General features: G+C 43.8%; 2 protein-coding genes and 2 pseudogenes across 3 annotated transcripts; 2 read left to right on the top strand and 2 right to left on the bottom strand.

Moving 5' to 3' along the window:
• Positions 1 to 7594: 7594 nt before the first annotated feature.
• On the bottom strand, positions 7595 to 8964 carry C4H11orf96 (chromosome 4 C11orf96 homolog). The gene has a single exon (XM_036184971.1). It carries the CDS (start codon positions 8917 to 8919, stop codon positions 8191 to 8193), a length of 729 nt encoding a protein of 242 aa, XP_036040864.1. The 5' UTR covers positions 8920 to 8964; the 3' UTR covers positions 7595 to 8190.
• Positions 8965 to 27470: 18506 nt separating this feature from the next.
• Positions 27471 to 61679, bottom strand: Alkbh3 (alkB homolog 3, alpha-ketoglutarate dependent dioxygenase). Of its 2 annotated transcripts, none has more exons than XM_036184854.1 (10): positions 61573 to 61679; positions 59360 to 59509; positions 58956 to 59059; positions 57451 to 57485; positions 55231 to 55278; positions 53419 to 53522; positions 51724 to 51812; positions 45595 to 45804; positions 28457 to 28555; positions 27471 to 27833 (listed from the first exon to the last, which is right to left on the bottom strand). In XM_036184854.1, exons 2-10 carry the CDS (start codon positions 59436 to 59438, stop codon positions 27741 to 27743), a joined length of 861 nt encoding a protein of 286 aa, XP_036040747.1. In that variant the 5' UTR covers positions 59439 to 59509; positions 61573 to 61679; the 3' UTR covers positions 27471 to 27740. The 2 variants fall into 2 exon arrangements, 1 of the variants encoding a protein (XP_036040747.1); XR_004944740.1 differs by lacking the exon at positions 27471 to 27833 and adding an exon at positions 30011 to 30147 and having other exon boundaries at positions 28499 to 28555.
• Positions 61680 to 61880: 201 nt separating this feature from the next.
• On the top strand, positions 61881 to 83758 carry LOC118582774 (annotated as a pseudogene).
• Positions 83759 to 127840: 44082 nt separating this feature from the next.
• On the top strand, positions 127841 to 128610 carry LOC118581145 (annotated as a pseudogene).
• Positions 128611 to 144179: the final 15569 nt, after the last annotated feature.

The raw sequence follows: 144179 nt of genomic DNA, 5'->3' as shown, positions 1-144179 counted from the left end.
CACACACACACACACACAGAGAGAGAGAGAGAGAGAGAGAGAGAGAGAGAGAGAGAGAGAGAGAGATCAGTCTATAAGTTCTGTGACTCCATAGAGAACCCTGACTAATATAGCCTACATGTCAGTTATTGTGAGCCTGGATCAAATGTGGCAATTACTATTTGCACATATGTTCTATTGCAGAAAATTTGTGATGGGCCAGGGTGAACTGGGTGCAGCTTAACTTCATGACTCAGAAAAAGAATGGAAACGAGTTTAGGAGCCCACTGCCAGTGTCACCACAGCCTCTGCCTTGGCCACTGCTTACCTGGGCAAATTTATTCTCCCACAAATAGGGCACACATCACCCTTCCCTATGGAGGACAAACCAAAATTCACCCAAAGAGTTAAGTGCAGAGCTCTCCATAGGTTCAGCCATGGTTCTTCATAAGAATGATGACTTTTTTTTTTTATTGTGGTTTGATTGTTTGTACTAGCCTGTTTTCCTAACAGAAAAAGAAAGAAGATATGGAGTCGGATGGGTGGGGAAGTGGAGAGGATCTGGGAAGAGACAAGAGGGGGAAAACATGACCAGAATCTACTGTATGAAAAAACATTTCTTTTCAATTCAAAAACAATAACAAAAAGAATGATGACTGTCTTAATTAAGGTTTCTATTGCTATGAAGAGACACCATGACCACAGCAACTCTTATAAAGGAAAACATTTGATTGGGATGGCTCACTTACAGTTCAGAGGTTCAGTCCATTATCATTGTGGCAGGGAGCATGGCAGCATGCAGGCATACATGGTGCTGGAGAAGTAGTTGAGAGTCCTGTGTCTTGCAGCAACAGGAAGTCAACTGACACACTGGGTGGTATCCTGAGCATAGGAAACTGAAAGCCCACCCTCACAGTGACACACTTCCTTCAATAAGGCCATAACCACTCCAACAAAGCCACACCTTCTGATAGTGCCACTTCCTATGAGATTATGACGATCAATTACATTGAAAATACCACAATGACCTATGAACTGAAAGATAATCTGCGTGCCCCACTCACTTGCCAAGTAGACAATGGTGGACAGGGAAAGGAAAATCATGATAAATACTTCCATTCTGAAGGGGAGGAATACATGGATGACACCCAGGATACGGCAGGAATGGTGGGGGGCCCTGCTGTCTTGGTTTTGCCCTCTGGAAGATTCTACCTTGTCTGTCCTGCTCATCTGAAGTAGATATCAGGAAATATGTCTTCCTTATAAGCTGTTTGGGGACCTAAACAATTAAGAGACTTTGTAATATAGTTGGGAAAAACAATTGCCTGGACACTGTTCTAGGATTCACTCATATTGTCTTTCAATCATTCATTGAGCCAGTAATCACATGCATGCGTCTTTCTCACATAACTTTTATGCTGACTTCATTCTTGCACATCCTTACTTGGCCACACCCTTTCTCCTCTTCTGACAGCTATTTTGAAAGTGCTGGAATAATAGGCTCACATATGAATGAACACTCCTAAACCATCCTTTGCTTTGAGGCTGCATCCATGTCACAGATACAGAGGATACTAATAATGCCATTTATTAGACAAATTTAGTGTACAAAAATAATAAATATACCATATTTCTTGTGACTATAGACCTCTCACCAGGTCACAGAAAATAATCTCAACAACTTTAGATAATTGTTATAGAAAACATTGTCAGATCTCAATGGAACTGAAGAAAAAGTAACTAATAACAGTCCTATTCTGGTTCTTATTACTATTTTTTGGACAATTTGACACAGTCCAGGGTCATCTGGGAAGAAAGAACTTCAACTGAGAAGCTGTTCTCATCAGATTGGTGATAGGCAAGTCTGTGAGGCATTTTACTGATTAATGGTTGACGTGGAGGGCCCAGCCCACTGTGGTGGCATCAGTCCTAGGTTTGAAGCACTAAATGGTGTAAGAAAGCGGGTTGAGCAAGCCACAAGGAGTAAGTCAGCAGCAGAGTTCCTTCATGGCTTCTGCTTCAGTTCTGATTGGGGGTGCACGCTGGGAAGATGAGCTGAAGAGGTACAGACAAGGGGACTGAAAGCTTGAGGCAAGCCTGGAAGCAGGAACAGAGAAGTCACAAGTGATCCCTCACAGTTCATTAGAGTTGAAGTGCAAGAGATGCCAATAGCCACCCTCTCCCCAACCCTATCCCCTACTCCCACCCCAGTTACAGCGGTGGACAGGAATAATAAAGCCACAGGAAAAATTCCCATTTGGAAAAGGGAATAACAGGAAACCAGAGGAGTCACTGGTACAGCCACAGACCAACCTGGCTGCTTCCTGCTCTGAGAAAGAAACTGTTGCCCATTTGACCAACTCTATTCTGAGACTCTCTCCTTTCTCCATCATCTTCTGGGGCCACAGCATCAGCAAAGAGAATGTTAGAGGACCTGGCCTCTTTGGGAGTCAGTGAGGGTAGGCAACCATACTCACTACTTCTTATTCCTTTATTCCTTCTTGGACAATAAAAGTTAACCAATCAAAACTGGTTGGGAGGGTTGGGGATTTAGCTCAGTGGTAGAGAGCTTGCCTAGCAAGCACAAGGCCCTGGGTTTGATCCTCAGCTAAAAAGAAGAAGAAGAAGAAGAAGAAGAAGAAGAAGAAGAAGAAGAAGAAGAAGAAGAAGAAGAAGAAGAAAGAAAAACTGGTTGGGGCCAATGGAATGGCTCAGTAGGAAAAGTATTTCCCACACTGCAAGTGTGATAACCTGAGTCCAATCCCTGAGGCTCATATTTGTGTGTGTGGCGGGGGTGGGTGGTGGGGTGGTAGATAGAGGCAGTGGCAAGCATCTGCAATCCCAGTTCTCCTAAGGGGAGATGGGGGAGGGGCAGGGTAGGGATATTGTCCAGAAGCTCGTGGGCCAGCTAGCCTAGGGCAGGCAGCATAGCTGAACAGGACCATGCCTGCCTCAACACAGTGGAAGGAGAGAGCTGATTCCCCAGAGTTGTCCTCGGATCTCCATGCATGTAGCTGTATATGCATGTGTGCCCCCTGTGTATGTATGTGCATGCACATACGTGTGCACACAAGTTTTAAAAGTTTGGATCTTAAAAGAACATTCCTCTGATGTTTGCAAGGTTTTTAAGGAACACACCCAACATTACCTTTTGGTGGAGTCCTGAGGTCTGTTATCTTACTTGGCTTCCTGCCCTCACCCAGGCTTCTTGTAATTTGGGCTACCTTAGGGTGGTACCAAACCAGTATATTTGAAGGGAACAGCCTTAATCTAAACCTTGTCTCGGGCCTGAGCCTTTGTTGGATGTCTTGGGTGGCCTCTGAGAAAGGTACTAAACAACTAAGTCTGAATTCTTAGTGTGTGGGTTAAAAAGCACCCATGTTTCCAGACACTGCGTGGGTAGTTTGAGTGTAATTGGTCCCCATAAGTTCATAGGCAGTGGCACTACTGGGAGGTGTGGCCTTTTAAAAGTGGGTGTGGCCTTGTTGGAGGAAGTGGGGACAGGCTTTGAGGTCTCTTTTGCTTAAGTTTTGCTCAGTGTCACAGTCCACTTCCTGTTGCCTTATGATCAAGATGTAGCCAGCACCATGTCTGCCTGCCCACTACCATGCTCCCTATCATGATGACATGGACTGAACCTCTGAACTGTAAGCTGCCATGCCAATTAAATGTTTTCCTTCATAAGAGTTGCTGTGGTCAGCAATAGGAGCCCTAACAAAGACACTCTGCCTGTCTTTCTTGAAAGGATCTGCTAGAGGGCAGGAGGAACGCACACTACCTGTCGAGCTTCCCCAACATTTCTCGAGCCACTGGCTTTGTTAGCACCTGATCAGCCTCCCAGATGTCATAGACGTGATCTTCTCCAGTGCCTTGCCAACAAGTCATCAACTTCCCAGTTGGCAAATGTATACCATTCCTGAACGCAGCAAAAAACGCCCCGGCTGGTAGCACCTGCTGCCAGCACACATTTCCATCCAGGGAAGGCTGATAATGCAAGTATGAAGACTCAATGGCTCAGAGAAGACAGTAGCATGTATTGTCATATGTAAAGCTCCGTGGTGATCACTCCCGATGTAAGGACACTTGTTTAGCTCCACGGGTGATTAGGAGACCTGGGGTTCTTCCCCCTTTGTTTTCCAATCATTTCCGAGGCCACTGTCCTTGTTGGCTCCATTGCCACAGGGTTGCTGCTATTATGTGTCTCCATTTGTGGAAAAGGAAAAGAAGGGGATTGCAATGTGAGAGGAGGTTCGCTCACTATCTTAGGGCCACACATGAAAGTAGGTCATGGGGACTGGCTATGTGGGCCGGGGAAGGGTGAATGGGCAAGAAGTCATTAGGAATTCCTGTAGTTTTGGGTATAGATAGGTCAGACACCCGATGCATGGAGTCCCTACCCTTACCCCTCCTCCCCTTCATATATGCAGGCCACACACTCCCATTCCTACCTGGAAGCCCAAACAAGCCTAATGGATTATCACGATATATCTTAGTATGTTGAACATTGCCATTTCCCCAAGTTCACCCTAAAATGGTGTCCACCACCACTCCTGTGCCAAGTGGGAACCAAATGGAAGATTTGGAAATACTAGGAACACAATGGATACTGTGAATGAAAGGGTCTGCTAGCCCAGGCTATCCAAGAAGCAGGTATCAACAAGAGATTATGTCAAGAGAAGGCTGGTGTGGTGGCCTAGGCATAAAGGCACTTCTCACCAAGCCAGACAACCTGAGTTTAATCCCCAGGAAGCACACAGCAGAAGGAGAAAACCAGCTCCTGCAAGTTGTCTCTGACTTACACATGCACTCCTTGATACACATACCTACACACACACACACACACACACACACACACACACACACACACATTTTTAAGTGTCAAGATGTGCCTGTGTGGAATGAAACAGGGAGGGACCTAGGAAAGACTGGAGTAGCTTCCAGCTGTGATGTGTGACAGATCCTGAGAGACAAGATGGAGAAGGTTGCCCACAGAGGCACTGCAGCTATGGAAACTACAGCAGAGCATTAGCACATGCTGGGGCCCAAGACTCCCAGCTATAAACTCTTCACACCTCCTGGGCTCACTAGCCATGTACACACTAGTGTCAGCACCATCGAAGGAAGTGAAGGGATTCCAAGGCAGAGCATCCTCTGGTCAATTACATGCCCCATAGGAAGAACTTTGAAAGGCCCAAATCCTCATGGCTGTCATAGAGGCTTAGAGCAGAAAACTAGGGATCTGTATTCTAGAAAAAGCACAGGTTGGAACTGAAAACACATAATACCAGGTCATAACGCACTAACTATATTTGGTGTGTGTGTGTGTGTGTGTGTGTGTGTGTGTGTGTGTGTGTGCATCTAACAGCAAAGTCTCATGTAGCCCAGGCTAGCCTCAAACTTGCTATATAGCTGAGGATGACCTCGAACTCTTTCCAGGCACCTTGGAAGGAGCCCTGCCCCCAAGACTACCACCTTCTTCCACTGTCCCAGGCACCCCCTGCCTGGCTTGCTCTCTCAGGCATGGCCACACTGAAACCTCTGTTTCTCTTCATCCTCTCTCTGGGCCGCTGACTCTACTGCACATATTTTCCCATCATCCCTCAAGAACTGCTACTTCGAGGCCAAACTAAGAACCTGGGACAAAACTGCATATCAGTTCTGTGCCTGTAGGTAGGAGCCTTAGCTTCAATAAATAGGTTAGATACCCAGTAGGATTTATTAAACTCTGATGTAGAGCCATATGACCTGACACTAACTGCAGATCCATTCGAGTCAAAATGCAGGATGAAAATAATGTATAGAGCACAAACCCAAATATGTATACACAGACACAGCTTCCAAAATGCCTGCCTGTTCACCCCTGGGCGATGGGAGTAAGAGGGGTGTGCTTTGCACTACAGTGAACAAGTATTTCCTGAATGATAAATATAGAATAATCCAAGTTGGAAGTGGTAACTATAGCACTTGGGAAGCAGAGGCAGGAAGAACAGGAGTTCAAGGCTGTCTTCAGCTGCATTGAGATCTGGAGGAAAGGATATGGTTCCTACAACAATCCTCCATGTGGGCCAGGAGACTCTCTGGGAAGGCCTTCAGTGAGGTAGAGAGATCGTTCAGAAACCTGGGGCACCTGGCTCTTGGGGAGAAAAGGGAGCCAAAGTTGAAGAGCTGAGACAAGAATAAGGGACAGGAAAGTCCTTAGTGAAGCTGTAGCCTTCTGCCCCCAACCTTGGAGCTCAGGCTAGCCCAGCCTGACAGCTGCAGTGACTGGTATCAACCATAGTTGCCTCACAAGAATGAGGTCCTGGCAGCTAAGGGCATGCTGTTAGGCTTCCTGCCACAGTGGAGCCATTTTGAGTGTCATGGTGTTCTCAGGGGCTGGCATGGGGCTAAAGACCCCAATCACTAGCACCCTGTGTCTGTCCTCCCATCTCTGAGCCAGTAGGGGAGGCATCCTTTCATACGTTGTGTGTATATTTTATGTTTGTTTCCTCTGCTCTCTGTCTTGCACATAGTAGGGCTTCACGAGACAGAGTGTGAAGAGAAAAGGAGCAATTCAGATCCTAAGTGGGTCATGTGCAGGAAGCCAGCCAGCCAGACACACACACACATTCTAACCATACCACGAGGGGGCGCCCGAGCACAGAGAGGTAGTTACCCCTGAACAGTTTGTATTTGTTCTCTGGTTTAGCAGTCTGGCCCGGGTGAGCCGTGGACTGATTCTGCAGGCTTGGTTAGGAACTGAGTATAAGCACCGGCTCTCCTTAGTCAAATGCTATTTGTTACCCTGGTCGCCACCTGCCGCCATGCAACACTGCTACATTCCTAGCCCCGGAGATTTGGGTTGTAAGGCTGCTTGAAGAGCCCTGGGTAGGGAAAGTAGACCCAGAGTCAGAAGAACCAGCAGCCCTCGGCTCTCCCTGTGGTTTCTTCCTGGCTGCTGGGCTTGTTTTCTACTCCGTAAACAAAGACCCATGCTGAGAAAGGGTGGGGATGCGGTGGGACTTGGTCGCCCTGCTGGCTCTGATCCTCCCTCCGGTAGCCTGAGGGAGCCTAGAAGGGAGGGAGGAAGAGACCTGATTCACCCGAAGCACAGGTGCACTGGGCCCTGAGCTGAGTCAGCGCAGAGTGAGGGGGCGGGGAAGGGAGGAAGAGTCGCTCACCTGCGGGGACAGCGAATGCGCGCCCACACACTCACTCAACCTCGGCTTAAACGTCCCAGCCCGACTTTCCCATTGTTAGTTCGGGACTTGGTCTCCTGCGGTCTCCCAGCACTCCCCACAAAGAAGCCATTGCCAGGAAAGGGCAGAGTGGTATCTTGCGTGCTAGGTAACCCGGGTCAACAGCACAGAAGAGATAGCTCTCCATCCTTAGAGCACTACCCTCGCCTCCCAGGCCATGTGGAGAGCAGACCAGAGCGGCAGGGACACCCTGGGCCGGGTGGGGACCCACTTGGGTAGGCAGGTGCACCGGAGGTGTCGCCTCAATCTGGAGACAGAAGTTTTCTGGGTTATCCCCCACTTGGCCCTCCCTGCCCCTTCCTCATCCACATTTCCTCCTCCTCTGTCTTCCAAACCGGACCCCCTAAGGTTCAAGAAGTCCAAAGCCCGGAGAAGTGCACTGTGTAAATATATTGGCTTTATTTGTGTCCATTCGGACGCCTCACAGACAACATCCAGGTAAAAAGACCGTTAAATAAAACGCCTTCAGCTATTGCAATGCAAAAATAAATATCAATCCTCCGGCTGCAGCAGCAGGCGCGCTGCGCCCCAAGTCCCCTCGGCCAGCCCAACAATTATAAAAGTGTTCAGCGAGAGTGTCGGCGTGAGTGTGAACGGGTGTGCGCTGGGGGTGGGGCACAGTGGAGCGGTGTGCAAAATCGGAGTTGCAAACCAAAGGCCTTGCAGCGGCGACCCCCGGCCGCGGCGAGCCGACTCAGCGCGGGCCGCCTCCCGCGCACACTCACAGCAGAGTTCGTACTGGGTAAGAGTTAAAAAATAAACATTTACAAGGGCAAAGAAAGCGGCTCCCCTCCCTAGCGTCCCCGAACTGGCTCCAGGGAGCCGGCGTGTCCGCCGCCCGGCAAGAGTCAGAGCGAGCGAGGGGTGCCGATCCCCGATGGTCGGGGCCGCCTGGGGGCACGGGTCCCCTCCGGGTGCGCCTGCGGCATCCCGGCGCGTGGCAGCGGAGCGAGTCCCCAAGCTGGCTGTTGCCTCACAGGGCCGAGTCGGAGTCACTGGAGTCCAGGCTGTTCCTCAGTTTGCAGCTGCCGAGCGACTCCCTCTGCAGCGACAGGCTCTGCGTGCTGCGGCGCAGGCACTCCAAGCTCTGCAGGAACGACTTCTTGGCCTTCTCCTCCTCCATCGGGGACACCCCCTCCTCTTCCACCTCCTGGATCTCGTCGAAGGTCACCGGCTGCGTCTTGAAGCGGGACTGGCGCGGCCGCCGCAGCCGGCCCTTGCCCTTGGGCAGCTTGGCCGGCCGCACCGGCTGCGGGAACTCGTCGGCCAAGCACACGAAGTGCGGCATCACCGCCTGGTAACTAGAGCAGATGCCCATGAGCTCGCCGGGCTTGGCGGCCGCCATGGCGCCGTCGGTGGCTGCGGGGCCGGGGGGCGGCGGTGCGCCCGGGTTCTCCGGGGGCGGCCGCGGCTCCGGGGTCCCCCGGGAGGCGGCAGCCTGAGGCTCTCCGGGCGGGGGATCCAAATCTGCTGCGGGGTGGCGGCGGGCCTCGTTGGCCCGAGCCGGCGCTGCTGGGGAGGGATAGCGGGCGGGCGAGCCCGTCGAGGGGCGCTGGGCTGTGCTGCGCTGCTCCGCGGCGCTCTGAGAGGCTCCTTGTCGCCGCTGTCGCTGTCGCCGTGTGCCCCGCGGCAGCCCGCCTCGCTGCTTATATAGCCCGCCTCTGCCCACACGACTGCAAGCTCGGATGACAGCGAATGCCATTTAAAGCGTGCGCGCCCCGCGCCCTTCCGCCTGACGTCGCCCTCCCCGCCACTCTGGGAAAGTAACGGCCCCTTCCCCGGCCCCGCCCGCCAGGCCCCGCCAGCCACGATCCGGAAGGCGCGCCCCGCCTGCCGCGGTCCCTCCAGCGAAAGTACCCTCTGCTCCGGGACCCTCCTACCGGGACCCACAGGACCGGGCCATCACTGTCGGTCCTGGGACACCCTCAGCCCCAAGTCTGCACCGATCCGAGTGGCCGCGGAGTTTCAGGTCGCTTCCCCCGCCCCCAGCTCCAGTCATTCCAGGGCGGCGCAGGCTCTTCTGCCAGGTACCGCGCCAGGCACACTGATCACAGGGTAGCTGCTGGCTCTTCTGTGGGTCTCCACAGCCAGGGCGCCCAGCTCCCCGGACCCTGAGCTCAGAAAAAGGGCAGGTTTCTGAAGCCATCCCTCCCCAGGCGGCTTACGGTACACACACACACACACACACACACACACACACACACCACATGCACGAATACAAACACACTCCATTATTCCATTCCAGTTCTTCCCTTCCCTACATGCTTATCTCCTCACTCTCCCCACCCCTAGTCCCTCTGGCACCCCCATTCATGAACCGCAGAGTGGCACTTGGATAGGGCACTAACAACAATAATAATAGCTCCCATCTGGAGCACTCTATCAGAGCCAGCCAGAGAGCTCCCTGTACATACATTATCTTGTTCATCCTCCTAACAGCCGGGTGGGATAATTAGTATTCCTTCAATTTCACATGAGAAAACGGAGGCGCGGAAGAAATAATTAACTAGTCCATTAGAAACTGATGGAAAAGAGTGGGGAGACTCCAGAACCCAACACTAAGGGGAGCATTCTCAAGACAAATCCCACCAGTGAGTGACCCAAGACCTTGGAAAGAAAGTTCGCAGCCCTTGCTCATGCCCCAGGGCCCCAGGAGGCAACTCTGTGAGTCCTGCCTTACCCAGGATGCTCATGGCCTCTAGCAATGGAGGGTTATCAGTGGGGTTTGGCCTCCATATATACCCACTCACCAGAGGCCGAAGAAGAATTTGTGTGGGAGCTCAAGGATTAAATGGGAGCCACGGTGAAAGAGTCCTTGAGTACAGGGTATTGGCAAACACCTGTAATCTCAGCCCTTGGGAGATGGAGGACAGAGGATCAGGAGTTCAAAGCCAGCCTGGGCTACATGAGAACTTGTCAAGAGAGGGAGAGAGAAAAAGGAGCCCATAGCTGCCATCATAAAAGTTCATTCTAGTTGCGGGGTGGGGCATAAAAGCATCGACAAGAACAGGTGGCTTGATGGAAATGCAGAGGGAGAGGTGGGCAGAGCTGTTACCAGGAGAGGCTTCTCCAGGGGGGTGGCACTTAGCCGGCACCAGATACACAATGCTAAGCTCCAAATGCACTGCGGTAAGTCCGGTTATGCATCAACTCGTGCAAATTACACCATGCTATGCTCTCGGCAACCCTGGGGAGCCAGAACCATATCACCGCGGGGCATACACAAGGAAAACAAAGGCTGAGCGACTTGTCCTGTAGCTGGTCAGGGCAGAGGTGAGATCCAGGTGCCGTGGCTCCCACGCCCTTACTGTTACCCACCACACTGCGGGGCGGGCGGGGGGGGGGGTGCCACGGCGGGAAGAGAGTGTTTGGGCATCAGGACCTTTGGCACAAGGCACTAGGGCAGCAGTAGGATCAGTGAGCACAGTGACCACGGGCAGCCTGTGTGAGTAGGAGAGGAGGATGAGAAGTGGGGACAGTTTCTTCAGGCCTTGAGGCTGTGCCATAGAATGGAATTTCATCATGAGGGCATCAGTAAGGTACTGACGGGATTTCCTCTGATTGATGTTTTTCAAAACTCACTGTGGCTACTACTGTGAGGAGAGAAGTGTGGGCAGCAGAGAAGTCACCGAGATGATTGCCACATGACCTCACTCAGGCCACTAAAGCCTGTGTGAGGGCCTAGGCCATAGAGATGTAGGAAAATGTTGTGATGTGTGATTGTCTGGAGATGGGGTATGGGGCAGGCCACAGGGATGCAGGCTAACTCCTAAGCATTTGGCTCCAGCAAGCGTCCATGGGTACTGTTGATTATCAGGGGAAGGGGAGTGCCATGGTAGATTCTGACAGCTGTCCGTCAAAATTCATTTTCTGCCGAGGTGAGACTTGAAATTATATTATATTAGATAAGAATTATATCAGGCGAAAGAAGAAAATCAGTTTGCATAATCTTAAAACTCCAGGCCGCTGTGCTTTGCACTGCTTTTAACAGCGGTTTAGCCATGTTTGAATATCAGTATGGGTACCAGGAAGGGAAAGCTGTCCCAGATGGATCCGCTCAAATCATACTACCAGCTTAAACAGCTACTGGGGAGTAGAAAGCTGGGGACCTTTGTTATGGTGGAGTGAAGTGCTCATCACTGACATCACGTGTGGTAATTTGGAAGTCAGGCCAAATGCCTACTGCGACTATGTAATTCTAGAAAGATGGCTGGGAAAAGCACACACACAAAAAGCCATTTGCTATGTTGGCTGCTTGGTGCTGCTTTTAGCAAGATATTACAAGAAAGAGATTGGCTGGCTTGCAAGAAGAGACTGGCAGAAATAGAGTCCAGAAAACTGATGGCCTTGGGGTTGGAAAAGCTACTTAGATATCCAAAGTGGGTGGTGATCAGGCCATGGCTCAGAACCTCTTATAGCCTGCCTGTTATGTCAAAGATTAAGGTTTCGAAACTGCCTCTAGGGCCAAGTATTATATTAAAGGTGTCATCCAAGTCTGTCATTTCAGATGTTCAGGGGGTGACTTTTATTGTAAATAGTGAAAAGTGGTGGGTTGGGTCAGAAAGTCAGTAACTGTCAGTAACTGGGTGAGGCTAATGGTCACACAGAACTTTCTAGAACCAGATAACCCTGAAGGTTCTGGAGGAGTTGGTATCACCAACAAAGTTGCAAGGCTTGTCTATGGGAGCCCAGGATGGATGGTTCTGTATGGAGAGTGCACAGGCAATCCACTGCCAGTTTGGCAATGGTCAGCGATCCAGAGGTCAATGAGGTCATCCACACAGAGCTTCCTCCAGTGGTTTCAGAGAGTAGGCTTGGGCAGAGCCCTCTAGCTATCCACACAGCTAGGTCACATTCCTTCATGTCCCCGATAGCAGGGGGTCACTTAGCTGAGCTGCCATCTGCAGAATGTGGGCAGTAGCAGTATGTCACTTGTACCTCATCTGCCCAAGAGGAAATGCCTTCTGTGACTCTCTCTCTCTCTCTCTCTCTCTCTCTCTCTCTCTCTCTCTCTCTCTCTCAACAGCAATGAAGAGAGACCATGGGAACTTCATGTTAAAGACAACAGTACCACCATTAATCTGGGTCCCACGTAGGTCACATGGAGCTGAGCTAGCTACTAGCTTGAACTCTTCTCAGAGATATAAGGAAATAACTGCACATTTTAAAGCTATTCTAATTTGGAGTCTTTACATTGACGTGACATTGTCCTAAGGGAGTCGTGAAATGTCCAAGTGGAGATGTCAAGCAGGGACGGAGCTTAGGGGAGGCCTGTGGGGTTGGGGTGAAGGTTTTGGAATTCACCAAGGCCATCAACACTGGAGGTGTGGGAAAAGACGTACTTTTCAGCCAAGGGGCCGGGACAGGTCTACTAGGAAAAAGGTTGGGGTGATGAGTCGGTCGGGCAAGCATGAAGCTCTGAGTTGGATCCACAGAACTCATGTAAAAAGGCTGGATGTGGTAGCATATGCTTGTAATCTCGGGACTAGGGAGGCAGAGACAGGCAGATGCCTGGGGCTCACTGGCCAGTCAGCCCTAGGGGAGTGTCAGGTCAATGAGAGACCCTGTTTAAAAAATAACCTAAAACAAAACAAGTAGATGGCTCCTGAGTAATCAGGCTAGGCTACCGAGGAGCTCCAGGCCAATGAGAGAGACCAAGAGAAAAGGTCAGAATCTAAGAGAAGGAATCTCACAGGATGAGAGTCCAGAGGCCCATCCTAGCCTGGCCCTACCAGAACCCACTGTGTGGCCTTAGACAATCTACCTGGTGGTCTACTCAGAGCTACAGTGCCACCTCCATAGTGTGAAGCAAGCCTTCCCTGCTCACCTTCCTCAAGGCAGCCCTTCAGTCACCCTGCCCCCTTTCACTTTACAATGGACCCATCTCCATCTTGGAACTCCTCCTGTGTGTTGACTGCGATGCTTCTCTTTCTCATTGGGCTTTCAGCGCTGGTCACTGCCTTTCTCCAGCACCCGGACAGAGCTGGCACACACAAGGGCACATAGGTCTTTTTTTTTTTTTTTGCAATGGACAACACCATGCTCACCATTTCCTGTGGCTGCCAGCAGGCCACACTGTCTCTGCCAAGCTTTCCTTTCTAACAGGAAGCTCTCCTGGCTCCAAGTTCCCAGGCAGGGGCAGCTGCCCTGGACTGCCCCTCTCTACTCTCGGATGGGGATTTCCTGAGCTTGGCGCAGGACAGTGAAAATAGGGAGAGAGATTTGTGCTTCACTGTAAGCAGCCCAAATTAGCCACGAGGTCATCCTCCTTGCCTGGGGACTGCTCAAATAAGCCTCTAGGAATAACAGAGAGGGTGGAGAGATGGAATTTTCCCTCAAAAAAACGAGGGCTGGAGCATGGCTCAGTAGCAGGTTTTGCCCAGCATGCTTGAGTTACTGAGCTCCAGGGTACCTCTAACCAAACAGTAACAACAAGGTAAGTAGCCATCTGAGCTCCCACACTGCCTGGTCATCTGTCCTGTACTATCCCAACTCATCCACAACTACCTCCACCTCAGGATGGTATGAGAACCAGCCTCACTATAGGTGGCCTTTCCGCACCTCTGCCCACCCACAAGATCCAGCCAAGGGCTACTGTCAGACTTGAAGGTCATGAAGCTTTATTCCACATCCTGCTATGTCACAGACTTGTTCTGTGACCTGAAGCTGGTCACCCTGATTCTTGGCTTCTCATCTGGAAAGCCTGAGTAAAGTTTGGGGGCCAATAGTCTAAGTGTGGTCAGCTTCTCAAAGAGCCCAGCACGGGTTAGCATGAAGCTAAAGCCCCCTTTGCCCTTATGACCTCATGCTTGAGTCTTCCCAGCCCCCCAACTTGGTGGAAGATATGTCAGGGATGTGGGAACTCCCAACTCCACAGGACATCTGAGACTCAGTGCTGAGTGTCTGTATCTCCCTGCCTGACTCAAAGCTTACAAGTCATAAGCCACGGTGAGTTGAAGTCAGGTTTCTAGGTGGAATCCTGGTGTTGGACTGTACATTGAGTGCTACTGCCCATGCCCAAAGGAGGGCCCAAGGGGCTCTGGGGACATTAACCCTTTATTTAATATATCCCAAGCTATACAGTGTTCTGTCTGCATGTATGCCTGCAGGCCAGAAGAGGAAGCCAGATCTCATTACAGATGGTTGTGAGCCACCATGTGGTTGCTGGGAATTGAACTCAGGACTTCTGGGAAAGCAGCCATCTTAACTGCCAAGCCATCTCTCCAGCCTTCCACTTAGTTCTGAGACAAGGTCTCTTACTGGACCTGGTGTTTTCTCAGGCTGATTACTCAGAAAGCCCCAGGGATCTTTCTCCACCTGCCCTGCCTTGGAATTACACCAGGTACCTCCATGCCCAGGATTTTTTTTACATGGATGCTAGGGATCAACCTCAGGTTCTCATATTATGTGGCCAGCATTTCACTGGCTGAGCTCTCTCTCTAGACCATGCAGCCTAGACTGGCTCAGAGCCTGCTGTAGCCAAGGATGACCTTGAACTCCTGATCCTCCAGCCTCTGATTCTCAAGTGCTAGGATCACAGGGATGTGCCACCAAATCCAGCAAAACCTTCTGTTTTGTCATGAACATGGTGGGGTGGGCAGACCTGGGGGTGGGGGCTGCATACTGGAGCTGCTCAAGCACTGGATTCCTGCTGCCCACTGGGCTGAGTTTGTGGGCACTGGGAACTTTAGTAGGGGACATTGTTCAATTTTACACATGGCCTTGCTTGGATATTCTGGGATGGGGGTGGGGGAGTAGACATTAATGAGGATGCAGGATAGTCATCTTGTCAGGGCTACAGCCCTGGTCATACAGAGGGTCATAGCAATGTGCTCAGCTGGGCATTCACCATGTGCAGACTCTGGGCCGACTGTGTTCAGAGCATCACCTCACCTAAATCACCCTCTGGACTCCTCTGAGGGGTCCTAGCACCATACCTGCTTTACAAACGGGACCGGGGCAGCTTGGGGGTGTTGCCAGGGCCACCTGAGTCTTGAAGCAGGAACCCAAAGCCAGATAGGTCAGCCAGACTCAGGACCATGTTCAGTTTGACCCAGTCCCTCCTATCTTGCTGTCCTCTGCTGACAGAAACACCACCACACCAGAAGTCAGACGTCTGGGCTGTGACGTTGAACCTGTTGTACCTCTTAGTACCTGTCTCCAACTGCAGTGTCCCATCTGTGAGGTGAGGCAGCCACTCCTGGGTTCACTGGACGCCTCTACGTTTGGAATCTTTGAGGGAGGGCACAGCGGTAAGGAGAACCATTCGCAAGAAGTACGTGCTTTCTCTCAGGCCAGAGTGGCTAACAGGCCAGGCTGTGGCTGAGGGAGAAGGCTGCATCCATCCACAGAGAGCAGATGGAGGCAGAAGTTGGCAGTACACAGGAGGAGGCTCCTGCCGCCATCTCCTCCACTGTCCCCACCCTCACTTGGCTTTTGGGCAGAGCCAGGCTTTTAAAAGCTGGCATCAATGCTCCATATATGCTCATCTCTCTGCTTCCAATGAGGCTCTAGCATGCTCCCCCAGGGTGGTAGAGAGCAGGAGGTGAGGGGATCTCAGGGACCCAAAGCTTTCCAGGTCCCAAAGGACAGACACATCGTAGCAGCTAAAAGAGGGTCAGGGTGGCAGCTCCTGGTCCCTCCTCTGGTTTCTACAGGTTTGGGTAAGAGTGTCAGGTCCCTCCTGGTGGCTCTTGAACTACCCTGGCACAGACCTACTCTTCCCAGAATGGGTCTCAGGGACCTAGGTACACAATGAGAAGGTGGTATTTCAGATGGGCTGTATGGGTCAGTGTACTTTGGGATTTTTCTAACCCAGCCACTGTGTGTGTGTGTGTGTGTGTGTGTGTGTGTGTGTGTGTGTGTGTGTGTGTGTGCCTATGTGTATATGTGCTTGTGTGTGTGTGTGTGCCTATGTGTATATGTGCTTGTGTGTGTGTGTATGTGTGTGTGTATGTGTGTGTGTATGCCTATGTGTATATGTGCTTGTGTGTCTCTATGTATATATGTGCTTGTGTGTGCATTGTGTGTCTCCGTATATATGTGCTTTGTATGTGTGTATGTGTGTGTGTGTGCCTACCTATGTGTATATGTGCTTGTGTGTGCATTGTTTGTGTGTCTCTGTATATATGTGCTTGTGTGTGTGTGAGTGTGTGTGTGTGTGTGTGTGTGTGTGTGTGTGTGTGCATATGCATGTGTTTGTGTTTATAATGTGAATGGGGCGTAAGAGGAGGGAAAGGGAGCAGACAAGCAACAGACAGGCTGTTTTGGATGGCTGTGCCTCCCCTGGTCACACCCTCCTCTCCACTGCTGCTCACTACACCCTGCAGCAGGCCCTTGGCACAAAGCCCACGACTTCAGCATCCTACCGACTGCTTCTCCTCACTCAGAATTAGCACTTGTCTGGAACAATTGGGACCATAAAAAGTGCTTCGATAATTTGGCTAGAGGGTTGCCATGACGATACTCAGCAAGCTCCAAGAGGGGGTGTCAGTGTGCACTGAGCGGGGAACAGGCAAAAGGGAGAGGGCAGAGAGGCACAGAGGTTCAGAGCAGTGGGGAGGAGCTGGGGGGCCCCCAGGGAAGGCCTCAAGTCAGACCCTCAGCCTCCAGGGGTCCTCTGCAAGCAGCGATGAGCTCACTCTCTAATCTGGGCTGCATTGTCCCGTGAGCAATGGGACGCCAGCTGCTAGCCTGGCAGGGCTGCTCCCATCAGGAGGAGTCCCCAGGAACACCAGACTGGAGTTGAGAGTTGGACATTCTTGGGACTCCTGGGAGTGAGCCCGGGAGACCCTCCTGAAGATCCTGTCCAGCCTGCGGTCCAGCAAGGCTTGTGGGAGAAATGAGAGTCATGTCCCTGCTAAGGGTCTCTTCTCACGGACATTCCCCAGTTCAAGTCCAGGCCTCCATCCTTCCCACAGGCCCGAGAATCGGGGTCAGGGATGAAGGGCTGCACATTCCTGAACTTTGCAACATGGTTTCTCCTCTGCCACCTCAGCAAGGCAAGGGAATCTTTCCTATCTTCTGAAATGAAGCGGAGAAGCCCAGAGAGGAGAGGGGAGTAGACCAAGGCCAAATAGCACACAGCGGGCAGGGCAGAGTGAGGATAGAGCCTCGCCCTGGATTCTACCCCAAACCTCACTGCTTCCTGGGAGCACAGGCTCTCTAGATTAGGTTCATCCAGCTCCACCCCATCTATACAGATGGGGAAACTCAGGCCCTAAGACATGCCCCAGCCTCCTAAGGCATTTCTCTGCCACTGTTAGACTGTGAGCCCAAAATATGTATTCAATAAAGCAAGCCCTGGTGACATTTTTATGTCCTCAGATGAAAGGACATACAAGTGTCCACTAAGGAGGCTGTGGCAGAGGCAGAAGAATCACTCCCATCCATAAGGTTGGGACAACCTGGGAAACATGGCCAGCCCCAACTGAAAGGAGAGAGGAGGGACAGAGGAGAGAAAAAAGCAGGCCTTGCTTTGGAAGTCCCTTGGCTGTCAGCACACTAAACAGAAGTCAGCTGGAGCCAGGACCACAAAGGCGGACTGTCAGAGGCTCTCCCAGGCAGAATGAAGTCGCTGTTGTCCATGACAGCCTAGGAAAGGGTCTCCACTGTCCACATAGCGGGGTTTGGCAAGTCACCTGGGCTCACAGGGCTCCAGCCCCAAGCCCTGCAGCTGTCAGAAGTATGTCCTACGAAGATGGCTATTAATCCAGGAGCCCAGGACCACCTTCCAAGGTCTGGAGAGGGCAGGCCTGGCCCAGGGGTCTCTTGATGACAGAGGTGTCCTCGGCCCACAGCTGTCTCTAGCATGGAGGAGGCACAGAGGGCCTTGTAGACACCAGTGAGCAGGACTTTCATGTGGCCTTGGTACTGGGTCCCAGCACAGGGACAAGCGGCAGCAGCTCAAGACCACCTCCCTGCAGGTCCTGACTCTATGCTTGCTAGAAGGTTCTTCTCACTACCCTGAGATTGTGAAGCCTCATATCTGTCCATCCTTGCTAAGGGGGACATTTATGGGGATCAAATTAGGTAATTTATAAGAACACACTATAGTGAAACCTGGGCCCTTATCAAGGGTGTACATCTTTTTTTTTTTTAACAGATATTTGTGTTTTAATTTTACATATCAACCATGGGTTCCCCTGTCCTCCCCCCTCCTGCCCCCACTTCCCCCCCAGCCCCTTCCCACATTCCCATCTCCTCCAGGGCCAAGACTCCCCTAGGGATTCAGCTCAACCTGGTGGATTCAGTACAGGCAGGTCCAGTCCCCTCCTCCCAGGCTGAGCAAAGTGTCCCTGTGTAAGCCCCAGGTTCCAAACAGCCAGCTCATGCACTAAGGACAGGTCCCGGTCCCACTGCCTGGGTGCCTCCCAAACAGTTCAAGCTATTCAGTTGTCTCACTTATCCAGAAGGCCTGATCCAGTTGGGGACTCCACAGCTTTTGGTTCATAATTCATGTGTTTCCATTAAGGGTGCACATCTTAATGGAGTCCACAAATTCAGCTACATGATGTGCTAGACTGACCCTGAGAGGAGGCCCTTGGTCAGCCCTGGACTCAGCTGCTGGCACATCTTGGGGCCCAGAGCACCCTCCCCCCACACCCTCCCCCAGCCCATATGTGTTCTGCTCAGACTGTGGGTACCAGAAGAGTCTGATGTGGCCAGGTCTCTGAACTTTCAGGCTGTAGCGTGTTTGGGGATGGGGCCACTCTTAGAACACCCAGCTTGGAGATGGCCACTGCTGAAGCAGATGGTATTTTCATTCTTCTCCAATTCCCAAGCAGGAGCAGCTGCCAATGCTCTAGCCAGTCTTTTGGGAGGAAGCAGAAATGGTTTTCCTGAGTATGGATCTCAGGTCTGATGCCAGTGCAGAGCAGTGTGTGCCTGTCATGTCCCCAGAAATCTATCCTCCCAGGTGAGGAATATTACCCCCGGGTTCTTTGTTAAAACAGAATCAGAGATGGAGCAAACTTCCCAGACGCCACATAGCCAGGCAGAGGTGGGGCTGGGGTTTGAACATGGGCCTGTAGATCCCAAAGGTCCTATCCACATGGTGACATCTGGGCCTGCCTAGGGTGGGTGTCCGTGAAAGGTGAGGAGGAAAAGGAGGGGGCTGGGTCTAGGGGAGGGTCTAGACTCTCAACTGTCAATCAACTGACACTAATTTTCTCATAGCAAGAACGAGCGTTCACAGGTGCAGTCTATAGACTCTTAAGAGGAGAGGAGAGGGGGTACACAGACAACATCCATGCCCACTCCTGATTTCCCACGGTAATAGGAAAGGCACCCGGTTCACTCACACACAACAGTGGCAAGCAGCCACCTGGTAGATAGCCCTGGGGACATCAGACAATAAATTCAGGTAGGAGAATAGGCTCTTGGGGGTAGTGTACCTGCAACTACTCTATCTGGGGAAGCTCAGGCCCAAGATAAGAAAAAGCTATGCTTAGAGCCCGAGATGGGAGATCACATAGCCAGTTTCTGCAGCTGGGTCACAGGCCTGATTTCTGTAGACACTGTCAGCTCTGTTAACTATGGCACTGTGCTGTTCCCAGCCTACATGGGGACGGACGTAGTCTTGGGCTGGATTAAGGACAAGGTGGGAGAGAGCTCTGGCTACTGTGACAGAATGTTCTTGAGCATCTTCCCTATCAGGACTGTTCCTTCCCAATCTCTGCCACTGTTTTTCCTCCTCCTCATGGGAACACTTGGGTTTAATCCTCTCTTTACTCTCCCTCTACTGATGTCCATGATGTACCCTCCTCCCTCCTGTGGCCACCCCAATCTCTTTTCAACGGACTGGGTCCTTGCTCACCCAGGCCGCTCCTAGACTTGCCTATACATAAGGCAACTCTCTAGGAAGATGAGCTCTTCCCAGAGCCCCACAAGCTCTGCCTACCCTGCCCCAGGTATGGGGGCGGGGCATCCTTTCCTCCACGTTGCTCACTGGTCCACAGAAGCTAGCTAGAGTTGCTGGCACTAGACAGACAGTCGTTGTTTGTTTCTCTCTGCCCACCTCTATACCGAGGAGAGTATGAACCACTCAGCTCCCAGAAGTCCTTGAGGGAGAGTTGCCTGGAAAGAGCTGTTGTCTACCTTCTAGAAGTAGGCCTTAAGGCACCTCCCACCCAAAGACTTGGTGGGGTGGCTGGAGATCCTCCTGTGGCTGGTAGAGCCTGCTTGATTGCAGAGTGGCCTCAGTGAGGGAGGATGAAGCTCGCCTGGCCGTGGGTGGACTCTGAGGTCCCCACCCAAATGCTTTCAGGGCTACCACTGATGTTCTTCTCTCACAGTGGGAGTCCCATGTCTGCTTTTTCTCTTGCTCCATAGAAAGGATGCCTGGCACCTTTCCATCCATCCCCCCCCCCCCGGGGGGGGCACACAGATGCCAAGTTCTGCATGTCATAGTCTCCACAGGTCTTCTTACATGTTGCCCTATTCCCTGCCTCACTGGATCTTTACATTAGTGACCTTTGCCATCCTGCCATTGAAATACCTGACAACCCAGGAGAAGAAAGATTTATTTGGGTCCTGGTTTCAGAGGGATGGCAGTCTATCACAGTGAGGAAGGCAGGGTGGAGTTCTTGGTGGCTGGAGGGTGTGGTAGAGACAGCTGACGTCTTGGCAGACCAGGAAGAACAAAGCAGGGAAGCAGGGGCGGGTATAGCCTTAGCAGGTTGACCCCAGTAACTTCCTCCTGCTTGACCCACCTCCTAGGTGTTCCACAGCCTCCCAAAACAGTGCCGGACCGCTAGGAAACAAGCATTCAAAACATAGCCTGTGGGAGGCTCTTAGAGCCAAATCACATCAATCCTGATAAGAATGCATTCCTAAAATGCCCCCACCCCAAGTCCCCAGAGGCTTCCCATCAGTAAGCACCTACCCAAGTCAGCCCTCTGCCCTCTCCAGGCCCACCAAGCTCTCTCTCATCATCTCACTGAGCGTGACACTCACCAAACATGGGTCTTCTGGACACAAGCTACCCAGAGCTCTTCCCTGCTCAGGAGCTTTGAGCTACTGTACTTGGCCGATGCTACTTCCCCATTCTCCAAGTGCTGCCTCCACCAGAAAGTTCCCCCTGACCACCACCCCACACAGTGCTGCCTGTTCTGCCACATGCTACCATCCCTCAAACTGTGTGACCACTCCAATGCTGAAAAGGAGAACTAACATCTCACAACCAGGGGGCAAGGCTAAATTCACTGTGAAGTACACAGACGTGCAGGAAAAAAAGAAACAAAAACCCTGTGAAATGCGGGCTTGCCTTCTCCAGCTTATGAAGTTACAAAGTGATTTTCTTTTATCTTTTTAATTTCTTACAAAGAACACACATTCCCTTTGAGGTAAGGAGGTGGAAAAAAAACAACAACAAACTTTGCAGAAGAAAACACAAGCCACCTTGGTTTGCTTCCATTTGGAGTGGAAGAGATTGTGTCTCCCTTTTGTCTGTCCACCAGTGCGTCTGACGCAAAGTCTCTGGACATAAAAGCCCAATCGTGGATGGGGGGAGCTCTAGCCAGGCGGTCTTGTTGCATCTGCCAGGCCAAAGCATTCAGTATAGGGCATAGAAAAGGCTAGCCAGCAAGGAAAACAACGGGGGTGGGGTGGGGAACATTTGTTCACAACTTAGTCTGTGGGTAACCGGATGGCCAGGAGAAGGCAGTGGGATCCTGGGCTCCAGGCACATGTTTGCAGTAGGTCAATTACCTGGGGAGCATGTGTTTGGGCAGCCAAGGGCCAGCTGAGCATCAGCGCTAGGCCACTTTGGCACCTGAGAGCTTTCTTCAGCTTGACTGTCTGAGGGGGTTCAAGTGCAGTCAGATCGTAATATGATTAGTCCCACAATTTTCATTCTTGCCATTCTCTGGAAAACCTCCCCACCCCCAACCTTGATGACTCCAACAGCAGCACATGCAGAGTCAGGGGACACCAGGGAATGTACCAGGTCACAGGGCCATGTATCAGTCAGAAAAGGACCACCCACCCAATGCAAGGGTCAAGGCTAAGGTTAGGAGGGCACGTGAAATGTACTTAAGAGAATTGTATTACTAAACATGCTGCTATTAGGCATGGAACATGTCTGATGTCAAGGCCCTTTCAAGACCCCTAAGAGGAGGCTGCTCGTGTGTCCATCTCATAGCTGAGGAGACTGAGGCATGAAGGTCCATTAGCTAGTTGCTCCTAGGAAACTCTGGAAGGGCTGAGCTGGAACACAAGCTCAGGCTGGTGTGAGTCAGGCTCTCTCTGCCTCACTCCACACAAGAGCTCTGCAGCGGTTCTATCAAGAGGATATTGGAGGGGAGCTGGGGTATCATCTACCAAGAAGTGGATGTTGGAGTGGGGTTGGGGTATCATCTATCAGGAGGTGGATGTTGGAGTGGGGCTGGGGTGTCTATCAGGAGGTGGATGTTGGAGTGGGGTTGGGGTATCATTTATCAGGAGGTGGATGTTGGAGTGGGGCTGGGGTGTCTATCAGGAGGTGGATGTTGGAGTGGGGCTGGGGTGTCTATCAGGAGGTGGATGTTGGAGTGGGGCTGGGGTGTCTATCAGGAGGTGGATGTTGGAGTGGGGCTGGGGTGTCTATCAGGAGGTGGATGTTGGAGTGGGGCTGGGGTGTCTATCAGGAGGTGGATGTTGGAGTGGGGCTGGGGTGTCTATCAGGAGGTGGATGTTGGAGTGGGGCTGGGTATCAAGTTGCTCCCTAATTCTGTCCTTGCAGGCAGCACCCTGGCTGAGAGACATGTTACCCTACAAGGTGAAATGGAGCCACCTGGTTGGTGCAGTGTGCGGACCATCAGCACCAATCCTTGCTGGGCTGCCTCACAGGCACAGAGCCCCATGGGGACTGTGGGGTTCATTCACTAGGTTACTGGGAGTGGCAGATGAAACCTGCCACATCCTATGCTGCCTCACTCCCTGGTTGGCTTTGGAGATGGTGTGCTTTATGAATCAGTCTTCTAGTCTACTCAGTGGGGACAGTAGTCTCTAACCTATATTGGCAAGATGGGCACCATCAGAATGCATACACAAGAGCTCATAGCTCTGGCTCACTTCCCAGCAGCCTCTGTGGCTTGGAGTTTCCCCTTCCCTCTCCCTGACAGTGAGGGGAGGCTGAAGGCTAAGGTTCTGGGGGATGGAGGAAACTGTAGGCCAAGAGGCAGCACCCCAAGAAGCTCCTAAGGGACCCCTAGCCTCTGTGAGGCTCTGCTCCTCTCCTGTCTTGCCTGGGTGGTCCTGTGGTAATATCCCTGGGTCGAGTTTGCGGAGCCCGAGGATACTCTCTACAAACCGGCCCACGGTCACTCCTCAGGCAGGGAGAAAACAACCTTCTTCTCAGAATGGCTCCGGCAGGGGCTTTTCGTCTGCAACGAGTGTGGAGCCGGTGGTGAGGCTGGCGCCGGATGAAACCAGGAAAGGTGGAGCACCACCCCCTGCAGTCTCTGAGAAGGGCGAGGTATTGCGTGCTCAGGTTGGGGACCCTGGCGGGCGGCGAGCTAGTCACCGCACGCCCACGGCCTTCCTGCGGTGGGAGGCTAATTGCATCCCCGGTCACGCGGCCCTCCAGCACTCGCGTGGCCCACCGCTTCCTCCTGACTGCGCCCAGAGTCTTCACAGCATGCCGATGACAAGGACCAGTGACTCCAGGAGCTCGGCTGTCACCTCCCTCTGCCATTGCACAGGCGTGCTGCCTCCTCTGTGCCTCACTTTCCCAGGGCATTTACAACGACTGAACAACTCATGGGAATTGCTTTTCCTCAAGTATGATGGAATATGCCAGCAGCACACTCACTCTCAGGGCTCCCTTCCTCCTTCAGACTACAGGATTTGTCTACAGATCCAAACCAATGGGTCGGACTGAAGACCAAAGCCCTGCTTGAACAGTGACAAATCCATACTCCTAGAGCACACATGAGAACCATCCCTAGGCTGAGTGACATCATCACTCCCCGTCAGGGGAGTGACAGCACAAAAGTCATCCTTGTAATGATGCCACACACAGGCACATGCACATCTGCAAGCTTGAAGTGGGCTGCCTGGAGAAGTCTGGTTTCTGCTGTGTGCTGTGCTGGCTACAAGTGCTGTCTGCCTTACCTGCTTCCTAGTGGGGTTCTCTCAAACTGCCCAACCCCCAAATTATACAAGAACAGCCTAGCCCAACCCCAGATTCTGATCACAGGCAGGGAAATGCTTTTGTAACAACCCAGGCGTGGGACTAATCCAGCTGGGGCAGCACAGTTAGCGTTCTGCCCTGATAAACATCAGAGTCATTTGCCTACCAGATCCAGGGCATTATCTAATAATGGATTCTAGTAGCTCAAATCTGACTCGTGTGTGTGTGTGTGTGTGTGTGTGTGTGTGTGTGTGTGTGAGAGAGAGAGAGAGAGAGAGAGAGAGAGAGAGAGAGAGAGAGAGAGAGAAAATGGGAACCTAGGGGAAAGGGCAGTTGTGAACTAGTCCTTTGGTGGAAGCTTGTGGGTGGAATCATGTATAAGGATTTAAACAAACAGAATGCATCACTATGGAAACAACCGGTTTTTTTCAAAGGAACCGTTAAAAAATAAAGTAATCAAGACTTCAGATTCAACACTCCAAGTGTTTATGACCAGAAAAGGCAAAGTGGGTCTTGGATACTCTGCAGCCAAGAAAAAGCTGCCAGAACTCAAGGAAGAAATATTCCCAGCAGAGCAGGAACCCATCATCTGTCAGGCTTTCCCCTGAAACCCTCACAGCTGAGCATTCTGCTCACTGCAGGCATACTTAACTCTTTCAGGGTTGCTTATGACATGGCTCAGCAGCCTGGGCGCTTTACTGATGGGATCCAGACAGACCTGCTGTGCACTAGAGCAGAGTCAGGGCAGCCGAGATAGCTGGGCTAGTGGACTAGAGCAGATGCTCATTTCCGCACTGAGTGTCACTGTTCTTGCGTGTGCCTGGAGGCTAGTTCCATTTCTGGGGTGAAGCCCGGTGCACCAGTCTGCTGACTGGAGCAGTGATGCTGTTAGGATGCCTCACACTTAGTTTGGACATCACCAGGGTTCCCGTATGTCCTCAGAGATGACAGGACAAACAGTAGGGGAAAATTCACCCATTTGTGAAAGTTCTGGGGCATATCTGCTTACATATGGTTAGGAACCACTTGCTAGGGAGGTTGCCCAAACTGTTTCTAAATTCACCGCACCCAAGCCCCCGCCAAAATGAGTTTCCCCAGTTTAATGGCACTGTGAGTTTAGTGAGCCACAGCTTCTGACAAGATACTCGTGTTGACTAAGGAGAAATGTGATGCAGGCATCTGCCCTGATGCACAAAGAAATCAGGGGACACAAGGGACACAAAATCTTGGAGGACCCCACCTCAGTTCAGCATGGATGAGAAAGGGGAAACCGGCTTTGGAATTAGCCTTTGAAATTTGTCTCTGCCAGCACAAGTGCTACTAAAATACTTCTTAGGGACTCAGAGTCTTGTCTCTGCAGCAAAATCAGTATGGGGAAGATGAGATGGCCACTAGAAAATCAAATGACAGGGCCTGCAGGCAACCAAGGCTCATAGAGGGCAGCTAAAACAAAACCTGCTTCTCATGCTCAGCTGCATACTGGCTCTCTGGTGTGCTTTGCGCCAGCAAACAGCTTTGTCTCAGTTCCTGGGTAGGGCAGGAGCTGCCAAAGGCTGGTGTGGTGACTGCACATCACCATTCCTATCCACACCAAAACTCTCTAGTTCTGGTCTATGGCAAGAACTTGCTTTACACTTCAGAAGGCAGGGGTCCTAATGGTGGAAATAGCTGGTACTGGTCACACATGGGAGTCTCCAGGAAGGGCAAGAAACAACAGCAGCTGTGACTTGTGCTCTTGGCCTAGGAAGCCCAGATGGAGCCCGGCCTGTGTGGTCAGGCAGGGCTGTGTTGAGTGCAGAGAGCGAAGGCTGCCCTACAGCAGGAAAAGATAAGCCCAGCAGTGAAGATGGGCTGCTGGAAGACCTGGAGCCACCAGCCAGTCGTTTTATTTATAAGGAAGTGTGTGTGTGTGTGTGTGTGTGTGTGTATTTCCAGCATCAGTCATCAAACTCCTAATCCAAGCTGACCATACCAGGTTTTCTTGGTCAACAGCTGGGAATTAAACAGAGGGCTTATGCTCCTGGTAACTCATACCTTCTTCCTAGGAAGGCTTAGTACAATGCTCAAATTCTAATACAGAATTTAGAATTTCTTACAAATGGATCTATATACATTCTTAAAAAAAAAAAAAAAAAAAAAACCAGATTCTGATACAAGGAACCAGGGAGCTTGTTGGAGCAGAGTCTGGCAGGCTAATTCCATCTGAGCCCCGAGGAAGCTTGCCCAGCCTCTGGCACCTTTCCGTCATGGGGATCATCCATGGAATGGATACAGGATAACAACCAAGACAGGAAAATTCCCTCCCAGGATGAGGAGAAACTCTAGCCCGTGTCCTCCTTTCATCCATTAACATGCACTCTTCCTCTGGGTTTGAGCCAAGGTCAGGGAGTCATGTGTTTTTATGATGCAACAAGGGGCAGCTGCCCCATTCTGTTTTGGAAACCTTGGTGACATCACAGCTAACCCCTGATCTTGGACACCCAGTAAAAGGGAACACTGAGTCAGAAGCGCCTTAGTCACAGGCTTCTGAAATCTAAGGTAGAAGAGCCATGAGGTCATCCAGACTATTCCCTGCAGGGCTGATCTGATTCTATCTGGCTTGGGTTTAAATGACTCAAGGAATTCTCTAGAGGACGCTAATCTGTTACCAACAGGGCATTTGCTGTTCTTCAACCAAAATTTCAGCCTGTTTTCCTGACATCCAGTTATTTCCTGCTTCTAGGAGACAGCATTGTCTTTCCAGGTAGGACTGCCTGGGGTGCAAACAGGAGCATGCTGCCTTCTCTTTATTCAGAGGCCTGTAGCCCCAGTGTGCCCCAGAAGACTGACAGCTGGGAGATTCAGCTGAATAAACAGTGTCCCTGAACATGCAGCTTTCCATTACAATAACACATAAGCCAAGATATTAAGGAGTCAAGGAAGACTTCAACAAAGCCCAGAGAAGCCACCTCTGTTTGGGTTTCAGCAGCTGTCTGCCTGTGGAAGGCTCCAGAGTCACTGACATGTATTTATATCTCCATTTTGCTAACGTCATAAGGAACAAACATGTACAGATCTTCCCCAGAGGCACAAGGCCATTTGTATTTCTTCAAATTAAAGGGGGGAGGCCAGGAGGAAAAGAGCTGATGGACCAAATCATCTGTGAGCACAGTCATAGCAGTGTTTAATTTGCCTAATGATAACCCTTGATTTAGAGATCTGTCTTGAAGTAACTGTTCCCTTAGTAGACATGCTGGCAACAGGAAGCGCGGATGGTTCTCATTCAGGACAAGGACCTGGGAGGCAAACACCACAGTCTCCAAACAGCCACAGGACGTTGAGGGTACAGAGCTGCTTCTGAAAGTGCTCCCAGGAGTGGGGAAGGGGGTGCACAGCCCCCACCTCAGTGGCAACTTTGCAGACATTCCCCATCACCAGGGTGCTCTTCTGGGCTCTGGATAAATGGTCCGAAAGGTTAGGTTTACTCTCCGTTCTCTGGAGTGGTATTCCTTGGGCACTCGGTGCTAAATGGAAATATTAATAGTTGTCCGGCATAAATATACATGCATTTTTTAGTTCACCATGATTTACAACTTATTTCTGAAGATATGGAAACAGTCCCATTTTTATCCCTGTCTAAATGAGCAGCACTAGGTGTTCTACAGTCTTGGAGAAAAAGGTCTCCTCCTCTGAAACAAAATTCCCTGATCCTAGCAGGCTGTGGCAGTGCCCTGGCAGCGAGGTACCTTACCTTTTCTAACTGTTGCTTCTACTCCATATGTCTGTATCTAACGTGACCGCACCCACAGTGACCTAGAAGAGCTGTGGTGTTGTGAGGTCCAAGATGGCAGCCACTGAGATTTTCACAAGTAAATTAGTGTGAGTCATGGCTGAAGTGGTCAGCGGGTACAGTGGCTAGTGGCTGCCACGGCCGCATAGTCGTGGACACCTCCATCACTACAGAAACTTCAACCAGAAACCTCTGCTGAGAGGTCTGTTTTGACTGACTTGGGGTATGACATCACTTTATTGCTGCTCACTCAGTATAAGCATTTGCTCCCCTTCTGTGCACTTTGAAAGGACTACTCCTCAGCCTGGGCAGAAGCTGTCCCCAGACAGTGAACTGCTGGTACTTTCAAGTGCTCACCTGCCAGTCGGCTTGTGTGGCTCCTTCCATGATTAGCAAGGTCCCGTGATCAAGTGGTATCTTCACTCTTTCCACATATGTATAGTCTCCATTCTCTTCCTAGAAGACAACAGCCATCCCCCTGAAGCTTTTGTTGGTCAAGAAACAAGAGAGCCCACAGGCAGTGACTCCTCAGCCGGGCTGGGGGCACTTGCACAATGCTCTCTCCCTGGGCAGCTCCTTGGCCTAAAGCTATTTCCCATTTTCCCCTCTCTATTCCTTAATATACTTATTTGTAACATGGGGATAAAGTAGTATCTGCTACAAAGGGTCAATCTGTGCCTCAAATGATGTGTGTAAATGACTTGGGGACCAGCAACAGGAAGAACTGTTAAGAGTTAGTTGTGGTCACTGTTATTTAGAGAAGTCCACCCTGACCTAAGAGGGAGGTTAAGATTCATCTACCTCTGATATCTAGCGCTATGATCCCACATAATGGGAGGAAAATGGCCTTTGACTAAGGCATGGTAGTTGCTTTAGAACAATGTTTCTCAACCTTCTTCATGCTGTGACCCTTTAATACAGTTCCTCATGTTGTGGTGACTCCCAACCATAAAATTATTTTTGTTGCTATTTCTTAACTGTAATTTTGCTACTGTTGTGACTAACAAAATAAATATCTGTGTTTTCTGATGGTCTTAGGCGACCCCTATGAAAGGGTCATTTGACTCCCAAAGGGTCACGACTCACAGGTGAAGGGCTGCTGCTTTAGAACCCCAGCTCTCCCCTGGCTGCTCTAGGTGTTTGGGAGATGTAAACAATTAGGAATTCTCTTAGTAGCAGGAATTTCTCGAAGAAGGGAGCTCTGGCTTGACTAGATCAGTGCTGTCAAGGAAGCCTGGCTGTTTGATGTTGGTACTTTTGAGAATGGATCAAAAATCCCGAACATCGAGAGCATGCTGGATAGCTCTCAGCTTCAGTGCCTCACACTGTCACCACAACACACTACAAAGAAGTCAACAGGTGGTTTCTTCCTCCTCAAAGCTGCTGCTACAGGGAACAGCCTCTTGGCTTCCTGGCCCAGCCACAAAGAGCTCCCTGGGTGAGAATGGGACAGACCTGAGCTTCCTGATTTCTTCTCTTCCACTGTGGGCAGAGACAATGGGCCCATCCGTTCATCTGCCCCTTCCCATGCAATGGTTACATTTGGGTTACGGCAGGATTTACTGTAGTGCAAGTCTGTTTATGTTTATTACTGCAGGGGTCTTTCTGAGAACCTAACTGTTTACAATGATTTCCCCAGGAAAATCTAAAATCAAAACAATACTGAACTTGCATAAACAGTCTACGTTCCAGGGCCCAGCCCTTGGCAGTGACTTTGTCAAGGACAGCCAGAATTTTTACAGACAGAAGACATAAGCAATGTTTGAAACAACTTTTGATTGGTTGGCTCGTTTTGTTTTGTGTCTGCCACCTTTCCACTTCCAGGAATAAGTAAGCAGCAAACACTGACCAGAGAGCACACTGGGAAGTGACCCTCGGGGGTCATGGGGATCTGTGCTCACCCCCACCTACCTGCACTTCAGAAGGCAAAAATTGGTGCTTGTAAAAGGTATGCCAGACCTCTGATGAATGCCTTGCTAGAAGAAAGACAGCAAAAGAGAGGGTCCATCCTCCAATGCCATCAGAGGGTTATCAAAGCTTGACACAGACTGAAAGGCAGGTTGGCTCAAGTTAAAACCTGGCTGGAGGCAGAAGGATCTCTCCTACTCTCTCCAGAATCATGGAGGATAGATAACATGAGTCTGTAGATTATACAGACACTCTGATGAGAGTGAAATGATGCTCAGAGGAAGGTCTTCACTGTGGTGGGTATTGTGTTCCCTGAAACATTGTGTGTTCCCCGAAATAAACATATCTGGGGTCAGAGAACAGACAGCCACTAGAACAAAGCCAAAAATGGTGGCTAGAAAATGGGAAGAGTAAGCCTTAACAGAAATTGGGTGGTAGAGGTGCACGCCTTTAATTCCAGCACTTGGGAGGCAGGGCTAGTGGATCTCTGAGTTCAAGGACACTTTAGAAACAGCTAAGCATGGTGACCCACACCTTTAATCCCAGAAACCCAGCCTTTAATCTTAGGGAGTGACAGGCAGAAAGGGAAAGATATATAAGGCATGAAAACCAGGCACCAGGGTGAGTTAAGCATGTAGTTAGTAAAGCGTTTGGTTGGTTAAGCATTCAGGCTTTGGAGGAACACAGTTCAACTGAGATTCATGTGGATGAGGACTCAGAAGCTCCCAGCCTGAGGAAACAGGATCACCTGAGGAACTGGCAAGGTGAGGAACCTGTGGCTTGTTCTGCTTCTCTGATCTTCCAGCATTCACCCCATTAACTGGCCACAGGTTTGTTTTTATTAATAAGAACCTTTAAGATTCATGCTACACTTCACTACCACACAAAGGCTATTCTGAGATCTTCTAGAACATCCACAACACTGTGGGAAGGTAGAGGTGCTGAAGGCAGTGGGGTGGGGGGGGGGTGGTGGTGGTGAGCACTATAACTCCACCTGGAACCATGAAACAGGAATGCATCTGAGGGGCCAAAGAGAATTCCACATGCAAGACATTGACAGCATTGACAGAAATGAGGCTTAACAGATGCACTCTCCACTTGATACTCTTAGGTTCTCAATTTTTCAAGTGAAAGAAAATTTCAGGAATAGTTTGAACACATACTATTCAGCATAGCCACTAGCCACACCAATAGGCAGATCCTCGAGGTTCATGTAGTCCCTAGGGAGAGAGTATGAGTATTGCTCACTTCAGCATGTGGTATGAGAGGTGATTATTGTTTCTTCCCTGCTTGCAATTTATTTCTCCTAACACCAGTGACTTAGAAAACACATTCCTAATTGCAGGAGATGGACAGTAATGAAGGCAAATGCTGTGGTTGGAAAGAAAATGGCCCCTAAAGGGAGTGGCACTATTAGAAGGTATGGCCTTGTCAGAGGAAGTGTGTCACTGTAGGGGTGGCTTTTGAGGTCTCATCTGCTCAAGCTTCTCTCAATGTGACTGTCAGTTAACTTCCTGTTGCCTGCAAGATGTGGCACTCTCAGCTCCAGCACCATGTCTGCCTGCATGCTGCCAAGCTTCCCATCATGATGATAATGGACTGAAGAGCCACCCCAATTAAATGTTTTTTTTTTTTTTTTTTTTAGTAAGAGTTGCCAGGGTCATGGTGTCTGTTCACAGCAACAGAGAATCCTAAATAAGACAGCAAGGGAGCCCCTCAACTGGCAGAGCTCATCAGTGCCTCTCAAGGCAGAACATCTCAGGGGAAGTAGATGAAAGGGGAAACTCATGTTATGTGGGGAGCAGGGGCCACGATGTCAGAGAAGCTCATTCATGGCTACCAATGGGTACACTACCTCTGCGACCATCTGCTATACCCAGGCACGGCAACACACACACACACACACACACAACTTACGATAAAAATGTCATCCCTGCTATCAGCTACAATAAGCTTCTAGGCTAACTCCTCTGAGAAGTAAGTGATGATTGTAGATGTTCTAGAATTTTCCACATATTGAAATCATATATATATATATATATATATATATATATATATATATATATAAAGGCCACAAATGGCTTATTTTTCTATCTGTGCTGAAGAGAACCTTCACTCTTTGAGTACAGCGGTCCATCTGGATGCTTAGGTACTCTTTCCTAAGGAATGCTGGGGCTTTGCATACTCTTGCCCCAAGCCCACCAAGGTATTGCTTTATTTAGTTTCCATAGAAAGATGGTACTTGGGGGAAATCCTGGGTATATTTATGTCATTATTGACTACCACAGACAGGAAACTAGGCAATTTCCTTCTCATTAAAAAGGTAATGCATATTATAAAATTTGAATTTTTCAGTTCTTTCTTGTCCTAAAAGGGTGTTAGAAATTTCAGCCAGCATTACTTCAAAACATTCCTATTTTCTTTCTAGAACACATCATAACTCGTGTTAGGGATACAGTTATAACTCTTCGGTGTCAGCTTTGCCACTCACAATAGGGGGAGGGCTGTATGTTGCTGCTCGTTAGAAACACTCGTGACTAGGACACATCAGTAGACAGATGCTAAGTGCCTGAGGAAATTTCCAGTAATACATAGAAGCCCCCTCTTTCTCCCTTCCAGAATTCACACACAGTATTCCATCTACATGATCATTTTTAATGTATGAGATGTCTTTAAGTATATAGTAGTTCAAAAATATTGTAATATTGCTTTGCAGGGCTGGAGAGATGGCTCAGTGGTTAAGAGCATTAGCTGCTCTTCCAGAGGTCCTTAGTTCAATTCCCAGCATTCACATGGTGGCTCACAACCATCCATAATGAGATCTGGTGCCCTCTTCTGGCCTGCAGGCATACATACAGGCAGAACACTATATATAATAAATAAAGAAATCTTTAAAAAAATATTGCTTTGCACAAGCATATTCTTTTCTCTTTACACATAAGTTTGACTACCTGTGTGTCAGGCATTGTATCAATGCTGGGGTACAGCAGTAAAGAGTAAGTACATTGTGAGACTGACTGAGATTTTAATTTACCAGTGTCATTGATTTGCTGGTGGTGTTGTTTTTAAAGGAATAAGAAAAGGTTACTGCAAGTAGACTTGAGGCGAAGCATTACTAAATATATATATCTTGGATGGAGTATAAAGATGGAACTCCTGGGCAAGGGTATATGACCTTTAAGGTGCTTGATTGTAGTGCCAAACTGCTTCCTCATAAAGCTTCCAGCAATCAGTACTTCCGTGAAGAAAACATGGCAGTACCGATCTGGCCGAACACTTGCCATTGCTGGTGGTGGGAAATGAGAGAACCCGCCCAGTTCCGCATTTCCCCACGTGCACATCTGCTACTGTGTTTCCTCTGCTGGAATCTTGGTGTCCACTGTGCTGTGGAGTTAACACTTTGCTAACTCATCGGTGAGTGCAGACATGGACTGGCAAGGCATTCACCTCCGCCTAAGTCTCGCGGGTCCTGTTCTTGTTTCTATCTGCCCTTTAACTGTTGCTTGATGTTGGATAACTCAAGAATTTCTGGACCTGATTCCAGTGACCTTTCTTTGACCTCTTTCATGGGTTTTATGCTTAGAAAGGCTTTTCCCATCCTGAAGAAAGTTAAATATACAACTGCATTTCCTTTAGTGAGAACAAAAAAAAAGGCTCACATTTTTTAGATTTAACTCCTTAGTATACACTTCATTTTTGTTTTGTTTTAGGAGTTTTTGTTTGTTTTCTATGCCATTAGGGGTGGGGGAAGGGGGACAAGGTTTCATGCATGGTAGGTAAGCAATCTACCACTGAGTTACCCACTAGATCCAATGTTTCTCTCATAACAATATCCAAGTACTGAATGGAAGGTTTCCTGCTAGACTTGTAGACAGGCTTAACCATGCTGGTACCATGGTGGAGGTGGGCGTGTTGGGCACTCCATACATCACACACAGCTATCACTAACCCGCAGGGAAATGCTATCCATTCTCACAAGCTTGGGAACTAGGATGAAAAGCTGGCAGGAGGCAGGGCAGCAGGTGAGCACAGACCTGCCAGTGTTCAGGCCCACCATCATTTCCCCACACAGCTTCCACGGCAAGGTGAACTCCAATTCTCAAGTCCGGTCACACTGCCTCCTCGTGACAATGGTGCATTCACCTTACTGAAGGAACCAGCCACCTCTGAGGAGAGAAATACAGCAGGAACGACATGCCAGCAATGGGGATCCTGAGGAGCCAAGTGTCTGCATATGGGGGTGAATGCTGCCGAGGAGCAGCCTCTCACTGATGCCCACTGTCGTCTTATCCTCTGGCTTTTCTGGGGAAGAAGCTAAGTGGGGCTTTTATATGAAATCTCCAGTTATAAGTGTGGGCAGCTAATTTAGTCTCTTTAAAAACACCGGAGGCCACACCTAGCTCAAGGGCTTCTCAGGAGTGTGCTGCAGGACCCCAACATAACTGTCCTGCTCCCACAGCAGCCTCCCCAGCTAGCCTGCAACCTCCCCGGCCAGCTGTAATTGCTGCTCTTCCTTGACCCCGTCCACTGCACCAGATGCCACTCTAGCTTCAGATATCGTATTTTTGTCTCCCTGCAGCAGAAAAGGCTGTGCAAACAAACTACGCTTCCCGGTATGTGCTGGGTTACAGCAGAGCGTTTGGTCTTCTACGTCTCTGAGAGCCTCCGAAGATGGATTTAAGAAAACTCCCATCTTGTTACTAGGATCCTAATAAAAACAACACAAATAAGCAGAAAGGGAAAGGAAACAAAGTGAGCGCCTGCTACCTCCTCATTTCCCCAGCTCACAGGAAGCACTGGGCATATGGCAATTGCTAGTTTCCAGGCTGAGGCATGAGAGGAGACTCACAGGCTACAGAAGCCCAGAGAGCACTTAGCAAGGAGGTGTCAAGCATGTCCAATAGGCAGAAATAATTCAGGAGAATAGAGCAACCGCACAAAGAATAGTGGGAGCCCCATGCAGGCCAGGCACAGACAACATGCATGCCTGACGATCTGGTTCTGGGTTCCATCATGGCCACTGTTCTAGCTGCAGCAATGAACTTTTCTGAGCTATCTTCACTTGGTTTAACAGCTCAGAAAAGTCCAGAAACAGCTCAAGGTTGGCTCTATGCTCCCTTCTCTCTGTTCTCTTGTCCTGAATAAGCCTACTGTTTTACACAGTACTCATTAATAAGTTATTAAAGTTCAACAAATAGTCTCTGAGCATCCTTTGCGATGAGGAGACGCTATGTCTGTTATTACCCTATCTGTATAATGAGGACAGTAACAGTATTAATTCAAGATTCAGGACAGATTAAGGTAAAACTTTTAGGATGCAGACAGGCAACACCGTATGACTGGCATTTGTTATCAGTGCTTTATCTGGTGGGACTCTCATAATCTGGATGGTGTCTCTGGCAACTGAGGCCAAGGCTTTTACAGCTAACGGTCCATATTACATGTGTAAGTTCCAGGCATCTAAACCTAGCATGCAGGAAAAGAATTCCTTGGAGTAGAGAGATGGCTCAGAGGTTAAGAGCATGGATACTCTTGCAGAGAACCTGGGCTGGGTTCTCCACACCCACAAGGTGGCTCACAACTGTCTGAACTCAAGTTTCAGTGGATGCTATGCCTTCTGGCCTATGTGGGCCCCTGGAAGTATGTGCACATACATGCAGACAAATGCTCAACACATAAAAATAAATCTTGAGAAAAAGAAAGGACCTCTTTACAAGAGGACAGAATAAAATAAAGGAATCTCTTTACTACACCGTGAATTTAAGAGCATCTCCATCCACCAAGTGAGAAAGCCCGCAATGTGGGAGCCATTCCTGATTCCTGCGCCCACATCTGGAACACTGGCAAGTTCTGCTGCTTCATCTCTCCAAACAGACCTCAGACCTCCTCTCTTCTCTTCCTCCCACAGCATCTGGTTGACGGTAGCAGCCTCCCACTGAGTCTGCCGCTCCCCAGGTCATCTCCTGCTCTTACCTGTCCCACTGCTATCCACTCGGCCACAGTGGAAACGATCACTGATTGCCACTGTGCACAGAGTGAAACCCACACTCCTTCCTATTGTACAGCTCCTGGGACTTCCATCTTTCTCCCGCTCAATGTCCCATCCCCAGAGCTAAGCACAGTATCTGACGCACGGTAGGTACCAAGTTAAGATCTGGTTGGTGGTGAGGAGAAAGGCTGGAAGTGCCACTCCTAAAAGTACTACCTGGCACTGGGGCAGTGGACAGAGGGTGACACAGAAAAGGTAGGTTTGGCATTTGGATATGTGGTAAAGGAGCCTGCGATGAAGATGTCACTGAGAGATAGATGAAATCTTTAGTCATTTCAATGAAGAACTAGCAGCAAGATAGGGCAGGGCACGGTGTATGCCAATGTTCTTGAGACAAGAAGATCATAAGTTCAAGACTCTCTTGGGCTACATAGCAAGAGCATGTTTTATGAAAGAAAGGAAAAGGAAGGGGGAAGTGAGAGAAGAAAAGGATGGAAAAAGAAGGCAAAGAGAAGAATCAGAGAGCCAGGACAGTGGTGTGGCAACTATAATCTTAACAGTCCAAGAAGCCGAAGAAGGGGGTGAGAGTTCAAGGCCAACTTGGGCAAAATTTTATCAGAAGAGAAATATAAGAATTCAGATCATTTAGACACTGATTTGGTGAGAAACAGGGAACAAAGAACTGAAAACAGCATTAACCTGACCAAGAAAATAGTGATACAATCAACAGAAATGGATTTATATGCAGTGGGATGGTGGTATTTTTTGGAGAAAATAATGACTCCCACTTGAAAGCTGAGTTTGGAACTGCCATGTGCTATTATGAAGTAGAACAGCTCATGAATGCAGGGAAAGGGACAGAAGAAGCCGGAGCAGAGATCGAGAAGTCATCTGCCAGAGCACAGGGAGGCGTGAGGTCTGAGGAGCTCCTATTTGTCCGCTTAGCTGCTTAATCAAATCAGGGCTGTGCACGGGGACACAGAACAAGACAGGCCTTCCCTCGGGGTGTTTACAATCTAGGAGCTCACAACCTTCTGAAAAATAAAGATAACAGAACCAAAGATAAGCATCCATATTTAATCCACCTTTGAATGTCAAGAAAAAACTCAGAGGAGATAAGTAGTAAAAAGGAAAGCACATGAAAAATCCAGATAAGACAGGATTTCAGAAGCCCTGTGTAAGAGGAAGAAATGGAGTTTCATACCTGCAAAAGGCGGACACTAGTGAGCAATAGTGCATGAAGAGATGATGGCTGAGGAAAAGCAGTGTTTTTGATCTTAGATAACGGCATCCATACACTTTTAACAGACTAGGGCGGGAGGAGCAGCTGTTTCATGAGGAGCTAAGATGTAAAGAGACTATGCAGGCAGCTCATTCCAACCAACCATTCCTCACTTCTTTTTCTCTCCCTTCTTCCTTTTACCCCTCCCCCACTTTCACATTTTAAATTTTCTTTGAGTGTGTGTGTGTGTATGCACAGGCATATATGGAAGTCAGAGGCCAGCTTTCAGCTTTCCACTGTATTAAGGCAGTGTCTCTCTGTCTCTGTCTGTAGTTTCTGCCATTTCACTCCATGTTAGCTGGCACATGAGCTTACCTCCCACCTCTCAGTGGGATCTTGGGATTACAGATGTGCATCACTATATCCTGAATTTTTTCCAGAGACCAAACTCTAGATGTCAGGTTGGCATAGAAAGTGCTTTACTCTGCTGGGCAATCGCCCTGATTGGTTGCACTTGCACACTTGCTCTTATGCCCCCCCCCCCCCCCCCCAACCAGGGAAGCAGTGTTGGGGAATTAATCCCAGGGCCCTGAAGTACCCTACCACTCAGCTATACCTCCATCCCCAAATCTGTCCCAAGAACAGAGCCAAGATGCTGGAACATGGGCAGGAGTAAGCAGAGCTTCCTCAACATAACATATATAATGGAGCCCCTCCCACCCAGCTCTCTGGTCCAGGGACCAGACAACTGATTAAATTGCTTTGTAAGTACACTAAAAACTTACTTTTTTTTTTCAGTATGCAATGATATTTTTTAAAGTAAATGCAGCTACCTATTTGCTAAGGCCACACATCCCCTGGTTGCCCTACCTCCCAGTGCATGTCTATGCCAATAACATTCCTTTGGTCAACAATATTTCATTGCAGCTGGTTTCCCCTGTGGTGTTTGTATTACCTGGGAGCACCTGGCTGGGCTTGACACTGCTCCACAGGTCAGGCACAGCTGCAGAATCAATCCTCCAGCTTGAGGAGGTTACTACAGCACTGGATAAGGTGGGGATTTGTGCACAGTGGTGAAAAGGGACCCCACAAAGTCATCTCTGCTGTTATTCTGCTGACTCAGCCCACCATGAAGGGACAGCATCCTGGGCATTGATCTGAAGCACATTAACAACAGAAGCAGCTGCCTCTGAAATGAGATCCGGAAAAGCAGAGCTTTGGACCACAGAGCTTAGTGGTTCAAAACCAACAGCATGAAATCCTCCTGCCACACACAACTCTTCAGACTTCTAGCAAAATTTTGCCCCCTTTTTTTGGCATTCATTGGGTTTGAAAGGTTCTGGTGAGTAAGTGAGAAAAGTAAGCAGAAAGGGCAGGTGGGTGAAACCAGTCACCTCCTCTAGGCACACTCACTGATCCTGGGGGATCACATCACCTGCCTTGATGGCTCACAAGGGGGTCTGGATTCCTGAGGACTCTTGGCTGCAGCATGGTTCTCTGCAGGCACCAATGCAGAGCCCTGCAGCCTACACTAAGCAGATTCCTGTCTTCCTCCTCAACCAGACATGCTAGAAGAGAATGGAATCAAGAGGGAAGCACTTGCTGACGGGGTTTACTGTTCAGATTTACTGTTGGTACAGTCCTGGGGCCTGGACGGGGCAGGGGTGACTGAACTGAAGCAACAACAAGCCCAGCCTTTCACTCACAGCTGTAGCCATTCGAGCTACACTGGATGTTGCCTTGCAATCTGAAGTTAGTGATGAGGATGCTGTTTCCAGTAATACACACTTCCTGGAAATGTAGCTTAAAGGAACTCCTATCATGAAAGAGCTTCCTCCAAGAGTGCAGCACCAGAAATACCCTTCGTCCTCTAAGAGCAAGCAGGAAAGCACATCCAGCCATGCCTGGCATCCAGCTGACCACAGTCACTATAGAAGTGAACCATCAATAGCAGAATTCTCCTTCCCAGACCATTCCTGGACATGATCTGACCACACATCCTTTGGCATTCCTGTTCAGAAAGAGAAAGGCTGCCTACATCCTCAACCCAAAGGGACCCTCTTCCTTCTCATCCTAACTGAAACCTAGTAGTCTCCACAAGCTTGAACGTCCCCTGAAGCCCTTTCATGCAGAAGATGGCCACCTCTCAATCTAGTAAAGGGAGACTATGCCCCCCCCCCGCCTCCCCCCCTCCCCCCCAACACCTGTGGTCCACTGTTGCCTTGCCTCCTTAACAATTCCTGCTCTCTCCAGCTCTGGTGATGAAGTTTGCTTTCCTCTTGTCCCTTGGCCCCAGGTGTAGACAGTGTCCACTAAGCTCCTCTCTGGCCTGGCTCTGCCCTTGCTCCTTCCTAGCCTAGGCTCCACACAGGAGCAACACTGACCATTTACAGCAGTCGCCCATGTCAATCTCTTCTGCTCCACACATTCATGTTCTGAAATGCTCCTCCTTGAAGTCCCCAGTGTCTGCAGGATCCGGCTTTGCCCATCCTCCCATCCCTTCACCTGCTGTGTTCCTCATGCTGGCTCACTGTGCCCTACAGTGGGACTTCTGACCTCTTCAATAAGTCCTTTTCTGCCTGAGCTATGCAGCCATCCTCCAAGAAAGATGACAGAATCACCAGGACCCTCAGGAACGGTCTTAGAGTCCCGCAAAGAGTAGGGAACTCCTGCTCTGAAGAGGCTTTATGGTCGTTTGCCAGCAAACCCCATACTTAACAATGGCATATATAGAAAATGTGGCCTGAAATCCAGGAGGAGAGAAGAGGAGATGGTTGGTAAAGCATGAGATCCCGAAGTTCAGATCTGCATTATCCATATCAAAAGCTGGGCATGGCACCATGTGACTGCAATCTCAGTACTGGGGAGGCAGAGACAGGAGGATTCCCCTGGGGCTTGCTAGTCTGGTCAAATCAGCGAGTTCCATGTTCAGTGGAAAACACTGTCTCAAGTCATCCAGAGTCGACATCTGAGTTACACACACATACATACACCCACATACCCTTCCCCAACCCTAGAAACAAAACCAAACCACTAAATCTAAGGTTGGCAAGATGGCTCAGCAGGTAAAAGCTCCTATCATCCATCCTGATGATGTGAGTTTGATCCCCAGGACCCACGTGGTGGAAAGGAGAGAACCAACTAACTCCTACAAGTTGCCTCTGATCTCACATGCTTGATGTGGCATATAAGTACCCTGACACATACCTATATTACACACACACACACACACACACACACACACACACACACACACACACACTGTAAATGAAAAGCAAAACCCTAAACCACTTCACTGGGCATGGTGGCATACTTATAATCAAACCTACAGAAATCTGAGACAGGAAGATCCAAAGTTCCAGGCCTACTACCTTGGTTACACAGTGAGACTCTTCACAAATATACAAGCAAAACAAATACTTGGGAACTAGTTATTTCCAGAACATAGCAGGGCACAAATTCTGGTTGAGACAAGGTCCCAAGGAAGCAAATGCCAATTCCAAGTCTTCCAGAGTTTCAAGCCTGAAGGTAATTCAAGTCCCACAGGACAATATATCTTTATTTACTCACCCCCACGTTCAAAACCTCCTCACTATTTCTGACCCAGTGGCTGCCCCTGTTCCAGGGGACCCACTATACTCTCATCATATTTACTTCCTTTTTAGCTCCTGATTAAGTGTCCAGCATATCTACTGATTACTCCAACAAGCATCTTGGACAAGCATTTCAACGATTCCCTTGAAGTCACTACAAAGATCATTTCAGAGCAAGCATAAAGTATGGTAAGTGCTGCTTCCCAGCCCAGGGGCAGAGGCAGGAAGCAAGGCTGATCTTCCGACCTTCACTGGAGGGTGTCTGAGAAGAACAGGGTCATCAAGAACTTCTCTCAAGTGTTCCTTGTAAGCTCTCAGGGCAGATGCTGTGATCGGATGGTTTAATGAAAAGGAGGGAGCCTGGTTGGTGGTCAACTGTCATGCCAGCCCTGGGGAGGCTAACTGTGAGCCTGAGGCTAGGGTGGTTAAGACAAACAAGACTCTGTCTCAAAACAATTAAAGGATGGCTGATGACAACCTAAAACTGTAGCAGAGGGGGACACTGTCTGTGGTGGAGGCTCAGTCACTAACTCTGAATGCCACACAGTTCCAGCCTGTCCAGGTTCCAAGGTTAAGCCACTCAGTGTCATAACATTTTAGATCTCAGTATTTTCCTTCTTTCTAAAGTCCTGGAAAAAAAAAATCAATATTTATGATCAAGATGACTTTTTAATACTCCAGTATTCCCAGGAGTGTATAACAAATCATTTAGTGAAGTGTGTTCTCAGAGACTCTACCATTAGTCTTGCTTTTACAGCTGCCACCTCTGGTGTGGTGCACATCCTCCATAAGGTGCTAGGGAGAGGAACAGCCAGAGAGAAGCCTCTTTTGCCTCAACTCAGTCATCTGGAGGGGAAGGGAAGCCCCTCCCACAGGCACGATTCAGCTGATCAGGAAAAGAGCTCATCCAAGGTAATTTGCTACAAAAACAAGGCTTTTGGCATCTAACCCTCCAGTGCATCACAAACTTCCTGCTATTATCTAAAAACCCCCCAGCCATCACTGTTTCCACGGTAACCGACAGAGAAATAGCAGCCTGCCAAGCGGCTTTGTAGTTCCTTTTCTAGTTTGCTCTTCTGTATAGAATTAGAGTTAGATGGGGAAAGAACCAAGCTAATCTTTGCAAACAGGAACACGATGTAGTTTGGGAAGTACGACCAGGCTCCAGATAAGTAGTGCAGAAAAGCTTTCACGAACCCTGACAGGGTACAAAAGGTCTGTTGACGTGCATTTGGTAAGCCTTCCCTTGTCTTTGGGCAGGACAGGCTGGCACTGGCCAGTTTCTGATGTGACCCACACAAAGGAAGGGACAGGGTGCAGAACAAGACCAAAGAAGACTACTGTGCCCTTTGGACCTTACTGCCACTAGAGGAAATAGTAGTTTACTCTGAAATCAAAATCGGAGCCAGACTCTACAGGCTTGGAGCAGAGACACTGAAGGAAGGATGACCCCTTGTTGTTCCATGTTTAACCTGATGGCATGGGCTGCCCAATCAGAGGGCATGTGGGCACTGGAGACCTCCTTCCATGTCAGCAAGGGAGAGACTGTCTGAAATAGTGTGTAGAACACGGGGCAGCTTTCAGAAGATCAGCAGCCAGACTGATGGAGGCGCCAGACTGCAGAGCAAGCAGCTGCTCCAGGGGCAGAAGAGTCTGAATTTGTGAAGAAAAAAAAAAAAAAAAAAGAAAAGGGTGTGTGTGTGTGTGGGGGGGGGGGAAGCAAGACTCTCTCTCTTGCTGGGCATGGCAGTGAATGCACTTGGGGAGACAGAGGCAGGAGGATCAAAAGTTCAAGGCCAGCTTTGCTACAAGATATCCTGTCTCAAAAAAAAAAAAACCAAAAAGCCTTTGAAAGTAGCCCCCAAAGACCTCCGTCTCAAAACTCCATAGCTATGTGAAACCCAAGAAATCTCTTGGCCTTTATCTGCTTCAGCAGAGAAACCAATTCAATCAGACAGGTGACAGACAGCTCTCACCTGAGCGGCCAAAGCTAACGGGGATGTAGAAAACTCCCTCCTACAACCGTAACTAACTCAATGTCTTGTTGGCAGACAGGAAAATTACAACCAGCAGTGACATCCAGAGACAGGCCCGAAGAGTACTGACAGTCAGACCCCCACGTGCCCCACAGAGGAGTGACTTACCCTGTCTACCTTTGGGTTATGAGTCATGAGTCCTATTTTCTGAGCCACTACCTGAATTTAGACAGACAAGAAGACAAAAATTTGAACAGCTGATTCTCTTGAATCCTTTAGGAAAGGCTCATTCGCAATAAGATGTATGCCCTGAGAAATATTTCCATGGCTGTCAACTCAAAGAAAGGTTTCAGCATTTGGTTATATTTATGGGGCTCCAGAGTTTTGGAATCTGTTAATGAAGTCTAAGTGAGCCCTCAAAAGTTTAAACATGTGCTGTGTTTACTCAAGAGTGGAACTTCTAAGCTGTAATCACCAATGTGTGATTATAATCTCAAACACAATAACATTCAGTATCTCCATCTTAAACAAAAGTCAAAATTGAGAGTATGCACAAGAATTATGCCAATTCAATCCCAGTTAAAATGAGGCCAGAAGCCAAAACTTACTAGAGCCAGTAACCTGGGGTACTGACTGTTTATGTTTCTTCCCAAACTCATTTCCGCAGCCAACTTTATTTCAAGACCTCAGATAAATTTTCTCACTTAGGAGATGTATTATGTTCCATTAACTCAGCTGGCACAGTTGTAGTCCAGGGCCACTGAGGGGACTTGACCTCTTCCATTACTCTGTGACCTATACTTTCACCAGGTTCCTGAAAACAGACTTCAGAAAGCCTGAGGAGAGCGAGCCTCGGTGTGGGCAGTCTCTCTCTTAAATAGAGCTTTCTTCCACACAGTCACACCCAGAAACAATGCTGCATGTGTTTGTTGTGTTTGCTGACCACACACCAACCTACAACATAACAAGTTATTACCAAGAAATAGTTCTTGTCCACCATGTGCTGGGCTCTAGCTTGGTTTGTCCGTGGTGCAGACAGAACCAGGGCCTTGGACATGCGCTCTGAGCTGTAGCCCTCATCCCTGAGACAGGTCTTTCCATGAGAGAATGAAGAGCTGGGTGCTGGGAGGGGAGATGGTCAGGGTGTTTCTGGGCACTAACGCACTGCTAATGTTTAGCAGTTGGGAGCCGCATATAATTGAAACTATCTACTCGGAAAGCATACTTTGGGAATTCTCAAGTTCCCATCTATAAATAGGCCCCCAATTTTTTTCATAAGGGGGTGGTGTTGAATGTACATGGGTAAAGAAACAGTCACTGAAGACTTAAACACTTGGCATCAAAGCAAATCAATGTGAAGGATCATAGAGAGGGTAATACCAAAGCTTACAGTATGAGAGCTGGAGGTGCTTACTCACAGCCAACCTGCAGCCCCAGGACCTGTGTGGAAAAGGGCTGGTGTCCCATTGTCTGCTTGAGAAGAGGGTCTGAAAAGCCATCAGGCACAGTGTTCCTCCATAGCTCTAATACAGGAGTCTTACAAAGGCAAGAAGAGCTCTTCATATGTGTGGCCTGGGATCCAAGTGCAGGCCTATGTACAGAAGTGTGATCATGCCTAAAAGACACCAGCAAAGGCTCAGCAGTTTGGTGTTCAACTCCTACTTCCTAGTCCCCAAGAAGGCTGCTGGAGATACGGTCGTGGTTCTTACACTGATGACTGGGAATGCTCTACCAAAAACAACCAAAGTTTAGGTGGAAACAAAACCAAAGCAAACTTGATCAATGGAAATTATACCAACAGATGGAGTTTGATGTCATATGTGTCAAATAAATCAACGTGCTATATAAAACAGCAGCACGCATGGAAACCCAATAGCACTGTAACCTGCATAGGCCTGTTAACTGCATTCTTACAGAAGTATCTGATGTAGAAGAGACAGGAGGCTCTGAGCAAGTCAGGAGGCCTGAACTATGAATTAAGTCATCATCAAAACACAGGCTGCTGGCCCTCCACACTAACGGGGCCTGGTTTAACAGTGCAAGCTGAATAACTGGAACTTGGAAATTGGGATGACTCAGTGAATTCCCTCTCGAAGTTTCTTCTAGCTTTCTTTGTTCTAAGGTTCACTTTTGTTTCAAAACCTTAGGGTAGACTTGGAGTCAACAGTCGTAAACCTTTCAGACACCATGTAGCCTACACGAGAGCTAAGGTGAACACTGAACTTGAAGTCCGTTCACCCACTGCTCCCCAACCTCAGCTTAGGCACACTATGACCTGGTAACCTGGCTTGAGGTTCCTCTCGAGGAGTCAGAGGCTCATACATCTTTCAGAAGAGGACTAAGAAGACAACGAGGATCTGCATGATGCTCCCTCACAGAACAGTGGCCTGCATGCCACACAGGAGCACAGGAAATGACAGCCACTTCAGGGGCATCTTTCTTGAATTTCCGGAATCTCCCTAACTGAGTCACCCTTGTGGAACTCTTCAGTCATAGAATGCATCACAGCTGCAACCATTTCAATGCTTTGCCTAGTAGCTGCCTTGCATAGGACAAGGACTCTGTCACTCCTTTCATCAGTAGGAATGGGCCCACAGGACCTGGCATAGGGAAGACAATTCCTGTTGCATAAGCAAATGCATGAGCGGGCACTTTGGAAGCCACATGTTTCCTACGGAGGAAACAATCAGCTGAAAAGTATTTCACCAATATCATGCACTCCTGGAAACAGCAGCTTTTAGGAGATCCGTGTTCTTCACTGATTAGGAGGAAAGGGAAAGCACATGTTTATGGCAGAGAATACTTACAGGTGGGGGTTTCTTCCTCATCTCAAAAGTCCGAGTGGCACCAAAACTAAGTGATGCAATGATGGGGCAGCTCCCCAGTGAGGGCTCCTCGTCACTGTGCCAGTCCACGCTGTCCTTCTCGTCCCGGTACAGATTGCAAAGCAAGGAGTTGAAGGTGTGGCCGGTGTTCTCCTCAATGCGGCTCTTCAGAGTGCGGAGCACGGGATGCCACTGCCGGCAAGCCAAAGCAGGTGCAGGGACAGGCACACAAGACACAGTAGGCCGCCATGGAAAAACAGAAAGAAAGGCAAAATCAACCGAGTTCTGAGCAGGACAATGCCATCAACAGAAGGCCAGAGGAGTAGCTTTGTCTCCTCCCTTCATCTCTGGGCTGAAACCAGCCAGCCTCCTCCACTCTAGGAGAGCACTAAGTGTGAGGGCTGGAGGCCGTCTACCATCCCGTTTCTCCTGCAGTGCACATCCCCACCAAGGAGCCAATGCCAGTCCGCTGAGGGTGGTTCTGGAAAGGCAGTGCAGTGCTAAGTGGAGCAGTGATGCTCATGTAGCCAGTCAGTCCACACACTCAGGCTCAAGTGAAGAGTAAGAGAACTCTCAACGGGGTGCCTTCCATTCATCTTATCCCTATTTTATTCTCAACAAAGGTTTGCTTTCCTGAAAAGTATCTAATATTCAGAGTAGTCAAACCCCAAAGCCCGGCACAGTGGTGTATGCCAGTAATCCTAGCACTTGGGAGGCTGAGGCTGAGGCCACCCTGGTCTATGCTATGTCAACAAGCACATGCATCCTTTTTCTTTTCTATAGAATGGGACCCAGAGCATGTTCTTAGAGCCATAAAATTACAGACCTACTTATATTGCACAGCACCGCTTGCTGTCCATGCCCAGTTCAGGGACGTAGTTTGCACTATGTGGCCACGTACACAGGGAGCTATGAACATCAGTCATAGGCTGTGCACTAGCTTTCATTGGAGTTCTGTGTCTCTCTAAAAGTCTCAAGAGCCCGGCATACACTTTAGGACAGTGGTTTTCAAACTTTACACTACCAAAATTACTGATGTCCTCAAAAATCCTTTGTTGAATTTTACTGTTGTTTGAGACAGGGTCTCACTATGTAGCCTTGGTTGGCCTGGAACTTGCTATGTAGATCAGGCTGATCTTAAACTCACAGAGATCTGCCTGCCTCTTCCTCCCAAGTGCTGAAATTAAAGGTGTGCACCGCCATGCCCAGCTTGAACCTTCGTTCTTTCAGGTTATAGTTACTGATATTTACTATATTAAAATTAAAGCTGAACTGAGAGTGCATGCTATAACGCCAGGGAGGCTGAGGCAGGGCTACATATAGCAAGACTCTGTGTCAAGATAAGTACACCATTGGTAGTCCATTCAAAAGGCAACAATGAATCTGTAACTTTGTATGAAAAAAAAAAGTCTGTAATTTCAATATAAAATGTGACGAGAGTGGCCCTGCTTTGCAAATGCAATGTCTGTCTTCACAGGAGGCAGCCAGCTCTTCTGCTTCTACATTTACTCTGCTAAAATTAGTGCACAGTCCTGTCGGAGAGTGGGTTCTGTGACTGCATCCAAAGCTCAGCCTGCGCGGACTTCTTGAGTTAGCCCCATCCGGAATCTGACACCATCTCAAACTTGTCTTGTTCTTTTGCATTTAAATTTGAATGGACCTTTACCCTTGTGTGGTTTTTGTAAGATCTACCCTTCGTCACCTGGGAAACAACAGTCTCTGAGTTATACAGTTCTTCTAAACATTCACACATTTCATTACACAGTAACGAAACTGTAAATACTGATATAATCTCATCAGACAAGTCTAGGTCATGGGAAGAAGCCAGGCTCAAAGTGATGGATGCTAGTTTCCCCCAAAGTCTGGATTTTGCTTGAAAATTCAACTTTTATCATTGACAACAAACCCTGTCCATTGTTTTCACTGAAGTAAAACTAATTTCATTTGTTGATGAGGACATATTAGTCAGGTTCTCAGATCTGAATAGAGGTCTGTTTGCCAGTCATTTTATATAAAGTAATCTATAGGGAGGGAACAGCTTACAACTTAATCATACTTACTCAGTTTTTAGTCACAGAACCCGCTCTCCGACATGCTTTATGAATTCTTTCAGTATCATCAAATGAACTATTCAGATGTACTTGAATTCCAGGATTTAATAAAACCAAGGTTACTGTTTTCATGAAGCTAATCTTCAATGAAGTCAGCTTTTTCGTTTGTTAGGGTCTCTCTACATAGCCCTAGCTAGCCTGGAACTCACTTTGTAGACCAGACTGGCAGGTCCCTGAGTAGAAGCATTCACCATTTATGCCTGACTTAGCATTTTTATTTTTAATTGGAAAAAATTTAGATTTATTTTTACTTTATGTGCATCTATTTTTATTTTATGAGTACTAGTGTTTTGCCTGCAGGTATGTATTATTCTATATGTGTGCCTGGTGCTCAGAGAGGTCAAAAGAGGGCATCAGATCTCTCGTAACTGGAGTCACAGACAGTTGTGTGTGGGAAGCATGAGTGTGGGGAACTGAATCTAAGTCATCTACCAATAGCATCACGTGCTCCTAGCCTCTGAGCTGTTTCTATAGCCCCCATTTTTAACTTTTAAATTACACTTCTTAAGTGTGTGTGCCCATGTGCCCATGTGCCCACAGCACATGTGTGGCAGTCAGAGGACAATTTGCAGGAGTCAGCCCTCCACTTTCACCATGTGGGTTCATGGGATGGAACTCAGGCCATCATGGGCGCTCAACTCAGCATTTTGAAAGCTGTAGGGGGAGTGAGCGGTGGTGGGGAGCACAGTGGTCACTGGCAGTTCGCTGGTGCTGAGGTGCTCCCGGGTCACCCGTATGCATTTCTGTAGCATCAGAGCAGGTGCTACGCAGTTGAAACACACACTCTTGCATTGTTGTGCAAACATAGTGCAGTCCCTACAGAGGCTTCCTGGACCCATGGGCTGCGCTTCCGCAGTGGCTGGGTCCTGCCTGGGAGTGAGTGACAGGTGGGTGCTCAGAGGGGACAGTACTGAGTCTAACCCCGTTCCTGCCACGGAGGCACTGGAGCAGCACTGCAGCATGACACCAGAATGAAAGCTGGACCTCTCTGTGCCTGTCAGCATCACATTTACCGAGCAGAGGACTGAGAGAGCGAACAGGAACAACAGACAGAACTTAGGTCAGTACAGCAGAACAAAACTGTTATTAAGCCAGCCCTCGTTCAAGAGAATAAATTCTACAAGGACATCCCAGCTACCACGTGGGCAAGCAGAGCTTCCTGCCCATCTCCCAATTGTAATCTACCTTCCCAGAGAGATCAGATGCTAGAATCACACCCTCAACAAGAAAACAAGGAAGGAAAGAGATGGCTTTTCTAGAATGTGACTGAGAATCTCATTAGCACTTGCCTGACTCGTTTGGACTCAACACTGTGGCAACATTAAGTTTGCATTATGTTTCTAAGTGGGTATATGGTTTTCTCTCGGCTATTTTTGGTAGTGAAGTATAGAGAAAGGGGGATATGCAGAGGGTAATGGAGGATGAATTTAGGCTCTTTAACCAATTCTCTAAATAGAGATCCTTTAGAACTGAATGTCTAAATTAAAATTCAGCGTCATCTTGCTGTTCAGTGAAGGCATTCTATCCTTAAAGGACGTCTGAGAAAAGCGTGAGAACACAGAAGACGCAAAACAGGCTTCCAACAGTTTTAGAGTGACCTCAGGGTCACAGAGGTGGGTCTGGGTCTACAGAAAGAAGAGGTCACGTCGGTGGGACTTGCAGCTGACCAAGTTTTAATCCATTTTCTTCATTGGGCCTATTATCATTCAGTTTGTACAAAGACAAACAAGCTTCAAAACGTAGGACTGAAGCCGGCCGTTGTGGACATGCCTCTGTCACCACTCTGGGAGGCTAGGGCAGCAGCAGTTTGAGTTGAAAGCCATCTTTAGCTAGAGAAATTTGGAGCCAGCCTATCTATCTGATGAGGCCTTGTCTCAAAGAAATGTGTGTATACTAAATATATTAGCAATATACACACAAAATTCCACAATAGGAATTATAATTTCAGAATCTTCTGTGTGAATGTGTTCGCACATGTATAACACCTAGAGACTAGAAGATAACATCTAATGTCATCCCAATAGGTGCAGTCCGGTCCGTTCTTTCTTTCTTCCTTTCTTTTCCTTTCTCTCTCTCTCTCTCTTTCTCTCTCTCTCTTTCTCCCTTCCTTCTTTCCTTCCTCCTTCCTTCCTTCCTTCCTTCCTTCCTACCTCCCTCCCTCCCTCCCTCCCTCCCTCCGTCCCTCCTTCCTTCCTTCCTACACAGGATCTTTACTTGCCTGGAATTCACCAAGTAGGCTAGACTAATTGGCCAGCACTTCTCAGCACTGGGATTCCAAGCATGTATGTACTTCTATGCTCTTTCCCCTGGGTTTGGAAGGCAAACTCAGGTCCTCACGCCTGTGCAGCAAGCACTTAGTGGCTGAGCAATCTCTCTAGTTCTATTTTGACAATCTTAATGTCCAACAAGAGGCTTGCTTGAATAAATTAATGTATTCAAAGACCATGAAATATTATACAGGTATTAAATCCATATAGCATATTTACTGGTTCTAAGATTTGTTAATGATATACAGGTAAGAGAAACACATAGATAATTTTTCAGTCTTATTCATTTAAGGGGGTTTTGTTTTCTTTGGTTGGTTTACGTTTTGTGGTGCTAGGAACAAGACCCAGGGCCTTGTGCACAGTAGGTAAGTGCTGTTCAACTAAGCCACATGCCAGGGAAGGGTCTAACTATCTCAAACCTAGAGCCCTCTGTCCTCTTCCTAAGTGTGGAGACTACAATTTCATTAAGAGTCAAAAAGGCTTGTCATTGAAAGAAAATTCTTTTGAAGAGCTGTTTTAAATATGCCTCCAAAGGGAAAGACAATATGTAGCAAGGCTGCGTGGCCTGGCTTCTGTGCACTCTAAAAATGGCAGTTTTACAGGCAGGAACTGCCCCCAACCAATGCCCAGCAATGTCTGCCGAGAAAGCTGACTGAAGGACGAGCTGGAATGGATGAAGGAGAACCTGCCCAAGCCTGCTTAGCCCCCGGCTTCGCCACCCTGCATAAGTAGGTAAGCGGTTGTGACAAAGTGGGAACAGCTTTAGTTCCTCGTTATCTTCAAATCTACTCAGAGAAAAGGAGTCTCCACAACTCTAAAGGTACAATCTTCATCTAGCCCCAGGAAGCAGCAGCCCATCAAAGCAGCAGCCTCCTCCTGTGACAGCCACACTGTGTCCATGTTGTCCCTGGGTACCTCAGCACACAGGGGCTTTGTGCTTACATCTTGCTAGGGCTCTAAAGCATGTCACACATCTGTGTGTCCAGATGAATAAGCAAAACTCCATTTCTTCAAAGTCTTTTTCAAGAAAGAACAACATTTTTGTCAGAGGCAAAAGTCCAAGAACTAAACAGGGAACTATTTCTTGGACCTCAGCTCTAGCCTTTGGACACGCTTATTTATATACCAAAATATCTTTGTCTACTGTCATGGCATTTTTTTTAAGAGATAGGGTTTTACTGTGCTGTTAAGGCTGGCCTTGAACTTATGATCCCCCTGCCTTAGCTTCCTGAGTTGTAGGATTATAGGCATGTACTCCCATGCCTAGCAGTCATGGAAATCTTCAAAAACAGAAGAAGCAGTAGAAACCAGCCCAAGTGGCAGTAAGTTGGAAGTCTGGAAACTGTACCCACAGATCAAACATAAAGTTAACAAAAACCCAGGTTTTTTCACAAGTAACAACGGAGCCGAGAAGTGGAAGGGTGCCCTACCCTCACTGGCCAGCTGCAGGGATGTGCTACACAGCAGCACACAAGCAGTGTTCCCGGAGGAGGGGTCGGGAGAGACAGCTCCTTCCCCTGGGAGCCTACACTCCAGTCCCGAGTCACTGTCCCAGTTTCCTCCCATCCTCTGAGCTCATTTACAAATCATGAGCACACAGAGGACAAGAAGCAGGAGGTTTCTGAATCCAGAGGACTTTCTGAAGTAGGAGCCGCCATGTGCCTCTGAGGAATTACTTCTAGTACTCAACACTTAGACCAGCAAATCACACCAGTGACATCATTTCAACATACGTGAGGATTTGGTTCCATAGTGATTCTTGAGTAAGTGTAAGGAAGCTCTCCATACCATGCTGTAAGTCTTGGTTGCGGATAAGTTATATCTAAGAAAGAAAATACAGGGCTCTTGAGACAGTTGCTGCTGGTAAGGTGTGTCTGCTGCCAGCCAATCCGTGCCTGCACTGTGCAAGAAGCGTGAGGAACACAAAGGAAGAGGAAGGCCAACCCAGTCCCTTCCTCAGACAGGATGTGGAGGGGGCTAGTGGAAGCTGGACGGGCTACACAGGAAAGAAGGCACACTAGCAGGGATAGCCGGGCAAAGGCTCTGGGGAGGGGGGATATCCTGGGCAAAAGCTCTGGGGAGGGAGGGATAGCCTGGGCAAAGGCTCTGGGGAGGGAGGATATCATCGGTTTGTTTCAGTCACAGCAAAAAAAAAGAGTCTCAAAAAGCAGAATACCGAACCTGGACTTTGAGAAAAAGAATCTGTGGTAACAATAATCCATTTGAAAAACAAGAGAACCTATGTGTCCTAGCAACACTGTACATGCCCTTCTGATCTAAAAAGTGTAAGCAACCGTAGCACACACAAATGTATGGTATCTGCCTGCCTGTCACAAATGTGTGGTATCTAAACTATTTTAGAGAGGTTAGGGGGTTACCATCTCTACCTAGCAGACGTCAGCCACAACAAGATTAAGCACGGGGCTGGGTACATGTAGCCTCAGTGGTAGAGCTTTCTAAGCCTGCCTAAGACCCTAGGCTTGAACCGAGAACTGCCAAAAAAGGGGTGGGAGGAGCCAATGTTCATTAAAGGACACACACACACACACACACACACACACACACACACACACACGCCAGTCAGCATTCTGTTAAGCAGATATCATGCATCATTTTAATTTATCACATGAATTTTATAATTTATGTACTATTAGATAAATTTTAAAGATAAGAAAACCTAGAATTATAGAGTCACAGCTGTAATTTGCTCAAAATTAACCACTACTTGGAATGCTAAAGCAAGCAACCAAAAGCCACACTGTGAAAACTCCTAGAATAGGGAAAAGGCTTCCCTAAGAAGGCTGGATCCTATTCTGACACCCGAGATTAAAAAAAAAAAAAAGAAGCCAGTTTACATACACTTTGTCTCTTTTTTCACAAGCAATTCAAACTCACGCCATAGCCTACTGGAGTCTATGCTGGAGCACAGACGCCACCTAGTGGCCACGTGTGGTATGCTGGAGCAGGGAGAGCAACAGTAAAGGCAGATCACATCATCACAAGCTCAGGAGAGCAGATATTGAAACTGAAAGAGACTGGCCGACTCCAGCGACAGGAAAGAGAACACAAAGTAAGAAGGACTTGAGAAAAATGTGTGCCACATGGATTAGCACAAAGAAAGCTCTGGAAACTTCTATGAGGAAGAACGGAGCACCATCAGAACTAACAGAGGAGGCAGTTAAAGCGAAAGGTAGAGCGGGTCAGCCCCGGGCCAGGCAGGCTTTCCTGGCTCTCTGAGCTCTTACTCTCTCTTGTCCACTCTCCCTGACCTCTGGGACTCTGCTGGCTATGGCTTCTGCCTGGCATACTCCTTCCTCTGTCCCTTAGGGAGTTCTAGGTTTGAACTTGTTTGAGACCAGCTGTGTGAAGCAGATGTAGCGAACTGAAAACATTTGAATGGGGACGATGTAGCCTAGAGGCCGACTTACCCTCTCTGATGCCCATCCTCTGCTTCCAGGGGACATCCTGACAAAGGCGCTCCAATATCCAGTCAGCTTCCTTCAAGTCCACAAAGCCAGGATATAAACGCACCCTTAACGCAGAAAGAACAGTCATTAGCTAAACTGCACAGGAGAGGCGGACTAGAGTGAACACGGGTGGATCAGCTGATTAGACCTTCACTTGAAAGGGAAGAGGGAGCCATCTCACCACTTCCCTCCCACGTGATCTCCATGTAAAATAAACTCCATTCATGGTACCACTAAAGACACAAGGAAATGCCAGGGATGCATGAGGCCTTTTTAGATTTCTGCTTCAAACAGCACTCAAGATACTGCCCAGGAGACAAATGACAGAGATTACTAGCATGGCTTAGCTTTGAAACCTTGGGCAGGCACTTACTGTCCCTCAGTTTCCAAAAGTGTAACCTAAGGATAACATCCAGTTCAGAAGGTCATTATGAAGAGTTACCAGTAAAATGCGGGGGTCAAAAGATAATTTTTAAAACTACATCCATTAGAAGACAGAGACTATCATGGCTATCAAAACAAACATACCCAAATGAGGTCTCCTTTTACTAAATACATTCTCATCTTATTACAGACTCCACTGAAAAGGTCACTTTGTATCTCTTTCCTAAGAAAAGTCTGGGAGTGCACTCTCTTGCAGTCTTGACAGCAGCAAGCCCTCAGAAGGCTCACATGATTTAGAAGGCACAGAGGTCATCTAGGGCTACCTAGTTTACACAAGATGTGGCTGACCAAGACAAGACAGCTGGTTTCCGCACACTGGCTGCTACAGTTTGGCTTTAAAGGAGTGTCCGGGTTGGATGGCTGGTTTGTTTTGCTGTTGTTGTTGTTTTTATTTCTTGTCAACTTGACATAAGCATGGGCCATTTGGGGAGAAGGAATCTCACCTGCTGAACTGTTTCTATCAGACTGGTCTATAGGTAAGTCTGGAGGAGTTCTGTCTTGACTAACGACTGAGGTGGGGAGACCCAGCTTACTGTGGGCAATACCATCCCTTGTCAGATGGTCCTGGGATGTTTAAGAACACAGATTAACCTAGGAAGAGCAAGCCAGTAAGCAGCATTCCTCCAGGTCTCTGCTTCTGTTCCTGCCCTTACTTCCCTCGGTGATGGAGTGTGACCTGAGGGCTGTAAGATGAAATAACCCTTTCCTTCCCACATGGCTTTTGGTCAGAGTCTATCACCGCAACAGAAAACAAACTAAGACAGGGAGGTTCCAAAAGGGATTCAAACAGCCATTCCAGCCAATTTTACAGGGTCCTCCGCATCCAGTAGAGCCCCGTTAAAGCAATTTCCATTTGTCATTTCTGATGCATCTGTTTATCTCACTGCTTTATGGTGATAATTAATATACTTGTGCATTAAGATATTTTCAAAATATTTGAAAATAGTGACTACACTTAATATGATTTAACTTTACCTTCAATTCACCTTGATGTGGCAATATAACACTACATAATGAACACACACATAGTTCCTGAAGTGCAGCAATACTATTAAAGAGCTCACAAAAGACTCGAGCCAGTTCGGCACTAAGTTACTGTGAGTGCTGGGGGTGCAGAAAAAGGACCGTCTCTCTGGGCCTTGCTTCCTCAGGAAACTCTAGTCACGATAGTTACTGTAATTGGCAGAAGCTGTACAAGTGTTTTGATACTAGAAACACTGTGTAAAAGGCAGGTATTACCCGAGTCTTGTTCCTTATTAAGGAGAAGACAATTCAAGAGGTGATAACTCAATGACAGCTGCACTCACGTTCCAACGAGGAGTCACCTACCTAGACACACCTGTGGGTGACAGGCTGATTTCATACACACCTTCTCTGCTAAAGAAGCAAAGGAGAAGCACATATTAGTGAGGCAAAAGAATCCACCCTGTTTCCACCTTCCCAAGGTCCTGGTTCACTAGGATTTGCTACCTACAGAGAACACTAGGAGGGAGGCTACGTTACACGCCCCTTAACGGCTGGACAAGGGGCAAAATGGTGGTGCATCATTAATGGTGCTGGGAACAGAACCCTGATAGGATCAGGCCATGGAGGCTAAAGCGGAGAAAGTGACCTCTGAGTCTACCCGCTTAGGTTTCGCCCGTAATTATGCTAATACGATCTGAGAATCTGTCACCCAAGGAAAGTTTGGAATGAGGCATACAACCCAGGGGGAAAGTGCATGCATCTAAGACCTAGAGCTTCTGTTACTTGTAAAGTAAATGCCTAGTGAGTTCTTCCTCTGAGTAAAAAGCCTTCTGTGTTCCCTTAACTGTATTCTTGGTCTTTTAGATCTAGACCCCTCTTCTGACAACTCCCCAGAGTCACCATCTTCAGCATCAACTGCTTGCATCCCCTTAACACAGCACTCTGGGTATTTCTAGCCCATGTTTCTGTTTGATGGAATATTTCCCTACCAGTAAACAGCCCCTATCCAACTTATCTCCCAGTCTGGCCCAGTGAAAATTTCTGACTTCCCCTACAAAAATTTCACTTAGCCCCACTTCTAAACCTTCCCTGACCATTAATTTGTGCCAGTAACATCACCCATCTCATCCTGTGCCAGTCTTAGATCTTACGTACAAAATTACAACTTGTTTACATGTGTATTTTATTCACTAGAGTGGCTTATTTTTCACAGCTTACACACACTGGATGGTGAGAAAAGTTCACTGAATTTAATCAAATGTGGAAAGGTGTGAAACACAGATATGCAGGTGTAAGGTTCATGACAGAAGAGCAACAGAGCAGCCAAGTCATTCTCTACTTTAAAGGTTTTCATATCCCCTCTCTCCAGGGGGTCAGTGGTTCATGACCTCTGAGCTAGGCTCTAGGCAGCTGGATGAGCACAGCTGGCCTATATTTCACAACGACCACATCTACAGAAGGTGTCTACAGAGGTTCTGAGGCACCAATACTGTGTTTTAATGAGGCATACTGAACTGTATCTAGACACTGTCTCACTTCAAACATGCAACACATTTCTGGGAACAGACAAACAAAGCCCAGGAGAGTTAACTTTAGATATAGCAAGGCCGAACCCCAAACAAACACGGGTAGATGCTGTGACTTTTCTTGACTTGCAAACTTACAATTGCATCCCTCTCATTTAAGCCTGACTGTCATGGTTTCATGGCTTTGTTCATCTTATCACTGAGGGAGGTGATATCGCACAGCTCCTATACACACAGTCAAAGACCAGTAGACCTGGACTGGGCTTAAGAAATTGGAATATTAATCCTTGACATACGAAGAAGACAATCAAACTCTAGACGTGTGGAAAGCACTCAGGACTCGTTATATAGCTAACTAGTTACAAAGATGTGACTAGATATTTTTTGAAATTAAGTTGACATTTCCGTTAGCTTCAAATTCTTGTAAAAGCCAATCTACAAATATCTATATAGCATAAGAGACTGCTCATGGGCAAGAACATCCATCTGATGCTAACTGTTAACATAAAAGGATCGTTCGTACTGATAATATATTTACATCAAGTGGAAAGGAGAGGCAGGAGAAAAGAAGCCAAAATATCTATTAGCTCTGGAGAACATTTCAGACACAGATCAATACAAGAGGGACATTTAGCACTGCTTAAATTGCTCAGGAGCAACCCCATGGTTTTAATAAATAGGCCGTTGGGTCAAATAGGTTAGAGAAGCTTTCCTAAGGACTGCTAGTAAAGTGGGATTTACAAGCCTCTCAACAAACCAAGCTCCCAGGATTCAGGAAAAAGCCGTTTCTGTCTCCAGCCTACTCTAACAGACACCAATGAAATGGGGCCAGGAAATCTACCCCAGAGGCAGAATTCAATGTGCAGAGATCTTGCTGTGTTTTCTATACCATCAGCAACCCCAGAAAGTCTCCTCGAAAGATCAAGTTCAAAGATTGAGGTAGAACTATTCCTTCCAGCTAAAGATTTAGAGATAGTGAGCCATTCTCTTTTTAATGGGAAAATCATGGAGGGAAAGATCCTGGCTGCCCACTTTACCGTCGACAATGCTTACTTACTCAATCACTCTGGGTTCTGGGGCTGTACGTACAACCTGCAAGGAAACAGGCAGATCTGAATTCTGGGACAGTTCCCAAGGGTCAAGAATAACCCATACCTCTCATTTCTAGCCAAAACCAAGCCAGGTTTACAGCCAGCCTTTTTTCATCCCCATGCCCACTACCCCAACAGAGCATTGTTTCTGCAGTTCCTAGAACTCTGTCACACTGGCCAGCTTTCAGAAAACGTGATACAATTAGAACTAATCAACTTTCCTGTTGGCCAGAAACTGAAGAAACCTTTTATTAATAAGGAAGACTTTTTTTTTTTTTAAAGTAGAAAATACATTTTAAGGGGAGTTGATAATTATTTATATCACCTGTGGGCCACAACTTCTTTGGGAGTTGAACTACCCTTTCATAGGGGTCGCCTAAGACCATTGGAGAACACAAACACATACATTTACATTATGATTCATAACAGTAGCAAAAGTATGAAGTAGCAACGAAATAATTTTATGGTTGAGGTCATCATACATAAACTGTATTAAAGGGCTGCAGCATTAGGAAGGTTGAGAACCTTCCTAATAAGGTTGTTATTATGCCAAGATGCCTACTTTTCAAACTGTATTTTTCCATTATTTTTCCATTTTATTATTAATTTTTTTAAGTGAAGGAGCTGAGGAGATGGCTCAGTTGATAAAGCACTTGCTACAAAAGCATGAGAGGCTCAATTCAAATCCTCCACACCGTCTAAATGCTGAGAGGGTGCAGAGGCTTCTCTGCAATGCCAGAGCTCAGGAGGTGCAGACAGGGAACTCCCAGGGCAAACTGGCTGGTTAGACCAGCTGAATTAGAAAGTTCTATATTCAACTGAGAGACCCTGACTCGATATAAGGTCAGGAGCAATTGAGGAAGACAGGTGATGTCAACCTCTGGCCTCTGCACACACATCTACAGGCACATACACATGCACACCTATTTATATGAACAACATTTGCATAACACACACATGAAAATAAAATAAGAACTGGGAGTTGGGCTCAAGGGAGAGAACTTGTCTAGCATATAGAAGACTTTGAGCCTGATCCTCAGCCCTGCAACACCCTTGTCCTCCCAAAACTTAATCATCTATGTGTTTTACACTTATTTCCTATGGGAGGTAGGGGGCTAAAAATCAGCCATTTTGCTACAATCACTGAACTTTCAGAAGGATTTTCCATAACAGTTCTAAAGAGAGCATCATTACAGAATTGTTAGGTCTTAGCTAGCCCACATAAGCACTAGTCACAGTACAGCCTTAAGGTAGGAGTCATGGTACAGCTTCCCTGCCCGCCTCCAAAAACAGGAGAATAGAATCTTCAGACATATAAGAACACTAAAATAGTTCATATTTCACTATGATTAGAATCCTTTTGTTTGGCTACTCCTAAGTAAATGTATTTAGCCACTGTTGGAGTACCTGCTACAGAAACAGCTTTTATAAACACATCTTTGTTACTACTGAAGGAGAAACAACAATTTACCAGCTGAGGTTCCTGGAACACAAACTCTCTGTCAGGCAGGTGCTGTTCCTTGTTCTTCCAGGCCTGCCCCGGTGTTTGGGAAAGATGGCTCCTAGCAGCAGTAGCTGAAATGGCAGAGATGAGTCTCAAACACGAGCCAATAAACCTCCTTGAAGATGACATATGACCTCAAAATGAAATGGGCAGAGACAATGGACAGCATCAACACACTCTGAGGGTACTGACTAAACAGGAGAAACTGAGTTCAAGTCCTTAGCTCACCATCAATATGATCAGACAAAATGCCAGTCCCAGTTAAAGAAAACTGTTACCAACTCAAGCGGGAGTTCACCATAGAGCAAAGGATATAAACAAGATGGTGGCAGCTGTCCACATCCACACACACAGTCCCTGCAGGTTCTTGCCTGGCTGGGCAGTAGCCGGGATCTTGGCAGGAGCAGCCCAGGCTCCCTGCACTCGGGCTCGCCGTCTTTTGTCCTCCATGTTGAACAAAAAGCTTTCTGTTCTGAGATTCCAGAAGATCTCATTCCCGATTCAGACCATGGGATGGTTACCTGTTTTCAAAAAGAAAAAAGTGCTTGGTTAAAAGGCCGCGAGAGCCTGGCCCATTAAAGGGCAATGATAGATAGCCCTTTTGGTCAGAAGAGACGGCCCAACAGCACATACTCCTAAAGTCAACTGTTTTTATGATGTCTCTGTCAAGGGCTGACTTCACCTGGACTGCTGGCTTTCTCAATAGGCAGTCCATCACAGACTGTGTTATTCATATTAGTCTCAAGAGTAGAACATGAGCAACTGTAACATCCCCATAGTCTGCAACACGAATATTGAAAAACAGGCCAAGCCAGGTGTGGTGGTGCAAGCCTTTAGTCCCAGCACTCAAGAGGCAGAGGCAGGAGGATCTATGTGAGTTTGAGGCCAGCCTGATCTACAAAGCAAATTCTAGGAACAGCCAGGGCTACCTAGAGAAACCCTGTTTCAAAAACAAACAAAACAAAAAGGCCAAGACCCAGTTTCCCAGTGTATTGCTACTTCCCACTGGATGTACTGAATTTCCTCAGAAACTTTAAAAGCACCATGACAGAGGAACCTGAAGGACTCTGGCCACATGTAGGAAAAGCACAGAGAGACAAATGCTAAATGACCTCACACATAAAGACTTCAGAAAGCTGAAGCCCTCAGAGTAGAATGTGATTGCTTGTGATTAGGGAAGGGGGCTAGATGGGGAACAGGACCAAAGTCCAAAGTTTCACTTGGACAAAGATAAGCTTTACTGTCCTCCTGCACAAAACAATGACCATAAATACCAAATCCCTGGATATTTCAAAGTTACTAAGAGTCGATTTTAAATATTTCCATCACGAAAAGGTATGTGAAGTAATAGATGTATTAATTTGATGCACTATGTATCACAAGTATATATCAAAACATCACAGTATCCAATAAATACATACAATAATTTGTCAACTAAATTAGATTTAAAATTAAAATCTAAAATATTCATGTACCACTTTCAAAACTAGGATTTAGGAACGATTCCATTTCTATGCTTATAACAAGCAGTGAACGGTAATAAGATATGCTAATATGTGTGGGGATCAGAAGGGTTAGCGACTTACAAAGTCATTCAGAAAATTAATATCGACTGAAACAACTTTTATCAAGTCCCAGCCTTAAACTAATCAAACCCCCTACATTTTTGGCCATAAATTAAACTCCATAGCAAATACAGAATCCAGGAGGCTTGGGCCATGTGTTCTGAATTTAGAGCCACGTATTCATGGGTCTAAACAGGAAAGCTTCAAGTTCCCAAAGAGAGCACACTTATATTAATGCTCAGCCTACAGATTCCCAGGCCCCGTCTCCTAGACCTTCTGCTCCAAACAGCTCTGGGCTTAGGACTCTATGCTTAAATTTCCTATCTTAAATTTCCTTAGGTGATAAGAATTATGGTTTACCAGCACACACCTGTAATCCCAGTGTTCAGGAAGCTTGAGCTAAATATTGAGACCCTGTCTCACCAACAGCAACCCACCCCGTGCTTATCATGGATCAGGTAGGGGTGTGCAGAGGCTGTCACCTGCCCCAAAGAGTCAATGAAACAATCAAATCCAGCTCTCCAGCCTTACGAGATGTGTGAAAGAAGTCTTAAAGTGTGTGAGGTCTTTAAAGGCCTAAGACGAGGGCTGGCGGTAGTCCCCGAAGGCCTCCGACCGGCTCACCTTGCTGCTCACTCACCCGGGAGCGACGTCCCTCGTCTAGGACAACTATGAAAATAAAAATTCTAGAGTGCCCTCTGAGACTTAGTGTGTGGAGTCCTGGAATTTATCTACTAACCAAGGTCCCCGCCACCCTGGCACTCAAAGCTTGAAAACCTTAAGAAGAACAAGGGCTCTGGGGGTAGCGGTGGCTTGCTTTGAATGCAGATCTGTCCCTGTCCCACCTACGGGCAGCTGACGTTACCGTCTGAGCCCCAGCCGCTCCCTCACAAGCAGAGCAGTCAGTGCTGCCCTCAGGGTTGAGGGAGAGTAAAGCGGGGATCAGCCTGCCGATGTGATAGGTAGAGCTGGGTTCCTCACAAGCCCCGCAAGCCAGCCGCTGAGCGAGCTGCACCAACCTGGCTGGACTTGAGGAGAGTTGCCGGCGCTCTGAAAACAGCTCAGCTCTCCGGACGCTGGGGAACCTTCAGAGTGGGGCACCAACTCCTGTAACGCCCAACCACAGGCCGTGGTGTCACTACTTCCTCCTACGTCACACACCGACACCGCTTCCGGTGTGTACCTCGGAGTCCGGGTCGCCCCACATCCCTGGTGCCTAAAGGGCCGGGTCGAGAAGCTGGAGGGAACAGGTTCAGAACTGTGGACAGGGGCAAGGGGCTAAGAGTGGCTGGCCCTGGTGAGGCGGACAGGGGAATGCAGATGAGTCTTCTAGGCCTAGATTTCCCAAGATGTAAGCTCCCCGAAACTAGTGCTGGCATCTTTGGTCTGTTGTGCAAAGGGCATCCGTAGTACCCCAGAAATTGGTGGACGGATCGGGGAGTTGGAAGGACTCTGGGCATTGTGTGTTCAGCTATAAAATACGCTTGCTATCTTGAAAACAATGAGAGCCTAGGATGTGCCTTGTTCCCTCTCCTTGTTTATTTATTTATTTATTTTTTTTAAACCTGAGGATTGAACCCAGGGCCTTGCTCTTGCTAGGCAAGTGCTCTACCACTGAGCTAAATCTCCAACCCTCCTCTTTTGTTTATCAAGACCCTATTTAAAAGACAGTATGGTCAGACCCAAGCATGAGGTTAGCCTCTGGCCTCCACGTGCACACATGTGCAGGCATGCATGCATGTGTATACACACACACAAACACACGTACATGTGTGTGTGTGTGTGTGTATATGTTATAAATTATGTTGTAACATTTTACTCTTACGCTAACAATGGATGATGGATTAATACCACTACCCTCCACCCCCACCTGGAATTAAACCTAAGGCCTTGGGTTAAAGACAAGCACTCTGTTACTGAGCTGTATGTTCTTCACTGTGATAAAGTAAATTCTTTAGTTTATAAACTGTAAGATTCTTCTGTTTAACAATTATGGATACAGGACACCCTAATGGAACTCTGATGTAGTGTCTTAAGTTTCTTTTTATTCCCAGATTTCTACATACAGCATGGTAAAGCTCTTTTGCTGTCACACATTAGAGAATAAACAGGGTCAGCAGAAAACATGAGATTTAAAAGGTGTCTTATGTGGAAGTTTAGAAAGCTTTGTTCTTTTGATTTCCATCATCTTAAAAGATGCAAGATGATATAGACACTTTGAAAGACTGTTTGATGATTTTCTGAAACTTGAACATACTTTGTTAGGTTTCAGCATTGATACTCCATTTATATCCATGCAAAATCATGAACATGAATAATATATTACTCTTTAAACTTTTTAAAATTTGTTTATTTTATGTATATGAATATTTTAACTGCGGGTGTGTATGTGCACTACATGCATGTCTGGTGCCCGTGGAGGCCAGAAATGGATGCAGAGTCCTCTGGAGCTGGAGTCACAGATTGTTGTTAAATACTGAACTCAGCCTGCCGCAAGAGCAGCAAGTGCTTTTACCACTGTGGCTGTGTTATTAATTGCTAAAACTTGGAAGCAGCTAAGACCCTGTCTTAGGATTACTGTTGCTGTGATGAAAAACCATGACCAAAGTAACTTGAGAAGAAAAGGGTTTACTTCACTCACAGTTCTCTATAAAGTTCATCATCTAAAGCAGTGAGGGCAACAGCCTGAAGGCAGGAGTTGATACAGAGGCTATGGAGGAGTACTGCTTCAGGCTTGCCTGCCCTGCCTTGCTCACTGCTTTCTTACAGAACTCAGGACCACCTGCCCAGGGGTGGGACCACCCACAATGTGCTGGGCACTCTCCCATTGATCACTACTTAAGAAAATGTACTACAAACTTGCCTACAGCTGTTTCCTTAATTGGTTTTCTCCACTCAGGTGATTTTAGTTTGTGTCAATTTGACAAAACTATCCAGCACAGATGTCCTTCAGCACTAAGTGGTTGAATTGTGGTACATCTTGACAATGGAGTTATTTAGAACTAAAAAGAAATAAGCTGTAGACACATGATAAGAATTCAGGAAACCTAAAGACACATTACCAAATGAAAGTTTATTCAAAAAGCTGAGTATGTTGTTTCCAACTATATGACAATCTGGAAAAGGCAAAATTATGGAGACAGTAAAAAAATATCAGAGTTATGGAAGCATAGAAAACATTTTAATTTCAGACTTCAAAGTTTAATACTTTTTTTTTGTGGTTTAGCCTAATGATAATTACACTAATTAAGGTTAAGCAACTATGTGTTTTTGTTTCAGTTTGCACTGGGTGAATGACCTCCCTAGAGCACTTGAACAGGTGAGGAAACTTATGTTGGCTTAGTTTTGTGTTAGTTTATTATCCAGACTGACAAATGTTTCTGTTTTCACTGTTTATAAGTCTTACAGAGAATGGAATGAAACAAAATATTTGTAATGTTCTATGGGCTGGATATACTTGGTACTCTTTGACTTGCAAATATGTACATTAGGTGACATTCCTTGAGAACTTTAAGAATAGTCAGTTGTAGAATTGTTTATATTTATAAAAGATTTAATTACTGTTTAAAATAATATTGGCATCACAAAGCATATCCTTTTGTTTGTCTTTCTTTGAGACAGTGTTTTTCCATGCAGCCATGACTATCCTGCAAGCCATTTTGTAGACCAGGCTGGCCTTGAACTCAGAGATCTGCCTGCCTCTGCCTCATGAGTGCTGGGATTAAAGGTGTACTACCACTGCCTGGCTACAAAGCATATTCTATATTAAAAATTCCTTCTCTCCCTTTATAGCCTGTGAACTTTCTCTGGGTAGGAACTTGTTTATGTTTCTATCTGTCCTGTGCATTACTCTCAGTAAGTGTTAGAGAAATACTTGTAGACTGGTGTTTATCAGTGCACAGAGAGTAGTGGGTAGATGATGGTGTGGCCAAGTGGGGGTGTTCCAAGAGAACAGTTTGAAGGAAGCATGCAGAGCCACGTGAGAACAGGCCGAAACTAGGCTGAAACTCATCAGCTGTCACTTGTACTGCATTTCTTTAGCCAAAATAAACCTCAAGCTCATCCCAGATTTTTAATGGAGTAGGAAATAAATTCCATCTGTTGGTGGGACAGCTTAAAAAAATTTCTTTTTAGAGGGCACAAACAGGAAGAATTATAATTTTGGTGAGCTGTCATTCTTTAAATGTTTTATCTTGTAGTATTTTGTTACTGTAAAAAGCAAATGGTATCTTATAAAATTTCACAACATACAACATCTTGTAGATCCTAGAATCATTAGTGAGTACATTTTCTATCTCTGTTGTTACTATACAACATTACCACACACCACACAGCACTGGCTCTAGGGTTCCACACACAACACAGCACTGGCTCTAGGGTTCCACACACCACACAGCACTGGCTCTAGGGTTCGTGTCTGATGTTATTCACTTCCTGATTTATTTGGCAAAATAAGGTTTGTAGTCATAAAATACTAACTTGAATACATTTATTGTTCTGATGTTTCTGTCTGTGAAGTTTGAATAGTTGTGTTGTATTTATTAAAGATTCATTGTGTCTTAAAACCAGATGGGGTGTTTGTTGGTGCAATGTTTGGTGGTGGTGACACGCTCTGTAAGCATCGGTGCTCATTGCAGTTAGCAGAAACAGAAGGGGAAGGAGGGTTTTCCCCACACATTTCCCGTTCACTGCTGTCAGTGACCTAGGACATCTGCTCGGGAGAGCTGGCTTCGATACTCTGACCGTGGTGAGTACCAGGAGAACCATGTCACCCACTTACTTCATTGCTTGGGCCAGTTGTCCTTGCTCTTTCTTTTTATCTTTTTTTTTTTGGGGGGAGAGTGTCTTGCTATCTTTAGTGTGCATAAGTACAACTTGACTGAATGTTGAGAATATAAACTTTAGCATTTAGCTTCCAGCATAAGTAGCTTAAAAAAATGTACCAGTTTATGAAGAGACTTCTCTTTAAATAAGATGTATTCATTTTGTGAGGGAGGAAGGTGCTCCATGGTCAGAGGACAGATTTTGAGAGTAAGTTCTCTCCTGCTATGGGCTTCAGTACTGAACTCAGTGCTTTACCTGCCAACCCCTTTAAAGGAGACTTTAAAAATACTACTCCAGTAGAATCTTCAAATCCAAGCTAGGTATAATAATGGGTAAGACCACTACAAATGTAGTAATGGGTATCCATTATAGGGGCACTTGTGGTACTGTCCCTACCACCAACTCTCAGTTCAGGCAGACACAAATGACTACATTTTCTAAGTCTAGGCTTAGTTGAGGTAGAACATGCTCTATTTCAGTCCCAATTTCTACAAGAAATGGAGAAGAAACACAGATTCTGCAGAGACTGATGGGATAGCACACTGGATATAACTTACTTTATTTTGGGGAGGTGTTTCATATACTCCAGGCTAATATGGAAGTCACTGTGACTTTGAACTGATCTTTCTGCCTCCACCCACGGTGTACTTTGATCACAGCCATACACACCTGGTTTCAGTGACTGTAACTTGACTCCCTACCCTATCTCTGTACTACTTAAGGGAATTTAGAAGAGGAGCTTCAGTTCTTTAGCATTATATATATATATATATATAAAATGCACTTTTCACCTTGAGAGGCCCTTGTTATTAAATGGCCAAAGGGTATGGGTGCCCTGACTATTGGTATGAAATACCTGCTTTTCTTTTACTCTTTCCTTCTACTCCTAAAACTTTCCAAGAATAAATTTCCAGAAGAGAGGCATCTCCCTTCCACCTCTTCAATCACAGTTGCTCTACAGGACTCATTACTCTCCTCAGATGAGTTGAATAGATTTACTATGATTTCCAAATCCTCTGACAGAGAAACATAACTAAATTTGATTGGAGGTGATTGGAATTTTTTGGTGAAGAAAGCCTCCAGTTGCATAGCTAGAGATGATAAGCATACAATTGAAATAGCTATTAGCTATTTTAGTTAACTTATTGTGAATGCATTTCATAAAATCAAAGAACCCAAAATTACATCATATCCTGTGTATTGATAGAAAGCAAGGGGGTAAACTGGGAGAACCCCTAATCTTAAAACTAGCCTCCAGAGGGGTAAGGGAAGAAACAGCAGATTGTGAGAGTAGGCAAGGCTTTGTCAAGAGCAGAAGACAACCCGAGATGTCTTGCCTGTGTCTGGCTTGACTTCTATAAACTTTTAAATTGCCTAAGTCAATAAATAGTGGTTTTGATGCTGGGTGGTGGCGGCGGCAGTGGTGGCAACCACCTTTAATCCCAGCACTCAGGAGGCAGAGCCAGGAGGATCTTTGTGAGTTCAAGGCCAGCCTGGTCTACAGAGCAAGATCCAGGATAGGCACCAAAAGTACACAGAGAAACCCTGTCTTGAAGAACCAGAAAAAAAAAGTGGTTTTGAGATGTTGAACATCTAAAAAATTAAAAAGCATAGCTTTGTGTTGAAGAACCAACATTACTGATACAAGAAGTTATGCATTAAGGGGTTATTATATTTTAAGACTTTTAAAATTATATAAATAATTCATAAATAATTTTTATTATAAATTCAAAACTACTGATCAATTGAAAAATCCATCATCTTCCTTTAACTCCTCAAATCTTAGCTCTCTTCTGAGAACAGCATTTTTCAAAATTTTAGTCTTTGGTGTTCAAAATTTCAGAATTTGGTTTAATTCCAGCACTTGTGAGGCAGAGGCTGGTGGATATCTGAGTTCAAGGCCACCCTGGTCTACAGAGTGAGTTCCAGGATAGCCAGGGCTACACAGAGAAATCCTGTCTCAAAAAATTGTAACAAACAAACAAAAACTGTTAGCTTATTAGCACTTATTCTTTTAAGACTAAACATGATATATACTACTTGTTATTATGAATTCTCTGCATTCTTATAAAAAAGAACTACACTGAGCTGAAGATATAGCTTAGTGAAAAATTCTTAACCTAGATTCCATAGCTAGCACCACTAGCCAATAAGAATAAAAGTGAAGCAAAAGCTTCTTGAGCCAGCTGTGGTGGGGAATATGTGTAATCTCAGCACTTGGAAGGCAAAGGCAGGGAGTGGGTCATGAAGTTAGATTAGGCTGGAGAACCATGTTTCCAAAAAGCAGTGTCACACTTGAGGGTTTTATGAATTGCCTTAGTGTGTGCTTTAGTAAGAGGGTTGGATTCTAATGTCTGCTCATTGGTAGAACCCTTACCCAGCCTGTGTGAGGCTCTGAGTCCAATCCCCAGCACTATTATGAAAAATGATCTCTCTCTTTCTTCTTCCTCCCTCTACACTCATCCCAGTCGTGCATACTTAAAATACTAGGAAGGAATAATGAAATGTATGTATAGGGAGAAGAGATAGAACAAGGTTTGAAATATAAAGAAATCTCCTCCTGACATCTGAAACTTCATCCCTCTACCCAAGACAGGAACTTGAAGCAACATAGTTATTCAGAAAGAGAATAAATGCATGGATGTTTATTACTCAGCTAATGTTTCTCACTTTTTAAATGTTTTTTAAAAGTTTTCGTACTCTTCTACAATCCATACCCAACCCCCAGGGAACAGTACTGCCCACAGTGGGCCAGGTCTTCGTATATCAAGACAGCTCCCACAGGCAAACATGTTCTAGACAATCCCTCATTGATACTCTTCCCACATGATTCTCCATTGTGTCGAGGTGACATATGTTTTCTTTCTGGTTTAATACCTAATGTGTCCTCTATCTGAGCATAATATGTTAAATGGATGTTTAGAGTTAGGAGATTGAATAGGAACTTGCTCTGTCTACTCCATGCTTGACTTGGTCTTGTGGTACCAAGAATGGCATACCCCTTTGGGAGAATAGTTACAAACAACAACAACAACAACAAGCCGCAGTTGGTGGCAAAGGCTTTTAATCTCAGCAGAGGCAGAGGTAGGCAGATCATTGAGTTTGAGGCCAGGTTGATCTATGTAGTGAATTTCAGAACAGTCTAGGCTACGTAGTAAGATCCTGTCTCAAAAAATAAAGTAACCTCCACAGTATAAAACAGCTACTTCATTTTGTTTTTAAAGAAGAAGCTGGCACCAGTTGTTAGAGTTTTAGGAAGGTAGCATTTGTGAAGAATATTAAAAACAAGACCATTCTTGGTGGAGATAAAGCTCAGTGGTGGATACTTGCCTAGTACTCCTAAGGCTCTGATAAGGGAAATTTCCTGCCTGCCCTGAGAGAGTGATCTGGGAAATAGTTATAGCTTCTTTCCAAAGCTTGATTTTTATTTGTTTGTTTGTGATTGTCACATGAATATTACATTTTCTCTTTTAAAAATAGGATACTGATGAAATTCAAGTTAACTATCCTGGAATGTTTGAATTGATGGAAGATTTAAAAGGTGAGGCATTTGTAGATTCCATTCGAGAGGCATTTTGATGGTGTACTCTATGTCAGAGGTCGGGGTAAGCACTAGGGATCCATTCCTGTAGAGAAAGCACACGGTTGTCTTAGAGCTTATGGTATAAAGTGGAGGATGTGATACTGGAAGAGTTAGATTGGAATTGAGGCTAGTGCTATGAAATTGAGGCTTGTAGCACTGTCTGCTTCTGGAATAATAGAGGAGGAATTTGTTGAAGGGTACATTTTGTGGTAAAATACTTCAGTGACTTCCAGTAGCAACAGTTCATATGTCAGATCTAAGCATGCACACACACACACACACACACACACACACACACACACACACACATTTAAAAACATTACAAACCTTAGATAGTTTAATGAGTTTAGGATTGAAGGTTTAGTTGAGAATAGATCCTGGTCTGGGAGGTTAAAGGAATTTTGTCTGAGAAGATGGCATTTAAGCTAAGTTCTAAAGAAATAAAATGAGTTAACCGGATGAAAATGTGAGAGAAGTGTGTCTCAGGCACAGAGCATAGCATGTTCAAAAGCTTTTTGCAAGAGAACATGGCTGGAACTGGAAAAGGGGCATTTGGCAGAGGACAGTGAGATGGAGAGTTGGATCGGTGGCAAGTGAGAATCAGATCCTGCACAGAACCTTAAAGTCCTGGGGTTCCTTACCTTTGTCTTTATGACTGAGTAACTTACAGAAGCAACTTAAGGGAGAAGTGATGTTGGCTCAGGGTTCAGGGTGTACAGTCTGTCATGTCAGGGTAGACCTTGTGACGGGAGAAAGAGGTGGTTGAGATACCACAGCAGGAAGCCAGAGGTGACTTGGAACCCGCCTACAGTCCACAAGGCTTAGCACCCCAGTTACTCACTTCCTTCAGCTAGACCCTTGCACAGTCTTCCAAAATGGTACCACTAGCTGGAGATTGAGATTTCAAACACAGTGGTGGTGGTGGTGTATGTGTTGGGGGGGGGTTCCATGTTTAATCAATAACAGGCCCTCTTAACATTATTTTCCTTTCCCTGGGTTTGATCTTCAGTACCCAAAACATATTGATAATTTGACTCCCCAAATTCTTAAAATTTGTGGTGGATTTAGTTTTATGAGACTGTGTCTCATGGTTTGGCCTTAGGCTGGCCTTGAACTCAGAGGTATGTTTCTTTGGGCATGGGCTACCCAAATTAATGCATTTTTTCTTGCATACATGTTTGCTGTCTCCTGCTCAAAATTAGGGAAGGCCCTTATCATTAGTTCAGATCCAGAGTGTCAGCTTGGCATTGAAAGTGGCATCATGTAGCTGTACCAGGTTTGTCACTTAGACCTTCCAAAGTCTCTGTAATTGCTTTTTTTTCAAGGTTCATTCCTGTATATACCACACCTACCAAGTGGCCCAGATGTCAGTAGAGAGCTTTTGATTTGTCTCTGCTTGTGGTCATGCCCATGTTGAAGCCAGATTCCTTTGTCTCCATCAGACAAAGGTTCTCAAGGGTTCAGTTTTTCTTTTTCTCTTTTGTATCCCCAACCTGATGCAGTGGCCTTTGTGAAATAAGCATTTGGTAATTGCAGTCTTATAAATTTTGATTACCTGTATCTTTGCTGATCATCCTCTTAACCCTCTGTAGTAATTTGAGTCTCCCATATCACTACAGATCTTCATGAAATAATTACTCAATTAAAAAAAGATTGCCCTTGTCAAGCATTTTAATTGGGAGGAAGCCAAAATATTAATATTTTAATTTTTTTTAAAGATTTATTTTATATGTATGTGTGTTTTGCTTGCTTCTATGTGTTTGTGCCATGTGTATGCCTGGTCCCAGAGGAGGCTAGAAGAAGATGTTGGATCCCCTGAATTTAAGCTTAAATGAATGTGGTTGCTGGGAGTCAAACTCTGGTCCTCTGCAAAAGCAACAAGTATTCCAAACCACCAAGCATCTCCCCAGTACAAGATGCATACTTTTAAGAGTTCATTAGCAAAGGAAGCTTCCTGCAATAAAGTTTGCTAAGAGGTGGTGATTTGGATTTGGGTAAGTGTATTTCAGTTATTTAGGAGGGAAATTTGACAGTTTTTGGTAGATCAGTTGTGGCCTTTGTGAAATAAGCATTTAGTGAATGCAGTCTTACAAATTTTGATTATCTGTATGCCTTTGGTGATGAGCCTCTCATCTGCTGTAGTAACTTGAGTCTCCTACAGCACTGCAGCAGAGTTGACTAGGGGATGGGGAGGCATATATATACATACATACATATATATATATATAATTATATAGAAGAATCTATATCTGTATCTATCTATCTCTATCTATCTATCTATCTATCTATCTATCTATCTATCTATCTATAAGGCAAGAGAATAGTCCCACTAGACGTAAGTGTTTGTGAAAGTTCCCAGATCACAAAGCTGTTTTCCTTGTTACAAAGGAAGTAATACTATATAGAAATACAAATACTAATACAAAGATTGAGGATGATGTAGAAACACTCTGAAATAGTCATTGGAAAGAAAGGTGAACTGACTAGGGAAAAGTTACAGAGTTTGAAGGATTCATTTTAAGTCAGTCAGACTTATGTATCAGTGATGGTTGGCAATGAACAGGGAGGTAGTTGAGTTGGTTTGGACTGAGGTTTTGCTATTTACATGACAGAAATCCAAAAGTGAAAGGTAATTCCCCAAATATAATTGAAATAGTGACCTGAGAGAAAAAGGAAATAGAGGCAGAAGTGAGCTGGGAAGTTGGGTAACAGTTGCTGTAGCTAAGCATTCTCAAAGCAGTCAGAACACGGTTATGGCTGAACTACTTAATCATGCTGAAAGGGCAGGATGACGAAGTTGGAAATGAGATGCTTGGAGAATGATTTGAAGGTAAAGCAGTCATAAATGATAACTCCTTCTGGGACATAGTTCACATAGGAGGCAGAGGTGGAGTGACAGAGCTCATTGGGCATGAAGTAGAGAGAATGGAATTTGATGGACACTAACATTGAAAACCCTTCCTCTTAGATTGGTGGTACAACTAGAGGTGCACAGAAAACTGAGCCAGGTGCCAGACCTTGCAAAGTAGGGGACTGACCGGGGAATAACCTACCAGCAAGCAGGAGAAGGTTATGGCTAAGTGGAACAAGCCTCTAGAGGGAGAGGGTGTTTAACAGGTGGAGGAAGTAATGGCCAGGAAGACACTGAGGACCAACAGCGAAACAGATCCTACCTCCCAACTTAGATGACTGTGACTTATAAGTAATGAATACCTTCCACCGAGAGATTTCCAACTGCTTTCCTTTGTGAACTACTTGTTCACGTGTTCCCTCTCTCTCTCTCTCTCTCTCAATCTCTCCCCCCCCCCCCCACACCACACTTCATTAATAGCATGGATGATTTTGAGGAGTTAAAGTTGGGGTCTGTAAAACAGAATTATGCTTACCTAAGGAAGCCTTTATCTGGTTCTGAAAGTTGTAATATGTTTTGAAATAATGAAATTTATAAAATTGTTTTCCTGTTCTTTTATTTATAGACTTATGGTTTTTACAAACACCTGCTTTTTTTTAGTAGCCCTCTTGGTGACTGCGTTGCTCCTGTGTTAAGTGAGAAATATTAGGGCTAAGGAGAACAGTTGAATCTGAGTGGCAGAAATAGGTGCCAGACTCTTGTCTGCTGCCCTGGCTTCTTCATTGACCCCTGTTGCTTGTTGTAGTTTCTTATTAGTGATAAGGTTCTGCCCTATGTGCTTCTGTTACTTGCCTGTTTATCACAAGACCCATTTCACATGTTTAGCACTCTTCTGAGTGTGGACTTACACTGTCATGTTAACAGAGGGAAATGCTCATAGCCAAAAACTTACCATTGTGGTCCCTTTTCATCATGAAATAAAGGACTGGTAGGCTATAGATTTAGACTCAAGGTGATAAAGATAATAGAACACAGAAACTATTTTTTGAACACTTCCTCAAATACTGAAAACACTGATAGAATCATGGAGCCCTTTTACATAAAATCTTGAGACATGATAATGAACTTACTATTTCTCATTTTAGGCTTCAATGATAAATCTTCAAATAGACTGTTTATTTTGTACTGGTCTACAATAAATGCTGTGCTCATGATTCATTTCAAGAAAGAAAATAAGAAGAGACAAGAAATTAGACCTATCAGTTGGAAAAGGTTACTGCCCACTGATGTAAAAATATAGTAATTCTCTGCAGGTCTCTGACGCTTCTTTCTTTCTTTCCATGTGTGGGTGGTCCCCTGCTCCACACTGGTGTGTGTTTCTAGGGATCAGAAATCCCTAACATTGCACATATAAAGCAAGTGGTCTACCACTGAGCTACTTCTCTAGCCTCTGATGTTTTTGAGACAGTCTGGCTATGTACCTCAAGCTACCCTTGATCTTGCTTCGGATCACAGGCTGACCCTAGACTCACTGTCTGCCTGCCTCTACCTCTCAGTGCTGGGGTTATAAGTATATACCATTGTATCTGGCTTAGATTTTGCTAGTACCTTGATTTACAGGTGAACATATCAAGGCATAAGTACCTTGTCTGTAGTCATGCTAAACTTGGAACTAGTTGCTTGAATCTACATACTGTATATTAAATATAGATAAATCCTAAAAACAGTGAAATTGGCCTTTTTTTTATCTAGTTAAATGCCATAATTTTAATGCTATAGCTACTTGTATTTTTAAAAATTATTTTATTAGTTTTTTGAGAATTTTATACAATATATTTTGATCATATTCACTCTCCTAAAGATCCACCCACCTTCCCTTCCCACCCAGTTTTGTGTCCCCGCACCCCCCTCCCCAGCCTCCCAACTGAAGGTCCATTTGTGCTACTTAGATCTGTGGCCTTCTGCTGGATTGTGGTTGGCTTCTCAGTGGCTACACTCTTAGAGAAAACTGACCCTTCCTCTCCCAGCAGTTAACAATGGCTATTAGTGCCTCAGGTAGGGGTGGAACATTGTATCCAGTTCTACTCTCTATGCTGGGACTTAATTTGGTTTGGGCTTGCCAGGTCTTGGGCATGCTGTCATACTGGTTCAAATGTGCAGCTGCCCTGCTGTGTCCAGAAGACACTGTTTCCTTCTTTTTATCCATTACCTGGCTTTTACGTTCTTTCTGCTTCCTCTTCATCAATGATCCCTGAGCCTTTGGTGGAAAGGGTTTGGTATATGTATTCCATTCAGAACTGAATATCTACAGTGTCTAATTCTCTGCACCATGGCCAGTTGTGGGTCTCTGTGTTACTATCTACTGCAAGCAGAAGCTTCTCTGATGAGGGTGGGGAGATGCCTTAATCTGAAAGGGAGGTCTGGAAGAGGTACAAGAAGTCAGGTGTGGGATACATGGTGTCTTAGTTACAATTCTACTGCTGAGAAGAAACACCATGACCAAGGCAACTGTTATAAAAGAAAGCTTTTAACTAGGGATTTGGTTGTGGTTTCAAAGGTTTAGTTCATTATCATCATGGCAGGGAGTTTGGTGGTAGGCAGGCAGGCATGGAGCTGAGAGCTCACATCCTGATCTACTGGTAGGCAAGCAAGGAGAGACACTGGGCTTGGCATGGGCTTTTGAAACCTCAAAGCCCACCTCAGGTGACACACCTCCTCCAACAAAGCCACACCTATTCCAGCAAGGCCATACCTCTTAATCCTTCCCTAACAGTTCCACTAACAGGGAACCAAGCATTCAGATACTGCTACAGCGGGCATTCTCATTCAAGGGCTATTTTCTTCAAACCACTGTACATGGTCTTCCTACCACCAGGCAGGCCACTGTATTTTTAACCACCTTCTAGACTAAGTTTTAAAACCTTTCTGGTTCCCCAGAAGGGGGCCTCAGGCCCTTTCCCAATTGGTAATGCCTGTCCCCTAGGGTTTTAAATAGGTCTTACATTTTGAGGAACTGTTCCTAATGCTTACCCTTGAGAGAGATATCTCTACTGTGAGGCCTTTTACAAAAGTCACATATCTTTGATGTTCTTTTTAATCTGTATGTAGATTAAGAATTATATAAAGATAATGTGTAAAAATGCCGTTTGAGAAAGTGGACAAAAATACTAACTGCTGGATTTTATATTTATTCATTTACTGTTTATTGAGCATTTGCTGTGTGCCAACTTCTCAGCCAGTGGTAGAGATACATAGTTTCTGATCTCAAGTTGCTAATATTCTAAATGAAAGAACTCCCAAGATAGACAGACAAACCTCCAGCTGTAAAATAAGAGAAACACAAAGGATTTGGCATTAAATTTGCTTACGATGTCAGGGAGTCACCTGTAGAAAAAGCTGAGCCTAAGCTAAAGTGAGTTGCCCAGGAGGATGCAGTATAGGAGAATTTGGAGGGGGAGCATAGGGCACGGTGTGTATAAAACCATGGGGTGGAGAGATTGTTATGTCTATCCTAATCTTATGTTGGGGGAACTACTGTAGTAATATTGTTTACGTGTATAGAAGAGGCAGATGATGGGGAATGACAGAAGACCAGAAGCTTCTAGATGTTTTTCAGATGAGCCTTACAGTTTGTTCAGAGAATGTTCCACAGAGATGAGTCAGATTTGAGTATAGTAGAAGAGCACTGTTTGCATGCTTATAAGGCGTGGTTTATAGTAAGGCAAGATTGGAACTAGCATGATCAGTATGTCCTGATACATGAGGAAATTAAGGCACAGACAGGTAAGGAGCGTGCCCAAGTTGTATTTAGTAGAGGCAGACAGCTTAAGTCATTTATAGTCTAAAGTCTCAGCTGCTTACCCTGTGGGAAAATCCAAGGGGAATGGGACTTGGAGGGGCTTGGGTGCTTCCAGGGGGACTGCTGGGTCCACTGGAAAGTGATATCTTACCAGTTGGCTTTTGTATTCTACATCTGTGTTGTGTTTTTTTTCCAAATAGTTGAGGGATGTCTCATTTTAGCTGCCATTATTATTAATTCACAGAAAAAAGTCCAGAACTTGACCTAATTTTACAAACAAGTTGCATTATCAGCATGAGAAATTTTCAAGGCTTTCACAGTGGTTTTAAGGTAAGTTCAGTTTTTTTAAAGGCAATACTCATCATTGTTCCAATAATAACATATTAAAGTTTGTTTTTAATAAGCAATTGAATTTAACCTTAAAAACACTGTGAGAAGTCTCAGCCTTCTGGCCAAGATCAAATATGAAAACACTGAGACTCTTAAGCAGTTCCCTGCCAGCTGGTCTTATCCCAAGCTCAGGTTGAGCCTGCTGTCTTTGCTAGGTGGTTGTCAGTAAAGCTTCCCCACAGTGTGCTCTATAATATTCCACTTTAAAGATGAAAAACTGGGTATAATAAAGGCTGAATCCTAGTTTCTAAAGTTGTGATCCCCAGTCCAGCTTCTCTTGAGTACTTCACAAGGAAAGGGGTATTGAGTAAGGCAATGCCCATCCCTGAGGAAGACTGGGATTGCTGTTGATGCTGTGTAGAGTGCTCTTGACTTATCTATAACTGAGCTGGGTCACACCCACAGTGGTGGAATGTGCCTAATGATCTTATTTAGAATATGCAAGGGATTAATTGTTTGGAAAGCACTTTAGAATGTCTAGTAGTGCATTCTGTGTTGTGTATGCATTTACTACATGTGATGTGTAAGGAAGGCAGGGCAGTGGAAAGTTGAACAGAAACTAAAGTCCATCATTGGTAATATTGTTGCAGTGTGAACCCTAGTTTACTTTTGGTCACTGTGTGATTGATATTCACTAAGTGGGAGAATGCTTTTAAGATGGATTTTAGTGGGTCTAAAATATTTTTTTAAGATTTGTTTTTATTTTGTGTGGATACCCATAGAGGCCAGAAGAGGACAGTGGATCCCAAAACTGGAATTACTGGAAGTTATGAGTTTCTGATATAGATACTGGGAATTGAACTCAGGTCCTCTGGAAGAGCAGTATGTGATCTTAACCACTGAGCCATCTCTCTGGCCCTCAGTGTTTTACTTTGGTTGCAGGTTGTTTGTGTACTTGAAAAAGGATCTCATATAGCTGAGGATGACCCTGAGATCACAATCCACTTGCCTCTGTTTCTTCAGTTCTGGGATTGTAATGTGTATTTACAAATTATCATTTATACCCAGCCACAATTTTTTATTAACTTACTAATTTGTAGCTATTAATAATTTATATGAATTGGGACCATTAAACTCACAAAATACAGGACATTGGGTTTATTAGAATCAGTGTCTCCTTAAAAGCCAGAAGAGGGTGTAAGATCCGTGGAGCTGGAGTTATAAGCTGCTGTGCCCTGCCTGATGTGTTTTGGGAACCAAACTCAGGTCCTCAGCAAAAGCAATGTGTGTACTTAACTGAGCAATCCCTCCAGCCTCCTTGTTGACTGCTTTTAAAAAATCCATTGAAATAAAATTTGAAATGTTATTATTAAAATTTTATTTAAATAAAAATTTAAAATAGGTTACTATTTTTAGACTATTGAAGTAAATGAATGAATCTTTTCTTGATTAGTGAAGTAAGTAGTAGACACTTGGTCTTTTTTTTTTTTCCTGAAATAGGCTTTCTCTGAAGCCCTGGTTGTCCTGGAACCAGTTCTGTAGAGCACAGTGGCCTTGAACTCACAGAGATCCACCTGCCTCTGCTTCCCAAGTGCTGGGATTAAAGGCATGCACCACCATATCACTGCCCAGCATGTAGTAAATTGTAATATTAAGAATAATTATAATATTTTAAAATTCCTTTATTTTGTAGAGTGATCTTAAACATGGCCTTTCCAAATAACTTTAAATTTAAATATATCCATAAAGAAAGATGCATAATATTAATTGATATTACATTAATTTATCTTTTATCTTTATTTTTGCAGGCCTCTGTGTGTGTGTGTGTGTGTGATATGCTTGTGTGTGCATATGAGTGTGTGTGCAGCCTCCAGGTGTGTACACATGTGGTTGCCAGAGGTCATTGTCAGCATCTTCTGTTGCTCTCTTTTTTTCTCTCTCACTGAACCTAGAGCTCACTAGTGTGTAGTGGATAGCCATCCCAGCATTGGCCTGGAAGTTCCAACCCCCATTGAGGCTTCGGTAATGGTCACGCCCACAAGGCAGGGCGGAGGAGGAAGCAGAAGACCAAGGATCGGGAGGAAGTCTCTTGCTTGGTTCTGGGACCCTGGACGCTGGAGGTAGACCGAGCAGAGTTCTCCAGAGAACACCGCCAGACTGTGCTATACCTTTGCCAGTCCCTGCAGCCTACCCCTTTAATTGTAAGTTACCCCACAAAATAAACCTTCCTTTTAACTATGTGGAGTGGCCTTAATAATTTCACCAATATCTGGCGCCCAATGTGGGGCACGAACCCATGACCCTGAGATTAAGAGTCTCATGCTCTACCGACTGATGGACTTCACAGAACCCCTCAATATAGTCACTGATTCTCAATATGCAGAGAGAGTTGTTTTACACATTGAAACTGCTGAATTTATTCCTGATAATACAGAATTAACTTCATTATTCATACAATTGCAGGAAATCATCAGAAAAAGGGAAGCAATCCAAAAGGTATACAAAGAAATGAAATTTGGCAGATGGATGTGTTTCATTTTGCAGAATTTGGAAGATTAAAGTATGTACACCATGCCATTGACACCTATTCAGGATTTCAGTGGGCAACTCCTATGAGTTCTGAAAAGGCTGATTCTGTGATTACACACCTATTAGAAGTTATGGTCATCGTGGGAATACCTATACAAATTAAGACAGACAATGCCCCAGCATATGTCTCCAATAAAATGAGACAGTTCTTTGCTTATTACAATATAAAGCATGTTACAGGTATACCACACAATCCCACAGGCCAAGCAGTCATAGAAAGATCCAATCGAACTTTAAAGGATATGCTAAATAAACAGCAACAGGTAACAATGACTCCTAGAAATAGATTGCACAGTGATTTATTAACCTTGAATTTTCTCAATGCTGATGAGAAAGGAACAACAGCTGCGGAGAGACATTGGACGACAGACAAAACTCCTGAGCTAAACCAACTGGTTTATTTCAAAGATGTGTTGACCTCAGAATGGAAATCTGGATATGTCCTACGTTGGGGAAGGGGTTTTGCTTTTGTTTCCACAGGAGAAGAAAAGCTATGGATACCAACAAAATTAATAAAAATTTGATTCAAACAGGAGAAACCCCTTGATGAGGAGAAGTAAAAGATCATCCACCAATGTGACATCTCTTCAGGTTGTGAGAAAAATTTAACAATCAAAGGTTGGGGTAGGGTTCTGTTTTTGTCTTTCCAGGATAATGGAAATACCCTTCTTCCAGAAATCATAAGGCCTTTGATATCCAGATGTTTACAGCAGAAAGAAAGAATCTATTGGTACCAATCTACACAGGGTAAGATATCACTGTCTAACATCTATATCTCTATCAATCTAGAATAGTTGTGGTTCCAATTTAATTATAAACCAAGCTGGCTTTGGAGATGGAATTGGCTCACTCCTTCTCTAAACCCAAGCATACTGATAAAAGAAAAGGTTGAGAGATTCTTCAGTCCCATATCAGAAGAGCCCTCTGGTGTGAGACAGAAGGAAACCAATTATAAGGGACCATTATCTTCAAGATTCTAATTCTCTCCATGCTTACTCTTGATTTCTTGGAATCCTTTCTTACATGTCATAACATCTTTAAATCCAAAATTTCCATTCTGATAAAAAATAAGTTTTTTCCAATAGCAATCTCTGAAGTCTCCAGAAGGAAGATGGGGCCCCAACAACAACAACTCTACCCAATCCAGAATGATGCCATGGTAATCATCATCATACTACACTTCTTGCCAGAATTTCAGACAATCTTACCCATTACTCTGAGAGTTGCTGCAGAATCTACAGTTAGTCTAACTGAGATTTAACTATCTGATCACAACAGAGATACCATTGCCCCCTAAACAGCAGGAAGCAATTCTAAGAAAACAATGCCCCTTATCCCTAAGGTTTCATATTTCTCAGGTTTATGGATAATGGTTCTAGGGTTGGGGGGTGGAAGAAACTGTTAAACTCAGTATTCTCCTTAAGGAAAGAAAATATGTCTCAAAAAAAAAAAGGGAAAAGAAGAAATGGAATGGATAGGTATAAGATATTATGGTAGACTATCATATACATTAGTAAACAAATTTAGTAATATAGCAGCCTTTGCACTGTTATGAATTCTTATATGTTGATACAAATATAAACTTTTTACATTCCTATTTAAGATAATTTGTATATTGATACAAATACAGAACTATGTTTGTTATATTGTACACATATTTTTACTCTTATTTGAAATATTTGTATATTGATACAAATGTGAATTTATATCTGTCATACTGTATGTATGTTCTACTTCTGTTTAAGATATTCTGTATACTGATATATGTTTAGGATTATTATTATATTGCACTATACATTCCTACCTCTGTTAAAGATATTTTGTGTATTGTCACAATTTAAGTCATTGTCCTTTTACTGTACATTTGCTTACAGACTGTTTGCCTTATTTACAGGAAGCTTAGTCCTTAGATTGTTTAGGTAGATAAGACTTACAGAGTTATTGTCACCTATGCTTGTCATATCCAGATTTATAAATGCATAGGTCAGATGGACAGGTAATCTTCAAACACTTCATAGACCTAGAGAATATGGCATTTAAATAACTTAGAATTCTGTTGACGTGAGACACAATTGCTCCTGGCAGCACCAATTTGATCCCGAGAGAATGTTGGGCTTCTAAGACTTTTCCATTTGGAAGTTTGTCTTCTTGGCACAAAATGGCCTACTGGGCAAAGAACTGCCCTTGCCTCAACTGCTGACAGTACAAATGCTGTCCTTTCTGGACAAGCGGGACACAAGGAAAGCGACCACTATACTTTGCCAAGACAGGGTAAGATGGTCTTTTAAAATTCCTGCTTCTGAAAATGGTCTGTCAGATACTCTAGGCCTGTAGCCAATTTGAATGCACCAACGATGCTGAGAAACATTAGGTGACTGTCCAGGCTGCTAGCTGTCTCTGTCTACTCTTGCAAGACTCCCGAAAGTTGCTTGTGTCCTTCTTCCATTTCTCAGGTATTATTATATTCCTTCTCAGGTCTTTGATGAGGTTGGAGATTAGCAGTTATAGTTACAACTTAGTATATATACATATATAATATCTTAGATAGAATATATTAAGTATTAGACTCAGGTTCTTTAGGATAGGACACCTTTTGGAATGATCTTTGTAACATGCCACCTACCCATGCCCTAGACTTCCCTGGATTTTACTATGTGTTTTTTGCTTGATATTGTTTGCACTTATTGTAATTCCATCTTATCTGGGTCATTATCCCTCATTACTCCTGGACAATATTTGATAACCATCTCTTTGTATATAGTCTTGTATTAGGTTAGAACTTTCTTATTTAGACAAAAGGGGGAGATGTAGTGGATAGCCATCCCAGCATTGGCCTGGAAGTTCCAATCCCCATTGAGGCTTCGGTAATGGTCACGTCCACAAGGCAGGGCGGAGGAGGAAGCAGAAGACCAAGGATCGGGAGGAAGTCTCTTGCTTGGTTCTGGGACCCTGGACGCTGGAGGTAGACTGAGCAGAGTTCTCCAGAGAACACCGCCGGACTGTGCTATACCTTTGCCAGTCCCTGCAGCCTACCCCTTTAATTGTAAGTTACCCCACAAAATAAACCTTCCTTTTAACTATGTGGAGTGGCCTTAATAATTTCACCAATACTAGTGTGCTAGACTAGCTGCTTCAAGGATTACTGCCACACTTGGCTGCTCCAAGGGTTGCCACCACACCTGGCTGCTTCAAGGGTTACCATCACACCTGGCTTCTTCTTCTTTTTTAATTTTATTTTCCCTAGAATTTCTTTCTTTCTTTTCTTTTCTTTTCTTTTTTTTTCTGGAGCTGAGGACCGAACCCAGGGCTTTGTGCTTGCTAGGCAAGCGCTCTACCACTGAGCTAAATCCCCAACCCCTTTTTTATTTATATTTTTTGAAGACTAGGTTTCTTTGTGTAGCCTTGGCTGTCTTGGAACTCACTCTGTAGACTAGGCTTGCTTCAAACTCACAGAGATCCTCCTGCCTCTGCCTTCCAAGTACCAGGTAAACTTGGCTTATTATGTGGGTGCTGGAGATTATGGTTATACGGTAAGCACTGTATCCATTAATTCATATCCCCAGCCTCTTGAACACGTGTTAGGCAAGCACTGTACCACCTAGCTATCTCTAACTCTACAATAGTAATTGTCAATAATTAGCCTCTGACCATCAACTTAGAGAAACAGTTTGAAATTTTAAAATAAGGAAAGAGGTCTGAAGATTAATTTTAAAATGCTAAGAAAAGTGTCTTTGACTTTGCACAGCCTTGGTGCAGGGAGGAGGGGTTTGGACCTGCCTCAACTGAATGTACCAGGCTCTACTGACTACCCATGGGAGACGTAGCCTTGGAGGAGGTGGGAATGGGGGATGAGTTGGGGGGAAATTGGGAGGAGGGAGGACAGGAGAATCTGAGGTTGATATGTAAAATGAATAGAAAATCTCTTAATAAATTAAAAAAAAAGACGTGTCCCTTTGAGGAATGCACATAATTTTTAAATCTAGTGTTAGTAAAATATCACAAAATTTGAAGACATGGCTTTGGTCATATCTAATGAGTCGTACAGCCAGCCTTCTTCCAAGTTTCCCTCTTGTAATTATACGTGCTGCTTACAAGGAGGGAGGCACCGTGTCACAGTGTCACAGCTAGGAGGGATGTAAGATGTGATTTTCTTTGAAAGGCACTTGTCAATGCTTGTAACCTATCTAGAGTCTAGTGGCATTTGCTGAGCTGCCTTACTACGTACAGACTGTGGCTGTTGTGGGAAGAAGCATCCTGGGGCTTACCTCCTGAGAATTTCTTACCTGACTAATAATGAAGAGGTTTCAAGCAGATTTGCCCCAGTCAGTAAGCAGCATCGCTATAATCTAAAGGTGGATGAGACTGAGGATGGTACACTCTTGGATAAGATAAGATGTATCATGTCTTTATTCTGAGCTGCCAGGGTATTTGCAGTATTTTCTCAAACCGAAGTCTATTTTTAGGTATGGGTGAGAGCAACTGTTCTTGGAACAGAAAAGCTCTGCTGCACCGAGACACGATCCTGGTATCTGCAGCGGTTTACAGAGGGGAGCCACCCACGCTGTCTACCTGCACTCACAGAGGGGTTTGTGCTGAGTGGTGTTTGCTCCGCAGTGCTAGTTCCTTCTTGTAAGGTACTGTCAGGCTTCATGGTTTTTCCCTCTCCAAACACAGAGCCTGTATCTCTGTATCTGTTTGCACACAGCTCGTTTCCATCATGTTGCTTGTCTGTGTTAAGACTTCCTGGGTGAGGCACTCATTCTCAGTTCTGCGGCTATCCTAAGACCCGTTTCTCTTTGAAGTAGGTGATTGTTATTGAGCAGGTACTTCTTCTCACCTGATTGTTTCCAGAATTTAACTGTGTGTGTCTTTTTAGAAATGTCCAGAAATGAAGATGGTTCCATACCTGCCACATACCAGATCTTCCACATGATAGGATGGAAATACCATGACTCTCAGGTAGCCTTATTAAGGCATCACTTTTCTTAGAGGGTTTGTGTTTCTCTTTGTTTTCCATTGCTGATTAACTTAGGGTATATTATATTATGCATAACATGATTGGGGGTGTGCTGGGCAGGGCTTATCTATAGCTAATATCTTTCTCTCATTTTTATTGTTTTCAGGCAAGGCCAGCTGAAAGAGTTTCTGCAACCGTGTCATTTGGAGAGCTAGCAAAACTAAATGATGTCATGTCACAAGGAAAAAAACCAATAAATATTATTTTATTCATTTGTAATGAATTCCAGAATTTTCATCAGAAATGAGTAACTTTCACATCTAAATTATTACATTTTGAAGCAAGAAGCAACATATTAAGCTATTTGCTAGCAATCTAATACTAATCCAGGTTCGGTAACTGTTCCAGGTTCTCATTGGTTCTATTTATGTAAGGATACTGTTACCTAGTGATTTGGGCATCTTTGCAGATTCAGCCTGTAAACAAAGGAAATGTTTTCCTTGCAGGTGGGAGGAAGAACCTAGAAATACGTGTGCATATGTAAATACATGATTTGGTAGGAAAACATTGTTCACACTAGCATTCTGTACCTTTCTGCCTTCTGGTCCTTTGTTATCTCTGTGGGAGGATCACAGCTCTGAAGGTGAGAAGAGGAACAGATTGCTAGGTTCTGGAGAGTTCTTATGCAGGACAATGAAAACACGTTTCCTAGCGACTGCTGTAGGCAACAAAGCCAAAATGATTTCTTACACTTTTCTTGTTTGTCTGTTTTTGGAGACAGGTCTCACTATGTAGCCTTAGCTGACCTGGAACTCACTGTGTAGACCAGGCTGGACTCAAACGCAGAGCTCCATCTGCCTTTAGTGCTCAGATTCGGCATGCTCTACCACACCTAGCTAGTTGTTGCACTTTTGACTTATCTAGATGACCCGAGAGTCTGTACATTTTCCAAAGCTACTGTGCTGTTATAGATTTTAGGAGAGCATCTCTTTACCAGATCCACCTCCTTTCCCTGGGTGTGTTACTTTTGTTGTTGTTAGTTTTGATTTTGTTTTTAAGATTTTTAGAGTTTTGTTTTATGTATATATGTATTTTGCCTGCCTGTCCATGTGCATGCTGGGTACCTAGAAAGACCAAAAGAGGGCATTGGATCCCCTGGAACAATGTCAATGGTGATTAACAACCATGTGGGTGTTGGGAACCAAACCTGGATCCTCTGTAAGAGCAGCCTGTGCTCTAACCATTGAGCCATCTTCCCAGCTCCTCCTCCCTCATTTTAAAAGCAACCAACCTTCTTTTTTTTTTTTTAACTTCTAGGGTCTAAGTAGGATCACAATGAGTTTGTACATTATTTTATCTTAAGAGAAGAAACATTTTAAAGAATTGCAAAGGCCAAATCTCATGTAAAATCCTGGTATAATGCTTAAACAAGCCATTTACAGTCATGCTTTCCTTTCTTAATTTTAGACCTGTTGCAGTATTATCCTAATCCAAGTTTACTGTCTTGTCATCTCATGGTCAGAAAATGTGGAAGCAGTGAAATGTGCCACAGGGCTTCTTGTTGGAACATTTGGTCACTGCTCCTGTTTGGGGAGTGTGTGGAATCTTAGGAGATGGGGCCTGGCTAGAGGAATTGGCCACTAGTGGGCCACTTGTGTTTGTGCGCACATGCACGCTTGCTTGTGTGTATGTGTGTGTGTATGTGTGTGTGTGTGTGTGTGTGTGTGTGTGTGTGTGTGTGTAACTGGAGTTAAAATTGGTCGTGAGCAGCCACATGAGTGCTGAGAACAGAACCTAGGTCTTCTATAAGCATAGCAAATACTCTTAATGCTTGCTGAGCCAGCTTTCCAGCCTGAAGTAAATATTTAAAATTCTTTATTATTTACACTTATTTATTTTCTTGTGTTAGAGGGGGCACACCTGTTGTAGTCAGAAGACAGCATGCAGGAGTTGGTTCTCTCCTTTAAACATACAGGTTCCTGGGATCAATCTGAGGCACTCAGGCTTGGTGGCAAGCACTTTTACCTGCTGCCATCTCACTGGCTTTGAATTAAACATTTCTATTTTTTTCAATCCCCTTTCATAACATTTTCATCCACTAGGTGGAAACAACAATAAAAAATTATTATATATATGTATAGTATACATGTTTATATATGTGTATATGTATACATTGTATATATGTATGTGTATTATATATAAGTGTTGCAGACATGTTATCTGATTATGTAGTTCTTAGGTAGGGATGGAATACTAAATATTATTTTACCTTGGATTGTCTAGGAAAGAAAAAATATGAGTACACATCTGGGGGTGGGCTAGATATTTGGTGTGGGAGAGAAAAAAGGATGGAGAAGAAAATGGTGTAGTGGGCCCTGGTGCATTACAACAAGTGAAAAGCTAATGCGCTTGCTAGCTGCTGGATCTACGTTTCTGTCCATGTTCTTTAACACATTCCTCATGAAGACATGGAGCTTCAGTTTCCTTCTTGTACCCAAAATCTGAGGCATCAAACGAATAGAGACAGAAGGGGATATTAAAAGGCATTGCTCTTTCTTGTTCCTCTCCCCAGTCACTCACTTTGAGGCAAGCCAGCTGTTGAATTTTGAGGCTATCCTTGCAGTTCCATGGAGAAGATCAAGGGGTCAGAAGCAGAGTGCCTGCCAACTGAAATGTTAGGGAATGATCCTGGCAGCAGGTCCTCCAGTGCTAGGGACACCTTAGACTGCAACCTTCGCCGATACCGACTACAGCCTCATGAGACTTTGAGTTAAATTACCCAGCAAAGCCACAGAAACAGATCTTAAGTGTTTGTCAGTTTGTCATTTAAGCACTGTGATTTATTTATTTTTACAAAGCAGTAACTAATACACTCTGAGAAAAGTTAGGTACCTAGGTTATGTTGAGTTTTAACTTTATATGTAAAACATCCTTTTTATTAAAATTAGGTAAAGGTCATATGCATTTATTGCATTTATTCTTAGAGATCACAAGACCCAAGATAATTTTGCCTGAAGATTTGATTCCTCGGTATCTCAAAAAACAAGCCTTCCAGGGTACATTTACTGAGATTCAAATTTCATTTCCTATGAGCTTTAGGATAAATTTTCTAGAAGTGTGATTGGGGCTGCTTCTGAAGAAAACCAGACAATTTGTGAAAATTGACCTTGAAAATTTAGTGACCTACACATATTCATGAATTCCTTAGTTGGTTCCCTTTTGAGTGTTTGTTGAGTTACTGACAGTTTGTTATCAAGATGACTAGATGATATGCCACACTTATTATCAGGCTCTTAAAGGAACAGAGTGTATGGAAATATGAGCTTTTATATATATATATAATAAGATGAAACAAAGACTATGAGCTTTTTAAAACCCAGATTTGATCATGCTCTGTAAGTTTGCTCCACCTTTCCTTTAAGATTTATCTTTGTAGAGGGTATATGTATGTAAATATATGCACAAGAGTGCAGGTGTCTACAGAGTCCAGAAGAGGGCATTGGATTCCTTGGAGCTGGAATTACAGATGGGTATAACCCTCCCTGCACAGGTGCTAGAAACAGGTCATTTCACCAGTCCCTTAAGTTCATTTTCAAAGTAGCAAGTTTAAACCAGCCTGTTTCTAGTCTGTTGTGTGGGGATTATGTTTTCAGGATGCCCCTTATTAGTCTGTCAGAACCAGCTTGGCAGAGAGTCAAGAGCAGTTACCAAGTCTACCTGTGAATGGGAGAATGGGAAGAGGGAAATTCTCAGAACATGGCAGCCTTTGTAACCAAAGCCTAGAAATACAAGAAAGGAGCCTGGGAGTCAGGTGGCCTGGGATTAGACCTGCTTCTGGCAATTTTGTCTCTGGCCTCAGGATTCTCATATACAAGACTACGTGTTTGGTTCTCAGTCTCAGGAGAGAGGCTCCAGGCATACCTTGCAAGTGTCTAAGTGTCAAGTGAACTACTGTAGAGACGTGAAAAATATCTCACCCTGGAGAAGGCACTAACAATGGACCAAAGTAATAATTCTGCTCCAAAGTCCAGCTTGGTGAGCCAGTGAGTTTATTGGGCTTACTTAAAGGATGGTGGGTGACCCAAAGCAGCCATACTACCAGAAAATTGGAGCATAGAAGATGACATCCACACTATATATACTCTATAACCTAAGTCTAACCAGAAGAACATAGCTCCCTGGTGTAGAATTACAACTGGGAGAAAGGTATAGCAAAGAGTGACTAGAATCCCAGATGAAGGTGGCTTTTGAATAGTCTCAGCAGCTCTGATGAAGATAGTAATGGCTGTTAATAAGCTCACAGGATGGCTTTCCACAACATTGACTTTTTCAAACATCTCCATATGCTTCCCTGTTGTTGAGAATCGTGGCCTAAGGAAACCCATTACAGAGGTAAGGAAGTATTTATACACCAATGGACAGGCTGAAATGAGCAGAACATCCAGACTGACCCCAGGACCTGGAACCCATGACAGACTAACCAGGGAGGCTTCCTACCCTTATGGTTTCTTAGATCTCTGGTTACTGGACATTTCTGTTGGTGATGTACCGTGTAATGGGTTGCATTCTGGTATTTTCACAGATATGTATCACCAACTTTGTTCACATTATCCTCCTACATCATGCTGATCTTCCTCTGACTTGGATCATCCTTTTCCCTTTAAAGTTCAGTTTGATTTTTATCTATAACAAGCTTTGGGAAAGAAGTAAAGAAATACACTGTGATTTACCTTAATCCTTCCACTTTGTCTTGTCTTCTCTTCTTCTCCCTCCTCTTTCCTTCTTAGACTTTGTTTTTTGGAAAGGTTGGTGGTGTCCTGTGTTTCCCAGTCTGGCCTCAAACTTGGAACTTGCTATGTATTTGAGAACGACCTTGAACCTCTGATCCTCCTGTGTCAACTTCCCAAGTGCTAGGATTACAGATATGATCTACTGTGTGTAGTTGTATGTGGTACTGTGGATTAGACCCAGGGCTTTGCATGATGGACAAACATGCTAACAACTGACCTATGTCTCCAGACACAAATTGAATTAAAAAAAATTTTTTTTCTGAGCTATAAAGGAGAGCTTTAGTCTCTTGCATTCAGTATGGATGGCCTTCTATATTTTCTGCAGATGACTTTTTTTCCTAGTCCTAAAGAAGTAAACATTTGGAAAGTGGCCTGGATTTACCCAGATGACTAGGTCATAGCTACAAATCACACAAGCACTGGAAATGTTTGGGCCTCTGGTGGCAGTGGCAGTGCTGTGGAGGACCAGCTAGAGCTGTCTGTAATCAAGTCAGGTTGTCTGCTGACTTCTTGAAAAGCCATCTAGACACATGGTTCTCAAAGCAACTTCCTTTACCCTGTACAGTGCCATGGAATGATAAAGCATTTTAAAGCTCTGAGTAGAGCCGGGTGGTGGTGTCTCACACCTTTAATCCCAGCACTCAGGAGGCAGAGGTAGGCAGATCTCTGTGAATACAAGTCTGGTCTGGTCTACAGAGTGAGTGCCAAGCCTACACAGAGAAACCCTGTCTCGAATAACAAACAAAAAACCAAAGATCTTTGAATATTCTCTTGCCAGATAGTTAATCTGTTGATAAAACATAATTATCTGTATAGTTCCTTATGAAGTACTAGTACCATTGTCCTACTTTTCAGAGGAGGAAACAGGTGTGGAGATTGTGAGTCTTGCAAGGTCGCATAAATAGCAGAGCCAGTAGGATTTGACCTCATGGCTGTGTGTGGTGAGGCAGAAGAAAGCAGTTTTAGTGCTGAGGGTGTAGCTCAGTGGTAGAGCATTCGCCTAACAGGTATGAGTGATGCTTGCTGAGTTGGATTCCAACAGGGCAGGGATGGGTGTGTTAATTCCCTCATTGTATTGGCTACTTTTCTCATTACTATAATAAAACACTTGACAAAAGTCACTTCAGGAAGGGCTTTCTTTGTCCACTATGGTGCAAGAGGCACAAAAGCGACAGTGCACTGTAGTGACAAAAGTCACAGTGCAGTACAGTGAGGGAGCAGGGATGAATGGTGTTGCATGCCATGCTTTCTTGCCCTGGTTTTGTTTTTTGTTTTTGAATGCAGTCTGAGCATCCAGCCTATGTTAATGCTGGGTGTGGTGGTTTGAAAGAAAATGATCCCCAGAGGAAATAGCACTGTTAGGAGGAAGGGCCTTGTTGATGTAGATGTGGCCTTGTTGGAGGAACTGTATAGCTGAAGTTTTCCTGGTCCTGCCTGGCCCATGATTAGGACAAATCTCCCCCACTCATGTCCCCCAAGTAAACACACAGAGACTTATATTACTTATAAACTGTATGGCCCAGTGGCTCAGGCTTCTTGCTATCTGTTCTTATATCTTAAATTAACCCATTTTTATAAATCTATACCTTGCCACATAGCTCATGGCTTTACTGGTACTTTACATCCTGCTCCTCATGGCGGCAGCTGGCAGCATCTCTCTGCCTCAGCCTTCCACTTTCCACAATTCTCATCCCTCTTTGTCCCGCTTATATTTCCTGCCTGGCTACTGGCCAACCAGCATTTTATTTATCAATCAATCATCCACAGCAGAAGTGTATCACTGTGGGGGTGCACTGCTACCATGCTCCCTGTCATGATAATGGACTGAACCTCTGAACTATAAGCCAGCATCCCAGTTATATATTTTCATTTATAAGAGTTGTCTTGGTCATAGTGTCTCTTCACAGTGGGTCTTGTCCTACTGGATATACATATGCTTAGAATTATGTCCCCTAAGTGATTCTAAATCCAGTCAAGTTGACAATAGGTTACACCTACCGCCTTCTGGAGGACAAGAACATGAGCCTCCAGTCTCTCTTCATATCTTCCTCCCTGCCTTCTATAGTTTGGATCTCAAATGACCTCTACAGGTAAATATGTTGAAGGCATGGTCCTATTCATGGTTCTGTTGGTGATGGGACCTTTAAAATGTGGGGCCTTGTGGGAAAAACATAAATCATTAGGGGTGTAGCCTTGAAAGGCACATTTGGACCTTTTCGGTTTCTGACAGCATAAGGCAAACAACTTCTGCTTCCAATTGACATTTCCATGTGAGGCTGCCTAAAGCAGTGGGGCCATGCATCTCGGAATTAAAGCCTCAGAAACCATAGGCTGAAATAAACCTGTCCTTACAAGTTCATTTTCTTCTTGTTTTTGTTTGGTTTTGGTCTTGGTGGCAAAAGCTAGCATACTAGCATACTCTGTGCACCCTAGCCAGTTATGAGTTAAGAACTGGGGGGATTATGTCCTTAGCATATGCCTGGCCATCCTGTTTCAGAGTCTTGGTCCCTGCACATTTGCCTGCCTTCCACATTCTAGGTCCCCTGTACTCTCAGCTCAACCTTCTTTCCAATCCAGCCCAAGTTCTTTTCAATTTTCCCAGCCTGACTTGAACTTGGATTATTTTGTACTTCATACATTGTTTCTTGTATGTCAAGTAAGTTTGGCCTCTTCAGCTAGATGTTCACCTCCTACACTGACACTGCTTTAACAACCATAGTTCCAGTAGCCCAGAGAAAGAATAACTACAGACACTGGAATTCCAATGAGCACAGCAGTATCAGGCACAGTTAGCTGTGGCTTCTAAGATCAGCCACTCAGTTGGAATTAAAGGTAGACTGTCACCTCAGAAATCTGAGTACCAAGGAAAGCAGTAGTTGGATGTGGACAATTATAACAGTTAGTTGTGGGGACTAGCAGGAGATGTGTGCTAGGGATGAGGGGACTTGCCCTAGAGAACAAGTAGAATTTTGAGGTGAAAGAATCTGTAGCCAAACTGAGGGGGCATTGCATTAGGGGATAGTGTTCATCTCAAGTCCAGGAAGGTTCCAGCTGTCATTCTATGCCAAGATGGCCTTGCAGATTAGCCTGAGTTCTGAAGTCAGGCCTTCCCATTGAATTCCCTTCTATTGGTAACTAGTTGACGTTGGTAAGTTACAAAACATTGAAACAAGCTTTAGAAATGTTAGTGCACAACTTAGCAGAGAATAGCATCATGTTGTCATTTCTAGCCTAGAAAGCCTGCCTGACTTAACACAGAATATGAATAGGCATTATAAAAGGTGTGGGTTGGCATGCAGGTAAGAGGATTCTCAGAGGTAAGTATGGCTGGTGCAACTGAGTCAGGCAAAATTCAGTGACTATCTTACCTGTGACTGTTCTACAGAACCTCTGTAAGTCTCAAGGAAGGTTACCCCTCCCCCAGTCTTGTTGACTCTTACCAAAACCATGAACTTGCTTTAGGAAATACCAGCTCAGCACAATGGTGTCAGGTGTTGTAGAGGCTTGTCAAGTCATTTGAAGGGTTCTGGAAGAGTCGACATTCATTTGTCAGAATCTCCACCTACAGGCTTGATCATCCAGTAACCAGCACAGTAGCTAACTAAGACCTAGGCCTTGAGCGAGTGACTTGACCTCAGTTTCCTCTTCTGTAAAATTGGGATGGTGACACGGTATCCTCCCAGGAGGATTTGTGAAGATCAAACGAGTGGTGAGCTTGTCTAGTTAGAGCAGTGCCTGGCATATAGTAGTAAGCGTGACATGTTAGCTCTCATCTAGAAAGTTTTAAAGATACTTTCAAAAATAAATTGCTGTTATGCCATTGGTCCTCCATGAAATTGCCTCCTGCTCACACTAGATACCTGGTTAATAAACAGTTAGGTACTACTTGAATCACTGTCTCATTTATTTTTGAGACAGTGTGTCATGTAGCCCAGGCTAGCCACCATGTCACTGTGTAGCTAAGGAAAGCCTTAAACTCTTGATCTTCCTGCCTCCATCTCTGATGCTGGGATTATAGTCTTACACCACTCTATCTGGCTTCATTTTTCTATCAAAACAGTACGGGTGTGCACGTGCTGTGGCACAGGTGGTGCCCAGAGGGCAACTTCTGGGAGCTGGTTTTCTCCTGCCACCTTATGGGATTCAGGAACCACATAGGCTGTTGGAGTTGACCGAAGTCACATACCTGCTAAGCCATCTCACCAGATACACACTTCCCTTTCCTGCTTCCTTTTCTCTGAAGACCAATCACTTGACCTCAGACAGTTCTGTTGCTTCTCTGCAAAATCTAAACAGGGCTTGGGTATAAGAGCACTGTTGAAATGCTTTAGTAAGGTGAAGATGGATCATTTTCATCTTTAGCAAATATTTTCTAATTAATGAAATAAAAATTAGAATAGTCTATTTCACACAAGCACACACCCAACATCCAAATAGGAAGCAGATGTTTTTGTATCAAAACAGGCATACATGCCAAATGAAATTCACTGAGTACCAAAAAGAAAAAAAAAATAAGATTGAAACAATACTATTCTTGCTGCACATAGGAGGGTCTTAAAGCATTTTTTCCTGTTCTGGAGCCCTTATTTTCTCATCTGAGAAGGTAGACTGCAAGCATTTGAAATTTGAGTTATAAGACATTAGAGCAGTTGTACTTGGCAGTTGAGGAAGCCAAGTCCCACAGAAAGGGACTGATTGCTTGCAGTACTGCTGAGCCAGAAGTAGCATCAGAACTGGAAAGGCAGGTGCTTTAGCTCCTCTGGCACAATCCCAGCAGAGTTCCAGCCCCCACCCTGGTGCACCTACCCTGCTCAGAGGCAGAGTGGGGAAAGGGGTGGTAAGTGGACATTGTTAGGATCTTTGGGGAGCGCTCATTTCCAGGGCTCTCAGGATAGAGTTCACAAACCCAGAGCCTGCTCTTATCCATTCATAGCAAATGTCCATGTAGCAGGTTATGATAGACTGCAGGTCGATTGCAAGTTGAGAATTGGTATGTGTTGCAAAGGGCACAACCCCAAACCAAAACTCTTGTCTGTCACCTGTGCCCACATATTGGTTACCTTTGCTTTCAGGGGTTTAAAAGGATACAGACCTTACAGAAGAATAGAGTTTTTTGAGGAGGGAAAACTGAATCATAAAAACCCAGTTGTGGCTCCTTAATGTTATAGTTAGAAACTTAAATCAATCAGTTGCATGATAAAACAGTGCTGGGGTTAGAGCCTCAGGTCTGCTATCAGGTAAGCACTCTATCACTGGCTGAACCTACAGCCTACATCTGGGACTCTCGAAGGGCTTCCTGTTGCTGTGTTAGTAACAAAATGTTGTGCTGACGAGATGGCCCTTTTTGCTATGAAAGCCTGATGTCCTGAGTTGGAGCCTCACAGCCATGGAAAGAGAACAACTTTGCAAAGTTGTCCTCTGGCATGCCGTGTGTATGTGGTGTGCACACAGCAAATAAGTGAAACCAAATGTGTGTTATACGGTGTGTGATATGTGATGGGGCTTATGTTAAAGAGGCTTTCTGACTGGACTAAGAGAGGAAAAGTGGGTATGAACAATTTGTCATTCAGTAATTGATTAAATTCCCAACTGCAACATAAAGGAGGGTAAAGATCGATCTTAAATGCTTCCCAGAGGCTCTTGTGTTGAAAGGTTGGTCTCAAGCCGGGAGAGACCAACCTTTTAATCCCAGAACTTGGGAGGCAGAGCCAGGTGGATCTCTGTGAATTTGAGGCCAGCCTGGTCTACAGAGTGAGATCTAGGCACCAAAATGACACACAGAGCGATCCTGTCTCAAAAAACAAACAAACAAACAAACAAACAAACAAAGAAAAGAAAAGAAGAGAAAGAAAGAAAGAAAGAAAGAAAGAAAGAAAGAAAGAAAGAAAGAAAGAAAGAAAGAATACATACTGGGTCCTCTGCACCATTTTCTTCCTGGTTGCTCTGAAATGAGCAGCTGTCTTCACTGCAAATTCCCCAGAGTGACGCTGTCTTGCCACAGACCCCCCCTGCCCAAATCATAGCACCAACCAACCCTAGTCTGAAACTTCCAAAAGACGAGCAAACAAATCTACCTCATAAGTTGCTTATCTCAGCTACTTTGGCACAGTGGTGAAAAGTTGGCAGTTTAGTAACTGCTGAGTGCTCAAAAACTGAACAGGGCTCAAGGAGATGGCTTGTTGATCTACTATGTAAATATGAGGTCTACTGTGTGAACACGAAGACCTGAGTTTGGATTCCTCACACTCAGGTCTTCTGTAACCTAGCACTGGGGAGAAGCATGGGGACAGGAGGATCACTGGGGCTTACTGAGCCAGCCTATCCAAATCAACTCCTCTGGCACATACAAACAAACATACACACACACACACACACACACACACACACACACACACACACACACACACACACACACACACACACACACACACACACACACTCATGTCTACATGAACATGTATATGTACCATACATTTGTTTCTGTTAACTTTGTTAATGATGTGTCACATTTGTTTGTGCTGCATTTGTTTAATTGTGTAATGAGTTGCATTTGTTCACCTTGCCTGCCTAAGGCACCTGATTGGTTAAATAAAAAGTTGAACTGCCAATAGCTAGGCAGGAGAGGGGTAGGCAGGGTTGGTGGGCAGAGAGAGTAAGTAGGAGGAGGAATCTAGGCTGGAGAGAAAGAAAACCAAGAGGAGGAGGAAAGAAAAAAGAATGAGGGAGAGAGGGGGACATGCCCGGGCAAGAAGCCAGGCAGCCACCAGCCAACCAGCCACTGAAGGCCATGGGAAAGTAAGACGTACAGAAGGAAAGGAAAGTAAGACATACAGAAGGAAAGTAAAGTAAAAAGCTCCATGTAAAAGGTAGATGAAGAGAAACAGGTTAAGTTAAAAGAGCTATCCAGAAATGAACCTAAGCTAAACCCAGCATTCATAACTAATAAGAAATCTCCATGTCATGATTTGGGAGCTTGTTAGTGGCTTGGTTTTCTTTTAATATCTCTGATTATAAAAATGAGCTCCCCTGTTTTCCTATGGAAACATTGTAGTTAGTGTTGACATTTGATTAAGAACCAAGTTCAAGTCAGATGTCAGCTAGCCCAGCACCAAGTAGGGTAAGGCAGGAGAGGTGCTATGAATTCAAGGCTGCCTGGACAACATAGTGGATTCTAGACCAGCCTGGGCTATACTGTGAGACCCTGCATCAAAACATAAAAACAAAATCCATCTTGGCTGCAGCAGGTGTCTGTCCCTAAGTGGAGCTGGGTGCAATGTCCTGTGGCTGAGGAGCCTCTCCAGGGTCCACACCTCCACCTGCTGGGAAGACCTATCCCTCAGCCCCTGAGCCGGGATGTGACTGACTGCTTAGTGGTGGCAGAGATGGGGTCGAGGGAGGAGTGTCTCTAGCAGAGACCCCCCCAGCTTAAGGTCTCTGAGGCCCCTGGCCTCTCCAGTGGCCGTTTCCCAATTTGGGGTTTCAGGAGCCCTTAATTTATCACAACCCTGCCCTGGCTCTGGGACATCCAGGGTGGTCCGAGTTTTTCTGGACCTGAGATACCCAATTTCCTGAGGCATGGAGGAGCATTGTCTCCCCACATCCCGACCCCTATCCCCAGTAAGCTGTCCGCACCTCTCTCTCTAGCCACTGAGCATTTCATTCATATCTCTCTGCTGTCAAGAGATCCCCGTGGTTCCCAGATTGCTTCCGCCAGCCTCCATGCCCTGACTTTTTCCAATGTCACCCTCAGCCCCTTTGGTCTACTTTAATGCAAAGGGAAAGTGTGGATTGGTTTTACAGACTCTTTACAAAGCGGAGTTGAAAGTTGCTGGCTATGCATGCATTTCTTCTCGGCAGAGTGAGAGCGAGCTCTTGTTGAGACCTGGGTGACCCGTGTCATATTCTAGATGCCAGGGTAGAGAAGAGAGCAGGATGGGGATTAGTGATCCCTACAGGAAAAGGTGCTGAGAAGCATCCACGATGCTCAACATTTCCCTTGTGCTCGGAAATCAACCTGACTCAGTACCGTTGACTCTTTCCAGACTCCTGTGAATATTTCTAAATTTGTCTTGTTGCAAAGAAACTCAGTCCCCAAAATAGACTTAGAATCAAGAAACTTTTGGGTAGCATTGCAGTTACATTTAATTGATTGACTTGGAAAAGAACACAGACTCCTGTTTACACGTGTGAACCCCAAACCCAGCTTCCCTTTCTCAAGAAGTTAACTTTCCGGGATTGATCCCAGTTACTGACTTGGGAGTTTATGGTGTGAGTTCTGGATTCACACCGTTTCCTGCTAATCCCCACGGACCATCCTGGATGATCTTGATCCTTCTGGAAAGAGAGCCTATCATTGCTTTATAGGGCAATGGCCTGGGAAAGTTTTTAGGGACCAAAGAAGGTCTAGTTTTCCCGCCCTGCATTTTGTCAGATGAGCAGGGAAGGACTCACCCTGATATGAGGGGTCCACACTGCGATGTGTTTGTGGAACACAGGTTTCGAACACAATAGGTGACAGAGAATGACTTTGAATTTCTGATCCTCTGGCTTTCTGAGTGCTGGTATTGCAGGCATGCGGTACCATACCTGGTTGAGGATAAAGGGCTCAGGGCTCCCAGCATGCTAGGCAAGAACTCTACCAATTTGAGCCTCATCTCCAGCTCACAAGGGCTTCCCAAGTCCCTGTGTTATGTACGCACCAATATTGTTCTGTCTGCTTGGAAGGTTGCTGGAGTGAGAACAGTGCCCTGTGATTTTCTTTCTGCTGTTGGCATCTCCGGGTTCCAGAGCTCTCCCCCATGTGAGGGGAGTGAGGGCTGCGTGCTTTGGTCCCCTTCCAGAAGCCATGGATTTCTGCTCAGAGTGTGCCTTGCTCCTGACAGGTCTTCAGGTTAATTGGCATTAGAGTTTTATGTTATGATTTGAATCTGAAATGTTCTGTCTCAAGGCTTGCCGTCAGTAATGGGGCTTTGGGGGAAGTGATTGGATCCTGACTGGCTGACTCTCAGGAGGAGGTGGTGCAGGCTGTGAGACTAGAGAAGGGAGGGTTTTGAGATGTCCCTGGTCTCTACCTCGTTTTCCTTTGTACATGCTGCTGTGCTCTGCTCTCCATTTCAGATGACTGATCAAGAACTGAAATTCACACTGTGAGAGAAATCAGTCTTCTCTCCTCTTTTTTTTTTGGTCATAGGAACAAAAAGAAATATATACAGAGATTAAATTGTCTAGTCTTACAGAGTTCCTAAAGAGTTAACTTTTTGTTTGCATATGTATATATATGTTTCTATTTGTTTGATTTGTTTTGCTATTTCAAAATGCTTTCTTTTCACTTGGTCCCAAGACTTGGGAGGGGCTCCAGAGCGGTGAAGGTCCTGAGGCCGGCTGGTGCAGAGCAGAGGAGGGAGCCCCTCGGAAGGTGAGGCCTCCTGGTCATGATTGAGAGTGAGCCTCTCAAAGATGGCGAGGGCACACCAGTCTGTGCTGGCTGTGGCCCAGCCACCCTGCGGAGGTTGGTCAGGTGGTTGCCCATCTTCTGGATGAGCTTCACCTCCTCTTCCAGGAAGTGGTTTTCCAGGAAGTCATAGCGGTGAGGATCTGTGCGAGCAGAAGCCAGGGCATGAAGACCCAAAAGGGCCTGGTTCAGGCTCTTCTCCAGGGCCAAGGCTCTGTTTTATTCATATATATATATATATATATATATATATATATATATATATATATATATATATAACCCATTGAGCCCTATTAGTGCATGGGTGTGGGGCCAACTACTGGAGCCTGGTCACCTTACCTGGTCACCAGGACCAGACCTTAAAGAAAAGGACTCCCATGCTCCTCACTGTCGGTAGTTCCCCAGCTAGGGGTGGGGACTCATGTGCCTTCCCCGTCCATGCTGGCATATTGACTGTCTTGATTGAACTCACAAGAGTTGTTGTGAGTCCGTGGTTGTAGCAGTTGTCCAGTCGTCGCTTTCACTCCGGTCCTCCTCCACCTGCCCCCTTTTACAAAGAAACATGATGTCTCTTGCACAATCACTGTGAGGATGAGTGATACATGCTCAGTGCCTATAAATAGTAGCACGAATAACTGTTGGCTAGGTTTTAAATGACCTTATCCCATTGTTTTTCTGTTGTGATTTGAAGTAGTTGCACACATCTATTGCAGATGTTTTCTTCCCTCCTTTCTGTTTTGTAGATTATAGCTCTCTTTGTTTCTACTCACTTCTTCTCAGTCATGACTTCTACATACTTCTACAAAGTATGACCCCATTCTAGGATCTTAAACATTATTTTTAAATTCTTTTCCCACTTTTTCTGGATACCTCCCTCCCCCACATGCTCAGGTTTGAAACCAGGACCTAGCACATGCTGGGCAAGGAAATCCCCAGGCTTTAGGTTTTCTTTAGACAGGAGAATGCTAGTTAGCTCAGGCAGGCCTTGAACTCTTGTGTAGCCCAAGCTGATCTTAAATCCTGCCGTGACCTTTCTCCACAGTCATTGTGCTTAGAGTATAGGTATGTGCTAACAAGAAAGCCCACTGGGTTATTACTAATCGTTCTATGTCAAAACATTCTATCTAATTGGGGTAATTAGTATTGTTTTTTTTTTTTTCATTGATGCCACATTCCCTCTGTCCAGTACTATAGCCATTTTTCCTTTGTATTCCAAGGTATTCTTATCAGGGAAAGAGAGACTAAAGAAGCATAAATAGCTTTGGATCACCTTGGCTTCCTAGAAGTGCCAAATATCACTTTCATAGTTCATTGGCTTGAACTTGTCACATGAGACCAGTATACTCATCAAGGAGGCTGGGAAGCTTAGGGGAGCATGGGAAACATTTTATTGACACCACTTTTCTGTACTACCTGGAGTAAGGAAGTAACATGTTCTTTCCATATTGTCTCAGCATCCCTTTACTTTCACTATAACCTGAAAATTAAAGTTTAAACAATAACACTCATATTCTACATGCCCTAACAAATGAGAGGACTGTCATATTTTTATTTTTCCGTTTATTTTTATAACAGCTTGAATGGAGCTATAATTTACATGACATAAATTTCCCCTTTAGAAGAGAAGATGAGTGGGTTTTAATATATTCACACAGTTGTATAACCACTACTAATATGTAGTATTAAATCATTTTTATGGCCTCAAAATGCCCATACATACAAAATACACTTAAGTATTTTGAGGAATTGCCTGACCATTTTCCACAGAGTTCTGCTGTTGGGAGGGATGTTCTGATGGATATCTGCTCTTTCTAGTTGTTTTGTAGTGTTCATCGATCTCCTTAGGATCCGCTACTGAAAGTGGAGCAAGGAACAGTAGCCATTGTTGGGTGTCTACTCCTTTCGTCCTCGTAGCTGTTCCTTCGTGTATTTGGTGTTAGATGTTTGTAATTGTAGCTTCCTAAGAAATTCTTCCCTTCACTCTAAAAAGCCCTTCTTTCTCTGTGTTACTTTTTGTTCAGTGCTGGGGGACAAACCAGGACCTTGTCCATCCTGGACAGTTGCTCTACCACTGAGCTACACCCCATTCCTTTTTTTAATATAAAATAGTTTGTCTGATATCTAGACCACAATTTTTGTTGCTTTGGTTACTGTTTGAATTATCATATTTTCTTTTAACATTTTATCTGTAAGTCTGTCTGTGTCTTTGAACTTAATGTCTCTTCCTTAAAATTTATCATGTTTAAATCTTGGCCTCTCTAGAATCTAATGCAGTTTATGAGGTAGAGCTTCTGATTGTTTTTTTCCTAGCAGGCTACCCAATACAAACAGAAAAAAATAAACAAACAAATTCTCCATTGATTTGAAACACCAGTTCTATGGTATATATTTGGGTCTTTAGAGAGCTTATTCTATTATAACTTATGTAAATGGTTTAGTTATCAATAGCCCTATATTTTTTATCAATTTGTTTATTTCATCAACATTGTTTTCCTTTCCCAGAAATTGAAAATAGGTTTTATTTTCATACAGTATATTCTGATTACAATTTCTCTCCCTTGACTTCTCCCAGTTCCTCCCCACCACCCCTCCCATCTGGATCCACCCCCTTTCTGCTTTTCATTAGAAAGCAAACAAGAATCTAAGGGATAATGACAAAATATAATAAGATAAAACAAAAAACAAACACATTGAAATAGGACAAAACAAACAAACAGAAGAAAAACACCCCAAACTCCCCTCACCTCCCTCTCACCTCCCTGACCTCCTCACCTCTGCACACACCAAGGCACAAGAAACATTCAGGAATCCCACTGAAAATGCAAAACTGGAAACCATAATACATATGCAAAGTAGAAGGGTTATAATGTAAGTAAATGAAATAAAAGTTAAAAATATTAATAATTAAACAAGGTAACCCTGAGAAGACATTTTAAGACAAGGAACCTCCAAAGATGCTGTTGAATTTGTTTTTCAGTTGTCTATCTCCTGCAGGGCATGTGGTTACCCTTAAGAGTGTTTTTTTTTTTTTCTCTCAATGAGACTCCCTTGGAGTCCACTTCTCCTTTCAGCTCTAGGACCTCATGTGGTACAGACCATTAAAGGCCCTGCATGCTGCCTCAGTATCTATGAGTTCCTATGTGCATCTATCCTTCTGTGTTTTGAAGGCCTCTTTCCTTGGTGTTCTCCATGCCCTCTGGCTCTTCCCCAGGGTAGAGTATTTCAAGGTCTCACTCTCAGCATATCACCTGGGTTTCTGCATTTGTTCCCATCTGCTTGCAGTTCTACAAGTATAGCAGAAGGTCATTAGGAGTCGTTTTATCTCTATGTCTCTTTTGTTAAACAGTAGTATTTGTTTTCCCCTTAAGTCCCCGGGATATCCAGTCTCAGGTTCTTGGTCACTTAAGCAGCACTGGGTATGGGTTCCATCTCATGGATAGGCCTTCAGTAAAATCAGATATTGGTTGGTTACTCCTACAAGCACTGTGCCACCATTGCACTAGTGCATCTTGCTGGCAGGGCACTCTTGTAGACTGAAGGTTTGTAGCTGGGTTGGTGTTCACATTTCTCCTTTGATAGCCTGCAGAGTACCTTCTGGTACATAAAACACTAGCCAGTAGGGGTGAAGGCTCTGTGTAGGCACCAGCTCAACTTTGTGTCCAGTGAGTTGTATTGGTTTTATTTTCAACAATAGGACCATAGTGTCTGTTTATGGACAGCAACCTATATAGCCTTTGCAATAGCCTGGGTTTATTAAGATTAATCCATGTGAGTCTATTTAATGGGTAATAGATATAAATTGAGGAAATACACTCACAAATACAGAACCGAGTGACCAGCTGAAGTTGTCTTCTGGTCTGACCTGAAGTGAATCCACCTGGCAGTCCAATCAGACCAGGAAGCAGGCAGCAGGGAGAAGGGGCCTGAAGCACAGCCTCCTTCAGGCCTTATAGCCCAAGGTTATGGGCAGAGCAAATACCATTACATCTCTCCTTTTTTGTGTCCCAGGGGACTCCTTTGTCCAACAACTTGATCGGATGTAATCCATTCCTGGTACTGAAGCTTCATTTGGTGATGAGAGATGTCCAGTTAAGGCTCTGTCTCCCCTGTTACTTGGTGATTTCATTTATATCACCTTCATATGTGTATATCTTTTAGGAAGCCTCTACTCTATTAGGTTTCCATACAACCTTCAAATGATGCTTAATTTTAGCTTTCCCTTCCCTATTACCTTCCTCAGCCCCCTCCTTATTTGATCCAGTGCTCACCATCCATCCAGAATTATCTCTATTTGCTTTCCCTAGGGATAACTGTCCCTTCCCCCCAAGTCCCTTCCTCTATACTTAACCTCTGTGATTCTATGGATTGTAGCTTGCTTATCTTTGACTTAATATATTCATATAAGCAAATATAAACCATATTTGTCTTTCTGGGCTTGGGTTACCTCCCTCAGGATGTCTTTTTCTAGTTCCATCAATTTACCTGTGAATTGAATGATTTCATTTTTGTTAATGGTTGAGTAATATACCACATTTTTCCTTATCCATTCATCCGTTGACTGACATCTAGGTTGTTCCACTTTCTGGCTATGAATAGAGCAGCAATGACCATGGTTGAGAAACTGTCTCTGTGGTAGGATGAAGCTTCCTTTGGTTAAATGCCCAAAAGTGGTATAGCTGGATCTTGAAATAGATTGATTCCCATCTTCCCAAGGAACTGCCACACTGATTTCCACAATGGCTGTACAAATTTGCACTCCCACTGGTGATGGACAAGTGTTTGTTCTTCTTACTCCATATCCTTGCCAACATGAGATGTCATTTATTTTATTGATCTTGCCCATTCTGACAGGTATAAGATGAAATCTCAAAGTAGTTTTGATTTGCATTTCCATGGTGGCTAAGGATGTTGAACATTTCTTTGAGTGCTTCTCAGCCATTCGAGTTTTGTTTTTTGAAAATTCTGTTTAGATATGTACCCCATTTTTTAATTGGATTATTTGATTTCTTGATATCTAGTTTTTTGAGTTCTTTATATATTTCAGATATTAGCCCTCTATCAGAAGTATAGTTCTTAAAAATTTTCCATTCTATAGCTTGTCATTTTATCTGAACAATGGTGTCCTTTGGTGTGCAGAAGCTTTTCAGTTTTGTGAGGTCCCATTTATTAGTTGTTGATCTTAATGCCTGTGCTATTGGTGTTCTGTTCAGTGTGGAGGCCCAAATTACTCAGGGTTTGAGAATCTGAGCTTGCTTTACCCAGCAGGGCTGCATAAGTGGATGATTTGACCACGGGCATGGTTACCAGGTGTTTGGAAGGGTCTACATTTGGCTGTGTGGTGTGCTTTGATCTAGCAAGGGGGAGGTCTTTTGTTCTACCCCTTGGCATTGTTATAAAATGCCCTTTTGAATAAATGGAAAAGGCCGTTAGGTATTGACCCAGGTCCTCCCAAAGCTATCCTTTGTTTCTTCTGTCTTTCTCCTCTTCACCATCTTTCTATCTAATATTTTCTTATCCCTCTGTCCTCCTCCTAAGAACCCTTGAAAAGGTGGGAGCTGGCATCCCACAGTTCACAAAGTCTTTTCCTGTGCCATTGAGTTCAAGGTTATTTGCTACTCCCTCTTCTATCAGAGTAAGTATATCTGACCTTAGGTTGAGGTCTTTGATCCATTTGGAGTTGAGTTTTGTGCATGGTGATAAGTATGGGTCTATTTGCATTCTTCTACATGCAGCCATCCAGCTTGACCAGCACCATTTGTTGAAGATGCTGTCTTTTTTCCTAATGTGTATTTATAGCTTCTTTATCAAAAATCAGGTGTCCATAGGAGTGGGGATTTATGTCTGGGTCTCCAACTTGATCACATGTATTGACATATCTATTTTTGTACCAATACCATGGTATTTTTATACTATAGCTGTGTAGTACAATTTGAGATTGGGCATGGTGATTCTTCTAGAAGTTCTTCTAGTATTCAGGATTGATTTAGCTATCCTGTTTGTTTTTCTTTTTGTCTTGTTTTGTTTATGTTTTTTTCCATATGAAGCTGAAAATTGTCCTTTCAAGATCTGTGAAGAATTGTGTTGAAATTTTGATTGGGATTGTATTGAATCTGTAGATTTCTTATTGTAGGATGACCATTTTTGCTATATTAATCCTACTGGTCCATGAGCATGGGAGATCTTTCCATCTCCTGGTATCTTCTTCAATTTCTTTCTTCAATGTCTTAAACTTTTTATCACACAAGTCTCTCAATTGTTTGGCTAGAGTTACTCCAAGATGTTATGTATTTTTGAGGCTATTGTGAAGGGTATTGTTTTCCTGATTTCTTTCTCAGTCCATTTGTCATTTGTGTATAGGAAGGCAACTGATTTTTGTGAGTTAATTTTGTATCCAGGGACTTGGCTGAAAGTGTTTTTCAGTAGGAGTTTCCTAGGAGAATTTTTACCGTTACATATGTTTACTCTCATATCATCTGAAAATAGAGATAGTAATTTCTTCCTTTCTAATTTGTATCCCTTTGATCTCCCTCAGTTGTCTTATTGAGCTAGTTAAGATTTCAAGTACTATATTGAATAGGTTTGGAGAGAGTAGACACTCTGTCTTGTTCTTGACTTTACTGGAATTGCTTGGAGTTTCTTTCCATGTAAGTTGATGTTAGCTGTAGGCTTGTTGTAAACTGCCATTATTGTGTTGAGGTATGATGCTTACATCCCTCATCTCTACAGGACTTTTATCTTAAAGGGGTGTTGGATTTTTGTCAAAGGCCTTTTCTGCATCTAATGAGATGATCATGCAGTTTTTGTCTTTCAGTTTATTTATATTGTGGATTACAATTATTGATTTATGTTTAAGTATGTTGAACTATTCCTGCATCTCAGGGTGAAGCCTGCTTGGTCAAGATGGATGATCTTTTTGATGTGTTCTTGGACCTGGTTTGCAAGTATTTTATTGAGAATTTTTGCATTTATATTCATTAGGGAAATTGGTCTGTAATTCTTGTTTTTTTTTGGGTCTTTATGTAGTTGAGGTATCAGGATCACTGTCGTCTCATGAAATGAACAATGTTTCTTCTGTTTCTATATTGTGGAAAAATTTGAGGAGTATTGGCATTAATTTTTCTTTAAAAGTTTGGTAGACTTCTGTGCAAAAACCACCTGGCTTTTGTTGTTGTTGTTGCTGTTGGACCCTTTCAATGACTGCTTCAATTTCACCAGGAGTTATAAGTCTGTTGAAATAATATGATCCTGATTTTACTTTTGTAGGGGATATATATCAAGAAATTATCCATTTCTACCAGATTCTAGGGCAGTTCCCAGGAATCCACAAGGATGACTCCAGCTTAGACTACTCCCAGTGGTGGAGAGGGTACCTGAACTGGCTTACCCTAGTAATCAGATCAGTGAATGTCTTAACTGTCATCATAGAGCCTTTCTCCAGTAACTGATGGAAGCAGATGTAGAGACCCATAGCTAGGCACCAGGCTGAGCTCCAGAAGTCCAGTCGAGGAGAGAGAAGAAGGATTCTGTGAGCAAAGGGCATCAAGATCATGATGGGGAAACCTACAGAGACAACCAAACCAAACTAATGGGACCTCATGAAATTTAGATCAACAGCTGTGGAATCTGCATGGGACTGGACTAGGCCCTCTGCATAGTGAGAGAGTTGTGTAGCATGATCTGCTTGGGGGGCCCCCTGGGAGTAGGATCAGAGTCCATCCCTGGTTCGTGAGCACGCTTTTTGGAGCCCACTTCTATGATGAGACACCTTGCACAGCCTTGGGGCAGGGGAAGGGGCTTGACCTGCCTCTACTAAATGTACCTCCCCATGAGAGGCCTTACCTTCTTGTAGGAGGGAATGGGGATGGGTTGGGAGGGGGAGACGGGGGTTGGGAGGAGGGAAGAGGGTGATCTTTTGTATGTAAAATGAATAAAACATTTTTTTCTTAATAAAAAAAGAGATTATCCATTTCTTTTAGATTTTCCAATTTAGTGAATTACAAGTTTCTAAAGTATGTCATTATAACTTTTTGAATTTCTTTAGTGTCTTATGTCATCATTTTCATCTATAATTTTGCTAGTTTGCATCTTCTCTCTCTGCTGTTTAATTTAGTTAAGAGCTTGTCAATGTTATTGGTTTTCCCAAAGCACCAATGTTGTATGATATTTTGTTTGTGTTCTGACAAATAAAGCTTGCCTAGAGATCAGAGGGCAGAGGTAGCCACTAGTTAACCATAGAGGCCAGGCAGTAGTGGCTCACACCTTTGATCCCAGCACTTGGGATCTCTTGCTTTTGATCCCAGCATTTGGGAGGTATATGCCTTTAATCCTAGCACTAGGGAGCTAGGGATATAAAGTGGGTAGAGACAGAATTGTGCCCATTCAGTCTGAGGATTTGTAGAGACAGGATCCCGCCCATTCAGTCTGAGATTTCATAGAAACTAATTAGGATTGTGCTTCATCTGGCACCCAATGTGGATGATACAGTATTTTCTTTAATTTTGCCAAATACAAATAGACTAGATATAACTAGTTTTTTGTTGTATGTAATTTTACTATATTAAAGTTAAAACCTTCCTTTTTGATTAGATAGAAAGGGGGAAATGCTGTGAGATGATCTTTCTGTAGAGTGGGAATACGTGTTGTTCTCATTGGTTGATAAATAAAGATTGATTTGGCCTATAGCTAGGCAGAATAAAGCTGGGTGGAAAAGCCAAACTGAGAATGATGGGAAGAAGGAAGGTGGAGTCAGCAGACACCAGCCAGCTACCCAAGGAAGCAAGATGTATAGAAGATGAGGAAACAAGGTATGAACCATGTGGCAAAGCATAGATAAGAAATATGGGTTAATTTAAATGTAAGAGCTAACTAGTAATAAACCTGAGCCATCAGTCAAACATATATAATTAATATAAGTCTCTGAGTGACTGTTTGGAAATGGCTGCAGGATGGGGCAGGACAGAGAAAAGCCTCCAATACACACCAACTCTTTGTTTCACTGATTATTTGCATGTTTTTATTTGTTTGTTTCTACTTTATTGATTTCAGCCCTGAGTTTGATCATTTCTTGCCATCTAATTCATTTGAGTGTGATTTATCCATTTTGTTCTAGAGCTTTCCAGTGTGCTGTTATTACTAGCATGAGATCTTTCCAGTTTTTTTTTTTTAATGTAGGCAGTTAGTGCTATGAACTTGCCTTTAGAACCACCTTTATTTTGTTCCATAAGTTTGGGTATGTTGTGTATTCATTTTCACTCAATTCTAAATAGTTTTAAATTTCTTAATTTCTGTCCCTACCATTTTTCATTCAGTAGTGAGTTAGTTGTTTAGTTTCCATAGTTTTGCAAGCTTTCTGTTGTTTCTGTTTTTTGATATCCAGCTTTAATCTGTGGTGGTCAGCTGAAATGCAGGTTGTTATTTCAATTTTATTGTATCTGTTAAGACTTTCTTTATATCTCAGTATGTGGTCAGTTTTGGAGAAAGTTCCATGAACTGCTAAGGAGGTATATTATTTTGTGTTTGAGTGAAATGTTCTGTAGATATCTGTTAGGTCCATTTGGTTTATGATATTGTTTAGCTCCAGCATTTCTCTGTTTAGTTTTTGTATGGATGACCTGTCTATTAGCAAGAGTGGAGAACTGAATTCATCCACTATCATTATGTGATAGTCAATATGTGATTTAAACTGTAGTGATGTTTCTTTTACAAACTTGGGTGCCCTTGTGTTTGGTTCATAGATGTTAAGAATTGTAATGTTCTCTTGGTCGATTTTTCCTTGATGAGTGTGTAGTGTCTTTCCCTATCTCTTCCAATTAGTTTTGTTTTGAAGTCTATTTTGTTGGATATTAAAATGGCTACTTATATCTTAGGTCCATTTGCCTGAATATATTTTCCATTCTTTTGCCCAGAGGTGGAGTCTATCCTTGATGTTAAGGTGTATTTCTTGGATGCATCAGTAGAATGGATTCTTGTCTTAATTAGGGTTTCTATTGCTGTGAAGAGATACCATGACCATGGCAACTCTTATAAAGGAAAACATTTAATTGTGTGGCTCACTTACAGTTCAGAGGATCAGTCCATTAATGTCATGGTGGGAAGCAAGGCAGCGTACAGGCAGACATGGTGCTGGAAAGGTAGCCGAGAGTTCTTACTTTTTGATTCACAGGCAACAGGAAGAGAGAACTGAGATACTGGGTGGTATCTTGAGCATATCTGAGACCTCAAAGCCTGACTCCACAGTGTCATGCTTTCTCCAACAAGGCTATACTCACTCCAACAAAACTTCACTTTCTAATAGTGCTACTCCCTTTGGGGGCAATTTTCTTTCAAACTACCATAATTCTGTTTTCACATTCATTCTGTCCATCTGTATCTTTTTATTGGAGTATTGAGACCATTGATGTTGAGAGTTATCAGTGAGCAATGTTTGTTATTTCCTGTTGTTTTGTTGTTGTAGTATCTCTACCCCCTTCCCTGATTTTTCTGGTTTGAGAAAAATTATTTATTCCTTGTGTTTTCTTCTGTATGATTAAACTCTTCAGGTTGAAGTTTCTTTGTAGCACTTTCTGTAAGGCTTGATCTGTGCATAGATACTGCTTAAATTTGGCTTTATTATAGAATGTATTTCTTTCTGTATCTATGGTGATTGAAAGTTTTGCCAGATATAGTATTTTTGGCTGGCATCTATGGTCTCTTAAATTTTGCAGAACATCTGTATAGGCCCTTTTAGAGTCTTCTTTGAGAAATCAGATGCTATTCTAATAGAACTGCTTGTATATGTGACTTAACTTTTTTCAAATAAATATTCTTTGTTCTGCATGTTCAGTGTTTTATTATGTGCTGAGGGGACTTTTCTGGTCCAACCAATATGATGTTCTATATGCTGCATCTCCTTCATTAGGTTAGGAAAATTTTCTTCAGTGATTTTGTTGAAAACATTTTCTGTGGGTTTGACCTAGGTTTCTTCTCCTCTCTATTTGTTTTAGTTTTGGTATTTTCATAGTGTCCTAGATTTCTTGAATGTTTTGTGTCTAGAATTTTTTCATTTTTTAATTATTAATATGTGTTTTAATTTTATACATCAGCCATGGGTTCCCCTGTCCTCCCCCCTCCCACACCCACCTCCCTTCCCCCCAGCCCCTCCCCTCCATTCCCATGTCCTCCAGGATCAAGGCACCCCTGGGGATTCATTTAAACCTGGTGGATTCAGTACAGGCAGGTCCAGTCCCCTCCTTCCAGGCTGAACATTTTCTTTGACCGAGGTATCCATTTATTCTGTCTTTTCTTCAATGCCTGAGAGTCTCTCTTCCATCTCTTGTATTCTGTTGGTGAGGCTTGCCTCTGGGCTTCTTTTTCAAATTCCTAAATTTTCATTTCTATATTTCTGTCAGTTTGGGATTTTATTTATTCTATTTCCATTTTTAGGTCTTAAACTGTTTTACTCATTTCCTCCCTTTGTTTGTGTTTTCATAAGTGGATTTATTTTTCCTTGTCTTGTACTTCAGTTGTGCTGCATTTCCCAGGCCTACTGTAGAATTGCTAGGCTCCACTGGGTACATAGTGACTTGGCTGTTACTGTGTTCTTACACTGGTGTCTAGGCATCTGGTTTGGGATGATTGTAATTCTAGATGCTGATATCTGGCAGATTTTTAAAAATGATATACTTTAATGAACTGGCAAATAAATGTTTCACTGACTTTTATAAGCTATTTAACAGCACTGTGCAAAGCCCTGATTTGTAGTTAAGTTGGAGAAAAGTATGGGTAACCTGACTGGTGTCAGATGTGGTAGGCAGATCAGTCTTGTGAGACTGAGTCCTTCAATTTATAGAGTGTCAGGTTAACTCTGGGTGGATGGTGCCAGAATTGAATATGATTGTAGAGCACCTAGAGTTGGAGAGTTTGTTGTTATGGAAAAACTTCCCACACAATTGGTATCAGGAGTGTTTTGTGGGTAAAGGGCAACAGAGCTTAATTTTCCTTATTTTTTTTCTATTCCTCTTTCATAATCCCAGTTTTTTCTTTGGTATTATTTGGGATAACTGTTATTTTGGTGTTTGAAAGACCTTAGAAGCCAGCTAGGAATCCTATTTACATTTTTGAGAGCAATATACAGGCAGACTCCTGGGTTCTGCAAATACAACGGTGAGTCAGCCAAAAACTGCTCTGTGCTCCCACAAGAGTGTGTGTTACGGTACATATATGAACAGATCTTCCTCTTATTCCCAACTCAGCAATTCTTTCTGTGCCTTCTGAGATGTTTGACATGTTCCTCCTTAAGCTATGTCTTGGTTTATGTCTTTCACACACCAGGGCTTGAGACAAGGATTTGGAGGCCAGTTGGAGACAGAGTAGGCAGGAGAAGGAGTGGGAAAGAAGCAGGGAAGGAAGCCAGTAACAATGTGTTATTAAGACTTTGTCAGGTGGACAAATTGAGTTCCTTCCTGTTTGGTACCTCAGTAGATGTTCTACAGAAACTCTCTGTGACACAGCCCACTGAGCAAGAAGAAAAGTGAGGAGTTCCTGTCCCTTCCGTAGTGGGAGTTGTTTCTGGGAATATCATCTCCATGACACTTCTGGTCTGCTCTTCTTCTGACCTCCTGAGCTCCCATAAGCAGAGAGGAATATGAGCACAGGAAGGAAAGAAGCCCAGGATGCGAAGAGCTGCCCTGTGATGATGCTGAGCCATGTCTAGGGCAGACGGTTAAACCACCGGTGCTTCAGACACCATCCATCTGCAAGAAGAAGAACACGCACAGAGAATAGCAGCAGAGGAGAAAACAGGAGAGGAAATTGGCATGGAAAGCCTGTGTGGCTCACAGATCACAACAGTATCTGTAGAAGTATCTGTCCTACAAGCCCAAACTTCCGCCTACAAATGGTGCTCAAACATCCTGCTCCAACATCCACATAAAACCCAAGAGGGCTTGGGAAAGGGCTCTAGACACACAGAAACAGAGCCAGGCACAGCTTTCTAGTCTCTCATGCTGGCCACTGTCTGCAGACTTGAGCCACCAGCCTGAGCCCTGACAGCACGCCATGAGCTAAGTGGCTTAGCAGGTTCCAGCAGTCTCTCACGTGGGTGATGATACAGAGAGGCATCTCCTGGCAGCTGCCTGTAGGAAGAGTCAGTCACCAGGCACTACCACCATACACTAAGCTAAGCTACACTGGCAGTGGCTGGCATAGAAGTTTAAGATTTGTTTCATGGGATCAAAAGACAATATAGATGCTCATTAAAAACAGATCCAGACAAAAAAGCCTCTGAATGGGCTACAGTGTGTTAAAAAATATTCATAGACTCGGGAGTGAGAAGGGGAGGAGTGTGTACAGTCATAGATTACCTTTAAAAGTTTTTGTATGTTTAAGGTAGTGTGTTAATGCAGCTCATTAAAAATGTAATACAGAGAAAACAAAACAAAAAAGAAAAATGTAACACATAATTAAGAAATACAGATTAATAAATGGTCATCTATGATAATCAAACTTAGTCATGTTAGGTATGTTTTCAAGGTTATACATAGATAGATCTATTTAGATAGATAGATGGCCTTCAAACACTTCAAAGACCTACAGAATATGTCATTTAATATGTTTAAGAACCTAAGGCTTTTTATGACAGTGAGACACATCTGCTCCTGACAGCATCAGTTTACTTCAGAGTAGATAATGAGCATCAAAGAAAATCTGTATGGAGTTTACTTTCCTTGTGGCAAAAGTTAGCCACTGGGCAAGAAACTGCTCTTGCTTCAATTGCTGACAGTATACTGTCCAAACTGGACCAATAGGATGCAAAACAGCAATTGCCAAACTTTGTCAAGATAAGGTAGGATAGTCCTTCAAAATTTCCTATTTCTCAGAAATCTCTGTCAGATATACTAGGCCTGTAGGCCAAAGTTGGATGCCCCAATGTTACAGAAGAACCTAGCGTGACTGTCCAGGCAGCCCGATGTCCCTGTCACTAGGTATCATTTCACCCTTCTAGGGTCTTTGACAGAATTGAAGGCTAAATAGTCATTAAAGGTTTTCCTTAGTTATGATAAAAGGTAAATTAAGTATAAAACTTTAGAGTCACAAAGATAAGATAAATTCTCTAAATTTGCCAAATACAAGTGGACTGGATATTATAACTGTAATTCATAATTAATAACTGTTTTGTTGTATATAGTTTTACTATGTTAAAGTTAAAACCTTCCTTTTTAATTAGACAAAAAGGGGGAAATGTGGAATATTTCTTTACACATATGAATATATGTTGCTATAATTGGTTTAATAAAGAAGCTAACTGGCTAGTAGTTGGACAGGATAAGGTTATGAGAAGAACCAGACAAAGAATGCTGGGAAGGAAAAGGCGGGTGGAGTCAGAGGAGTATTGAGCAGATGCTGAGAGAAGCAAGATGGTATGCTGTAATGAGGAAAGGTACTAGGACATGTGACAAAGCATAGATAAGAAATATGGCTTAATTTAAATGTAAGAGTTAGCTAGTAACAAGCCTGAGCTATTGGCCGAGCATTTATAATTCATATTAAGTCTCCATGGAAGACTTGGTTATTTGGAAGTGGCTGCTGGGGCAGGAAAACTCTACTTACAGATCACAATCAAAACTGCACACCCCATTCTAAATTATGAGCAAATCAAGTGGAAAAATGATGCCTTTCTTCCTTCCTCCTTTTATTTTTCTTCTTTTATATTTTAGTCATTTACACTACAATGACTCAAAATGTGATTTCTTTTTAAGAATAGGATTTTCCAAAGAAAGTTGTAAAGTTTAAATTTTGCTCATTTTAATACTTTTGAAAGTGCAAAAGTGAAAACAGAGGAGATAACAGTGAAAACTATTTTCGATGGCAACATGAAAGGAGGATAGACTAAGAGTAGGAAACGGTTCCACATTCCTTTAAACCTAGCCCTTCAGAGGCTGAGGTATAGACCACTAGGTCAGCTTGGAATACAAAGCTATAGCCTACCTTAAAAATGAAAACAAGGGAAAAAAGAAAGAAAAAAGAGAATGAGAAAGGGCAGTGGTAAGGTTGCTATCCACTCTCTGAGCCAGGGAGACCTTATCTGGAGGATGCTTAGGTTGAATTCTGGTTTTCCCAAAGAAGCCATTGAAGCTCAAGATCTGGAAAGCTGGAGGCTTCAGGTGTGTTGTGCTTCTAAAGAGGCCAGCCAGCACTTGCTGTTTCACTTGTCGCCTCCGCTGGAATCAATATTTTTAGTTTCATGTTTTTTTTCTTGTTGGTAACATACTATTGTTAGGATGGCACATTTATTTTTAATGTGGGTTGATACTTTTTCTTAAAAAAAAAGATGTGTCTAGAGGAGGTGAATAATTTTCTATGTCAATCATTTATAAGCAAATTAACTCTGGGAAAATAATTTCTTCTGGCCAAGCAAGGAATGAAGGGAATTGGTGGTGAAACTTGTGACTCCTCAGGAAGCAAAACTTAGTAGCATGGTACCCCAGCCTTTGCCGCCCCCCCTGCCTCCATTTTATTTCTGACCCTTACCCCTCTCCAATGAGTTACTTATAAATTACAAAAAAAAGAAATCTTGATACCTTACACTCCTTTTGTAAATGAAATAGTGTTGTCTAGTTCTGTATTTATGAACCATTATAAACTTACAGTTATGTTTTCTTTTCTTTCTTTCTTTTTTTTTCCTTTTTTTGGTTTTTTGAGACAGAGTTTCTCTGTGTAGCTTTGGAGCCTATCCTGGAACTCCATCTGTAGACCGGGCTGGCCTTGAACTCATGGAGATCTGCCTGCTTCTGCCTTCTGAGTGCTGGGATTAAAGGCATGTGCCACCACCGCCCAGCTATCGTTAGGTTTTCAGTTGGGACACAAACACACCGTCTTTGGGCTTCAACAGAGTTTTCTCTCCACCTACACTTTGAGTGGGGAGGCCTCCTTCATTCAGAGGCGAAGCTGTACCCTTGCACAATGTTTGTGGCTTTATAAACTCACCCAACAGTCTCATTTTCCTAAGCAAACTAGAAAATGGAGAGGCGAAATGACTCAAACCATAACATTGTTCTTGTTTCTAAGGTCAGAGCTACTCAGTACTGGTACTTACTTGAGGGTAGTTTTGGTGTTTATCAGTGCCATGACAAAATGCCTGATCAGAGACAGCTTCAGAGAGGAGCAGTTTGCTTAGCTAACTGTTGTCATGGAAGTGGGAGAGTCTGCCGCTTACATTGCATCTGTAGTCTTCTGAAGCAAAGCATGAGCAGGAAGTAGGGCCAGGTTTAGGGACCCACTTCTTCCCAAAGGTCACAACCTTACCAAACGAGCCACCAACTGGGGACCCAGTGTTCAAAGACACAAGCTATGGGAGACATTTCACATTCAAGCCACAATATTCAGTAAGAACAAAAAGATGACAGACCTCTGGCACCTTTGATGTTATAATTTGATGTAACATGAGGCACTTCATGTATTGCCTAGAATTTGGTGGTGGCTGTTCAACCTCAGGTTTATGTCTGTTATGCTGGCAGTGAGTTGTACATTTGTGGACAAACCAGACATCGCTTGTGCGGAATTTGGGGACCTATGAGAGAGATGGGAAGTTAAAGGGAGTCAAGCGTGAATACACTGGTATACTGTGGCTGGAGTAAATCAGCTTTGTGTTGAGGGCCAGAAAGCACAGAATAGGAGAAAGAAGGGATGGTGTGTGCTGAGATTCTGAGGCAGGAGACAGTTTAGCAAGTTGAAGAGTATTTGGGAGACTAAGCTTTCTGGAAATTATCTGGCGAGGAAGCAAGGCTTAGTCAGCCATGGCAAGGAGATGGGGAGTTGGCCTGTGAGTTATAGGAACCAGCAGTTTCACACTGGACAGTGTCATGTTTGTGTTGTGTATAGTCAGTGAGCTACAAGGGCGACTGTTTGGTCTCGCTTAGCTGTGGTCTAGGAAATAAATGATGGTGACTTGGCAAGTGCTATGATATGTACATGTGCCCCCTGCCCTCTTCACACATTGGAAGTATTAGGACTGGGGACTTGGAAGAGGTGATTTTGTCAGGAGGGTGGAGTTACATAGCAAGTTTGGACTGCTTGAAACTCACCCTTTTAATTGAAAATTGATTCTTCTCTCATATCATACAACCCAACCGCAGTTTCCCCTCCCTTCACTCCTCCTAGCAATCCCCCCTTCCCTTCTGTCCTAGATCCATTCCCCCTCTGTTTCCTCTTCAGAAAAGAGCAGGCCTCCAAGGGACAACAGCCACACCAAACAAAACAAGAGACAATAAGACAAGACAAAAGCCCTTATACCCAGCCTGGACAAGGCAACCCAACAGGAGGAAAAGAGTCTAGAGAGCAGGCAAAAGAGTCAGGGATACACCTGCTCCCACTGTTAGGAGTCTCACAAGAACACCAAGCTAACAGCCATAACTACACTCAAGAACCTGGTGCAGACCCCTGCAGGCCCCGTGCCTGCTGCTTCAGCCTCTGTGAGCCCATGTGAACCCTGCTTAGTTGACTCAGTGGGCCATGTTCTCCCAGTGTCCTCCATGTCCTGTGAATCCTACACTCTTTCCTCCCCTTCTTCTGTGAAGTTTTCTGGTCTCTGAGGGGAGGTCCTGATGGAGACTCCAATTTAGATTATCTCTCCAAGTTATGTCTGGCTATGGGATTTTGTACCCACTCCCATCTGCTGCCAGAGGAAGCCTCTCTCATGACTACTGGACAAACTACCTATCTATGAATATAGTAGAATATCACTAAGAATCATTTCCTTTCATTGATTTTTTTTTCCAGTTGTATTTGTTTCTTCCTAGTCTCCAGTTTCTGGACATCCAGGTAGTGTTAGGCATGGGCTCTCTTTTGTGGGTTAGGCCTCAAGTTAAACCAAACATTGGTTGCCCACTCCCACAAGTCCTGTGCCACTACTGCCCCAGCACATCTTGTAGGCAGGACAGATGGTAGGTGGAGGGTTTTGTGGTTAGGTTGGTGTCCAGGTTTCTCTTTCTGTAGCCTGCAGAGTACCTTCTTGTGCCAAAGAGACTAGAAGGCAGGGGTAATGGCTCCAAGCCTACACCAGCTCAACCTCTCTACAATCAATGAGCAGTGTGGAAGTTGTCCTTGGCAATGGGGCCCCACCGTTAGTTTTCAGAGAGTGACCTTCTGTTCTAACATCAGCCTGGATTGTTTAGGGATCTCCATGGAATCTCCTCTGCCAACAACTCAACTGAATGTTGGGAAATGCAAATCAAAACTACTCTGAGATTCTGTCTTATCCCTATCAGAATTGCCATGATCAATAACACAAGTGACAGCTTATGCTGGTGAGGATGTGGAGCAAGGGGAACACTCCTCCATTACTGGTGGGAGTGCAAACTTGTACAGTCACTATGGAAATAAATACAGTGGTTTCTCTGAAAATTGGGAATCAATCTACCTCAAGATCCAGCTATTCTACTCTTGGGCATATACTCAAAGGATGCTCAATAATTCCACAAGGATAATTGCTCAGCTATGTTCATAGCAGTGCTGTTTGTAATAGCCAGAAATTGGAAACAACCTAGATGTCTCTCAACAGAAGAATAGATAAAGAAAATGTGGTGCGTTTACACAAACTGACGCAGCTAGACAAAAATCCTGAGTGAGGCAACACAGACACAAAAATAAAAATATGGTATGTATTCACTTATAAGTGGCTATTAGTCAAGTTACAATCCACAGACCCAGAGAGGTTAGGTAAAGAGGAGGGATATGGGGGGGGGGTCGTGAATCTCCCTGGGAAGGGGAAATAGAGTAGATGCTAGGGGTGGACTAGAAGTGGGGGATGGTAGTGGGAGGGATCAGGTTGAGGAGGAAGGGATGGAGGGAGAGAGTTCGGGGAGAGACAGCTGGAATTGGGGTACATTTTGGGGGATGGCATGGAAACCTAGTGCAATAGAAACTTCCTGGAATCTATGAGGGAGGGTGTCATAATGGAGGATGCAGTCTGAGCTGGCCATCTCTTGTAGGTAAGCAAGGCTTCCAGAGGTGGGGACCGGGTGCTAGGCTTTTATGATTGCTCACCACTGGAGATAGGACAAGTAAATTGTACAGCTGAAGGACACAGTTTTGGACGTTGCCACTAGATGGAGCCAGAGTACTGGGCTGAAGAAGCAATTGTGCAGTGTAAGGCAGGAAAACAGGATTCAAAAAGAAATCAGACCATGTTTACACCCCAGAATCGCTCAAGTCAACAAGCCAAAGAAGTGCTATTGCCATCAGCTGGTAGCCTTTCCAACCACGCTTATGACATAACACGTTCATGGGGGAAAATAATCAAGACATTCAAAAGGGAAAATAACAGAACCACAAGAAATCCTGTAAGAGTGTCTCCAGCAATTTTGCTACTTAGTATTTATTCACATCCCAAGAATTCCCTCTCACACCTTCACAAGATCATTTGTGACTTACGGAATGGTGGCGGTGCCTCCAGTCTGGGATCAGGTCCTAAGACTGAAGTCCCCTCCATGCCCTCTCCCCATGTCCTGAGCAACCATAGGAGAGGCCCATGGGGTGGGGATCTACGTCTGCTGCCTCAGACTAGCCTTTTAGGAGTGGATTTCCAACTTCTTGTTGTGTTTGGATGCCAGAGGCAGAGGATTTTAGCTTGAATATGGTCTCACCTAAGACCTCCACAGAGAACCAGAGTCAAGCCATAGCCAGGTTCTCCTGATATGCTGAGAGGTTGTTGCTATTTCCAACAGCTGTGTGGAACCATGTGCTACACAAGGAAACAGTGTGTTCCGGACACAAAAGGCTGATGCACATATGAACTCACAGAGACTGTGGCAGCACACACAGGGCCTGTACAGGTTCAAGTCAGACATGGTCCCCAGCACTGAGAGGGGGGCGTGGATAGATACTAGGTCCCACCCCTAACCAAGAAGCTGTCTGCTGTGGATATCGCTAATAAAGATTTTCCTCCACTGGAGTGTCACTAGTTATATAAACCACCTCCAGAACAGACCCCAAGCGCAGGAGTATTTGGCTAACACCAAACAAACTCAATTTTTTTTTGGGGGGGGTGGGGGGGATAATACGTTTTGGTTTAGTTTGGTTTTGGTTGGGCATGATTTTGTCTTAATGGCCTTTGCTTATTTGTTTTGATTTTTACTTTTGTGTTTTTGTGGGTTGTATTTCATTTTTGGGGGGAGGGTTGTTCTTTGATATTTTTTTTTTGAAATAGAAAGAACATAAAGTTAGGTGGGTAGGGAGGTAGGATGACCTGGGAGAAGTTAGGGGAGGGGAAAGAACATGATCAAAATATACTGTATTAAAAAAATTAGTTTTTTGAGATAGGAATTGTAAACTTCTGAGATGTCAGCATGTTCCCTTTTTAGTTTAGGAAGACTCCAGTCATGTGGTGGATTTATGCACCACAAACATCTGTACACCTCTTCCAAGAAAGTATTAGTAGTAAGTCCAGATATAACCTTAAAAGTTCCAAAATGTGACATTTGGAGCAGAACACATGCATAGAAAGTAAAGTCATTTCTTTTGACTATTGCCAGTAGTCTATTGTGGAGGTGTCTTTGTGGATTTCTGGGGACCTCTCTAGCACTTTGCTTCTTTCTATTCCCATGGGGTTTTCATTTATCATGGTCTGTTATTCCTTGTTCTCCCTCTCTGTTCCTGATCCAGCTGGGATCTCCTGCTCCCCTAAGCTCTCTTTCCCCTGACCCTTGCCCTTCATTACCACCCCCCTGCCATGTCCAGTTTGCTCACATAGATCTTATCCATTTTTCTGTCATTGGGTGATCCCTGTGTCTTTCTAAGGATCCTCTTTACTAGGTAGCCTCCCTGGAGTTGTGAGTAGCAGTCTAGTCATCCTTTGTTTTACATCTAGTATCCACCTATGAGTGAGTACATACCATGTTTGTCTTTCTGAGGTTGGGTTACCTCACTCAGGATGATTATTTTTCTAGTTCCATCCATTTGCCTGCAAACCTCATGATGTCATTGTTTTTCTCTGCTGAGTAGTACTCCATTGTGTATATGTACCACATTTTATTTATCCATTTTTCAGTTGAAGGGTATCTAGGTTGTTTCTAGGTTCTGGCTATTACAAACAATGCTGCTATGAACATAGCTGAGCATGTGTCCTTGTGGTATGATTGAGCATTCCTTGGGTATATGCCCAAGAGTGGTATAGCTGGGTCTTGGGGGAGATAGATTCCCAATTTTCTGAGAAATCACCATATTGATTTCCAAAGTGGCTGTCCAAGTTTGTATCCCCACCAACAGTGGAGGAGAGCTCCCCTTGCTCCACATCCTCTCCAGCATAAGCTGTTTTCAGTGTTTTTGATCTTAGCCATTTTGACAGGTGTAAGATGATAACTCAGAGTCATTTTGATTTGCATTTTCCTGATGATTAGGAATGTTGAGCAATTCCTTAAATGTCTTTCAGCCATTTGAGCTTTCGCTGTTGAGAATTCTCTGTTTAGCTCTATAGCCCATTTCTTAATTTGACTGTTGGGCATTTTGATGTCTAATTTCTTGAGTTCTTTATATATTCTGGATATCAGCCCTCTGTCAGATGTGGGGTTGGTGAAGACCTTTTCCCATTCTGTAGGCTGTTACTTTGTCTTGTTGACCATGTCCTTTGCTATACAAAAGCTTCTCAGTCTCAAGAGGTCCCATTGATTAATTGTTTCTCTCAGTGTCTGTGCTACTGGTGTTATATTTAGGAAGTGATCTCCTATGCCAATGCATTCAAGACTACTTCCTACTTTCTCTTCTGTCAGGTTCAGAGTAACTGGATTTATGATGAAGTCTTTGATCCACTTGGACTTGAGTTTTGTGCATGGTGACTATGGATCTATTTGCAGTCTTTTACATGTTGACATCCAGTTATGCCAGCACCATTTGTTGAAGATGCTTTCTTTTTTCCATTGTACATTTTTGGCTTCTTTGTAAAAAATTATATGTACATAGCTGTGCCGATTAATGTCAGGGTCTTCAGTTCGATTCCATTGGTCTACATGTCAGTTTTTAATGCCAGTACAAAGCTGTTTTTATTACTGTAGCTCTATAGTAGAACTTGAAGTTAGGGATTGTGATGCTTCCAGAGGCTGTTTTATTATACAGGATTCTTTTGGCTATCCTGGGTTTTTTGTTTTTCCATATGAAGTTGATTATTGTTCTTTCCAGGTCTGTGAAGAATTGTGTTGGTATTTTGATGGGAATTGCATTGAATGGGGATTGCTTTGGGTAAGATTGCCCTTTTTACTATGTTAATCCTGCCTATCTGTGAGCATGTGCGATCTCTCCATTTTCTGACATCTTCTTCAATTTCTTTTTTTCAGGGATTTAAAGTTCTTGTTATACATGTCCTTCACTTGCTTAGTGAGAGTTACCCCAAGGTATTTTATATCATTTGTAGCTATTGTAAAGGGTGATGCATCTCTGATTTTCTTCTCAGCCTGTTTGTCAATTGTATATAGGAGGGCTACTGATTTTTTTGAGTTAATCTTGTATCCTGCTAAGTTGATTCAGCATTATATTCTTTGAAATAAAAGCAGCACCTTGTGTGGGTGGGGGAGGGATGACAGCATCAGGAGCCCCTTGGGGACTCCTCCAGGCACATCTTATAAAGCCACTCCCTATCCTGTCTGTTGCCACCACATGTCAGTTTTAGGTTTATTTTATGAATATTACTTCTTATACTTGATTTATCTTGCTCACCTTTTGATAACAGCATAGTATTCTCCAGTGCAGACATATAACATTGTACTTTAGTCTTTTCTTGAATGACATTAGATAATCTCTGCTTTTATTCTCCTGTAAATAAGGCCATGCTGTTTATTTCAGTGGCCCAGTATTGCAGACATTCACAATTCATTTCATAGTAACTTTTCTAAACTCGAGTAAGTGTAAAGCACACAAAATGTTAAGGCTTCAGATAAAACCCTGCTGTACCTCTGTCTGGTTAGCAGTTTGTCCCCTCATCTGAGGAGAAGAAATTGCATCTTTACTGTTATGGGATATTTTGATCACATTTGACACTCCTGACACTGCCAATAAAGCTTGCTTTGAAATCAGAGGGCGGAACTAGCTACTAGCTGACCAAAATTAGTCATAGAGGTTTTGGAGGACCCAGGACAGATAGACAATAGACATAGGAAATAGCAGGGCAGGGCTTAGAGAGAGACTTGGCTCTTTTGGAACGAGGACAGCACAGGGGGAGAGACAGAGACAGAGACAGAGACACAGAGACAGACAAAGACACAGAGACAGAGGAGGTCATTGGTGGCTTCTCTGCCAAGTCTCTGATCATTCAAGTACCTACCCCTATATCTGGCTCCCAAATTTTTATTGATAAAAAAATAATTAGATAAACGCTTCTTCTGGCATCCAACTCAGGGCACAGGATCACGAGGTAGCTGCTTGCCACTGGCTTTGCAGCTGCCGGAGCCATCGCCACCTCTGTGGCTGGCTTTTCTTCGTCCCTCTCCCCCAAGCTCTGTGTGAGTCTGGGGTTTCCCCATTGCAGCCTCTACAGCAGCCTACAACTGCTGACCTGGCCCCAAACTCCACAGGTGGCTGGGCCCTAAACGTCACCAGAGTTACTGCCAGCTGCTCTGTCCTTCAGGTGGCCATGTGCCCTCGCTTCCGGCCATGTGGGCTGCTTCCACAGGTCCCCCTGTGACCGCTTTTCAGGCTGCTGGCTCCCTCTCCCTGTGGGTTTCCGGCTTCCCCTGTACCCCCTCCTTGGGCTGCTGCCACAGCAGGTCGGCCACCATCCCATCATGGACACCTCCTTGGGATTTAACTGCTGCTGCCACCGCCACACACTCTCAAGCCCCAGCGACATGCCAGCAGCTGCAGCTGCACTCAGCCAGGCTGTGCACCATAGCGTTCTCTGCCCAGCTGTGCTGTGCAGCGGCAGCTAGTCCCATGCTTGCTGCCACTGTCAGCGGATCTGATGAGACACCTGGGAATTCTTCTTTTTTTTTTTAATTAAAAAATTTTTTATTCATTTTTACACATGCACCACAGATCCTCCTTTCATTCCTCCTTTCTCTCCTTCCCATCCCCCCATCCCCTCTTCCAAAAGGGTAAGGCCTCCCATGGGGAGTCAGCAAAACCTGGTATATTCACCTGGGGCAGGACCAAGCCCGTCCCCCCTGCATCAAGGGTGAGCAAGGCGTCCCATCATAGGTAATGGGCTCCAGAAAGCCAGCCCACGCACCAGGGATAGATCCTGATCCCACTGCCATGGGCCCCTCAAACAGAGCCAGCTACACAACTGTTTCCAGTATGCAGAGGGTCTAATCCCGTCCCATGCAGGCTCCACAGCTGTCGGTCTAAAGTTGGTGAGTTCCTACGAGCTTGGTTCAGTTGTCTCTGTAGAGTTCCCCATCATGACCTTGACTACCCATTGCTCATATAATCCTTCTTCCCTCTTTTCAACTAGACTCCTGGAGTTAGGCCTGGTGCTTGGTTGTGGATCTCTGCATCTGCTTCCATCAGTTACTGGATGGAGACTCTATAATGACAGTTAGGGTATTCACCAATTTGATTATGGGGTAGGCCAGTTCAGCTACCCTCTCCACTATTGATAGGAGTCTAATCTGGGGTCATCCATGGGGATTCCTGGGAATTTCCCTAGTACCAGATTTCTCCCTTACCCCATAATGTCTCTCTCTATCAGGATAGTTCTTCCATTGCTTTCCCACTTCATCCCTCCCCCAGCTTGACCATCCCATTCCCTCATGTTCTCATCCCCCATCTCCTCCCCTCTATTGCCCCCATCATCCCCAGGTTATCCATGGAAATCTCATCTATTTCCCCTTCCCAAGGGGATCCATGCATCATCCCTCTTAGGGTCTTCCTTGTTTGTAGTCTGATTTTCCTTTGCTTTACAACTAGTATTTACTTTTGAGTGAGTACATGCCATGTTGAAACACCTAGAAATTCTTAAGGGTAGAAATTAGTTTAAATTTTTTTCCCATGTTAAGGATGAGGAACAATATTACAATGCAGGGAGTTAGGTCTCTGTATGGTTCCACAATGGATGGTTTGAAAATGGAAAAATTAAATGAAGGGGTAATCAACTTAGCTGGGATTGACATAATGTTGATTGTAATCGTTATCAGTTTGGTAACTCATGTTTTACCCTTAGAAAAGTTATTTAATATTGGTGACAAATATGAAAAATTGACTGATAAGATATAATCCTTAGAAAGAACTAGTAATGAAACTAAGGTAAATATTCATACACAGACAGAGCAGAGTCTATGGCACTATTACATTATGAAATTGAAGAGGAGTGCCCCAAGGTTATAAGAAAATCAACCTTAATTTATCCAGTTACCATTCAAGAATGACCACCAGATAATAGGCACCCCTAAGACTATTTAGCAGTTAACTGGGATCCTATATTAATGTTAGATTTGAAGAGATTTAAGGAAGCAATAGTTTCATATGGTATGCATTCAACTTTTGTGAAGCAGATGTTAAATTCATGGGCCACTCAGAACAGAATTATTCCACAACACTGGAAAGATTTAGTTACAGCAGTATTGGAAGCTGGCCACAGTTGCTATGGAAAACATGGTGGAAAAGGGAAGCTAGGGTCTTAGAACAATGAAGTAGGGTTAGAGGTATGGAAATTTCCCAAGAACAGGTTCTCAGAGAATGCCAGTTTACTATTTTGCAAAGACAGTCTACATTTGATGATCATACCTTGGCTCTATGCTGTACAGCAGCTTTGAATGCTTGGGACAGGGTTGAAGAACCAGGAAAGAGGACTGAGTAATTTACTAAAATTATAAAAGGCCCAGAAGAAGCCATCACTGATAGTTTTTACAGGACTGACTTCCATTGTAAATAGAATGATATCAGGTCCAGAAGTTAGATGAATATTAATTGAATCTTTGGTATTTGAAAATGTTAATTCAAAAAAAAAAGAAAATGCTAATTCAACATGTAAAAGGGTAACTAGACCTTTAAAGGCAAGATCAGCACCAATAGATGAATGGATTAGAAATATGGCTGATACTGGATCTCACACTTATGGTGATATTTGAATAGGAGAAATGATTACTAAAATTTTTAAGAAAAATCAAAAGGTTAGATATTTTAATTGTAGTCATCCCAATTGAAGGCAAGACATTCCTAGAAATAATTTTTTCCTAGAGGTAATCCAAACAGAAGGCCCTAGTCTTCTGGAATATGCAGAAGGTGTGGCAAAGGCTGGCATTGGACTAATGAATTCATATCAACATGGGACAGGCAAGATAACACTTTGCCACTAGGAAATGCCTTAGGGGACTTTTCACAGCCCCCCCCATGTGAAATTTGGTTCAATCATTCCCTCTCAGCATTGGGGAAAACCCTCCACCAAGCAATTAAAAAACTTAATGCCTATTGTGAAAAATCATACTGCTCTGGATGACAGAACAGATTCATTAGCTGTAATAAAATTTTCAGGAGAGACCATAAAACAAGTATTCTGGCAAACTTCTATAAACGATCAGAAACCAAAGTAAAAAATACAAGTAAATGGCATTAAAATTGAGTGTTTGGTAGATACAGGGGCAAATGCAACAATAGTTTCACCAAAATATTGGCATCAAAATTGGCCTGTTCAGGAGGTAAATGTTCAGCTTCTAGGGATTGGAACTTTACCTCAGGTAAAACAGAGTATAAGATGAGTTGAGTGTGTAGGGCCAGAAGAACAGAGTAAAAAAAATTAAAGACCGAAGTGGCTAACATGACAGTGAATTTATGGGGACATGATTTGTTATAGCAATAGAACTCCTCAAATCACAGAAACAAACCATAAACTAATATAGACTTCTGAGAAAAATATTAAAAGGTATTATCAAGAACAGTCATCAACTGTTCAAGTCACACATAAACAGGGCACAACAGTTTCTGACCTTTCAAAGGCACCAAAAGCTCTACCTTTAAATGGGTAACTGACAAAGCTATCTGGGTTGAACAAATGGCCTTTGACATCAGAAAAAGTACCGGCCTTAGAACACCTGGTACAGGAGCAGCTAAAGGCTCAGCATGAAGAATTGACCAGTCCTTGGAATTCTCCTATATTTGTCATTAAACAAAATCTGGAAAATTGAGAATGATAACAGATTTAAAAGCCATGAATAAGATGATCCAGGCAATGGGCCCTTTATAGCCTGGAATTATCTTGCCTTCTCTATTACCTAAAGGATGGTCTTTTATAGTGACTGATTTGAAGGACTGTTTTTTTACTATACCTTCACAAGAACAGGATAGAGAAAAATTTGCCTTCACAGTGCCTACTTTTAGTAATTTTTAGACTGTTAAGAGATGCCACTGGAAAAATCTTCCACAAGGGATGTTAAACACCCCAACTTGTGTTAATATTTTGGTCAACAGCTATTAGAAATAATTTATAAACATTTTTCCTCAATCTATAATTTACCATTATATGGATGATATTTTACCAGCTGATTCAGACTCAGATATCTTAGAAAAAGTGTGTGAAGAGGTAAAGAAAATTTGTTGGAGGTTACAAATTGCTCCTGAAAGAATAAATACAAAGAGGAGATTCTATTAATTACCTAGGATATAAGATAGGTTTATAAAAACTACAACCACAAAAAGTACAAATCAGGAGAGATCAATTATGAACTCAATGATTTTCAGAAATTTCTGGAAGATATTAACTTGGTATGGCCCACAATTAGATTAACAATTCAAGAACTAGGTAATTTATTTCAAACTTTACTAGGTGATAAGGATTTAAATAGTCCAAGAAAATTATCAGCTGAGGCTGAGAGAGAATTGGCTTTGGTAGAAAAGAAATTACAGAATGCATTTGTGGATTGCTTGGATCCAGAGTGCATTCTGGCTATTTTACCTTCTACATATTCTTCTACAAGAATTCTTATGCAGAGAAAAGACAATATCTTAGAATGGCTATTTTTACTGCACAGAGTAAAAAAAAAAAATAAGGACCTATGTGGAAAAGGTTTCTGAGTTGATTCTGAAAGGAATATTGAGAATTTATCAATTAACAGGTATAGACCCAGCAAAAATTGTGGTACCCTTTATTAATGTTAAAATTTTCTTTTTATGGACAGAAAATGAACATTGTCAAAGAGCTTATAGGAATTTTTTTGGGAGAGATGAGCAGCAACTATCTTCAAAGCAAGAGACTTCAGTTTATAAAGAGAACTAATTGGATACTTCTCACATTGTATGGGGAACACCAGTTTCTGGAGCCCCTACATTCTATACTGGTACAAATAAATCAGGAAAGGCAAGTTATAAGTCAGGAAATTTAAGTAAAGTGGCTTAAAGTCTTTATGATTCTGTTCGAAAGTTAGATAATATACCATTCTAATGTTATTTTTAGATTTTTCAGAACACCCAGAGATAGTTTATATAATGCTTTATTAACTTTAAAATTTTTAAATACTAATGGGAAAGGAATGAGAGATACAGAAAAACATTGGCTAGTAGAAAAAATTAAATTAAATCATCCTGTGTACTTTAAAGATGTCTTGACTTCAGAATGGAAACAAGGATATGTGTTATAATAGGGAAGAGATTTTTGTTTTTGTTTCTACAGGAGAAGAAAAGCTATCAAGATTTACCATCAAGATTGATAAAGATTAGATTTGAACTGGAGAGACCTCTTGATTTGGAGAGACAATAGTTCATCAAACAGCATAGACATTCAATCTGAACTAACTTATAAGATTAACAAATAAATGCCTTTAATTTGATCAGCTATAATCCGCCAAAAAGGAAAACTCCCCAAAGTTAGGGTTTTGTTTTTGTCTTTCCAGGAGAATACAGACATCCAACTAAGGAATCTAAAGATCACTGGACAAATGAGACATCTAAAGAAAAAGGATGAATCATCCAGAGAAAATGTCCCAAGAGAAAGAATGAATTAGCCCAATAGCATAGCACATTTCCAGCAAGAAAAATTTTTCAAATATTCCCAAATGTCTGTTTCTGCTATTCTCTATAGTCATATAATGCAAATGGTCCTTTGTAGTTCCAGTTCAATTAGAAATTATAGCTGTCATTGGAGTCTAAAAAATAATTTTGGGTTGGTAACACAAGTTAAGATAGAAAGTGAATTTAGTGTAAAACTTTGGACTCACGAAGATATGATAGATAATGGAGGATTTTCTCTGAATTTGCCAAATGCAAATAAACTGGACACTGTAAATGTAATTACCTGATAATTGTTCTTATTGCATATAGTTTTACTGTATTAGAGTTAAAGCCTTCCCTTTTTATTTAGACAAAAATGGGAAATGTTTTATCACATTCTGCTTTGAATCAGAGGGCAGAACTAGCTACTAGTCTAGCCATACAGGTTTTGGAGGACTGAGGACAGAGAGGCACAGAAAGTAGTAGGGCATCTGAGCATGTCTGTGAGGGAGTTTCTAGAATGGGTAAGTTAAGATGGGTAGACTCCCTCTATGTGTGGGCAGCATGATTCCATGGCTGGAGTTTCTGACTGAGTAAAAATGAGAACTTGAGCTGTGCACCAGCATCCATCTCTCTCTGCTTCATGAATGTGTGTGCCATGTGGCCAGCTGCCTCAGGGCCTTGTTGCCATGACTTCCCAAGTTTCTTGTGTCAGGTATGTTGTTATCTGGAAAATTAAATGTCATAAGTAGCAAAAATCATTTGTCTATTTACAATGACTGGAAAAAAATCTTAGAACTAGATATTGATATAAAGTTTAAAACTAAAATATAAAGTGAAGAAATGGTGTTAAGTAAGAATTCTGATTTAGACTAAGAATATTGATAGTTCAAGAGAAAAATACTAAAAAAATTAAAAGATTACTCTACTAAATAGATTAAGACTCAGTAGTCAATGTGTTTTTTAAACAGTTTGGAGTCTACTGAGATAGAGGAAAAAAGGGGATAGAAAAAGAAAAGAAAAAAATGCAAAAGGAAAATGAAACCATTTCTGTAGAGCTGGGAGAGGGAGAGGTTGAAGTCAGCCACAACAAACATGGAACTGATTTTTGTGGTAAATGTCAGGGCAAGCCAACTTAATCAGTGATCAGCACAGAAGGAGAAACTATTTAAATGTTGTCATGCTATAGCATGTCTATTCTAATGTAAAGTTTCCATTTCTTCTTGCAGGCCATCATGAAGAGAAACTTCACCTCTGTGACAGAGTTCATCCTTTTGGGACTTACCAGCCAGGTGGAGCTTCAGATCCTCTTTTTTGTGGTGTTTCTGGTGGTGTATGTGGTCACAGTGGCACACAACCTGGGCATGATCATGCTCATCCAAGCCAATGCCAGGCTTCACACTCCCATGTACTTTTTCCTGAGCCACTTATCCTTTGTGAATATGTGCTTCTCCTCCAATGTGACTCCAAAGATGCTCCAGATTTGCCTTTTGGAGAAGAAAACTATTTCTTACTCTGCATGCTTGGTCCAGTGTTACCTCTTCATTGCCTTGGTCCATGTTGAGTTCTACATCCTGGCTCTGATGGCCTTTGATAGGTACATGGCTATTTGCAACCCTCTGCTTTACAGTAGCAAGATGTCCAGGAGTGTATGCACATCCCTTGTCACAGTGCCTTATGTGTACGGGGCACTCACTGGTCTGATGGAGACCATGTGGACTTACAGTCTTGCTTTCTGTGGCCACAATAAAATCAACCACTTCTACTGAGCTGACCCGCCACTGATTTTAAGTTGGCTTGCTCTGACACTTACCACAAAGAAACCTCCATGTTAGTTGTGGCTGGCTTCATCCTCTCCCTCTCCCTGCTCATCATTCTCACTTCCTATCTGTATATTTTTCCTGCTATCCTGAGGATCAACTCAACAGAAGGCAAGTGCAAGGCTTTCTCCACCTGTGGCTCCCATCTGACAGCTGTTATCATATTCTACACAACTTTTTTCATATATATATATATATATATATATATATATATATATATGTCAAATACTCTTATAAAATGAGTATAAATGTCTGTTTTGTTTCTACTTCACCCATAATTCTTTACACACAATAACTTATCTTCATTTCTTTGAAGAATTAGCCCGTTTTGAATCATGATTTATTTCTACACAGGCAATCAGACTTAGCCACAATCACCTTTACCCACTGAGCCATTTTGCCAGACTCTCCCTCTCTCTCTCCCCCCCTCTCTCCCCCTCTCTCTGCCCCCCTCTCTCCCCCTCTGCCTTCTCCTTGTTTTGCTTTTTTTTGACCTGAGGATCGAACCAGGACCTTGCTCTTGTTAGGCAAGTGCTCTACCACTGAGCTAAATCTCCAACCCTCCTCTTTCATTTTTCAAGATAGAGTTTCTCTGTGTAACAGCCTTGATTGTTCTGGAACAGCTGTGTAGACCAGTCTGGCATTGAACTCAGAGATCTTCTTGCCTCTGCCTCCTGAGTGCTGGGATTAAAGGCTCACTGGTATTCCTTCACTTTGAATTTTTAAAGTAACTTTGTGACATCCCTATCCTCTCACCTTTGTTGATTTGAGCTTTTACATATTTTTTTCTTTCATTTTTTTTTGTTATTTGTAAGAGTTTATATTTTAGAGACGTTAACCTTTCATAATTTATAATATATTTGGGAATCAAACTTGGGTACTCTGCAAAAGCAATATATTTGCTTAACTACTGAGCCATCTCTCCAGCTCCCAATCTTTGTTGTTTTGTGAATCAGGGTCTCAGTTTGTAGCCCAGGTTGTCCTGTAGCTCACTGGGTAGCCCAGGCTGGCCTTGGACTTCTTGATCCCCTTCTCCCACTTCCCAAAGGCTAGGATTGCAGATGTGTCCACCATGCCTGCTCTTTAAATATCGTAAGTTGCTTACATATTTGGAGATGAGGAGAACATGCATATGGGAAGAAAGCGAATTACCCATTTTGGAATGGGCAGATCAGGAAGGGATGTGGTGGACAAGTGTGTGTGCTGCTCTTGGTGAGTGGCTCAGCTACAGCAGTGCAGCTTACTTAGGCTTACTGCTCATGCATGTGGGTCTTTCCTGAGCTGCTTGGGTTTCCAAACAGCATGGTGGCTCCTTCTAAGAGAGGACCATCCTGAGAGCAAAGTGAAAGAGCAAGACTCATCTCATCTCATCTCACCTCAGCTTAGCTCAGCTCATCTCATCTCAGCTCACCTCACCTCATGACCTGAGCTGAGCTGAGCTGGCTTCATTGATCTGATGGCCAGCAGCAGATAGCTAAATTTACTAGATTGTTTGTCTGTCTGTCTCCCTAAAGAGTTCTGCCCAGGATACAGTTTTTTATACATGTATATCATGTATTTAAATCAGACTACCTCCACTTTGCTCACACTTGTCCTCTCTCTGGATGGTTCCCTTCCTCTTCCCAAGTAGTTACCTTCTACTTCCAGATCACAGAGCCTCATCTGTCATCTACTCTCTCTCTCTAATATCTATCTATCTATCTATCTATCTATCATCTATAACCTATCTATTTTAAATCCATATTCTTCTTATGAAAGAAAACATGACATATATGTTTGGTAGACATATATGGTCTATTTTACTTAACATGATGATCTACAGTTTCATTTATTTTCTGGAAAATGACATAATTTTATTTAAAAATAATTTCCTTTCATTAGATTTAAAATTATTTATATGTGCACATGAGTGCTGGTGCCTGTAGAGGTCAATTATATTTATATAAATATTATATATGTAATACATACATAAATTATATATGTATAACATACACATGCGTGTGTATGTATGTATGTAACAACAAAACATTTAAAGAAAAATAATGAATTTGAAAGTGAGCTGAGTGGGGCTGGAGAGATGACTCGGAGGTTAAGAGCACTGGCTGTTCTTCCAGAGGTCCTGAGTTCAATTCCCAGCAACCACATGGTGACTCACAACCATCTATAATGAGATCTGGTGCCTTCTTCTGGTGTGCAGGCATACATGCAGATAGACCACTGCATACACAATAAATAAACAGACAAACAAACAAACAAATAAATAAATAAATAATAACAATAACAATAACAACAACAACAAAAAACCAAAAAAAACCTGAAAGTGAGCTGAGGCCAGGGAGTTCATGAGAAGGCTTGTAAGGAGAAAGGGAAATGGAGAATGACGTAGTTATTTGTTCTTTAAGTTAGGAGTATCCTGTGTACCCCAGGTTTACTGTGAACTCCACAAGTAGCCCAGGATGACTTTAAACGAGATCTTTTTTTTTTTTTTTTTTTTTGGACCTGAGGATTGAACCCAGGGCCTTGCACTTGCAAGGCAAGCTCTTTACCACTGAGTTAAATCCCCAACCCAAACTTGAGATCTTTTGCCTCCACCTGCCAAGTGCTATCACCAGACATGTGCACCATCATTCCTGGCCTGTAATTTCATTTTTATGTCAGGGTAAAGCTATATTGTGCATAAATACTCTATTTCTTTAATCACATGCCTGTTGATGGAAGGCTTGGCTATTGTGGTTAGTGCTGTAATAAGCAGGGGTGATTATTCACAATTTTAAAAGAGACGTGCTGAATTCAAGATTATATACTAGTTCCTTTATGCAGGCAAAGATAGAAATCTGCATTTCAGTAAGTGTCTTTGTTTTTTTTTTTCTTTATTATATTTGTGTTTTGATTTTACATATCAGCCATGGGATCCCTGTCCTCCCCCATCCCACTCCTGACCTAACCCTCCCCCTAGCCCCTCCTTTCCATCCCCCCCAGGGCCAAGATTCCCCTGGGGATTCATTTAAACTTGGTGGATTCAGTACAGGCAGGTCCAGTCCCCTCCCACCAGGCTGAGCAAAGTGTCCCTGTGTAAGCCCAAGGTTCCAAACAGCCAGCTCATGCACCAAGGACAGGCCCGGGTCCCACTGCCTGGGTGCCTCCCAAACAGTCCAAGCCACTTAAACTGTCTCACCTATCCAGAGGGCCTGCTCCAGCTGGGGGCTCCAGAGCCCTTGGTTCATAATTCATATGCTTCCATTCATTTGGCTATTTGTCCCTCTGCCTCTCTAATCTTGGTCTCAACAAGTCACACTCCTACAGTCCCTCCTCTTTCTCAACAATTGGACTCCTGGAGCTCCACCTGTGACCTGGCAGAGGATCTCTGCATCTACTTCCATCAGTTATTGGATGAGAGTTCCAGCACAACCTTTAGTGTGTTTGGCCATCTGATCACCAGACTAGGTCAGATCAGTCTTTCTCTCCACCATTACTAGCAGTCTACAGAGGATGTATCATTGTGGATTTCTGGGGATCTCTCCAGCACTCTGCCTATTTCCCGTTCTCAAGTGGTCATCATTTATCATGGTCTGTTATTCCTTGTTCTCCCTTTCTATTCTTGATCCAGCTGGGATCTCTTGCTCCCCTAAGTTTCTTTCCAACGAACCTTGCCCTTCATTACTCCCACTGTCGTCCAGGTTGTTCATGTAGATCTCATCAATTTCTCTGTCATTGGGCATTCCCTGTGTCTTTCCTAGGCTTCTGTTTTCTAGGTAGCCTCCCTGGAGTTGTGTAGGAGTCTAGTCATCTTCGCTTTACATCTAGTATCCTCCTATGAGTGAGTACATACCATGGTTGTCCTTCTGAGTCTGGGTTACCTCACTCAGAATGATTTTTTCTAGATCCATCCATTTGCCTGCAAACCTCATGATGTCATTGTTTTTCTCTGCTGAGTAGTACTCCAGTGTGTATATGTACTATATTTTCTTTATCCATTCTTCAATTGAGGGGCATCTAGGTTGTTTCCAGGTTCTGGCTATTACAAACAATGCTGATATGAACATAGCTGAGCATGTGTCCTTGTGGTATGATTGAGCATTCCTTGGGTATATGCCCAAGAGTGCTATAGCTGGGTCTTGGGGGAGATGGATTCCCAATTTTCTAAGGAAGTGCCATATTGATTTCCAAAGTGGCTGTACAAGCTTGCATTCCCACTAGCAGTGGAGGATAGCTCCCCTTGCTCCACATCATCTCCAGCATAAGCTGTCTTCAGTGTTTTTGATCTTAGCCATTCTGACAGGTGTAAGGTGGTATCTCAGAGTCATTTTGATTTGCATTTCCCAGATAACTAGGGAAATTGAGCAATTCCTTAAATGTCTTTCAGCCATTTGAACTTCCTGTGTTGGGAATTCTCTGTTTAGTTCTATAGCCTATTTCTTAATTGGACTGTTGGGCATTTTGATGTCTAATTTCTTGAATTCTTTATATATTCTGGATATCAGCCCTCTGTCAGATGTGGGGTTGGTGAAGACCTTTTCCCATTCTGTAGGCTGTCACTTTGTCTTGTTGACCATGTCCTTTGCTTTATAAAAGATTCTCAGTTTCAACAGGTCCCATTGATTGATTGTTTCTCTCAGTGTCTGTGCTACTGGTGTTATATTTAGGAAGTGATCTCTGGTGCCAATGCATTCAAGACTTCCTACTTTCTTTTCTATCAGGTTCAGAGTAATTGGATTTATGTTGAGGTCTTTGATCCACTTGGACTTAAGTTTTGTGCATGGTGACAGATATGGATCTATTTGCAGCCTTCTACATGTTGACATCCAGTTATGCCAGCACCATTTGTTGAAGATGCTTTCTTTTTTCCATTGTACATTTTTGGCTTCTTTCTCAAAAATTATATGTTCATAGGTGTTCAGGTTAATGTCAGGATCTTCAATTCGATTCCATTGGTCCACATGTTGGTTTTTATGCCAGTACCAAGCTGTTTTTTATAACACTATCTCTATAGATGAGCTTGAGCTTGGCGATTGTGATGCCTCCAGATATTGTTTTATTTTACAGGATTCTTTTGGCTATCCTGGGTTTTTTGTTTTTCCATATGAAGATGAGTATTATTCTTTCCAGGTCTGTGAATAATTGTGTAGGTAATTTGATGGGGATTGCATTGGATCTGTAGATTGCTTTTGGTAAGATTGCCATTTTTACTATGTTAATCCTGCCTATCCATGAGCATGGGAGATCTTTCCATTTTCTGACATCTTCTTCAATTTCTTTTTTCAGGGACTTAAAGTTCTTGTCATATAGGTCCTTCACATGCTTAGTTCAAGTAACCCCAAGGTATTCATATCATTGTGGCTATTGTAAAGGGTGATGTATCTCTGATTTCCTTCTCAGCCTGTTTGTCTATTGTATATAGGAGGGCTACTGAATTTTGAGTTGATCTTGTATCCTGCTATGTTGCTGAAGGTTTTTATTAGCTGTATCTGTTCCTTGGTTGAATTTTTGGAGTCACTCATGTATGCTATCATGTCATCTGCAAGTAGGGAAAGCTTGACTTCTTCCTATCCAATTTGTATCCCCTTAATCTCTTTATGTTGTCTTATAGCTCTGGCTAGAACTTCAAGTACTATATTGAATAAGTATGGGGAGAGGGACAGCCTTGCCTTGTTCCTGATTTTAGTGGTATTGCTTTGAGTTTCTCTCCATTTGATTTGGTATTGGCTGTTGGCGTGCTGTAGATTGCCTTTATTATGTTTAGGTATGTTCCCTGTATTCCTGATCACTCCAAGACCTTTATCATGAAGGGGTGTTGGATTTTGTCAAATGCCTTTTCTGCATCTAGTGAGATGATCATGTGTTTTTTTTTTTCTTTGAGTTTGTTTATATGGTGTATTACATTGACGGACTTTCCTATGTTGAACAACCCTTGCATCCCTGGATGAAGCCTAGTTGATCATGGTGGATAATTGTTTTGATGTGTTCTTGGAGTCTGTTTGCCAGAATTTTAGTGAGTATTTTTGCATCAATGTTCATGAGGGAGATCAGTCTGTAGTTCTCTTTCTTTGTTGCATCTTTGTTTGGTTTAGGAATCAGGGTAATTGTAGCCTCATAGAAGGAGTTTGGTAATATTCCTTCTGCTTCTATTGTGTGGAACAATTTAAAGAGTATTGGTATTAAGTCTTCTTTGAAGATCTGGTAGAATTCTGCACTGAAACCATCTGGTCCTGGGTTTTTTTTTTTTTTTTTTTTTTTTTTGGTTGGGAGACTTTTAATGACTGATTCTATTTCCTTAGGGCTTATTGGACTATTTAAATGGTTTATCTGGTCCTGATTTAACTTAGGTATGTGGTACCTATCCAGAAAAGTATCCATTTCTTTTAGATTTTCCAGTTTTGTGGAGCAAAGGTTTTTGAAGTATGACCTGATGATTCTCTGGATTTCCTCATTGTCTGTTGTTATGTCCCCCTTCTCATTTCTGATTTTGTTCATTTGAATGCTCTCTTTCTCTGTCTCTTGGTTAGTTTGGATAAGGGCTTGTCTATCTTGTTGGTCTTCTCAAAAGTGTCTTTGTTATGAGATCATCTGAGTACCCTACTTGAGGGTGCACATGTGGTGATTAGAGGTGTGATTCCACCTTCCTGTGACTGTGCAGAAAAATTGACTCTCCTTATGTATGAAATGTTTTCCTTAATTATTCAGAAAATGAAGATGGTGGGAGCCCTAACATTTTTATTTAAAGCATAAGGGACTCCCAAGTTTTTGTTGAGATTTGCAATTAAGGAAACTTACTTTAATGGTTCAGAGTGATATTGACCATGATATGGTTTCTTAAAAGAATATTTATTGGTAGTTTCACTAGGGATCCTTCAGTGAGGGAACATTTCCTGTGTATGTGCAACTTTGAGGTATGTGGGAAGCTGGTGTGTAGAATGTTGATCCAGCCAACTTGGATCATTGTGTTTTAGAGGAATCCATAGCTGAACATATAACAATGAACAAAGAGAACTATGACCTTGGAGCTCATGTGTGGAGGCCAACTATGAAGTGATGGAGGTTTAGACCTGCAGCAGCATTACTGCAGGAGTAGATCCATGTTCACCAGATCAAATGGGACGTACATAGCAATGAACTATAACAATGACTATTAGGATATTAGTTTTCTTCCTGAAATTTTATCACTTTCATACGCAGTCAATGCAACATTAATCTGCATGTCCAGGAAGAAGAGAACTGTTAGTGTTGGCATCATCTGCCACATTGGCCAATTGGTTCAGTGATTGCACATTGATCAAGTGCATTCCTTAAATGACAGTTTGGCCTGCCTGGATAAGAAGTAGAGAGGGGGCATCTATTTTCCTGTGTTGGTATGGTGGCCCAGCTCTTCTGAATGTATTGTTCAGGATCTACTGGGGGCATTGGTAGATTACAATATAGTCCACACTTTGGTTACAGATGGAGGTTGGAATCACATATCCTAGCTCATTAGTGACTTTAACTTATTGTTTGTTTCTATTTTGTTCTTCTGAGACAAGTCTGACACTGCAGCTCAGACTGGTATGGAAGTGACTCACACAGTTTGTGAGCACGTGCTTCTCCTGGTCTGTAATTGTACCCTTCGTTATGGATCTGAAGCTTCTGGGGATCTCAAGGAAGTAGAAATTCTCAGCTCTGAAGAGCCTCCAAGGCATTAATTTGCTTCTTTGCAAACTTTTCTTGACTCTTTACTTCAGCTCCTTCGGGTTTAATTAGTTGCTGAAACCTGCTGCAGAACTACAAAGCCTGGGCACAGGTCCAGAAGCAGAAGACTGGTGGCTGACCTCAGAGAACAGAGGACTAATTGGTCCCTCCTTTCCCTGGAGACCAATGTATCAGCAGAGAACATTTACTACTGAGCTCAGAGGCTGGTGTCTGAGTTGTAGAGGGCTGGTGGGAACAGCAAGTACTTTTTCCACCTATAGTAACATCACATGCATAATTCTGCAACTTGCTTTTTTCTTCATAACAACACATTTTGGAACTTTTCCCAGTGCCAATGTGCATACACATATTCATTATTTGTGTGTGTGTGTGTGTGTGTGTGTGTGTGTGTGTATGTGTACTTTTGAGTTACCTTTATTTTTACTTAATAATAGTACTATTCATTATTTTTTCTTTTCTTTTTGAAAGTACAATAAAATCACATCATTTCCCCTTTTCCTTTCTTTCCCTCAAAAACTCCCATATACTCCTCCTTGCTCTCCTGCAAATTCCTGTCCATTTTTCTATGAATTGTTGTTACATGCATGTATGTATATACATATATATTCCTAAATATATCATTCTCAGTCTGTATGCTGTTACTTGTATGTATATGCTTTCAGGGTTGACCATTTGGTGTTAGATAACCAATTGGTGTGCCCTTCCTGGGAGAAGACTATTTCTCATGCTGTCAGCAGTCCTGAGTTGCCTGTAGTTCTTTGTGTAGGGTTGACAAGACAACACCTATTGATTATTTTTAACATTTACAAATATTTTATTTTGTGCACATCATTAAGTATGTGTGTGTATACATTTATGTACTTTTGTGGTTGGGTATATAAGTTAATTTAGCTAGTATGAATGTTAATTGAGTTTCCTCCAAAAACTGAAAATAGAACTATCAGATTATCCAGCTGTACAACATCTGGGAATGTGCCCAAAGGAATCTAAGTCAATATACAAAAGAGATGTCTGTATGCATGTGTTATTGCTGTGTAATTCACAATAATCAAGGTGTAGAAACAGCTTAGGTGTTCATCACAGATAAATGGGTGCAGAAAATGTGATATCTATTCCTACCTCTCACTGTATATATTTTGGTTCCTTTCTATATATGTGATATACACATATGACAGAGTTTTGTTTTTAACTTTTTAATTGATTCTTTGTGGATTTCACATCATGCATCCCGATCCCACTGATCTTCCCATCCTCTTGTCTCTGCTCTCTGCCCTTGAGACCTCCCCCCAAACAAACCAAAATTTAAAAGTGTAGCCAGAAAACAAAAACAAATAAAAACAAACCAAAAAGAAACAGAAGAAAATATCTGGGTGTGGAAGCTGTGGTGTGGTCCAGTGAATCACACAATATACCCCTTTGTCCACACATCTTCACTTGTAAATATTCATTCCAATGGATCATGGATTTTTGGTCTGGCTCGAGGCCTCTGGTTTCTGCTACTGTATTGATACTGGGCCCTCACTGGTTGTCTTAGTGAGGGTTTTTATTGCTGTGAAGAGACACCATGACCATGACCATGGCAACTCTTTTTTTTTTTGGTTTTGTGAGACAGGGTTTCTCTGTGTAGTTTTGGTGCCTGTCCTGGATCTTGTTTTGTAGATCAGGCTGGCTCCGAACTCACAGAGATCTGCCTGGCTCTGCTTCCTGAGTGCTGGGAATAAAGACATGCATCATTACTGCCCAGTTTAAAAATTTTTCATGACAACTCTTATAAAGGAAAACATTTAATTGGTGTGGCTCATTTACAGTTTCAGAGGGTCAGTCCATTATCATCATGCTGGGGAGCATGGCGACATAAATGCAGACATGATACTGGAAAGGTAGCTGAGAGTCTATATCTTGCAGGCAACAGGAAGTCAACTAAGATACTGAGTGATATCCAAGCATAGGAAACCTCAAAGCCCACCCCCACATGACACACTTCCTCCAACAAGGCCATACCCATTCTAACAAAGCCATACTTCCTTATGAGCTTATGTGGGCCAATTACATTTAAACTACCACACTGGAACTTCCTGAGTAGCCTGTTGTTGTCCTGTAAAATGGAGATTTTGATTGGCAGGTCTGGCCCCTCCCATACTCTAGAAGTTCATAGATGAGGTGGATGTTGGGGTGGGCTAACTCATAGTCCTGGTTCAGGGCTTAGCTGGTAGCTAGGCTGGTCAGCCCACCAGCTTTTCCTTATCATTACCAGCAGGGTGAGTTCTTCAGCACTGCCCCAGCTGGCTCACCCAATGCAGCAGGCAGCAAGGACCAGGGCCAGTTCTCCTGCCCTCAGGCCTGTGAGTCTGGCTTATACCACCAAGGTCAGATCTACTGTTTTGCCCAGGCATGGTGTATGGCCTGCCTGCTCCCCCAATTGCTGAAGCCAGTGAGGGGCAGGGCCAGCTCTCTCACTCTCATGACCCCTGGAGCCAGCTCTCCCACCCGCCACAAGTGACAAGGGGCGAGGGTGGGAGAGGGCATCTTTCCTTCACCTATACCACCACATGGCAGGTGAGGGGGACAGGGTCACAGAGTTCTTTTACATTGGTTTATTTTTATAAGATGTGCATGGGAGTTTTGTCTGCACGTATGTGCAAATGTACACATAGTGCACACAGAGGCCAGAAGAGGGTACTAGATTCCCTGGAACTGGGGTTACAGAAAGTTGTAAGCCACCATGTGGGTGCAGGGAATCAAACTTCAATCCTCCTCAAGAGCAGCAAGTGGTCTTAACTGTGGAGCCATCTTTCTAGCCTCCCAAATGGAGTTTTACTCAGCCATAAGGAAGAACGAACTTGGGTCATTTGCAGAAAAATAGACAGATTTGGGGATCACCATGTTTAAAAAAACCCAAAACCAAAAATACAGACCAGACTTAGGAATAAATGCTAAGTGTTTTCTATCATATGTGGAATATATATTTAAAATTAAAAAATTTTTTCTTTTATTTTTTGAGGTTATAATATAATTACTTTATGTCTTCCTTCCCTTCCCTCCCTCACAAACCCCCCTTAAGAGCCTCCTTGCTCTCTTTAAAATTTATGTCATTTTTTTTCATTAATAGTTGTTAATGTTGTCTTAGTATTCTGTTGCTGTGAAGAGATACCATGACCACTGCAACTCTTATAAAAGAAAGCATTTAACTGGGGCTGGCTTACAGCTTTGGAGGTTTAGTCTATTATCATTGTGGCAGGGAGCATGGCAGCATGCAGGCAGATGAGGTGCAGGGGAAATAACTGAGTTCTCTATCCTGATACACAGGCAGCATGATGAGAGAGATTCTGGGTTTGGAATGGGCTTTTTGTTACCTCAAAGCCCACCCTCAATGACACACTTCCTCCAACAATGCCACCAAATCCTTTCAAATAGTGCCATTCCCTGGTGGCCAAGTATTCCAATCGATGAGCCTGTGGGGCCATTCTCATCCAAACCACTACACATACATAAATGTATATGATCTTAATTCTTGGGCAAATGGAATTCTATTCAGAAAGCCCTTTCCTCCATATATTTAATGTAGGGTACTGCCTATGTTTTTTTCCTAGCAGTTTCAGTGTTTCAGGTTTTATGTTTAGGGCTTGGATCCATTTGGAATTAGTTTTTGTGAAAGGTGATAGATATAGATCTAATTTAATGCTTCTGTGTGTGGACATCCAGTTTTCCCAGCACCATTTGCACAAGATGCTTTCTTTTCTCCAGCTTATGGTTTTGGTATCTTTGTCAAATATCAAGTTGCTGAAGTATGTATACTCAAGTTTAGGTCTTTGATTTTGTTCCATTGGTCTACATGTCTGTTTTTGTGCTGTACCATATTATTATTATCTCTATGGCTCTATAACACATATTAAGATCTGGAATGATAGTCTCTTCAGCATTGTTCTCTTAGTTCATTATTGCTTTGGCTACACTGGGTCTTTTGTGGTTCCTTATGAATTTTAGGAATTTTTTTCCTATTTCAGTGAAGAATGAGATGGGGATTTTTTGAGGGGTGGGAGGTACAGAGTTCCTTTCTGAGGTTCCTTTCTCAAGCACAAACCCTGACCCAGATGAGGTCTCAGGGCTTCAGGAAAACTGCAGGCAGGAAATAAAGCCTAAGAGGAACACCCTCTGGGGCACAACAAGGCCAAAAGGGCAAAAGGAAGAACTCAGATGAAAGAAAAGATGCTGTTTGACCAAGCTCTGCTTGCAATGCTGTCTCTAGTAGCTAGCTGACCAATATACAAACAGCAGTGGGAAAATAAGAAATGTTCATCCTTGAAGTGAATGATGATTTTCACAATATTAATTCTACCAATCAATGAGCACGGGATGTCTTTCCATTTTCTAGTGTCTATCTCTAGCTCTTTCTTCAGAGGTTTAAAGTTTTCCTTATAAGGTTCTTCACTCCCTTTAGGTTTATTCCTATATATTTTATTTTCTTTATTCTATTGTATAGGGAGAGTATCCATTATCTACTACTCTGTATGTTTGTTGGTTGTGTATAGAAAAGCTATTGATTTGTGCAAGTTGATAAAAAATCCTGCTACACTGCTGAATCTGTTTGTTGTTTCTAGAAGTTTTCTGGTAGAATTTTTGGGCTCTCTAATGTATCATGTCATCCTCAAATAGGGATAGTTTAACTTCTTTTTCCCCCTATTTATGTCCCTTTAATTTCCTTCTCTTGCCTTATTGCTCCAGATAGTACTTCAAGCTCACTATTGAAAAGGAGTGGGGATAATGGACATTTCTGTCTCCTTCCTGACTTCAGTGGGATGCTTTAAGCTTTTCTCCATTTAGGTTGTTGTTGGGTGTGGATTTTTCTTTTTCAATATATTTTTATTGACACTTTAGGAATTTTACATCATGCACCTTGATCACACTCACTTCTCAGTCCTTCCATGGCTACCCCCAGCCCTTCTGACCTCTGACCAAAAAATACAAATTAAAATAAAAATATAAAAAAAGTTTATGTTATCTATATACATGATCACTGGAGTGTAGTCAAACTCTCAGTGGCCTACCCCTTAAATAGAACTGAGTCCTTCTCACAGCTCTGCCATAGCCATCAATTGTGGATGGCTACACTTCAGCATCCTTCTCATAGTTTTAAAGAGTTCTCTTCAATGCCTTCCTGTTTAGTCTGTTACTTTTTGAAAGGGGGTTTGGGGTTGGGGTTGGGGTAGGGTTGCCACAGAAACCTTGCATGTCCCTCTTTCTCAGCTTTGTGTCTGTTGTCATCAATATCACTGCAAAAGTAGCTTTCTTGGTCTTTACAGTCAGTGAGAACATGGATCATGGGCTTCCACATGGTTTCTGGTGACGGCACAGACCACAAACCTGGCCCTGGCTGCAGTAGGGCAAAGGACCCAGATAAGACCCTCAGAGGCAGCCCAGGCCATGGACATCAACATGGCCTCTCCAGCACGTATTTGTTCATTGTAGTGTCACCTTGTGAGGCAGGGTAGCCTGGCTCAGCTTTGGGTTTCTTATATATAGCTTTTATTATGTTGAGGTATGTACCCTCTAGCCCTCCGTTCTCTAGGAGTTTTATCATGAAGGCATGTTGGATTTTGTCAAAGCCTTTTTCTGCATCTAGATAGTGATGATATTTGTAGTCCATTTATATATTTTTTCTTTACAGTTATTGACTTGTGTATGTTGGACAATGCATGAATTCCATAAGTAAAGCCAACTTGGTCACGGTGTATAATCTTTTTGATGTAGTCTGTTTGCTCATATTTTATTGAGTATTTTTGACTCTATGTTTATCAGAGATAATGGCCTATAGTATTCATTCTTTTCTTTCCTCCTCCTCCTCTTCTTCTTCCTCTTCCTCCTCCTTCTCCTCCAAATAGTTTAAGAAGGATTGGCTGTAGATCTTTGAAAGCCTGGTAGAATTCTGTCTTAAATCCATCTGGCCTTGCCCCCTCTCTTTCTCTCTCTCATTTTTGTTCTGGAAGGGTTTTTATTACTATTTCAATGTCCTTATTCGTCATGGGTCTATCTAGGTTGTTGAATTCTTGGTTTCATTTTAATGATTTGGCTGAATATAGAAATTTATCCATTTCTTTTAGGTTTTTCAGCTTTTTGGAGTATAGATTTTAAAAATATTCCTTTATAATATTCTAAATTTCTTTGGTGTATGTTATAATGTTTCCCTGTTTATTTCTGATTCTGTTAATTTGAGTCCTCCCTCTGTCTCTCTGTTTCTCTCTCTCTGTCTCTGTCTCTGTTTCTCTGTCTCTGTCTCTCTCTCTCGTTAGTTGGGCCAAGAGTCTCTTAATCTTGTTTATCTTTTCAATGAACCAGCTTTTAGATTTGTTGGCCTTTGGCATTGTTTTTTTTTTTTTGTTTGTTTGTTTCTATTTCACTGATTTCTGCTCTGATTTTTAATATTTCTTGCCATTGACAGGATTTGGATTTGATTTGTTCTTGTTTTTCCAAGTATTTTAGTTTCATCATTAAGTCATTTATTTGTGCTTTTTCTGAATCTCTTTTCTTTCCCTCTCCCTCCTTCCCCATCTCTTCCTTCCTTCCTTCCTTCCTTCCTTCCTTCCTTCCTTCCTTCCTTCCTATCTTTCTCTGTCTTCTTTCCTTCCTCCTTCCCTCCCTCCCTCCCTCCCTCCCTCCCCCCCTCTCTCTTTCTTTCTTTCTTTTTTCTTTCTTTCTGAGACAGGGTCTCTCCACATAGCCTTGGCTGTCCCACAACACACTATGTAGACAAGATTGGTTGAACTCATAGAGATCCATCTTCCTTCTCCTCCCAAGTGCTTGGATTAAAGGTATACACCAGCATGGCTTTTTGATTCTTTAATGTTTTAACATAGACATGTAGAGCTATTCATTTCCTTCATAAGACTGCTTTCAATCTATCTCAGAACTTTTGTTGTGTTGTGTTTTCATTTAGTTCCAGGAAGTTTTTTGTTTTATTATTATTGTTTTTTTTTTTTATTTTACTGAAAATAGATTCTTTTCTCATACAATATATCTTGTTTATAGTTTCCCCTCCTTCTACTCCCCCCAGTTACTCCATACCTCCCATGCCATCCAGATCTATCCTTTTTCTGTTTTTCATTAGAAGAGAACAGGTTTCTAGGAGATAAAAACAAAACATGATAAAATAAAATGTAATAAGATAAAAACCATCACATGAGGCTGGACAGGCAACCAAACAGATGGAAAAGAGCCCAAGAATAGGCATAAGAATCAGAGAGTCACTCATTCACACACTCAGGAGTCTTATAAGAATACTGAGCAGGAAGCTATAATATATATGCAAAGGTCATGGTATAGATCTGTGTAAGCCCTGGTCTTGCTGCTTCAATCTCTGTGAGTTTATAGGAGCCTTACTCAGTTGATTCAGAGGGTCATGTTCTCCTGGTGTCCTCTATTTCCTCTGGCTCCCTCACTCCATCTGCTCCATTTTCCATGGGGTTCTCCAAGAAATTAAAAAAAAAATCGTGATTTCTTCTTTGCCCCATTCATCATTTAGTAAGAAGTTGTTTAATCTCCATGAATTTGCATATTTACTACAAGTTTATTTTTTCTGTCAAATTCAAGTTTAATTGCATTGTAATCCTATAGCATTGAAGGGGTGAGTTCAATCTTTTTGAATTTGTAAAGATTTATTTTGTGTTCTGGGGTATGGTCTATTCTAGAAAAGCTTCCATGTGCTGCTGAGTAGAATGTGTATTCTGTGATGTTTAGATAGAAAATTCTGTAGATATCTGTTAAGTCCATTTGATGTAGGATATCAATTCTGATGTTCTTTCATTTCCTTTTTTTTTGTCTAGATGACTATTAAAGAAAGTGAGGCATTGAAAAAAACCTACTATTAGTTCAATGACATTAATCTGTTGTTTTTCTGTCAGCTTAGCAGCTGCACCTGAATGTACTGATATTTTAACCACCATCTGCACCCCACTGCTCTATCATTCTGTTTGCTAATAAGGACTCAGGAGTCAAATGTTGGGGTGAAAATCTACTAGATCAGAGAAGCTGAGAAGCAACTAGCTGATCTTCCTTTTTGGCATGAGACCCATCAAGAAAA

Source organism: Onychomys torridus, chromosome 4 (assembly GCF_903995425.1).
Source record: "Onychomys torridus chromosome 4, mOncTor1.1, whole genome shotgun sequence".
Lineage (NCBI taxonomy): Eukaryota > Metazoa > Chordata > Mammalia > Rodentia > Cricetidae > Onychomys > Onychomys torridus.
This window is presented reverse-complemented; position numbering and strand designations above follow the sequence as displayed.

What these genes read in the sequence shown, in the direction of transcription:
- C4H11orf96 (XM_036184971.1), bottom strand. Translation starts at nt 8,919, where the DNA reads ATGGCATTCGCTGTCATCCGAGCTTGCAGTCGTGTGGGCAGAGGCGGG.
- Alkbh3 (XM_036184854.1), bottom strand. Translation starts at nt 59,438, where the DNA reads ATGGAGGACAAAAGACGGCGAGCCCGAGTGCAGGGAGCCTGGGCTGCT. An exon ending in CCCGGCTACTGCCCAGCCAG is followed by an intron (nt 59,060 to 59,359) that starts GCAAGAACCTGC and finishes CTGCCATTTCAG; the next exon opens with CTACTGCTGCTAGGAGCCAT. An exon ending in CTATGGAACCAAATCCTCAC is followed by an intron (nt 45,805 to 51,723) that starts GTATGTTGAAAT and finishes GCTTGCCGGCAG; the next exon opens with TGGCATCCCGTGCTCCGCAC.